We start from the raw sequence: 110,082 nt of genomic DNA on the forward strand, positions 1-110,082 counted from the left end.
AACGCCAAAATTTAAAATCTTACAGTAAATGTTAATTTTTTTTTTGGTCAGCCGTCATAACTAATCTGCAGTGAAAATTAGGGCACGTAGGAAGAACAATATGAGAAGAAACTGAAAAATAACATGCTTATTGATGTACTTATTAATACAAGGTCCCTCACAAATGAGTCTTATTCCAGAAAGCTTGCCTGCAATGTTAATTTTCTAGGAGCTTTGCCTGTGTACATTGAATTCGCTAGTTTTCCAGCTAGAATGACGCCGTACGTTGCAGCACTTCGTCTTGTTATTAATATACCTGACTGGTTCAAACCGCAGCTGTACAGTTCAGAAATTCAGTAATTGTTGAACTGTACTGCTCTACGCGACTGCAGAACAGATGCTATGCGTTTATAATAAGGCTTAGGTATATTAATTATGCCTTTAAAGCTTCAATTCTCTGTCTGTGAATGTCATTTCACGTATTGTGAATGAAGAGAGTCAAATCGTATACTAAATCACATCATCCTATATTATAATCAAGTCCATTTTCCATCTCCATCCCGTCTTTTTCCCATCGCTACAACTTCTGTGTAGCCAGGATCTACAGCTTGACCTCCAATAAAAACCCAGCCAGTGAAGGCCCACTTTCTACCGGGAAACAAATCAAAATAACACATTCGAAGTACTCGTAAATGATCAACACTACGCTCTAGTATGTTTAGTAAGTAGTTCAAGGAATCCATGAAAAAAAAAGGGTTTTTTGCCATTAAATAAAGAAGAAGAACAAGAAGGAGTTTGATGTTAATGACACACTACACTCTATGTATATTATCTACTATAGTCAGGTCGCCGAGCACGTAGAGCTTCGTCCAATGACCCCAAGCTACCCATCCTTATCGCTCGCACGAAATTCTACGTGCTCGGCGACCAGACTTTAGTTCCGCTGGCTTCGTAGCCGCATGTTTAGTGTGGCGCTATTTATCACGCGCCTCGTCCCGTTTATTAATTTACCTGCCGACCGCGGCTGCACAGTTCAGCAATCACGACTCTACGTGACTGGCGCATATGGAATACTGCCGTTTGTTAGTCTGTCTTCAGGGAAGAAATTTGATTTTACACTTTCAAGATTTAACTAATAGTTATTACATTTTTAGCGTTAAGAGTCGCATCTCAAATGGTTTCGATTCCCAGCTTAGGCAATTCGATTTCTTAAGTTATTTTAAACTTGCTTCGCACAGGGGTCAATGTATTATAATATACTTAAAAACCTTCCTCTAGAATCACTTTATCTATTAAAAAAAACCCACGTCCAAATCCGTTGTGTAGTTTTAAAGATCTAAGCGTACATAGAGACAGACAGACAGGAATGCGACTTTATATTATGTAGTGTAATAGTGATAATTGTTTGCTAGTCTGATAGTGATAATTGTTGATTTATAATTAGGTTCTAAGCGGTCGTAATCTGGTCTATTGATTTCAGTTCAAACAAATAATCGTTATTATCTACAACATCAATGGCAGACTTAACAAGGGTGAAAAAAAAAATAGGAACATGTATTTCCATCTCTAGCAACACGGCTTAGTAATAAACAACCTGAAATTCACAATTTTTTTCACAAAATCAACCCACATATGAGTTTTCCAAGCTTAACTTGGAGCGTAAACCAAATTCACTTTTTTGCCGACCTGTCTTTTACATGCTTTGTTGTAACCTTCCACGTGTATAATATGAACCACTGAATTCAATATTAATTTCACTGCCTTTCTCTTCACGCTGAAACACATTTCCGTGACGGGCAAATAAAGTGTGGTATCAGCTGAAATTCGTGAAAAATATAAAATATTGCGGCCGATTGGTTCAGGAATGCGGTGAATTTTTAAAAGATCTTATCACTGGAAGTGAGAAATTCCAAACAATAACCATGACAATTTAACAATTTGTAAAACTTTTTGTAAATAGATCATAATAATCTACTTATGTAGGACTTCCACCCACAAGGTGGACCGACGACCGACCTGATTAAGGTACATAGTAGGAAGGCGCTGCACTGGTTGCAGGCCGCTACCAACCGTGCGATGTGGAAGTCATTGGAGGAGGCCTACGTTCAGCAGTGGACGTCCTATGGCTGAAATGATGATGATGATGATGATGATGATGATGATGATGATGATGATGAATGATATACTTATTTCTGAATTCACTGTAACTACTGTAGACTGTTAATTCAGTGTTATAGCTTGGCCGTCAATGAAACCCTGTCAATGAAGGTAGAGTAGTCTCGATGCATACGCTCTACGCACTAGATATAGGAGGAAATGGACATAATATAGACACATTTCCTCTGCAAATAAGAGAAAGATGACTGAAATAATCTATTTAAATAAAAACTTGGAAAGAAAATAAAAATAATAAACTAGGTATTTAACTCATTTGCAGATAATAAATTTACGTACACATAAATAAAACAAGAACCTGCCCGGACCGTGCTGCGGCTAACGATATGAATCTTGAGCTGGCAGCTCACCAAGTTTGCTTTTATATCCAATAATCATAAAGCAGCTTCCGAAATGAGCATGTTAAAGCAATTCCTGTTTCCACATGAGAATTAAAAGTTCACAGTTGTTTATGGTTGGCGTTCTTTTGTTATTATTGTGCTATTTCAAACATCTCGGTGCATCAGATGAGCTCAGCAGTTCGTGTGGCTTTCTTTTATTAGTATTAGTAATCTTCTTCTTCTTTGGTTGGTAGCTAGTAGACTAGGGTCACATTCACAATTTAGGGCTGTTATATGAGACACCATAGACGTAATTGAACTGTTGTTTAAAAAACATTTTTTTCAACTATTTTTGTCCAGCAGTAAAAGAGTAGGCTTTACAAAATGCCCATTTGACGCGGATTGAGGACTCGAATCGCCTTAATCCTTCAAGGCCCGCGAATCTAGACACAATAGATAATCAATTGTTATGGCATTAATGTATGCCATCTGGGACTTTAATGGTTAATCTATATAAAAATCTATACTATCTACATAATACTAATATTATAAAGCTGAAGAGTTTGTTTGTTTATTTATTTTAACGCGCTAATCTCAGGTCGTGCGATCAGTTATCGAGATACATCTAATGAAATATTCTCTACATTGATATTATGATGATTGAAACATGTCTCCACTACTGAACAGAATCACGACAATGAAACTTGATTTAAGTATTATAGACGCACATTTAGTTGACGCTAAGCTCTACTTCAGAACTTTATATTTTGTCATCTGTTTACCAGTGTCATAAAATAACAGTATATGTGGGAAACGAACACGCAATATCAAAACCGAGCTCTCAACCACTGCGTCAAATTGGTCATTGAATGGTATCGTATCGATACCAAATGAAACATTATGTGGACGCTGTGAAATTAATCTCTGTTTCATAATTAAGCATTCAGCACAAGATTCATTCAAAAGCTTTCACCCGAAAATTCTAGAGCAAACACATTTCTGTATCTACATTTTGTTCACTGTGATATGTTTACAAAATGAACTACCGTCGTAGTTATTTAATAAGGTACGCTGAATATTACTAATCTAACTTTGGTAGCAACATTCAAACAATGCAATTATTTAGCTAGGTGCACAAAGTTGTTACAACTCTAACTACGCTGCAGCATTCGTACTCGAGTACGAGTATTTTGCGAGTCAATTATAATGGAGTCGTAACATTTCCGCGCTCGCGAACGGTAAATACATCCTGTGACCGCTCGTTTAATGAACAAACAATATTCCATGTACTTTTGTTAGGGCTAGCTTACATGTTAGTTTTTTTTTACTTCTTTTTGATATTGCCTTTTGGGTTGTATTTCTTTCTTAATAAGTACGACAGGAAAACAGTTAAAGAACACGCTGATATAAATGATTTATTATTCAGATATGCGCGATATTAAAGTTACTACCATTAATTATTGATTTAATGCGAGAGTCTTAATACGTCGATGACGATTTCGTATATAAATCTTGATAGTATTCTTCTGAAGTATGATCGTCGTATAACTTAACTAGTCCTCGCGCTATATTTTACAATAACCAAAATCAACTTTTTTAACTCGAGCGTACTTTGCGATGATGAAAGACAGTTTTGCAATGTAAAACTCTCTCTTGCGGAAGAAATTTATCTTAAAAAATACTTCCATCCAAAATAAACTATTAAAAAGCAGTAGCTGCTTGAATTGCTTCTAAATTTAATTTGTAAAGGAGAAAATCTGATCGTGATTGTTTGAATTTGAACAATTAGCCACTAGGTGAACCGACGACCTGCCGATGGAGATCACGGTCGTCGGTCGGCCGCCCGCATCCAAAGCAGCGTAGGACCAGTCTTTGTGGAAATTCATGAGGGAGGCCTTTGTCCAGCAGTGGACGTGATTTGGCTGAAATTAACGAATAAACTAGCCGTAGTTATTTAAATGGTTGTTAATAAGGTTACAAATAATACGTGTGCACGTAGCTCAACCTTTATTTGTATCCGACATACGGTTTTGAAAATAAACTGTTTCAAATCGAGTGCTTCGATAACAGAACTGCACAGAATCGATGTTGTTGATATAATATCGATATTGTTTGATCGCATCGATGGCACTCCGAATAGCGGTTGTTCTTGTCATAAATATTAATTAAGAGATGGCTCGTGACCCAAAACGTGTGACGCATTAATGACGATGGAACGAACCGGAAAAAAAATGTTTTTCTACTCAAAATCAGTCGACGGTATTTAAGTGTATCAATTTTGATAGTTGTAACACCGTTCGTTCGTTCGTTTAAGCCGAATGACGTCCACTGCTGGACAAAGGCCACCTCCAAGGTTTTCCACAATTAACGGTCTGCCCGCATCCAGGCTCTTCCCGCGACCTTCACTAGATCGTCGGTCCACCTAGTAGGAGGCCTGCCCACGCTACGTCTTCCAGCCCGTGGTCGCCACTCGAGATTTTATCTGCCCCAACGGCCAAAGTCTCTACGAGCTATGTGCCCCGCCCACAGCCACTTGATTTTAGCAATTCTGCGAGCTATGTCGGTCACTTTGGTTCTCCTGCGGATCTCCTCATTTTTGATTCGATCACGCAGGGAAACTCCGAGCATAGCCCGCTCCATCGCCCTTTGGGTGACCTTGAGCCTTCTTATGAGGTCCATGTAACACCGTATCTACTTAGAAATAAATCGGTACCCTTTAAGTATGAAAATAATACATGTTACCTAATGTAAGTTTTAGATTTTATACTTTGAAAATTAGAAAATTTGATTAATTTCTGTCTAGACTAGACGAAGTTTATGTAATTCTAGAAATTATAACTTTAATATCCTATCATTAAAGAAGTAGAGTAGTAGGTATGCAATCGCAGTCCGCTCAAATATAATTTCAAAGTGTAATAACTCAAAATACTATTCCAGACTGCACTGCTATCGAACGAAAACTAATTTAGTTCCAATAATATTCCGCAAATGAATATGATTCAAGTAAATAATGGCCTCTCCAGTATTCCAGTGTATTTGTGGAGGTTCCTCGGAAGGAGCCGATATCGTGGTGGCTCAGCCAGCGCCACTAAAAGACTAGGGCGTTAGGAGACGTATCTTGAGGAACGATATTAAAGTAATTTCGCCTGAAAAATAGTAGAAAATTCACCCATACATTGCGAACTTTGACGTAGTTCGAACGTAGTAGGTATATCTAGGAGCTCTCATTTCAGACAATGGCGGCTACGGAGATGAAGTAAAACCACAAAACGGGGTTCATATTCCGTTGCTTATACATTAATCATCTTTGCTAGTTAGATATATGTAGAACATGATTTTGCTGGATCCTTGTTGGTTAAGAACGAAAAGGTGATCAATGTATTCGTTACTTTATGGCTTACCTGGATGATGTATTTTCATGATTGAAAACGACTCTCTTTTTTTTGGAAGTTCCCAATTTATCAAGTAGATGAGACTGAAGGTAAATAATTGCTATAAACATCTTGTTAAAGACTATTTTAAATACTCCGGCGCTTTCCACTTATCAGTAAAAAACATGGAAAACTTAAATATCATCAATATATAGCATTTTTATTGTTTTGGTCTGACTTTTTGCGTAACAATAATAAGAATTATGTAGCTGTATCTTACATTTTCATTGTAGGTATCAACTAATTATCGGAAGTCCACATCGGCGTTGTTTTCAGCGCATCGATGTCAAAGATTTAATATTGAAGCAGAAGCGGCAGGGATCGCGCGTCGCCTGAATTATTCATTCAGCTACGGGCTGATTTAAAAACTATATTTGCGCTCCGATTTACAGTCTGTCTAGGTAATGTGTTATTCTTTGGTGCTTGGTATGTTGCTCATTGATCTGATTCTTAGTCCATTTTTTTTATTGAAGCAACCTTGAATCAAATATCAATCGGCTAAATATAAAATACATAAATTATTATTGGAAAGTAGCGGCCGCCCGCGACTTTGTACGCGTAGATCCTGTTTTAACCTCTTAGAGGTTGATTTTTGCAAAAACCCCTACGTTCTAAAAGAAAACCCCCATGCAAAATTTGCGACTCCTAGCACTTGTAGTTTCTGAGATTTCGTGATGAGTGAGAGAGTCATTCAGTCAATAGTGACCTTTCTCTTTTATTATACGACGTTATTAAGCTACTCAGAAACCATTGATTTCTATTCAGTAGTCTAGTTTAATAACACTTTTGAAGTGGCTTGTTATTGACGCAATGAATTGCTTCTTTGTGAGTTTTTATTGTTATTATTTATTTAACATCCTTTATTCATATTTTTTCCAACAACAGTGTAGGTACTTTTACAAAGAGGGAAACCTGTCATTGGCTATACTATCAGTCTAAATATTATAACTAATATTTTCAATGTATCGCTGTTGTTTTCTATAAATAAATAAAAAATAATAAAATAAATAAATATTCATAATTCAATCTCTTACTCCACATATTTTATGATCAACACTTGTTTAAATCGGAACTAACTAAGTACCTAAGTTTGCGGCTAGAAATGTGTAGAGTAGCAATCAGAAGGTTTTCAGGACTCTTTACAATACACGTGATCAGGAAAGAAATGTTTTGCAAAATATTATTGGTTAACTCACTACCCATAGTGACATAATAATTTTCTTCTACACTAGATTCGTAATTTACAATCGCTAGAATATAAACTGTAGATTTTTATCCAACATAGCTCTTTCACGTCTACACAATACACATAATAAAGCTCGATGCGCGTCCGTACATAGACACGTTATTATTTTTCTGCACATTAGCGGCGTGTGGCTCGTTTGTCACGCGCTGTGACGTCATGACGTGTGGCTTTTTGTCACGCGTTGTGACGCGGCTTTACGGCGAGCATTTTTTCTGCCTATCGCAGGTGACAGGACTGCATTATGGAATAACTAGTCTTTGCCCGTGATGTGGCACACATTAATATCGATAAAAAGTTGCTTACTAAGGCTCTGTAGGCCTAGGATACGCGCCGCGATTAGTTTTTTATCGCGCCTTTTTATCTATTTTACTTGATAAGCCCATACATTTGTCGTTTAAAATCGTAGATAAGATTTTATGATGGTGCGCATTCTAGCTCGGCTGGGTTTTTAATGGTGTTCAAGCTGTAGATCCTGGCTACACAGCGATAGGAACGAGAAGGGAAAAGTCCCGTCTTCCTAAGGCTCGGTTTCAAAATTGAGATTCTACTTTTCATTAAATTCATCCTTGAGCACGTTTAAGCCAAAATTCTTAATTCAGAAACCGGGGGGTAAATCTTATTACAACCTTTTTTGCTAAGCCTACTAAATATAGCCTAGGTAAGTACTATTCTGAACTATAAATAGAATTAATAGGTACTAAACTGTGTAACGAATAAAAAATATATTGACAAAATATCCTCCACCCACGGTGTCGACTTCAGCCCACGCGGAATACAGTCACTCAAAGTTTTTATCGAGTGAGCAACATTATTCCTTTAAAAGGTAGCTAAAACGTAATATGTATTTCCAACATGAGTATTATTACACACATTACTATGAGATCTCACAGTGCGCGTGGACGCACAGGCACACACAAGCCAATCACAGAGATCATGACTCGTGCAACCGAGTTGAAACGTCGCCGCGTCGGGAGGGTAAACATTATCTTATTTACCGTTATAAAAGTTTTGTTGTAAAATCCCGTGAAGTGATAATTTTATAATCACAGAGCTCTATTCAACTCTGTGCGTTCGATTTGCTGCTTCACATAAGCAAGCATCGTTTGTGAATACGGGAGTTAGTATACTCGCAACATAATCTGTTCAATTCCTGAGCAAGTTTCAGCTCAGACCTAGGTGCAGAAAATCGTAAATGAAACGCTAAACTTAATCAAAAGTACAGAGGCATATCAAGCTAAATACAGTCTAGTTCTTATCTAGTTGTGATAGGGTTTATTTTTCGTCTGAAGTGCTGGTGACTGGATATAATCAGATTGGCCCGGACTAGGACAACAGCGCCACCTCGTGTTACGTGAGAGTAATTCAACATCGTTCCACACTGGACTTATTCTGTTTGAGTGGATGCAGGGATCAATTCTGAATGAAGCTCTAATAAAATAGTCCGTTAGTTTTTCTTTCCACAATACCTACATGAAAATGAATAACACTTGATGCATATAAAACTGCATGTGGTTTTGCTAATTGTTAGTTGGATCAATGCAAGTAAAGTTTGTCGGGGAAGCTAATGTTTATAGTCGTATTGTAAGACTGAGGTCAAAACTATGATTGAACGAATTTTAAATAACTTGAAAAAATCGAGCTGCCTACGGTGGGAATAGAATCCACGACATCGTTTGCCCGGCGACTGTTCTTCTCTGCACCTTTAAAGGCAATTCCATTTTTCAAGTTATTTAAAAATACGTATGCGGCGCGCACGCACACACTGACCGGTGCAACTCCCCGCTAATCCCCGCTAAATTTTGTCAGTGTGTGCGTGCGCGCCGCATACGTATTGGCGCGCTCACATACAAAAACCGCGCTCGGTGCGTTTCTATGAAGATGACCTACTCATTTGTATTTACTCTGCTTGTATGCTGTCACGTCATCGCCCCTCCCGTGCCGCTCTCATAGTTCCGGCACTGACTAAGTTATGTACACACGACAGCACATCAGGTTACCCATTTTTGTTGCAAACTCGCCCCTATTACAACTGCACAAGAACCCACAGTGGTTACGTTGACGTGCCGTCGTCCGTACTAGAGACCTGTAGTTCCAAGTCACATTTTATATTGGTATTTTAGATACATTTTGTACCATTCGATTATTTATAAACAAGACTACGTCTGTCCAAAATATACATCGAAAAAACCCTAAAACTATTTATTAATAATAAAAAAATAACCCCTCGTAAAATTACAACGTAAGCCTCGGGCCACAACAAAATAATAATCCTAAAATGCAATAATGCATCACTAAATCTAGTAAAACGGTCGATACTTGTATGGGGCCGCCGCAAAAATGAAGATTGCGTGACGATGCGATTTTTTTGCAAGTATGTTTTTTTATAGTTTATGAAAAAGTGTTGATTAGTAAATTGCAGTATTTTATTTGACTGTTTATTGTTAGCTCGTATAATAAAACTATACTTTATGCATGAATCAAGAAAAATTGTATTTTGGCAGAAATATGATTCAGCCAATCACAGACATTCCTTGAATTCGAGTCGAATTTTGAGCATCATTCAAAATCATATTCTAAATTGATAACAAAGAATAACCTAACAGTGTTTACTGAATTAGCGTTAAGTAGTTTTAAAACAGCGACATCTGTCGTGTAAGCTTAAAAACAGTTTAGGTTTCATACTTTATGAGCCCTCTTATGACATGCTTGTTTCACAACAAACGTCATAATAAATTGATGAAACTTTTAGAAACAACTTCTAGCTATCTACTCAACAATGAATCTCATTTCAGTCGCGGTCCGCATCTCTATGGCGACCCGATACAAACCCAAGAAAAACGATAATTTCATTAATTTAAAAAAACGAAAGATATGGCTATCGCGCGAAAGAGAAATTTTATTTACAAATATAAATTATTTACAAGTACGATACGATACGAGCTACTAATAAAAATTTGTAAAGGACGAGAGTTGCATCGTTTATTGTTCAACATTTTATGGTATTTCGTCGAAATCTCACTAGAAATATTGTAAGTAACTTACAATTAATAATAGTGCCATTAACCCCTCGTGGTAAGTTTAATGCTTGTTTCGAGTGGGTTCACCATAATAGACGTTTGACACTACCAATCAATTGACGTACTTTTTCAAACTGTCAAAACGACTCTCCCATAGATTTTGTATGGCAATACTAGCCTGTGATGTCACTATTTTGTCAACTCACTACTTTTTTCAATTACAATGCAACCACAAATCTTAATTTACAGGCAATTTAAAATAAGTTTTTTAGACCAGAATGGTGTCTTTTTAAAAAGTTGTGATTTCGAATTGTTGTCTATTGTGGTACTAGGGGCGCTGTCAACGCGCAAGCAGCGATCGGTAGCAATCTTTTTGATATTTAAGATTTCTTACTTCCTGACCACAAATAAATTAAGTTGTTTAAATAAGTACAACGTTGATGTGATGTTAGCTTTAAAAATCAGTTCCATTAGTTTTGTTTAGACTTACTATTACACCTATTGTTATTGTTAATTAATAAGTCTTTAGTAAGCTGTTAGTTAAGTACTGGTGTTAATGAAATGTCTTGCCCTTTAATTAATTAAAATAAATAATTAAGATTTTAAAACCATTCAAATGTTGAACAATAACCGAGTAACTCTCTAAAAACGATACTAATAAGATACTACGATCATTGCAAGTTTTCTACTGGATTTCACGCTAGAGGTTCTAAAAGAAACCTATTTCTTGCGATACCGCGTTGTATTATGTAGATAACGCCATCTTTTGACGGCGCGTAGAAGTAGTCGCCAATGTAAATTGACTAATCTATACTAATATTATAAATACGAAAGTAACTCTGTCTGTCTGTTTCACTTTCACGCTTAAACCACTGAACCGATTTGGTATAGAGATAGTTTGAGTCCCGGGAAAGGACATAGTATAGTTTTTATCCCGGTTTTTGAAACAGGGACGCGCTCGATAAAGTTTTTCTATGACAGACAAAATTCCACGCGGGCAAAGCCGCGGGCGGAAAGCTAGTAATGAATAAATTACTCCCATATTGAATTTATTGGTAAATGGTATTAAAAATACCCAGTATATTATAGACATCGTAATAAATTCAATTTAAAAAACTTGTCAATGATCGTAGAATCAAATTAAATTCCTAAATCGTACGACTCCTTTCTTAAATTCACAACTATTTCTATACTGCGACTAAACGCATCTATGTTGTACCGACTACCGAATTGTATATTATTGCCGATTTTTATATGTAAATCTCATAAGCGAAGAATGCGTTTGGTTGTGCACGCTAGAGTTGCGACCGACGACTTTTTTATTGCGCAAAATATGCAAGTTTTTCAAACTTTTCTTAACTTTGGTGATAAATTAGTCGTGTCGCAACTCTGTGGCGTACGAATACCTAAATCTAAAGCTCTTTCACTATATTTCTCCAATAATGTAACAAGTTTGAACAATAAGTTTGTTTAAAATAATAAAATACCAATCGAGAAATAATATCTATTATTATTATTCTTATAATAACTTATTTTTAGGATATGATTATAATTATGGTCACCATAGCTTAGTGGTTAGAGTAGGCCGCAAGCGAAAGTACGTGCGTTCGAGTCTCAACTGAGGCAATCGATTTTTTTTAGTGAAAACCATATTTTCGATAAATTATTAAATATTATTTCCTTATTATAATTTTCTTTAAATAATATTAAAAACGATACACGAATATTGGCATTTTTAGTACAGATACAAATTCTCGATTGACATCATATTTTTTATATTCGAAGTACTGAAGTGAGATTATGAAATATTTTCGTATATTAACGAACGGAAACCATTAAATAAAGTTATAATGAAATGAAATATTATGATTTTAGTAAGAAATAAACAGTTTTTCAGAAAGGTCAAGTCTAATAGTTTTTTTTTGTATATTAATATGTTTATGAACTAGCAAGCAAGGCAACATTGTTTTAATTTATAACGCTGTAAAATACACTAAAAACATTCACATTTCACTTCAGCCCTTTTATATCTAACAATCGCTAGCCTTATACACGACCGACACTACACTAACAATCCTACAGCGACCGATATCGACTATCGTTACAATCTCGCAACGACATCGCTGCAATATCGTTTCGATATCGCTTCGAGATCGTTCCGACATCGCTTCGAGATCGTTCCGACATCGTTTCGAGATCGTTCCGACATCGTTTCGAGATCGTTCCGACATCGTTTCGAGATCGTTCCGACATCGCTTCGAGATCGTTCCGACATCGTTTCGAGATCGCTTCGAGATCGTTTCGAGGTCGTTTCGGGGTCGTGTCGCAGCTAGCGTCCCGCGGGTCGTCAACGTCTCCAGGATCTATCTTCTTCCGCATCGTCCTCTTCCTCCTCGTCGAACCGCAGTAACGTGTCCTCGGTTATTTCTTGAGATGTCTGAGGGGGGAGAGCGTTTAGTATGGACGTCGTGGAATAATTGATTATATGGTGGATGAAATATTAATTTAAAATGACCAAACGTCACGGAGTCAATTAGTCAATATGTATATGTCACCGTAAAATTGTGAATGCCGTCAGATTATAATCTGACGTAGTTAAATTACAATCTAACCTAACCTAACCCACTGTTAGTTTACAATCTAATGCGTTATATTATAAACCGACAGAGTTCACGATTTCACGTTGACATATACAAAAGAAGTGTTAAAACGTCACAAGTCAATTTAGTGCATGTGTTACAGTCAAAACTCATAATCGGTCAAAACCACTTTTGACTGCAAAAATCAGTCAAGTGGTTTTGACTGATGCCCTTGGTCAATATCACTTTTGACTGTTTTTTTCAGTCAAAAAAAGTGGTTTTGACCAAGCGCGTTAGTCAATATCACTTTTGAGTTATTGATAGTAAAGTAGTAAAGTTCTTGATATCCAAAAGGTCTTTCAATTCGTAGGCTAACTACGGTAGGCGCGCAAGTTCATGTCCATCCTGAGGAATGCGGTAGTGCTGTTACCTAACTAATTATGCTAATGTCGATATCGATAATTATTACCAATTAAGTAGGTCAACGGTATCTACTTATTCCATATTTTTTGCAACTTATAAGTATAAGCAGGCCTGTTCATCTCCGCGAGTTTACATCGAAAACAAAACACGCACGATGGCCCACCTACAGGATACTATTCGACAAGGCCTCACATACGAGCGAACATTGACTCACGCACGCGTATTCTTGTGTATGATGGAAGAAAATAAAGAAAATGGTGTACTAAATACTGTGCAGTATTTAACTGCCTAAATAATAATAAAAACACAGAATGTAATTTTTTAAGTTGCCTCAAAACACTGAGAGGTAAATAAGTAGTTAATATTATTCATGATAATTCATGCTAAATCATGTATTTCCTCCGCCATTTTCCGCAGTTTGGCACCTCACGTCACATCATTTTACCGAAGTCAGCCCTATAGCTTCGGCGCAGTGCCGATCACTGACGTTTGTCAACAAAATGGTGCTTGACTCTTGAGACAGGCTAAATTACACCATATTATAATGACATTGAGCATACATTTTCTTAAATACCTTCGCGAAGTAAAACTTCTGTACGTAGTACTTATTATTATTCTGTGGTATAAGTAAATAAGTAAGGGGCCGTTCAAGTATTACGTAAGCACCAAGGGGGGGTGGGGGGCTCTCTGTTTTGCTTATTTTGGATGACATGGGGGGTAGGGGGGTCTAGATGATGATTACGTCATCGTTAGTTATTTACGTTTTTTCGGGGATTTCCGCAAATAATACATATGCGTAGGCACTCGCTTTGAGAACTGATTAGGGGAATTACCGCACATTAGGGAAATTACCGTGCGCTATTCAGTTGTCTAATAATTAACTCTCGTGCCGACACTGCCCATTGCAAATTGAGAGTCGTAGTCCGCATATAATATTATTATACGCGAGGCCGGCCTCCCGCGCTCGTGTTTTGTTTGGATACTAAGCGTATTGTAAGCATTGAAAGTTATCATTTGTGTTTATGTTGATGCATAATTGATGCAATTATGTTTCTTATGTTCTTTATTTCTGATTATATTTTTTTGTTCCTTACTCTATGATGTGTATCAGTTGAAAATAATATTTTCATGAATTTTCCTATTTTAAAAATGACAATATAAAAAAACATTTATAACTAAAAATGTTTACGTAAGCATAGGGGGAGGGGGTAAGTGCTTTGCTTACTTTTGATGACAAGGGGGGCGAGGGGGTAAAAAATGGTAAGAAATCTGCTTACGTAATACTTGAACGGCCCCAAAGTAAGTAAGGCCCCGATGGACATGAACTCGCGCGCCTACAGCAGGTGTTTGATCTCTCTCACTCTCTCTCTTTCTATCTCTCTCGCTCACCTCGGGCTCCTTATTCTCCTCGCTGGCCTCTCCGTTAACCGCAGGTCTGGTCTCCGCCATGCCGCCAAGATACGCCTTCGTGTTGGCCACCCACGTTATCTGAGAGAAGACGTTGGTTTAGAACAATGTTCAAGTGAATGAAAGACTCGACAAATTTTGTTTTTTTTTTATACCGGGTGGAATTTTGTAATGCCACCTGGAGGGAAAGTACTCTTAATATTGTAGGTAGAAAATTTTACTCAAAGAAAACATTCCTTTATTTTTTAAAAGAAATAGAACCGCATATAAATACCAATTGACTTTAGTATATGAAATGCAATTTTAGGGTTAGATTGGATTTATTTTATTCTATTTTAATTATATTTTAATTAATTTTGACATTATGTATTGTGTAATAATTTTATTTATTTATTTAATCTGACATTTATATTAATTCTAGTATGTGAAATGAAATTTTAGGGTTAAATTAGATTAATTTTATTTTAATTGAATTGCAGATTGTGTGAATTTTAATGTCTAATTTTCCTATACAATGTATTTTGTTTTTGGAATAAATAAATTGAAATTGAAATTCAAAGATTTCCAAAAATTTGCTTGCCACACCCGGGAATCGAACCAACTAAAATCTGTTAAAAATTACACCGCGTTTTTTTATTGCATCGATCGTTAGGGTTAAGTATAAGGATGAAATATCTCTAAAAAACTTGATAAATCAAATGAAAGGAAAACCATGAAATCTTACATTACTTTAATTATGTGCAGAAAATTGTATGGTATGGTAGTGAATTTTTGAAATTTTTTCGAAAATCTATGAATGCAGTTCTTTTTCTTTTCAAAAATAAAGGAATGTTTTCTTTCAGTAAAATTTTCTATCTACAGTATTAAGAGTACTTTCCCTGGAGGTGGCATTACAAAATTCCACCCTGTATATATTTATTGCTAACTATTGTTAAAAAAAAGTTTAAAAAATCTCTCCTATCACATATAAAATCAAGTGCTGTTCATTTATCTCGCCAAAAGTCCAGAACGGTTGGACCGACTTGGCTGATTTGGTTTAAAAATGTTTGTGGTAGTCCAGGGAAGGCTTGAAAAGTAAGAAAACGGTAGGTGCAACAGAAAAAAAATGGTGGTAGATAGATAGAAAATGTTTACTTGTCTCAAAAAGGTTTTTACAATAATTTATCACAGTGTATAACACTGGTATGAGACAAAAAGCTCTATGACTTAGTGATTGCAGGAGACCCACAAACCCTGTTATTCTGCCATAGCCACGAAGTTGTAGTGGTGCGAAGTTCGCCTAGTCAGCTAGTCTCTTCATAATTTATATCTCTCTCTTTAATAGGAAATAGGCGAAAGGTCACTGACTGACTCACTCGTCACGAAATCTCAGAAACTACAAGTGCTAGGAGTCTCAAATTTTGCTTGGGGGTTTCTTTTAAAACGTAGGTGCTCACTAAGACGGGACTTTGCAAAATTCAGCCCCTTAGGGGGTAAAACAGGATCCACGCGTATACTTCGTACGCGTGGATCGCGGGCTAATAATAAAAATAATCGTTTATTTCTTTCTTTCATTATTTTCAACCATCTTCAAAAAAAGGAGGAGGTTCTCAATTCGACCCGTATGTTTTTTTTTTCTATGTTTGTTACGCGATAACTCCGCCAATTATGAACCGATTTGAACAAATCTTTTTTCGGCGTATAGGTAATACCTCAAGGGTGGTCCCATTTAAATTTAATAATAAAAAAAACAACCCCCAAGGGTGGAAAATTGGGGAAGAACTTTTTTATACGCAATATCTCCGCCGATTATAAACCAATTTGAACGATTATTTTTTTGTTGAATAGGTATTATCAAAAGGGTGGTTTCATGCGAATTTGAAGAAAATATTTCACCCCCAAGGTTGGAAAATTGGGGATGAACTTTTTTATACGCAATATCTCCGCCGATTAATTATGAACCAATTTGAACGATTATTTTTTTGTTGAATAGGTATTTGTGTTCACGCATTTGAAGTCGGTTTTATTTTAAAAAAAAAGTTATCCACTCACCGACAGCGTCCGGTCGTTGTAATGTTTGCCAGCGGCGGCTGCGAGCTCGGCGTGTGCTCTCGCTTTATACTGTATGACCAGCTCGGGAACCGCTAGATTCACTTCTTTGCTGACTACCTCGCCGTATTGCTGTAACAAAATAATCAATGAATATGGGGACAAAAATTGGGTAGATGACATTAAGACTAGGCGCAGACCATCGATTTTTAGTTGGCCGATAGTTGTGTCCGATTTTAAATTGTATGAAGAATCGGCCAAATCGAATCGGCGTAGTGTGCGCACTTCCATACATGCCCATACTGATCAACTGCCCGACTAAACTATCGGCCGACGAAAAATTGATGGTCTGCGCATAGGCTACGCACAATGACTTTTTTCTCCCATCCAGTCACTGTGGGTTTGGTTAGACAAGTTCCAAAACGTGACAGTTTTAATTTCGAAATTTCCTCACGAAACCTCTTGACCCAACTAGCTATTACTAGCGCGTATTGGTGAACTGATGGTCGTTGAGCCAATTAAAGTTCTCGAGTGTCAACCATGGACGACGTAGTGTGGGCAGGCCTCCCACTCGGTGGACTGACGATCTAACCAACTTCGCGGGCAGCGCAAGGATGCGGGCAGCAGGACCGGTCATTGTAGAAACTTCGTGAGGCATTCGTCCAGCAGTGAAAGTCTTTCAGCTGAAACAATTTGAGGCCTACGTCTGTCAATGGACTGCTGTAGAGCCAAAAGTGGAAGCGAGCTTCAACCACAAGGGAACTGGCTATCTCACCTCCAATTCCAAAGCTGTAAACGCGCACTGGAAGCCTATATCTGTCGGTGGACTGTATATTCTCATGTCACTCACCATAAAGTGCTGTATAACTGCGCTCTGCTCGTCTGCTTCAAATCCGGATATCAGCAGCGCTCTTGGTCTGTGGTCCACAGATTGGTTAGCGCTGAAAGCCTTGCCTGCGCCGCGCACGAAACGGGAAGCAGTGTTGAATCGCCCGCCCCTGTGGTGGTAAATTAAATTTTATGGCTCGTTTTGTTATGGCTCATATTTATAATGGCTCGTCTTTCTTGTGGCTCCTTTTCATTATGGCTCATATTTGAACTGGCTCGTTTTTGATATGGTTTATTTTAAAATGGCTCGTTTTTGTTACGACTCGTTTTTTAAAAGGCTCTGTTTTGTTATGGCTAATTTCATAATGGCTCATTGTCATTGTGGCTCATTTTAGTGATGGTTAATTTTTATAATGGCTTATAGCCAAAACAACCAATAAAAAGGAGACTTTTTGAGCACTACATTGTTTAACAGCACATGGTGCTCCGTAAAGCTAAATTGTTTAACATTTAAAACTTAATTTTAGAACAAGATCTTAATAAGATGAAAAAAAAACCTTTGTAGAACATAAATCAAAACGAATTAGATGTTATTCATCCTACACTAACTTATAAAACTATCTCACCTAAGTTTTCTCTTCACAATACGGTAGCTTGGAAAAACAAAATTCAATTATTAAAACTTTTGTTCAGCCAATAGGGCTATATCACATTACAAAAGTACAAAAAATGCTCTCGAAATAAAGTATGTAGGTACATTCAATTTACTGAAGTCAGTTCAGTCTGCACATACTGAATTTGGCTATTTGTACTTTCTTTTTTATAATGACTGGCAACTAGTGGTGACTGAGTTTGTTCCGGCGGCGTTTCTTCTCAGCACTTGCCATATGTTTGTCTCGAAGCGCTGGTAGGGCCCAAAAGATAAGGAGGTGTTATGAGCACCTTTTTTTGAGGTTCACAAGTGCCAACGCACAAAATCTAAGGCCCAACTTCCGCCAAGGCGGAGTGGTGCGGAGATGACAGCTGTGTTGCGAATCTGGCAGGCTATTTCCACCAAAGCGGAGCGGAGAAGAGCGGAGCGGTGCGGAGACGAGAAATGTGTGAGCTGTGCGTAGCTGTCAGCTGTCAGTCTAATGCTATCTAGGAAAAGAGCGGAGCGGCTCTTTTCCGCACCGCGCCGCCACCGCTGTTAAATTCTATAGAAAAACAAGTCAGCCTGACACCTCTCCGCTCGATCCATTTCCACCGAAGCGGAGCGGAGTGGAGATGTGCAAATAATGGAATCCGAATGGCATGTCAGAAAATCTTCGGCTTAAGGCTGATTACACGTATTAATTTGTTAAGTAGGTAACTAAATTTTTAGGTTAAAATTTTTGAGGATTTCATTGGCACCCTCTGGGCATCGAACCCTAGAACAGGGTTTCCCAAACTATGGGTCGCGACGGTGGGTCGCGAGCAAACATTGAGTGGGCCCTGTCTGTAGACTGACTACCCTACCGATCCAACCGCTGGACAGCGGGCGGAACCTATAGTTGGGTCCCGAGTTTGAGAACTTTGTATTAGATGAGTCGTAGCCCAGACAACTTTGGGAACCACTGCCCTAGAACACGGTATGTTACCTGGAATGTGGTCTCCTCATCCCAGGATGCGGGGGAAACTGTATCGCCATCTGCCGCCTCAAGTCCGCAACTTTCTTGGCCAGCTCTGTCACATCTTGCCCCTCCTGCGAAAAATAATACATTAAAAACTAATCATTTATAGCCACGATAGCCGAACGGTGAATGGGTCGGACTCGAGATCCGACGAACGCGGGTTCGAATCCCACTGCCGCTCGACTATTGTGGTGAGCCCACTCGTAACACAAGCTTATTTAGCTTAACACGAGGGGCTAACGGGACTATTAGTAATTTGTTCAAAACAAATTGCTAATACATTAAAAAAAAAGTATCACGATAATTAATAAAATTTCTCGTAATTCGTTCGTTCGTTTCGGCCAAATAACGTCCACTGCTGGACAAAGGTCTACCCCAAAGATTTCCAAAACGGACGGTCCTACGCTACCCTCATCCATGTGCTTCCCGCGACCTTTCACCGACCGCGAGGTCGTCAGTCCACCGAGAACTTAGTCCTCGTCTATTTAAAAATCGTCGTGAACGTTTATTGGTTTAAACGAACCAACGAACTAGGAACAGAAAGACATGAAAATACTGAAATAATGAAATGAAAATGAAATAATGCCTTTAACGAGCATAACAAGTTAAAGTTTTTCATTGTTTTTGGGCCTTAAGATAAGGGAATGAAGTTCAAAACATGGCGGGAAGTATATTCCCACTACCATATAAATAGTTAATATCTCACCTGTTGCTTAGTAAACATGTCCAATTCGGCGTCCAAAATCTCTTTCTCCGCTTCCTGCCTTGTCTTAGGTTTCTTGGCGTTTGCCTGTTGAAACACAAATAAATTGTTATAATATTTTTTTAAAAAATGTGTTTTAAAGGACTACGTTAGTACTTTCCACTGTCACTAGTTATAGAAAAAGGTCCTTCGAGCCGGATATTTTGCCTTAGTAGTGACCAGACTGGGAAGACCGCCAGGACTTGGTCCCTCTATATTACTTGTGGTAAATAAAGGATTTTTTTATAGTAGGTTTGTGTTTTATATTTTTGTTATAACTATTGCTGTAAGATTCCATTTAGCTTGATGTTTTGGAGTTTGTCAAAAATAAATTTTGAAAAAAATTACCGTAATAATAATAATTGAATAACATTAATTTCATATAAGCGTATGGAAGTTTATTTACATTTATTTAATAAAAAATAATTACTACATATTATTGTGTATAACCAAAACAACATAAAATATACAGTTTTTAGACTTTTTAGTGTAGGCATATAATTTGTTTAGTATCAATATACAAACCAACATTAAGCACAGTTTAACATATTACAGACACATCACCACAAAATACAAATGAGTATGTTTTATGAATCTACTAGAAGAATAGGCTATTTGAGTGTTTTGTAGAGAGGATTTTTTTTTAAACCGAGGGATCCGGCCCTTGTATAGATCGTTTCATCCACGAAGACGCGCCCCACCATTCTTCCGCTAATGTTTGAGTGTTATCGGTACACGCTAAATCATCCATGAGTGCACACGCACGCTACAATAATGGCGCTCGGATTGCTCGGATCAAACTCCCCGCACCCCGCGCGACCGAGACAAATCATTGGTGGGGCGCGTCTTCGTGGATGAAACGATCTAAATAGTTGTTGCAATTCACGAAGGCGAGTGAGCTTTACATGTGTGTGGTGGCTCGCTACTGTTCGTTTTCAAAAAGTTTTGATAGACATTACACTATCGTTATGTGTATGTACAGTCGCGGAATGAAAAGGTTCGTCACCTTAGTGTCGGTTTTCGCTTGCACTAGGTACTGTAAGAGTCAAACCTGCCAACATACCAGTGCAAGAAACAGTGCTGCTAACATTTAAATAAATGTGACGTTTGCTAACGAAGAAAAAAAAATAGCTAACGAAGAAGGCTTTGCTTATTTTTCTGTCCCATCAGTGCAATGTTACAAAATGTATTTTTTTTATTTAATAGAAATAATAATGGCAGGTTGAACCAACAAGAAGGTTTTAGTTTATCAATCATAAAAATCTTCTGGACTAGATAAATGTCAAACAACTTTAATCTGAATAATTTTGAACTTTACTGACTAACAGTTAAAGATTATTTTGTCTAACTCGAGATTATTCTGTAACATAGTTTCAAAAGGTAATATGTGCTCGCGATTCGTTGAAGGAATCAATTTGAAAACTGACGAACCTTTTCATTCCGCGACTGTACACGTACACACACAAGTAAAGCTCACTCGCCTTCGTGAGTGGCAAGAACTATAAATATTTTATTCATCGCGGTGAGCGAGTCGCGAAGATATTTCCCGTCTTTTTTTTTGCGATTCCTTTTTTTTCAAACGCGAAAAATTGGATTGAGGGACAAATATTGAGTTTTCTGTTAAAAAATCCTATCAAATAGCCTATTAATCAAATTACAATATGAATATTTTTATTGCCCAAGCGTTAATGGGATACTATTATAAAATTACTAAATATTATTTACTTTACAATATCTTATTTTATATTTACAATTTTACTATTTTACATATAAAATGTTTGAATAAATATTTGTGTAGCTATTTACATTTTACGGCTAATGGAAGAATGAGATGGGCATATTTTATACGGTGAAAGAAAAGGACAAAAGACGGTAGTACGCATGCGTGGTATGCACAACTATCATGAATGGTCGACATTACTATATTATGCAATACTGAATCAAAATGACGTGTTTTTATTGAAAAAATATCCTTTAGAATTGATTTAATAAAGTCCTTTTGGGTACGGAACCCTACAGTTTGCACGTATCCCCTAAGAAATCTGTCTTTGAAAAAATCTATCTATATCTATAGAAGCGTAAGGTCACTGATTGACTCACTCACTCACTCATCACGAAATCTCAGAAACTACAAGTGCTAGGAGTCTCAAATTTTGCATGGTACCTTTTAGAATGTAGGTGTTCACTAAGACGGGATTTTACAAAATTCAACCCCTAAGGGGGTAAAACGGGATCCACGCGTACGAAGTCGCGAGCGGCCGCTAATACTGGATAAATTTTGCTATTTTCATTTAAGAAAAAAGGTTTTTTAATAAAATTTGTAAATGAAAAGCAAAACCACTTAAAACAGTGCAAAGAAAAGGGTTTAAATATGAAGAAAGAAAGTGGCACGTAAAACCATAGACATGCATAACATAAACAAACGAAAAAACTAAACTACTTATAAGTCACAAAATAAAAACAAATAACACTACTATTTAATTTTTTATTTTATAATTTCTATCCCTAGTGGTTCGGGTTTCTACGTGATAAATATTGGTTTTTGCATGAAATATTAGTATAGTTTATAGCTTTTGTCTATAGAAATATCAGGGTAAAATCCATACTATCTATACAAATATTACAAATGCGAAAGTAACTCTGTCTGTCTGTCTCGCTTTCACGCCTAAACCAATGAACCGATTTTGATGAAATTTGGTATAGATATAGTTTGAGTCTCGGGAAAGGACATAGGATAGTTTTTATCCCGGTTTTTGAAACAGGAACGCGCGCGATAAAGTTTTTCTGTGACAGACAATATTCTACGCGGGCGAAATCGCGGGCGGAAAGCTAGTATAAATTATATTTATCTATTTATGTCCGTTGATTGCTTTACCGATTTATCATCATCAGGTCATTTAGTCTCCACCGTCTTACGGTATTATCAAATGATTATGCAAATTGTTAACTTCCCTATGTGGAAGAAATAGTTGAATTAGGCACATAACCATAATTATTGTAATAGATTCTAAGAAGGTGATTACGGGGGTGACATAGTCACTTTGACAAAACCCCCTATAAACAATAAAGATTAAAAAAAAAATGATTCAATGATTACCTTAAATATGTGAAAAAACTGAATTGTAAGGGCGAAAATGGCATGTCATGTTTCGAATGATTTTTTAACACCAAAATGAATTAATGACAGTCAATATTTCAATCACATTACATTATTCTTTAATTTAACCGATTATTATGTCCCATAAAATGATTTCATGAGTTTGAACCGTAATATCACTGACAGTAAGTTTAGAATATATCGAGAAATGTGTTGGTATAAGTAAGTTACTTATGAGGATATATTATCGTGGATTTTAATGCCGCATTCATGACTCAAAACCGTGCTATGACATTTAATTGACGTACAATAGTGGCGATTATTATGAACCATAAGTTAAACTGAATTAAGATCTCTCATCATCTCATAAGGCATTATTTCGTTTTAGTGTTTTCAATAAACTTCCACCTTCGACCTGATCATCACTTACCATCAGGTGAGATACAAGCCAAGAGCTTCTTTGTTGCGGATAAAAAAAAAAGAAGTTTTTTCTAAGTTTAGTAAGGAGTTATTAGTATTTTCTATGAGTGAGTAAAAGTGCGTTCTTTTTATCACTTTTATTACACCCTGAAGATAGACAAAAGCAGTTCAGAAATGTAAATGTTGTGGTTCTTTAGTTCCTTATTTTACTATAAAAACTTAGAGCTGGTGACATGAAATTCTGTATGTTTGCACTCGTCAGCAAAATGTTTAGTATTTCTTTAAAAACTGGCTAATTTTATGTTTCTTTGACTCTCAAAAGGTTGCCGATCCCTGGTTCAACATAATTGCTACTAGTGTGCCGTCCATGCCACGATCGCAACCAAACGCATGCGCACGCGCCGGTACCTGTAGCTGTAGACGCGACATCGACCGGGCGACTGTATCCGCCTGCCGACATTCGTAACTTTGTCAGTATTTTACTTTATTTATTCAAAAATGATTAATTAAATTGTATAAAGAAGTCATTTAAACGTTATATTTTTAGTTTTTTTATCGTTTTGTAGGTTTTTAGAGCTGATTTGATGGTTTTTGAAGTTAAAAAAAGATTTTAATTAGTTGATTTTGAAAAAGATTCAGAAATACTTTTGATTTATATTACATTCGCAAACAAAACTGTTATTTATTTCAAATCAACAATTTAAATTGCAAATAAAACTTAATTTAAGGCTTTTATTATCATTAATATTACAATGAAATAATAAAATTGCGTGACAATACCGTAAAAGAAAAAAAAGTTACAAAACTTTCATCGATCTGCCTACAGGATATTGTACAATACCCATGACATTTACCTGCATCTGTCTGAGGGTTCCGTTGTACGCAAACAGTTCGTTTCTGAGCTTCTCGATGCCCTCTTGGGCGGAGTTGATCGCCTCCATTAGTGCAGCCTTCTGGGAATCGCTGATGTTGCCTGGAATGGAACGTCAAGTTAGTTGTTTATCTGGATGATATTTTAGTAACTGCTATGGGTTGTCAAGAACATCTATTTGTCTATATTTTATTTGTTATTTGGACCTCTCTTATACTTTGACTAGATTTCAGACACCTAAATATTTATAGGTCTAGCGCTTAACTGAGTCAGTGCCTGAGGTAAGACTATGTTTAGCTTGACAACGTGCTGCTGTCTTTCCAGAACACTATAATACTATAATCCGGGCATTTTCAAGGCGACTGTGAATAGGTAGGTATGTGCAATCCTAGACTGCATCTCACTTCACATCAGGAGCAAAGTCAAATACCTGCCTTTTTCTGCATATAAAAACAGATCATCATCAACTCACCCGACTCGAGTTTCTCGATCAACAACAGCTGTTGCTGCAATTGCTTCTCAAGCAGCGCCTGGGCGCGCTTCATCATCTCCATCACCTGTTTGCTCTTGTCAACTGGCTTCATCACCACCTCTTTCTTCGGTTCTGTTGTGCCGTTGGTGGCTTCTTTTGCTTGCTGAAAAGATTATTTTAAGTTGTTAATTCTAATCAAATCAAGTTTAAGAGTTGAACATCAGGTAGGCAGTTCCTCTGTGGTTGAGGATTTCGGGTGAAGGTCGCTTCCACCTTGGGCTTGATCATCACTTTGCATCAGGTGAGATGCATGGTGGACTGACAACGTCAGACCACAAATATAACCTTACCTTCTCAGCATTCGCCTGATATCAGCCATCGCCATGACATGGTTCGTCATAAGATCTGTCTCAGCTGTCAATGTCAGACCACAAGACGTGTCGCCTGTTATAAATGACCCACGCTGAACTGTCCCACCAAACTCAATGACAGGGGGGCGCTACCATCGTTCAACTATATGGTTTCCAACATGGCAAAAATCGGAACCAGCGATCCGGTATTGACGGTGGCGCCCCGCTGTCAATGTCATGCATAGGACAGTTCAGTATTATGGAACTATATTAACAACTTCAATACCAGCCTTGTCTTAAGATGATCTGTCACAAGTGTCAATGTCAGACAGAACACAAGTGTCACCTAATATCAAGAATAAGACACTTACCTTCTCAGCATTCGCCTGTTTGATGTCAGCCGTCGCTTTAATGTTGTCGCGGTTGATCAACACCTTGTTGTGCGACATCGGGTGCTGATTGTTCTGACGTTCCGCAGGCTTGGCTGCCTGTTGACCCACTGGTGCTGTGTTTTCTTGCTTATTCTGCGGAGTAAGGTACTTAGGTTAATCGTTATTCACAATTTTATAGATTTTAAAGACTAACTGTATCTATCTACGGTTTCACCTGTGTGTGAGCAATTGAGTTTGCCACAAAAAGGCCGACTTATTTGGCAGTTATCATTATAATGTGTGATTCTGATTAATAGTAAACAATAATACTGTAAGGTTACAACAAAATCTTTTCAGTACTTTCTGCGTGAAAGTAACCTTTCATAACTTTCCTATTTATAGGATTAGCTTCGTCTGCGTAAATTTCAGTCTTTCAAAGAAAGTTTAGTGGTTTAAGCGTAAAGAAAATAGATAGGCAGAGTTGCTTTCGTAATAATAATATCAATACGGATCAGTTAGATTGAAAGAAAGTAGGATAAAAGAATAGTAAGATTAGATCTAGCGCTGGGAGCGGCATAAGTGTTTTTGTCATGTCAAAAGTCAGTGATACTTGAAATATGCTTCCAGATGTGTATGTTCTGTCAAGTCATGTCAATGTCACCACTCCCTGGCACTGACTCATTTAAGCTATAGAATGTAACAGAGAACTGTCAATACCAACCTCAGGCTTATGCCAGAAGACCTTGATGAATCGGTTGTTGAGAACCGCCTCGGTACTCTTGAAAGCGACGTTGGCTTCTGTAGGAGTGGAGAACGTAATGAGAGCCGCCTCAGGGTCACCTTCGAAGCACACCTAGAACAATCATTCCATTAATAAATACGTTCATCATCACTTCAGCTACAGGTCTACTGGTGAATATAGGCCGCCCTCAACACCTAGAATAATCATCCAATGAGGGCTTTCGATTTTTACCTAACAGTTGGCACCCCTGGCGATTGACAGGACCTTACTCTACAGTGGCGGCATCTTGATGAGTGCAAATGCGATAGTCCTCCTACCACTTTAGCGCTCACCAGCTGGCGCAACTGTCTTCGCTACTAGCAAGTGACAGGACCTTACTCTACAGTGGCGCTAACTGGTGAGCGCTAAAACGATAGCCCTCATTAATCAATTCGTTCATCATCATCATCACTTCAGCCATAGAACGTTTACTGCTGAACATAGGCTTGCCCCAATGATATCCAGATTGGCTTATTGGTATCGGCCTGCAACCAGCGCCAATAACTTCGGACAAAGGCCTTCACAATTGACCTTCACGACCCTCTAATTTACCAGAGGCAAATGGAGGATTTGGTCTATACTCCCCACGCTGACCAAACGGGTTGAGGAGGCCTGGTTGTTCGCATATTTGTACCTAAGTCACCTTTACGATAATCCTCAGGAAGTGTAAGTGGTCCCTATTTGTTTTTAACGCACAGCTGTAGCGTCCTTCTGTAGTTGAACCAAACGCTATTGTAACTACTAACTTATTATTACACGTTGATTTAAGTTTCATGAGATAAAATACGATGATGAAACACAATAAGGAAGCTAAGGTGTATGTAATGCTTCCTTCCGAGCGGGTGTCGGGGTGATCAAGGCCCAGTTGATGATACTATCTCGATTTTTCATAAATAGGTAGATAAACTACTACTACTAATACTAATACTAATTCATAAATAGTTAGATAAACTAGGCAGGTTAAAAAAACTCCGACACCACGATGCAGGATTGCAAGCGCGGTGGTGTAAACCATAGTAACTCATGTGTCAGCGCCATCTGTTGGTTGGTGACTACCAACTAGCCTCAGAGTAAATACAAATGAGTAGGTCATCTTCATAGAAACGCACGGGCGCGGTTTGTATGTGAGCGCGCCAACACGTATGCGGCGCGCACGCACACACTGACAAAATTTAGCGGGGATTAGCGGGAAGTTGCGCCGAATTTTGTCAGTGTGTGCGTGCATTTTTTTTTTTTAGTATTGGCGCGCTCACATACAAACCGCGCTCGGTCCGTTTCTATGAAGTTGACCTACTCATTTGTATTTACTCTGCTAGCCTGTAGTGATGCATCGATAGATGTCGCCACAGTTTCTCAAACATACCTGTATGTTAACGATCTTGCCAAACTTGCAGAAGTGGTTGTTAAGATGCGTTATCTCGTTGAGACCCCGCGGCACCTTCTTCACTTCAAGGGAACAGTTGGCTGCGTTCGCGGGTAAGGGCGGTCGGGGCGCTCCTGTAGATATATAAATGTCACCGTGAAATTGTGGATTCCCGTCAGTTTATAATGTAACGCGTGAGATTGTGAACTGACAGTGGGTTAGGTTAGATTAAGGAGAGGTTAAAGGCGGTTTATCTTTGCGCCTTTTATAAGATTCCGTAGTGTTTTGAAGTATTTCTGTAAAGGTCTTTTTTTATGCAAGACAAGGCAGGTATTTGACCGCAATCGCACCTGGTGTTAAGTGAGATGCAGTCTAGGATGGTACATATCTGCCCTGTAAGTGCCTATTCACTGTCGCTTTGAAAAGGCCCGGGTTATAATGTTCAGGAAATACAGCAGCAGACAGCGAATTCCAGTCCCTAGCTGTTCGCATTATAAAAGAGTCATCGAAACGCTTAGTGCGAGCTGGTGTAATGTCAACAATATAGGGATGGTACGCTAACCTGCGTCTGGTTCCCCGATGATGGAAGGGGGCTGGTGGAATCAGGTCGTATAATTCGTTAACGATTACTCGATAGGATCGCAACTCAGCGATTTGGTATCGTTGAAGTTTTGTTACGTGAATAAGGCTACTGATCCTTGTAATAAATATTTGTGTATTATTATTATGATGTAACTTACCCAGCCGGTTGTAGTCGAACTGCTTCTTGTGAGGAGGCGGGTGTCGCGGCGGCGCCTCGTGACGCAGCCTAGGCGCGAAACTGGAGTTAGACGGTTAGAGAATACTATGAGATGATGCTACGATGGGCACTAAACTACATCAACTACTAATAATGTAATTAATAACTTTTCTAGCGTTAAGAGTCACATCTCCAACAAAATGTTTTAATAATTTTAAAAAATCTAATTTATTGCCTACGGTAACAAGTACATGAAAAGTAGATTATTTGACACTATTTTCCAATACAATAATTCTAAAGCACAACTTTTTAAAGACACTTCATTCTGGTCTTAAAAACTTAATTAATTTTATATTACAGATTTTTGATTTAGGGCTCTTTTGGTTGCATTGTATTGTAATTTAAAAAAGTAGTTAGAGTTGACAAAATAGTGACATCATAGCCTTATAATGCTATACAAAATCTATGGGAGTCTCGTTTTGACAGTTTTAAAAATTACGTCAATTGATTGATGGTGTCAAATAGTCTATTGTCTCTCTTATAAAGTTTTGTATGGCTGACCCATGCTGACCTGTCCCACCAAACTCAACGACAGGGGGGCGCTACCATCGTTCAACTATATGGTTTCCAACATGTCAAAAATCGGAAACAGCGATCCGGTATGGACGGTGGCGCCCCGCTGTCAATGTCATGGATAGGACAGTTCAGTCACAGTAGATAAATCAACAGTACGGAAGCTTCATACAAACGCTCGAAATCAGACTCACGCACACAGACGCACGCTTTACACGAGCTCTAAGCGAACCTCGCAGTCCATCCGTCGCGAGTGTCGCGCGCGTTGAGTTTTTAATAATAATTTTATTGCATGCACTGTCCGCTGTATTTTTAAAAAACATGCCACGAGTGTATTGCGTAGTATACGGCTGCTTGAACTCGGCATCAGTAAGTATCCGGTATTTTATTTATGAGAATAGAATATCTTCTACCGGCTTCTAATAGTATTTAATCAATTTATTCGATTATGTATTCGATCATTATAGAACCTAATTAACGTTTTATTTTTTTGTTAACTACTTAGTCAATTAATTTATTCCAATAGGTATTTGATAATTAAAAAGCCTAAATAAACGTTTTTATGTTGGAAACCAACAAGGAGTTTTGTATACTTTTTATTACTTTTTCTTCTAAACAAAATAAAATCAACTTCTACTTTGACAGCTCAAGAAAGTTGTTTCATTTCATACATTTTATACATATTTTAATACATTATTCAGTAATACAATAAATAATTTATGTCATAAGCAACATAAATTTGGTGCCGAAACCCATACATCATTTACATTGGTTTTTTTGTGTGCTGCTGGAAAATTATCCCGAGGGCCAACGCCGGCATAGTTGCCGATTGCAGTAGATAATTATGGCTACCCAGGTTTGTGGTGACACTAACCAAAAAACCAAGCTTTTACAAGGGCAGTGCAAGGCCGCTATAACACGATGTGTTACTTTTTTGGACAAAAAGTCAGACCCGAGTGTGTTTGAACTGACGAACCGACGGAAGGCAGTTGAAGAAGCGTTCGCACGCTACAACCAGCTGGCGGACGAGGCCATTCTACAAGGCCAGGAGGTGTTTGACGGTGACGAGGAGTTCGAGGACCGCTATTACGATGTCCTCTCCCGTAAAATAAGTAAGCCAGAACTTTATTAATTTTATAAAGATTAAGAGTGCCAACCCTAACACTCAGTTGAAGTGTAGGTATTTAACTCGCCGAAAGGGCTAAGTTTCCGTACTGCTTTAGCTCATATATCTACTGTGGTTCAGTATTTTGGAACTATACGAGGTATCTCATGTACACTGACAATACGCACCTGGGTATGGGTATGAGCTCGCGGGGCGGGTGCGGCGGGTGCGGCGGGTGGTGCGGGTAGGGCGCGAAGCCGCCGCCCATCCAGATGTCCGGCGTCAGCGGGTTGTATTCTGGAACGATTCAGTTTTATAATTATCTATCCTACCTCAGTGTAAGTCAGAATATCTGAGTGCCTGAAGACCAAAGTCTACAGCCCATGTGTGTTACCAGGCCTGTTCATCTCCGCGAGTTTACATCGAAAACAAAACACGCACGATGGCCCACCTACAGGATACTATTCGACAAGGCCTCACATACGAGCGAACATTGACTCACGCACGCGTATTCTTGTGTATGATGGAAGAAAATAAAGAAAATGGTGTACTAAATACTGTGCAGTATTTAACTGCCCAAATACTAATAAAAACACAGAATGTACTTTTTTAAGTTGCCTCAAGTCACTGAGAGGTAAATAAGTAGTTAATATTATTCATGATAATTAATGCTAAATCATCTACATATTTCCTCCGCCATTTTCCGCAGTTTGGCACCTCACGTCACATCATTTTACCGAAGTCAGCCCTATAGCTTCGGCGCAGTGCCGATCACTGACGTTTGTCAACAAAATGGTGCTTGACTCTTGAGACAAGCTAAATTACACCATATTGTTAATGACATTGAGCATACATTTTTTTAAATACCTTCGCGAAGTAAAACTTCTGTACGTAGTACCACTGAGAGGTAAATAAGTAGTTAATATTATTCATGATAATTAATGCTAAATCATCTACATATTTCCTCCGCCATTTTCCGCAGTTTGGCACCTCACGTCACATCATTTTACCGAAGTCAGCCCTATAGCTTCGGCGCAGTGCCGATCACTGACGTTTGTCAACAAAATGGTGCTTGACTCTTGAGACAAGCTAAATTACACCATATTGTTAATGACATTGAGCATACATTTTTTTAAATACCTTCGCGAAGTAAAACTTCTATACGTAGTACTTATTATTATTCTGTGGTGTTACCAGTGATGACTTAAGTTTCGGCCAAACCAACGCGATCACACGCTATCAGCCGGCGTGCAGCGATGGCGATCAATGCATATAAGTCTGATCGCCATCGCTGATCGCGTTGGTTTGGCTGAACCTTTATGGCGAGGAAACGTGGCCCCTCACTATAGGTCTTATACAGAAGCTCAAAATTGCACAGCGTACTATAGTCCAGTCATTATAGTAAGTTCACCTCGGAATTCGAGATACCCAGCTGTAAGTCTGTAAATACGTGTATATTGACACCCTAAAAGTTGTCTCAAAACCTACATATGGTAGGGTGTAAGCAACTATTAAATTTCAAGGTCAACGGTCACAAAAATCGTTTTTTTGAGTTTTTTTTAGAAATATCTCATTTCCTGTGGGTTATTGCTATTTGTATTTATTATCAATATTGTAGAATACTAAATTCTCTACAAATTTTGTTTAAAAACTTTTTTTATACGGTGAACCGTTTTCGAGATAGAGGGCGGAGAGCGCGCGGTCACTGCATCACTTCAGGTCTACTTAAGCGGTTTAGATTTTTCATACAAAAGGATTTTCCCGCTAATTCCTGTGGGAATTTCGGGAATTCCTTGTTGTAACTAAGCTTTGAGTTTACTAAGGTACCTACATGCCAAATTTCAAGCGTCTAACTTCCGTTAAGCGTTTAGATTTTTCATACAAAAGGATTTTCCCGCTAATTCCTGTTCCCGTGGGAATTCCTAAGTATACTATAACCTGCCCAGGTGTATGAAGAATAATTGTACCAAGTTTCGTTAAAATCCGTCGAGTAGTTTTTGTTTCTATAAGGAACATACAGACGGACAGAATTCTATACATGAAATATATTTTCAAAATAACTATCAGGGGGTGATTAGTGATCGATACTGATGCCAAAAATGCAATCAGTAAAATTTTTGTCTGTCTGTCTGTCCGTCTGTATGTTCCTTATAGAAACAAAAACTACTCGACGGATTTTAACGAAACTTGGTACAATTATTCTTCATACACCTGGGCAGGTTATAGTATACTTAGGAATTCCCACGGGAACAGGAATTAGCGGGAAAATCCTTTTGTATGAAAAATCTAAACGCTTAACGGAAGTTAGACGCTTGAAATTTGGCATGTAGGTACCTTAGTAAACTCAAAGCTTAGTTACAACAAGGAATTCCCGAAATTCCCACAGGAATTAGCGGGAAAATCCTTTTGTATGAAAAATCTAAACCGCTTAAGTAGACCTGAAGTGATGCAGTGACCGCGCGCTCTCCGCCCTCTATCTCGAAAACGGTTCACCGTATAAAAAAAGTTTTTAAACAAAATTTGTAGAGAATTTAGTATTCTACAATATTGATAATAAATACAAATAGCAAAAAACCCATAGGAAATGAGATATTTCTAAAAAAAGCGCAAAAAACCGATTTTTGTGACCGTTGACCTTGAAATTTAATAGTTGCTTACACCCTACCATATGTAGGTTTTGAGACAACTTTTAGGGTGTCAATATACAAGTATTTACAGACTTACAGCTGGGTATCTCTAATTCCGAGATTCTTACCTAATTTAAGCTTAAATGACTGGACTACTATGGAGAGGGCTATGCTCAGTGTTTCTTTACGAGATCGAATCAGAAATGAGGAGATCCGTAAACGAACTAAAGCTTGCTAATCCGTCGGGCTATTTCAGTGTGACGTCCTCCCACAAGGTGAACCGATGACCTGATAAAGGTAGCAGGAAGGCGCTGAATTCAAGCCGCAACCAATTGGCCGATGTGGAAATCATTGAGGGAGGCCTATGTTCAGCAGTGGACGTTCTGTGGCTGAAATGATGATGATGATGATAATGACACTCTTTCTTTACGATAAAGCCTAGACTGTAAACTGTTTGTATACCTATTACAAATACAAATAAATAAATGGTGATGAGTCCTAGATAAAAATGATATCTAAACATCTGCCACACCCTCTAACTCGAGAGGTCGACGCTTAGATCTCACTGGCTTTGCTTTGTCAAATACGGTGATTAATTTCGTTGCGTGTCCAATGACAGTTAACTTCCCCCCGGGACAAACTTGACCTTCACTGGTTGGGTTATTGGCGGTCAAGCTGTAGATCCTGGCTACACAGGAGTTACAACGGTGGGAACGAGAGATGGGAATAGTGCCGTTTGGCATTGATGATAATGATGATGACTTACCAGGCACAGAAGGCGGTACAGTGAGCACTCGCGTGAGGGCCGCGTCTTCTAATACTAGAGGGTCGGCGCCGTGGTCCCACTGACACAGATCGCCTCGCATGCAGTAACCCTTTTCTGTATGGAAAAAATAGAAATTAATGGTTTAAATGTTTGAAAAACATAACTTGTTGAGGCGCAGTCGGGTAATAAATAATTTAGTTGAAGCGTTAACCATCAAATAAAAAGCGTTTCAAGCGCACATCAAAGTCATCAAAGCACAAAAACACTTCATTCTGCCGACACACTGTGGCGCTAAGTTTTGAATGTGACGTGAATGGACGTGTTGACACCACCAATCAAATGACGTACTTTTTAAAACTGTCAAAACGAAACTCCCATAGATTTTGTATGGCACTACAAGTGACGTCACTATTTTGTCAACTCAATTAAACTACTTTTTTCAATTACAATGCGACCAAAAATCGTAATAAAACAAGTAATTTTAAAATTAATTAAGTTTTTGAGACCAGAATGAAGTGTCTTTTTAGAAAAGTTTGATTTCGAATAATTTGGGGAATCTTGTCAAATTGTCTATTTTAATAGGACACGCGACGATTCAACGCACGCTTGAACGCTTTCTGCATGGCTGTATGTAACGTGACGTAGACGTAGAAAGTGTGACGTCACGTTTTTGATGTCAACTTTACCGAATTAATCGTAAAGATTTTCAAGGCGAGAGTGATATATACCATCCTAGACTGCACCCCACTTAACATCAGGTGCGATTGTGGTCAAATAATTGCCTTGTTTTGCATAAAAAAAAAAACTAATCAGAATAAATATTTTCTGTTGTAAGCGCTTGGAAAGTAGAAGCAGAGAACCGTCATTCTCAGCACTGGCCCATTTATTGTCCCGAAGCAGTGGTAGGGATAATACTGGGACGTGTGAAAGTGCTTTTTAAAAGCCTACTTTCAATGACCCTCCTTCTGGCGCAGTCGGGTAAAAATAAAATGAGTTTTTATAAGTTGCGAAATCGCCTTTATACTATGACATAAATGACATGTATAGTTCCAAAATACTGAACTGTCCTATGCATGACATTGACAGTGGGGCGCCACCGTCAATACCGGATCGCTGGTTCCGATTTTTGCCATGTTGGAAACCATATAGTTGAACGATGGTAGCGCCCCCCTGTCATTGAGTTTGGTGGGACAGTTCAGCGTGGGTCAACTTTTATGAAAGAACAGTAACAAAATAAATATCCAATCTTACCGTCAAAATCTTTGCATCGTCGTTTGTACAGGTCATTGTGGTCCAGTCTGTCCCGCGCGTCCCGCGGGGACACGGAGCGGTCGCGCGATCTGTCCCGTGACCTGTCAATCAACAACAATCACTGGTAAAGTACAACGACTCTGAAACGTCAAGTATTGATAGTAGCGCCTTCTTGTCAATGTCATATTTATGGCCGTCTCTAATTTTGTAATGCCACCTGGAGGGAAAGTACTCTTAATAATGCAGATAGAAAATTTTACTCAAAGAAAACATTCCTTTATTTTTGAAAAGAAATAGAACTGCATATACAGGGTGTTAGGTAAATGGGTATATGAGCCGACACTAGCCCATGTTAACATGGTCATATAAATGGTATGGTGAAGTCAGAAAATTGATATCTTCATTTTAATTATTTTAAATTTCATACAAATCAGATTTTATAAAATTTATTTTGTATGAAAATTTAAAAATATTAAATGATGATATGAAATTTCTGACTTCACCATACCATTTATATGACCAATATGACCATGTTAACATGGGCTAGTGTCGGCTCATATATCCATTTACCTAACACCCTGTATATTTATTTTATAACATGTTTTTCTACTTATTTCAATAAGTTTTTTAAGATTCATAGTCTCACCTGTCCCTGTCTCTAGAGCGGGACAGCCTGTCCCTATGCTCCCTGTCGCGCGATATCCTGTCCCGCTCCAACTCGCGTGGGACGCGCAGTCTTTCCCGCTCTCTCTCGTGGTCTCTTTCCCGCACTGGTACTGGTGACCTTGATCTGTGGTAGTCAAACATTTATTAGAATATGATTGAAATATACTCAACATCAAATAAATCGCACCTTCCGCGACGCGAACTTTAAAGATTTTCTTCTGACACAATCATGGTGCCCCAACAATATTGGTGTTATTTGAAAGCCCAATAAATATCCTTAAAGAAAAATACACTTAATTTCTAAATAAATGATAAACACATACCATAAATGTGACTTGAAAAAAGACCTCACTTTGGGCTCACCTCTGGGATCAATTAGACCAATTTTTATTTGTTATAAAACCAAATAATGATCTCACGTGTCCTCTTTAACAGATGGATAGCGATTAATCCCAACTTAACAGTTTTATAGCCATAAAAGTTGACTCAAGCGTAACTACCTATTTTTTGAAGAAGTGACTCTGGATCCTTCTAAAGACACATTTTTGGGGTAAAAACCTTTCCTTTAATGAAATGAAATTTAGAACTAGGCTTTTGAATGGTGCCAATATTGGTAGGAAGTGGGGATGCATACGTTTGAAAGTGCTTGTCGCGGGAGGCGCGATTTATTTGATGTCGAGTGTATTTTTCATGTAGGTAGGGTCATTTTAGTTAGGCGCAATAAAGGCCAAGTTTGTCCCGGGGGAAATATGAACTGTCATTGGACCCGCAAAGAAATTAATCAGAAGAACATAGCAAGAAGAACACTGGTTTAAAATGACAGAAACATGACTAAATGTCAACTTAAACTTAGGTCCAGCGCTTAACTTGGTCTGTGACTGAGGTGTGGAAGGGATGATTTTGACATAATATGACGTGACAGAGCATAAAAACTCATAAATCTTACTTATTTCTGCAAATAGGCTATAAAAAGCACTTTTACACATACAATACAAATCTGAAGTCTGACATTTGACAAAAAACATTCTCCCGTGTCGCTCCCATACAGTCACACTGACAGAGTTATGTGCTAGATCTATGTCACAACGTGAGTTTGTGAGTTTAACTTTTTGTAATAAGGGGATAATCATTTACTGTGGGGACTGAAAAATATAGAACAGTTAATGAAAAAATTAAAATGTTTTTTATGGCTACACTAAAAAATAAATTACATGTGAAATTTATTTTTTACAGAAATAAAGAAAAAGAAAAAGTTATAAACAAAAAATTGAACCTTAACAAGTTATAATTTTATAGGTAAACAAAAGGTACCAGTCTAAGCATAATGCTGAGCTACAAGCTCAGCGCTGATTTTCAGACTGGCCCTGAAACTAGTCGGTTCGGTTGGGAGGATATTTTGAGGCGCATTTTTTTTTTATCCACAACGAGGAAGCTCTTGGCCTGTATCTCACCTGATGGTAAGTGACGATCAGGCCGAAGGTGGAAGCGAGCTTCACCCGGAATCCTCAACCACGGAGGAACTGGCTATCTTACCTCTAACTGCCGGAACACATGTGGCGGTGTAGGTGTTTTGTGTTCTTAGGTGTTTTGTGTTTTTGTAATATGTTTGTAATAATTCTCACCTGGACCGGCTGCCGACCCTGTCGAGAATCGAAGGCGGCGGGCTTCGGTTTCGGTAGCGACCTCGCGGAGAAGGTGATCGGGACACCGGCCGTCTGGAGACAGAATACAATAGAAACATGATGAACATGATGTACAGGAGACAGAACGGGACTATTCCCACCGCTGCAACTCCTGTGTAGCCAGGATCTACAGCTTGACCGCCAATAACCCAACCAGTGAAGGTCAAGTTTGTCCCGGGGGAAAATTACCTGTCATTGGACCCGCAACGAAATGAATCCGAAGAACATAAGAGTTCGAGGTTAAGATTTAGACTTCCCTGTAGTGCAAAGCGCAGCACATACATCATCTTTCATCATTTCAGCCACACGGAAAGTCTTTCACAGTCCTCTGGGATAAACTTGACTTTTTGTTTGGCTGAAACGATGATGATGATGAAGGACCGCCTTCCTTTCACTGCTGCGCTTTGCGCTGCAGTGAAATCTGAATCTTAATTTCGAACTCCTATGTTCTTCTGATTAATGTCTGTACGGGTTCAATGACAGTTTATCTTTCCCCCGGGACAAACTTGTCCTTCACTGGTTGTGTTATTGGCGGTCAAGCTGTAGATCCTGGCTACACAGGAGTTGCAGGTGGGAACGAGAGGTGGGCATGGGCTTACCCAGGATGACAGGGAGGGGGGCAGACCCTCCTGTCTCCCTGAAAGTAGCTTTGGAAGGAACTTATGCCTGTTTTCACCAACAATCCCTAACTTTTAAGTGACCCCATTCGTTCGTTCGTTCGTTTCAGCCGAAAGACGTCCACTGGAGGACAAAGCCAAGTGAACAAATAAACAAACCCGTATAAAAACAAAATTCCTGTATGCGTTACCATAGGGGTCACTTCAAAATTTATTTATTAGGTATAATATACAACAGTTGACAATCGAGTTTTGTTAGTACACATGGTTAGTAGTTAAAATTAGGGATTGATGGTGAAAACGGGCATAAGTCGAACTATCTGACCAAAAAAATCCGATTTGACCCCCCTAGGCCAAAAGCTGGGTACGCCCTTAGATTTGGGAATAGTCCAGTGGCCTAATTGCCTAATACAGTCAAGATCTCGCTGATGTTCAGAAGTCGTTCCATTGAAAACCAGTTCTATATCCGTATTCATAAGGGTCATTGCGATAGAACGATTACTCGATAGGATTGCATTCAACGATTCCAGTGCCTTAGGTACGTACCTTCTGTCGTCATTGTGAATGTCCCGGGGATGTCTTCTGGCGCGCGCGCGGCGCTCCCACGAGCGCGACCGGCGACGGCGACGCTCCTCTTTGTCGCGCAACTGTTTGAAATCAAATCAAAATTCATACAAGTAAAATTTTATAAAAAAAAAATAAAACCGACTCCAAAAAACCTACACTAAAACGTAGACCAAAAAAAATTGGTTCATAATCGGCGGAGATATTGCGTATAAAAAAGTTCATCCCCAATTTCCCACCCTTGGGGGTGAAATATTTTCTTCAAATTCGCATGAAACCACCCTTTTGATAATACCTATTCAACAAAAAAATAATCGTTCAAATTGGTTTATAATCGGCGGAGATATTGCGTATAAAAAAGTTCATCCCCAATTTTCCACCCCTGGGAGTTGTTTTTTATATTATTAAATTTAAATGGGACCACCCTTGAGGTATTACCTATACGCCGAAAAAAGATTTGTTCAAATCGGTTCATAATTGGCGGAGTTATCGCGTAACAAACATAGAAAAAAAAAACATACGGGTCGAATTGAGAAGCTCCTCCTTTTTGGAAGTCGGTTGAAAATTCATTTATTTTTGCAAATATGCTTTTAGAAAGCACTTTTACACGTCCCAATATTAACCCTACCACTGCTTCGGGACAATAAATGGGCCAGTGCTGAGAAGAAGCAGCGCAAGAAACTCAGTCACTATAGACAGCCTCCTTTTCAAGGGTTTACAGTCTTTAAAATATACAAAATATTATAGTCATAAGTATTGATGTGAGCTAGGTAGTTAAACATTCCAAACATTTTTATCTTTTATATAATCATAAACTTTATTGTAGCCCTTTTTCATAAGGTGCTTTTGGTATGTGCTTTAAATTTATGAATGGGCAATTCTACAACAGTTTGTGGTATCAAATCAAATCAAAACATTAATATTGAGTTATGCCATATGTTTGTCTCGAAGCGCTGGTAGGGCCCAAAAGATAAGGAGACATGTAAAGTGCCCCATAAGGGCTACCTTTTCTTTTTTTATTATTTATATTTTGACGTTCATAAGTGCCACTTGTGGTCTAAACTGAATAAATATTTTCAACCGACTTCAAAAAAGGAGGAGGTTCTCAATTCGACCCGTATGTTTTTTTTTTTCTATGTTTGTTACGCGATAACTCCGCCAATTATGAACCGATTTGAACAAATCTTTTTTCGGCGTATAGGTAATACCTCAAGGGTGGTCCCATTTAAATTAAATAATAGAAAAAACAACCCCCAAGGGTGGAAAATTGGGGATGAACTTTTTTATACGCAATATCTCCGCTGATTATAAATCAATTTGAACGATTATTTTTTTGTTGAATAGGTATTATCAAAAGGGTGGTTTCATGCGAATTTGAAGAAAATATTTCACCCCCAAGGGTGGAAAATTAGGGATTAACTTTTTATACGCAATATTTTTAATTTTTAGTTTTTTTTTGTGTTCACGCATTTGAAGTCGGTTTTATTTTTTTTAAAAGTTATTTGATTTTGATTGAGTTCGTTCCTTCATTCGTTTCAGCCAAATGACATCCACTGCTGGACAAAGGCCTCCCTCAAGGTTTTCCACAATGAACGGTCCTGCGCTGCCCGCATCCAGGCTCTTCCAGCGACCTTTACCAGATCGTCGGTCCACCTAGTAGGCCTGCCCGTGGCCGCGTGGTCGCCACTCGAGAACTTTTCTGCCCCAACGGCCATCGTCTCTACGAGCTATGTGCCCCGCCCACTGCCACTTGATTTTAGCAATTCTGCGAGCTATGTCGGTCACTTTGGTTCTCTCTTGTAACAAGTCACTGTAAACGCCACTGTTGTAACAAGAGTGACGCTGTCAATAGCATTCATTAAATCTTCCTGCGTGCAGTTGTTTGGGCACGCAGAGCACGACGTCATAATACAGGGTGTTGATTTCAAAACTGGCCATATTTAGGGAGTTGATTATGTAGCCTTATTCTGATCACGAATCAGTAAAAAATTGAGTTCGAAAAATTTTTAAACGAACTGTAACTTTAGTTGGTCAAAGAAAAATATCTATTATCACTGCCTACTTTACGTGGCTGCCTTCAGTAGCAATCCGACATGATAATCGAGCAATCCGCGTAGCTCGATGGGTGCCGCAGTGTAAACTATTGCAGTATTGCGAGGCACAGTACAGTTGATGTCGCACGAAAAATATTCGCTAAAAATTCCACGTTCGTTTGTATTTTTTTTTTGGTGGATAATGCGTTTATTTATATCATAATAGATGACGTATATAAATATGGCGAGGATTGAAAGCAACACCCTGTATAGTGTTTTTCTGCAAATATCTTTAAAAATCTTGGTTTATCGACACTATGATATAACTAGATGTAAGAACTCACCGAGTCGGCCCTCCGGTCTCGTCTCCTTGGCGCGTGGTCCACTGGTTCTTCCAGTAATTCTGTCAGGGGCAAAACCTGCAAACGAAAGGTTATTTTAAAATTTTAAATTTATGTTATCACTTTTCCCGCGACTTCGTACGCGTGGAAATAGTTTGAATAATATATTTCCTTAACTAGCTTTTGCCCGCGGCTTCACCCGCGTGAAATTTAGTGTCATACATCGTCATAAATTACACATTTCAAAGCACATAAAATCCTCACCTTGACAAGAGTCTGTTCCGTGGGCGGCGCCCTAGGCACCGCCGGCGCTGGGGCGGGCTTCGCCGCGGTCCGCGAGACCACCACGCGGTGTCTCGGAGGCCGGGGCTCCGCGGCCGGCGCGGGCGCGGCGGCGAGAGGGGACTCCGCCCCGTTGGTCGTCACGGCCGGCGGTAGAGGCACTGGAGAGGAGATATTTTGTTGACAAAAGCACTATTTATGTATACCTTTCACTAAATTGAGGTGGGCGAAACTCTAAATAACCTAGTGAAGAATATTTGACACTGATGACATGTTCCAAATATAGATGACCCACGCTGAACTGTCCCACCAAACTCAATGACAGGGGAGCGCTACCATCGTTCAACTATATGGTTTCTAACATGGCAAAAATCGGAACTATTGATCCGGTATTGACGGTGGCGCCCCACTGTCAATGTCATGCATAGGACAGTTCAGTATTTTGGAACTATACCACGGTAATACTATCTATACAGTATTCCAACTCGGCCATATTTTTGAAATAAATGTCAACAGCCCCGCGGTACGTCACTGTATGACAACATGCGATAGGGCTGCCCACCCGCAGACCCTATTTTCATTACATCTGCCTACTTAGAATTTCTATCTAGTTTTGTGAATGTACCATCGCCAACAGTGTTAGCTATCCATTGCCTGTCATGTCATCTCGTTCTATCGCAAAGAATCGCCATTTGATGAGAGCGAGAACAAAAACGGAAATGGATAGTTAACAGTGAGGCTGTGTGTACCTATTTTGTGATTGTAATTTTTATTTTATTTTGACAAACAAAATACTTTGCGAATGAAATACAATAAAAATGCATGTTGTTTTGTGATTAGTAGATGAGGCTGAGGCGTACAAAATGCTTGATTATTATACAGGGTGTTAGGTAAATGGGTTTATAAGTCGACATTAACCCATGTTAACATGTGCATATAAATGGTATGGTGAAGTCAGAAAATTGATATCATCATTTTAATAATTTTAATTTTCATACAAATCTGATTTTATAAATTTTATTTTGTATGAAAATTAAAAAAATAAATGATAATATCACTGACTTCACCATACCATTTATATGCATATGTCAACATGGGCTAGTGTCGGCTTATAAACCCATTTACCTAACACCCTGTATAAATAGGTACTTGTAATTATTTTTATAAAAAAAGAGCGCTTACTGTTTAAAAAACAACACATCGTCCGTTTATTACTGTGGCACATTCGCGACACCCCCGACTTTTGCATGTCGAGCGCATACCGAGATTTGAATTTCGAAGGAAAGCTCGCGTTTCGTCCGTTTGTATGAAGTTACAATACTGTATTATGGTTTTATGGTTTTAGATATTTATTTTTCTAAAAGAATACAATTATATTCACTTATAAGAAAAATACAGAATACACTTTATAATAAATAAGCAGCAAGTGCACGCAACAGACAAGCTAGTTTCATTTATGTATTAAATGAAACTAGGTACAGAAAATAATGAAGTTAAAATAAAATAAAATAATAACAAACCGCTCAAATGCTATATTTTTTCAAATTCAAGTGTAGTTTTATTCTTAACCTACCCACACTGCAACCACAAAACCAGCAACCTGCTTGGCTTCCATTACGTAACGCTCAACAGTTGCTATCACAGTTGCTATGTGACCGGTTTTTTTTTTTTCTTACATTACGAGTAGAATTTTTAATAAAAACGCGAGAATGTGAATGAATGAATGTGCTCGTACAATGAACCAGATTATTATTATTATTTTTTTTTTTTTTTTTTCACGAGAATTCTAGAAAGTGTTTTGTAATGTAGTGCTTTAATTTCTTTTTAAACGAGTGACTATACTGTCGACATTTTCCAAAGACTGTCAAAATGTTCCAAACACTGTCGTTGTATTCCAACATGTTCCAAAGACACTCCAAACACTGTCGACGTGTTCCAAAGACTGTCTACATGTTCCAAAGACACTCCAAACATTGTAGATGTGTACCAAAGACACTCCAAACACTATCGACGTGTTCCAAAGACACTCCAAACATTGTAGACGTGTTCTAAAGACACTCCAAACACTGTCAACATGTTCCAAACACTGTCATCGTGTTTCAAAGACTGTCAACATGTTCCAAAGACTGAAAACGTGTGGGAAAACTGCTAAATACTAATAAATTGTCGTCTTACCCTCGGCCGTGTTGTGCTCGGGCTCCGCAGCTGGCTCGGGCGCTGGCGCGGGCGGCGGCGACGGCCGCTTCTCGGTCGGCAAGAGGTACTCGTGCGTCTCCAGAGATTTGAACAGCATGTCCACGAACGGTTTGGTTTCTGTTGACAATGGTAAACATAATAATAATTACACTTTATTGCACACCTTACAAAACATTAAAAACAGATGCACAAACTAAAGTATTACTCATCTAACGTACCGACGTTTGTACATCGGCAAATTAGAAATAGAAAAGAAATAACAAAAAGAAATGGCACAATTTATGCCGTCCTATCGCTAGGAAGCGATCTTTTGTAATCATCAATTAGTTTTCGTTTTAGGCCGGCAATGCTTGAAGCAGTCAGGGTCGACAGCTTCAAGCTGCGACTGCACAGTGAACTGCAGAGTTCTATGGACGCACATACACGAACCGCTCGAGCAGTTGCAACTGATTCGGGCGGTCGACAGCACGGTGAATTTCGAGCTTTCGAACTGACTGTTCGAGCTGTCGACAGCTCTCGCGCAGTTACCTCCGCCCACTTTCTTCATTCCACGGCGCGCGCGCTTGTGATTTGTTGAGCAGTTAATACCAACTGCTCGAGCAGTTATCACTGGCAGCTTCAAGCTGTTGACTCTTGACTACAAGAGTGGTCCGTGTATGTTGATCACTAACTGCTCGTGCTGTCCGTGTATGGCGGGCCTTACCAATAATACGATCTAAAAAAGAAAATAGGTCGTACAGCTGATGAGTAACCACCAGGTATCGGTAAACGTAGTCACTCTGTAGACCAACGATCTGATGCAGGTCACGGAAAGCACCTGGATGCGGGAAAAAATGTAAAATCCTGTCTTAACGGTTGGCTACGTCATAATAACTATCTGCGTACTGAATATCAACACAATCAGCAAATATAATTTATCGGCGGTCAAGCTGTAGATCCTGGCTACACAGGAGTTGCAGCGGTGGGAACGAGAGGTGGGAATACTCCCTTAGAACATACTCTGCCTCGTCATAGGTTTTTAACACCGTTATATCATAGAATCTACTCACCATGTTGCAGAAACAAGTCAAGCTGGTCGACCATGCCATCTCGCAGCTCCTCGAGAGGCTTGTCCTTCTTGACCAGAGCGTAAATACAATATTATCTCTCAATCCATACAAACTTTGGACTCTCTAAATCTAAGGCGATGAAATACATCCCTTTTAGTTCATAGCAGTCTTATCAATTCGGAAAGGGATCAACACCGTGTCGCCTTCCGCGAGCTGTCATCGCCTTTCGCGCGCTGTCAACCGCGAGGCGAGGCGTTTACGTTACGGTGCGGTTAATGTGCGTTGCAGTATGGAGTTTCATACAAAAAATACTGACCGCCTCGAGTTGATACGATCACGATCCGATTCCAGATTGATTGGTGTGCTTCGTCCTTTAGCCTGCATTCCCCATGGCAAGACGCGTTGGGGAAGTTTGAATATTACCCGTTATATCATAGAACCTACTCACCATGTTGCAGAAACACGTCAAGCTGGTCGACCATGCCATCTCGCAGCTCCTCGAGAGGCTTGTCCTTCTTGACCAGAGCGTAACTACAACCTCTTCTCTCTATCCATACAAACTTTGGACCAATTTCATCCCCTTAGGGGGTTATTTCTCATCCCCTTAGAGGGTTATTTTTTATCCCCTTGAGGGTTATTTTTGTAAAATACAAAAAGTATCGGGTGGCTACGTCATAATGACTATCTGCGTGCCCAATATCAACGCAATAAAGGATGGTTATATCACACTTATCAATCCAGAAACGGATTAACACCGTATCGCCTTTCGCCGCGCTGTCAAAGAGGCGAGGCGTTTACGTTACGGTGCGGATAATGTGCGTTGCAGTATGGAGTTTCATACAAATAGTGACCGCCTCGAGTTAATACGCTTACGATCCGTTTCCGGGTTGAATGGTGTGCTTCGTCCTTTAGCCTGCATTGACCATGGCCAGACGCGTTGGGGAAGTTTGAATATTACCCGTTATATCATTGAATCTACTCACCATGTTGCAGAAACACGTCAAGCTGGTCGACCATGCCATCTCGAAGCTCCTCGAGAGGCTTGTCCTTCTTGACCAGAGCGTACACGTATTTGGCGAGCGCGGCCGGGTCAGCATCGCATCTGAAAGAGATAACAAATGTTAGCTAAATTCTTTGTCGAACTACCCATTAGTACCCATAGCTTGATTTAGACATTTTGAGCAGGGGACATGCGTCGCAAGACTGCTCACAGGGTCCTGACTTTTTGTCGGCCGACTGCGTTTTTTCCAGGGTTCGAGGATATATATCAAGGGATATATATCAAGATATATATCGGATATATATCCGATATATGTATATCAAGCCGGTTTTGATGATATATATCAACTTTTAAAATTTGTTACTGTATTTGTACTTTTTGACATAAGATTTTTATTTTTTTAGTTGATTTTGCCGTATTTCAAAGATATTTTATGTTTTTGCTTTATTTGTCTGATTTTAAGTTTTAAAAACATTAAAAACATGTTTATGTAACACATATGCAATAGTATTCATGAATAATACAATAAAATAATACTTTGGCTTTCATACAAAATTGATATATATCAAAGTTGATATATATCGGATATATATCATAAATATCCGATATTTTGATATTTATAATAAATATCGGATATTTTCGAACCCTGGTTTTTTCTAATACAGTCCGGAGTAGTCGTAGTCGTCCGATTGCTGTCATCCGATTATAGAATGCTGTGTGAAAGTCATACAAGTGCGTACTTTTCCGCTAACCGCATGCATAGGCTTGGTAATGCGCCACAGTAAATGTATTACTATGGTAATTTATTCAATTAAGAAATTATTTTAGCCGCCAGTTAACAAAATGAATATTCATCACTTAATTTTAGGAATTGATCCATTTTCTTAATTGTTTACACCATTATGATCATCCACGAAGACGCGCCCAACTATTCCTCCGCTAATGTTTGAGTGTTATCGGTACCCGCTAAATGATCCATGAGTGCACACCCCGCGCGGCCGTGACCAAACACTGGTGGGGCGCGTCTTCGTAGATGGCACTATCTATAACATAGTGGATTTTTCCAGAGGACTTTTTCAATTTTTACTAGGAAGTAAAATACATAGTTGTGCATTGTTGAGGGATCGAATCCCCGACCTCTGGCATAGTAGTTCAGTACGTGCGTGACCCACTAGGCCATGTGAAAGAAATAAATAAATAAAAAAATGTTATTGGTTCTAACACAAATAAAAAATTACTTGGATTGTAGGGAGTTAGAACCTGCTGAAAAAATGGCTACCGCTTAGTATTGTGTCATGCTCTGAGGTAGCAGAACCCAAAACACTGTTATGTGACTGTCAAATACCCATATTTCTACGTCACGGACAAGACAACCACACTTCGTAACTAGAAACCGTGTAATCAGTTCACAAAGGTCTTATCATGTTATGTCGCAGCACTTTATATTTATTTCATTGCGGTTATCTTTATCAGTTACGTAATAAGATAAGTTTCTGATATGTTTCTTAGCAACATGTGAGTAGAGACAGATAATTTTAATTTTTACGTTAGTTGTAAAATCAAAACAACTTTGAATTATGGGACCAATGGGCAACTTTTGGCATCGAGCAGAAAAACGATCATGTCAAACGGATCAGAAATCTTGGCATAGAAAAAACAAACAAATTATTAACTTCCTCCTTTTGTTGAAGTCGGTTAAAAAAACTAAATAACCCATGAACAATGCAAAAAAAATATTTTATAACATTAACCTTTTTCAACCAACGTTTTAAATGTATTTTTATCACAGCCTAGTGATGTGTTAACATCACCATTTAAAAGATTGTTTAATTAATTGACAAAGGTTCAAAGGCCCTAATAACGAAACAATGCATTGAGTCTGACACTCTAAAATTCACCAGTAGCAAATAGAGGATTCATGAAATAGATTGTGGATAAAAAACTGTATGAATCAGTCAAACCTTTTTGGAGAAAAAGTTATTTGTACCTTTCACTTTTGCAGCATTTTCTCTGTGCGTTAGAGTTTAAAATACACTAAACCACACCTTGAATGTTGTTATTTTAAATGACGTGATCACATAGGTATACCCCACGCATTTTACGCGAACAACTCATAGGCTAAAAATATAGTACCTCCACTGTGAGCTATGTTTATGTTTGTGTTGTACCAAAATAAATGAACGGTGATTATGACATGACTTCGTTTTTTATTTTGACAAACTAATAGAGCAGTGAGTATAAAGACATTATGAAATTAAATAATTTGTAATATTCACATCTCAGTCCCGTGATTATTTTTTGCAGCCTTTATTACTGTCAAAATATTTTTACATGATACAATTATAATAATTTTGAGTAGGTTTGGTATCTCCAGTTTGTCCTTGGACATAGGCCTCCTCCAAAGATCTTAATTAGAAAGATTGACTCTTATCTATAGTTGATTCTGAGCTTTTTATAAAATATCATGGTGGCACACAAGATTTGTGAAAATTCAAATAACTTATTTAGGAAATCAGGTTTTATAGTAGTAAAGTAACTTTATTGCTAGGTTGTTTAGGATTATGATAAGCTGAATTTAAAAAGAAATATGAACATACAGATTTTGTAAAGACAAAAATATAACATTGTAGGGGGTAAAGGTAGATGTCTTTGTTAGTTATTATTCCCCATGGTGATTTTAGGATATTAATATAGAAAATCCCCACACATGGACTAAAATTACAGTGACGGAGTTTTATTTTTAATACTTTGGGATTGAAAATTTTACCCTAACAAACTTTTATGTTTTTGTACACCAAACTTCTTTAGTGATTTAAACATGAAAGTATACAGACAGAGGTACTTTCACATTTTTTATTTTATAGTTAGATTTCAAACTATGAGCTACATATTAAGGTTTGATTGTGGCAATAGTCATTATCTGCATGACAAGTCTTACTTGAACATGGATACATGTTATTTTAGCATGTATGTGTGTATAGTCCAGTTAAACTAATATGAATCAGTAAATTAAAATTCATAATGTAATGAACAGGTTACCCATAGTAATTTTATGGCTAAATCTAGATAGAAATGTATACTAAGCCTTTGATTATAAACTAGTTTGAATAGTGGGAAATTCCATGTAGAAAAGGTTAAAGTGGTAAAGGGTAACATTGGTAAGATGTCAACATGGACATGACCTCTTATGACTCAGTGTGGGTAATTAATTAGCCATTAGACAATGAAATCATCCTCTTCTATGTAATAAATCACATAATTTCATAGAAAATCAAAGTATCACAAGAAGTTTCGAGACCCAGAAACGTAGGCTCAATGCAGATGAGTAATTCATAATTAATGTGACGGAATGCGGTAGAAACTGTACTAAGAGCGTGATTTAAGTCACGTTGGCACTGAAAAACGTGAAAATGTGGCTCCGTAACCAATTTCAGAGGTGAAATTACGAATTTAATCGACCATGTGTTATGACATTGACAGAAAATAGATTGAAGGGATGAAACTTGACACCGAGCATCTAAATCCAATTTATATTCAATTAGATTACTGATGGATTCAGTTATAATTTTACGCAAGGCTGCAAACTTTCCACGTTGCAAACTTGCAAGGCATTCTTTTTTTCTCAAGTTGTAAATAGTGGAGAAAATATGGCCGCTACTCACAGAGGTTCCAATATGGACGTCAACCAGCTTTTGAAAGCGTCTGGATTTTCAATAATCATCGCGTTCACTGGCTTTTTAGGGTGTCACAAACCACAATCCATTCACAAAAGAGTTTTCTGTAATGTTAAATTTTAATACTATCGTATGGATAAAACGAATTCACTGGAAATTACGTTTTGCACTCACGTATCACTTTCATTCACTTTTTAAATTCTTCAGTCGCAATGTCAGCCAGGGCGTCAAATCAATTCTGCCTTAACAATGTTGCCATGTGCTGCTTACAAAATCTACTAATGTTCCTTTTACTACACCTCCACAGGAAGATTAAAAATAAAAATGTTTTTTTCTCAAACTATAATGAATGATGTAGCACATTAACTTACCGTTAGGTTAACCTAATGGTAAGTTAATGTGCTACAAGTTAGTTATATAACTTGTACTAATAATTATTTAATAATGGTAAGTTTTTAAATAATTAATTATTTAATAACATAAATGTTCAATTTTGATTCGTCTCTGAAGCTTCAGCACTAAGCCACATTTAGAATACGTACTACAAAAATACCTAATTAATTGTGTTCATGATAGTCATGTCATGTCATAATACCTACCTTGCTACACAACTATCTACAGGCTGTTCAAGCAAGAGGTGAAAAGCGACGAAAAGTTTTAAGTGGATTTATAGCCTACGATAAGTATTCAGCTACAGTTCTTTGCATAAAAGGACTTTTTCACGTTTAGTGTGTACGTTAATTTTATATACCCGATGTACGTAATTATATTAATATACGTTATGTTCAGGTATATCATTGTTGTTGTCCACTTATAAGTAATGTCCACTTTATAAGTTAAATCCACAAAACGTACGTCAGAAGGTTGGAACAGTAAAACATGTGATTTCTTTAAAGGTGTAATTGCGACTAAAATAAAACTGGCGGGCTCAGCCGCCGACACATACAAGGAACAGTATAACTATTGTTTTCTATTGTTGATTGTATTGGGCAATGATGTGGGAACGCAGGACGCTACTCAATACGCTCTGTTCATTCATAAAGTTAATTTATTACTCTGATTAATGTGTACCTACATAGTGTTTTGTTTTTTCCAAAAACAGAATAATTTGTAAATAATAAATGCTATCATCGTCGTGAAACTTTAAGCCCATATTCCAAACATGCTGTGTAAAAATGTTAAACTGACCTTTTGTTACTATAATACAACAATCAAGGTGGGTATGTAATGTAGGTATGTACCTATACCTATTTTATATTTTTTTAATAGAACTGAGAATAATTTTCTGCCAGAGATACCTGCAACCATTATTTGTTTACAGTCGGAAACAGTTCAGCTCGCCCTATAGTTGTTCCCAGAGAGAGTAGGTAGGGACCTACCCGTCGAAAAATAATGGATGATTGTTCTTAAAATAAGACTGCGGGGTGGTAAGCTAAACATCGACTAATAACATACATCAAATTAATAAAAAACATGCATAATAAGTACCGATTATAGGACCAATAAACATTAACTTCGATGTTGCTATCACATCTGTCCAGTAAAGCGTCTGCTACGAATGTGTGCAATGTAGACATTTTCCTGCGAATGCAATAATAATTTAGTCAACATCTAGTAGTCAACCAAATTCTGAATTCTTATTTCCAAAGCTACTTTATTACTTACAAACGAGAAAACTCACTGTAACTTGAAATGTTAATTACACTTCATTAAATCACATCCATTAAACCACGAATGTTTTTAGAAGAAATGATTAAAGCGCACGTCATACATTATTGATCGAAAGATGCATGGGATGCGTCCAAGATTGACCTATCTTTGATTTTGACGTATGAATGATTCATTCGGAAACTGTGATAGGATCTGAACATTCAACAGGTAAAAGGAGTGTTGACGTAAGTTGACGTAACTAGTAAACTGCATGCAACAGATAACTCATTGCGTAGTCACTGTACAGTTACAACTTTTGGACGTTGCATAGGTGGACATACATCCCAATTTGGTGGTATTATATGAAACCAATGGACAGTTTGACGTTCGATGTCAAATACATATTTATGTATTGTAGGCAACGTGTTGCATTTTCATGATGAAAAAGTAAGTCATTAAAAATATTATTAACTTTGTTTGAAAAATAAAATAAATATTCAAATAATTATTGTTTCTATGTTGTTCGATTTCTGACGAAATATTGCTCGGAACATTTTTTCATGCAGAACAAGTCAGGCATTTGACCGTAATTGCACCTGATGTTAAGTGAGATCAATCAAATCTAGGTGGTAGGTACATACATAATTATCTGCCCTGTAAGTGCCTATTCACTCTCGCCTTGAAAAGGCCCGGATTATAGTGTTCGGGAAAGATAGCAGCAGGCAGCGAATTCCAGTCCCCAGCTGTTAGCATTACAAAATGGTTAACGAAACGCTTAGTACGAGCTGGCAGAATGTCAACGATTTAGAGATACTACACTAACTGGATTCTACTTATACTTAATCTTTCTTTGTACATGGAAATCACATGAAAAAACTAACTTTCAGATGTTTTGATCGTCTATTTTCGAATGAAAGTAAAGCTTAACTCAGTTGAATTTGTTTGCCATAAATGTTAGACTTAGTAGCCCTACAAATACTTTTTGTCAATAAGTAAGTAATTTAGAAGATAAGTACCGTTCAAATCACCAAAAATACGGCCAGCCATTCAACGTTTAATAAATACTTATTAATATTCTATGGTTTTACGTATTGCGCATTTGCGCATGGCCGCTGAAAGTACGAGATTAAAAGAAATGTACACTGACTGCTCCTGTCATAGAATAAATCACAATAACCACCACGCGCCATGCAGTCGCGGTTAGCTATTGATTGAATTGCGTTTAGTAATTTTACCATAGATATTATGCTTTCTAAAAGATAATTATTGAATTATTAAACTGTCTTTTTTCTTCTTTTTACGTTAACCGTATCAACATGTCAACAATACGTCATGTAAATTTTGAGGACATTATCACTTTATTACTTCACTACTTCCTCTTTTCAATAAAAAAAAACTACTATTCAAGTAATGTCATCAATAACATAGTAACATTATGGTAGTTTTCCATTGCGTCGGGTGAGTGAGTGAATGAATGAAGAATTAAAGTGTTATCTGTGCACCATTCGTTCACAAAATCATCATCATTCACTCTTTTCTGACAGCTTTCAACTTCAACTAGCTGACGCTTTGTCAGCTTGACAGTTCCCTTTCAATTTTTCATGAGCTCGCTCATGCTCATTTTAATTCAAAAATTTCCTTTTGTGGTGCAACAAGACTTACAATTAGTTTTGTGCGTGTTCTCAGTGATCGCGGTTTTAATTCTGGTTTCTTCTCGTTGTTCTGAGTAAAACTTTCATCCCAGTGCCTTGGACTGTACTTTCAGTGTATGTTTTTATTTGTTTCGTTTCCCAAAACAGCTGACCGAGTTGGCGAAAGCTTTCGATTCGTGGTAAGTTATTTTAATTTTAAAATACACTCTTCTCTAGCGCTGAAATCGGGTCTAAAACAGTCTCTCATTATTATTTTTTATCATAAAGTTTTATGTGTCGTATTAAAAACTTTTAGGTATTTTAAAACTAATAATTAATCCATGCTGCAGCTGGTATTAAGAACAATACAGCCACGTTTCACTTACTGAAACAAAAGTGTGAACAGTCTTAAATAGGTACTTCATCATTACACAAATACACATGCATCTCTTTGTTTTGATTGAAACAATGTACTGGCAATTTAAAGTTATAATTAGTTCATTTTATTTATATGACTTTCAACTTCTGTGCTACAAAGTATAAAAAACTTCTAGATCTTTAAATGAAGCAGAAATTACTCTCAATTATTCACAAACTTCATTTAGAACCAATATCTTTGTGTAAATTGTGCAGTTAATAAAAGAACTTAATTTATTTATTTACATATCTTAAAAATGTTATGAATAATTAATGCATATCTAAAACAAGTTAGATATTTTTGAAATAATTGAACATAATATTTAATCAATACGAGGGCGGCACTGAAAATTTCGGGAATCAAGGAAGTGAAACAACATTACTATTTAAAAATGTATTTATTGCTTTTTTAAGTATTCTCCGCGAAATTTGACACATTTTTTCCATACACGAAACCAATTATTGAAGCAACCATTGCATTCGGAAGTTTGGGTCTCCAAAATGACCGTTTTGTAGGCGTCCACAGCTTCTTCAGGTGATGAAAATCTCTGACCACGCAATTTATTCTTTATTTTAGGGAAAGTATAGAAATCATTAGGGCTTAGGTCGGGGCTGTACGGCGGATGGACTAATAATTCTATGTTTTCTTGCTCTAAAAACTCTTTTGTTCAGTGCGCGGTGTGAGAACTCGCATTGTCGTGATGGAGGATGATGCGGCGGTTGCAGTTATCTTTACGGAGTTCAGAAACGACCTGTGGCAAACAAATGCTAGCATACCATTCTGCATTAACCGTTCTTTGTCCCCCAAGAGGAATAGTCGCAACATGGCCGGTTTTGGAGACAAACGTGGCCACCATTTTTTTTGCAACACTCCATGAACGAACAATTTTTGTTGGCTTTAACTCATTTTCGAACACCCAAACTCGTGACTGGTTTTTTGTTTCGGGTTCGTACGCGTATATCCAGGATTCGTCACCTGATACGATGTTGTATACAGCATTTGAGGATCCTGCATGTAATCTCCCGAGAGTTCTGACGCACCAAGTAACGCGAGCCGCTTTTTGCTCTTCACAGAGCGAATGCGGTATCCATCGGGAAAACAACTTTTTTACACCTAATTGTTCATGCAAGATTATTTGTATTTGACTCATGCCAATGTCTAAAGTTGCCTGAATTTCGCGGTATATCACATGTCGATCTTCTTCAATCAGCTTACGCACAGCATCAACGTTTTCTTAGTTGACTGCAGTTTTTGGACGACCTTGACGGGGATCATCACTGAACTTGACACGTCCACGTTGAAATTCAGGAAACCAGCGATAAATTGTGGTTTTGGATGGGGCTTCATTACCAAATGCAGAAATCATCCGGTCAACACACTGTTTTTGTGTTAAACCACTTCAAAAGTCATAATAAATCATCGCTCTTGAATTTTCTCGAGTCAATCCATTTTCTCAACGACTAAACAAGTTTGACAAGACCTTGTGATACGACCGAGAATCTTTTTTTAAATAAATAAATGGTATACGATTTTAAAAACCCTGGAGTTTGCAATTAAATAGATTTTAATATGACAGGAACAGTGGAAATATTCCATTCCCGATACTTTTAGTGCAGCCCTCGTACTACTATAATTACCCATTCCTTTTGTTAATGTAGGTATTATTAGTTTATTATCCAATAAATTTCTTTAACAAAAAAAAAATAAGCAGGCCAATTTAAATAAAATTAATTTATTTGTTAATTATTTCTTTGTTACATTTTTCACACTAAACTGCTCTCTCTTACTTATTTTACAAATGATCTTTTTATGAAAAAAAAAAAATTCAAGTAAGGCATGCATGATAATTTAGTAATCCTCAGTTGCACCACCTTAACTTTAACCGTAACTTTAACCAGTGATTTTGTATGGAGTTTGATAGACTTGACATTTGTTAAAGTAAAGTTAGACGGTACAACCCAGCTTATGACATCTAAAAATTCATAAGTATTTATTTTATTCTAAATTCATATTTATGAGCATGATTGTGAGGAAAAACAAGTGATTCTTGGAAACTTTGACTGACCGAAATACACGCGCACTATGAGATTCGTACGTTCGTTCCAGCCAAATGACGTCCACTGCTGGACAAAGGCCTCCCCCAAGGATTTCCATAACGCCCGGTCCTGCGCCGCCCGCATCTAGGCACCTCCCGCGACCTTCACCAGACTATTCAACTATGAGATTAATTTTCGAATTACTTTAATGTAAGATTAATCGTTAAGCCGTTTACACACTATGCCGCAGTGGTACCGTCGCCGCTGCGGCGCTAACTTCAATTCTTCTTCTTGTTTCTTATTCGTTTCGCTCTTGGCAGAGCGGTCGTGGTTACGTTGCGTTCACATCGGTTGTAGAGGCGGATAGAATTCTCCGCACGATCCCGCCAACTCTCCCTGTTGACTGGTGGTCTGGTGCAGCCAGATACGCGGTTTTCCATTGCCGATTTTACTTTGTCAGTCCAGGCAGTCACATGCCATGCGCTTAAGTAAACTTCTATTAGATTAGGTAGGTACCTATGTCTTTAGGATTGGGTCTTTCCATCAAAGCTAAGAGGAGAAGAGATATGTTTTGGATAACTAATCAGATTCCGTCATTTTAACATCTCTCCCTACGGTGGAGGAAATCCTCTCCGCTCACCTACGGTGGAGGAAATCTCCTCTCCGCTCGGATCAATGTCTCATTTTTTTGAATTTTGTGTCAGATCAGCATTTCTGTGTCGACCCGAATATCACGAGACTAGAGCAGACTATTCCTAAAACAAAGGTGTGGTGCCCCGAAACTAGACTCGGGCTTGTCGCAAACATTAATCAAGCCTGGATTCCTAGAAACGGATCAATATAGGGCAGAGGTCAGCCACAAAAGAACGCGGTTTGCGTCCAACTAAGGCTCGCCATATACGGACAGCTTGAGCAGTTATAGATCGTTTCATCCACGAAGACGCGCCCCACCATTCTTCCGCTAATGTTTGAGTGTTATCGGTACACGCTAAATTACCCATGAGTGCACTCGCAGACTACAATAATGACGCTCGGATCAAACTCCCCGCACCACGCGCGACCTCGACCTCGACCAAGAATTGGTGGGGCGCGTCTTCGTGGATGAAACGATCTATACACGAATCGCTCTTGCAGTCATAGCCAAAAGCTTGCAGCGCCTGCCATTATTGATAACTGCAGGATCAGCTAGTATTAACTGCTTAACAAGTCACAAGTGCGCGTGACGTGGAATGAAGAGGGCGAAGGTGCGCAATGGCAACTGCTTGACCGCACTATGAAATTTCCGTGCTGCCAATTGCCCGAAGCAGTCACAACTGCTCAAGCGGTGCCTACCTATGTGTCATCATCATCATCATTTCAGCCACAGGACGTCCACTGCTGAATATAGGCCTCCCCCAATGACTTCCACATCGCACGGTTGGTAGCGGCCTGCATCCAGCGCCTTCCTACCTTACCCTATGTGTGTACGTAGAATAGGTACTGTAGTTAGTTATGCAGTCGCAGCTTGAAGCTATCGATTACTAGCTGCTTCAAGCTGTCCGCGTATGAAAGGCCTAAATCACGATTTTTCGTCGAAACTGCTCCCTAGACATTCGAGATAGATTCGATTCATGGTCGCTTCACGTAGCGAAATAACGTGCCAAAAAAGCAGACAAGCGATCGCGAAATTGAATTTGTCTTGAAACATCGTCTGGGCACGTGTGGTGCTGGGTTGTTGTACCTTTATTCGATTTCTATTGTAGATATTTCGTACTAGCATCGCCTCCCGTAATGTAGTAGGTACGATATGTCCATCCCAACTTAATATTATAAATGCGAAAGTAACTCTGTCTGTCTGTCTGTCTGTTACGCTTTCCCGCTTAAACCTCGCAACCGATTTTGATGAAATTTGGCATAGAGATAGTTTGAGTCCCGGGAAAGAACATAGGATAGTTTTTATCCCGGTTTTTGAAACAGGGACGCGCGCGATAAAGTTTTTCTGTGACAGACAAAATTCCACGCGGGCGAAGCCGCGGGCGGAAAGCTAGTACTAAATAATAGATTACCTAGTAGAGGTTTCTTTCCTTTCTTCGCCACAAATATCATTGTCATCATCAGGTCATTTAGTCTCCACTGCAGGAGCACGCCTCTCTAATTGACCAGAGGCATTAGGATTTGTCCTACACTCCCCACGCTGGCCAGACGGGTTGAGGAGGCCAAGCTTGCATATTTGTCCCTTAGTCGCCTTACGATATGATATCCATGGGAAAAATATGGGGTTGTCCTTATTTTTGTCTCTCGTTCGTCTCTTATGACATTCAAATGAAGAGTGCATTTTTTCTAAATCAATTCAGTGGTTTAAGAGTGAAAGTAGTAATCCTTCCATCCTCGGAAACTTCCACATTTCTTACTAGCTTATGCACGCGGCTTCCCACGCGTTCAATTCAATTGTAACTAAAATGTCATTGTCTCTTTCAACATCTGATTAAATAACAGTTCTTTGGTTCAGCGTTATCCATGAAAATGTAGGTACATATAACGAATTAGCATGCTTCTTATTATCATAATAATGCATATTGAGTAGGTAGGTACTAGCGGTGCCCGCGACTTCGTATGCGTGAAAATATTAGTTTGAATAATATTTCCCGTTTTTGCAACATTTTTCTTTACTGGTCCGCCCCTATTGGCTGTAGGGTGATGTTATTTAAAAGGCTTATGCCCGTTTTCACCATCAATCCCTAATTTTTAAGTAACTCCTATGTAAACAAAATTCCTGTTATTTGTTACCACAGGGGTCACTTAAAAATTAGAGATTGATAGTGAAAACGGGCGTTAGTCTCCTCGATAAAATGGGCTATCCAATAAAAAATATTTTTTCAAATCTGACCAGTAGTTCCTGAGATTAGCGCATTCAAACAAACTCTTCAGCTTTATCTATCTTAACTATATCTAAAAGCGAATTGCAAAAGGTAGGTCACTGACATTTTGCATGGGGGTTCCTTTTAGAACGTAGGTGCTCAGTTAGACGGGAATTTCAACCTCTAAGGGGGTAAAACAGGGTCCACGCATACGAAGTCGCGGGCGGCCGCTAGTATAATAATCCATATTTGGGCGATTCTCTGTAAGCTCGTAATCGGCTGTCCCGGCCGATTTTTTCAAAAAGCAATTGAAATATTTTAAAAACACACACTCGTAATGAAACTTTAACCCCAAAACTTTACGGGCCCTTTGTTTTTAGAACCATAACTATTTTTAGTTTTTTTCTAGACTCGATTGAAGCCCGAAAAATACAGTCCCCTGGCTGTCCCCATCACTGTTTTTCATCCTAGAAATGAGATTTACGAAGAAGATATTGAAATTACATACATCTGGCAGCTCATATCATAAAGAATAATAATGAAATTATATTATTTTCGTAAAACAAGCTCTCATTACCAATTTTATTTATTTAGTAAACTCCTGTAAACTTTGTCCCCAGAATTTTAATACAGTCCCCTGCCAAAAATTTAAATTCATAATATAAAGAAACTATAATAGCTACGATGTTTTTTTTGAGTGAAATGAAATGCAATTGCTATAAAATAGGCAACCTTGCCGAATGCGGCGTTGAGATGCCTATTTTTTTAGTGTCAGAGCGTCATTTGTGAGGTGAACACGCGCTTGAATCGCTACCACACACAGTCCTCTGGTAAGTCATAATATGCATGTTAATTACTTAATAATCTCTAAATAAAGTATAAATTGATATAATATTTACGTCTCAATTGATCGGTAGATTCTTAAAACACTATTTAACATCATTTTCGTAAATATTGTGAAATCTAGCCGAAATACACAGTCCCCTGGCAACAGTCCTCTGCCTGAAATTGCACAAATATGTGCATCAAGTCGCAAGTATTTATTCCTGGTCCATCCTCGGCTTTCCAAATAAATATAAAACACTAACAATGAGGCAGCAAGGTTCTGGAGTAGAGGCCATGTACCGGAAAACGCAGCAAGAGACAAGCGACACCGAGCCACCTTGTGGGTGGACCGACGACCTCATAAAGGTAGCAGGAAGGCGTTGGATGCAGGCCGCTCTACCAACTGTGCGATGTGGAAGTCATTGGGGGAGGGCGGGAGGCCTATGTTCAGCAGTGGACGTCCAGTGCTGAAATGATGTTGATGACTAACAATGAAAAGTGTCAGCTGCTTTTGCAACAGTGGTTCTTGTGAGCATTATAACGGAAAATCTTTAATCTACTGAACCTGAATTGACCACAAATTCCCCTCAAAGATTTGATGATGAAATAGCAGGAACGGGTGGTACTCGGAATTCAGTGCCTCAGAGGTTAAGGTTAATTTTTGATATGAATGTTTATTAAGGAAAGTTGTTATTTCTGTTATTTTTTTATAAAGACATTTTGTTTACTATTGATTTGCTATAAAATAATAAATAATTGATCAATTTAAAATGACTTTTTCTTAAAGTATAACAGTCCTCTGTCTCAATTAACAGTCCCCTGTCATGATTTCTTGGAAAATCGCTAATAACTCGGAAAATATATTAATAATTTCAGTGGGACTCCTTATCTAACTAAAATAATAGTCAATTTTCTTTGAAATGGATCACGGTTTTTTGGAAAATGTTAAAAATAATTGCCAGGACAGCATTTGTATGGGACCTGTACGAGCTTACAGAGAAATGCCCATTTATCATGTTAGTAGGTATTATAGTAGCGACATAGCAACAAATAACGATTGTTATTCTAAAAAAGCCCCGAAGCCGAAGTGAACACTAGTTGTGCAATGTACTGACTCATCTCCACATGTATATAGAAAAACAAATATTTGTTAGCTCGAACCGTTCGACGGCGTACGAAAGTCACTATTTTAAATCAATTTAATAATTTACAACATTTTTAAGCATTGTCACACTGGATGCGGTCTGCGGTCAGGTTAAATAAACGCAGTCCGCACTTCAATACAAAATGTACATACCTACCTACCTACTGAGATTATCAATGTTGTTCATAATGCGAGCTGCGTTCAGTTTGAGCAATAACATGTATTGGTACCTATTGATTGCATGCAGTTTATTCTGTGCACTAATTATATTGTAAAAACTATTTGGAGACCTTTGGATAACCTTCGCTACTCGCGTACGTAGACGCAATTAAAATCAATTGTCAACGTTCCGGAGTCATTGAGACGTAAGCCTACACTTCATTATTTATTGTCATCATCATTTTAGTCAATTGCATTTGCATTCCTCTGCTGGACCGAAGTACTAGTAAACGGGTCTATTCCCACCTCTCGTTCCCACTGCTGCAACTCCTGTGTAGCCAGGATCTACAGCTTGACCGCCAATAACCCAACCAGTGAAGGTCAAGTTTGTCCCGGGGGAAGTTAAACTGTCATTGGACCCGCAACGAAATTAATCAGAAGAACACAGGAGGAGTTCGAAGTTAAGGTTCGACTTCCCTCCGTTGCAAAGCGGATGACAGGTGACAAACAAAGGTTTAGTAACCTTTATGAAAAGATATGAAAGTAAGGTATGCTAGTATATTCTGTGCCTGGACGTATATCTTCGAGGGATGCAAAACAGCACTATCTTTATAAATTACTAGCTTTTGCCTGCGGCTTCGCCCGTGTGAAAATTTTGTCTGCCACAGAAAAACTTTATCGCTCGAGTCCCTGTTTCAATTAGGTACCTACCGGGATACAACTATCCTATGTCCTATCCCGTGACTCACCTATATCACATCAAAATCGGTTCAGTGTACGGTTCGTACTATTCTGAGGTGGCAACACCTTCCGCTGACACCAGAAAAATGTGACCCCACTGGGAATCGAACCTGTGGTTTTGAGACAGGTGGTCTTGCCACTAGACTACAGAGGGGGATCTTCCCGCTTTATAAGATTCCTTATCTAAGGGTGCCAATAATAGGGTAAATCACCCAGTAGTCGCCCTTTTACTGAGAATTTAAATTAGATTAGATAAAATTTTATTTATAGTTAAAAACGAAAAAAACTATCTAATCTCTAATAATATCAAATTCTCGTGTAACAAAACTTCTCTGAAACGGCTTCTTGAACGATTCTTATGAATTATTTTTGTGTTTTTTTTTTCAGTAGGTCTGAAAATAAGAAAGTAAACTATTTTTGATACATAAATAAATAAATAAATACCTCTCCTAGTTATTGTTATTATTATTGGTTTTTGGGCCTTTATTTGCGCCAACTCGACCAGGTTTGATCTATTGTGGCAGCCCTTGTCTTTAAAGTTCACTGCTTAGTCCCGTTGAGTCTATAAAATTCCAGATTCTTTGGAGCGTTACCTCTCCTAGTTAATAACATACCAAGTCGTGAGCACAGCTAGTTTAAAATATAATAAATATTTTTTTTTACTGATTGACTGAACAATGTGAATCTAAATAAAGAGTTTAAGGAAAACATGTTATTTAACTAGTCTTGGATGGTTTTATAATGTGAGTACTAAGAAATACGAAAGTCAACATTCTATTTAAACTTCCAGATCAATTTAAACACTGTATCACCGTATCACCTTTATGTACTTGGGATTCTAATTTACTGCAAAATATATGTTTCGACTTTCACATCGCTGGTAGCGGCCTGCATCCAGCGCCTTCCTGCTACCTTTATCAGGTCGTCGGTTCATCTTGTGGGTGGACGTCCCACGCTGCGTTTTCCGGTACGAGGCCTCCACTCCAGAACCTTGCTGCCCCATAGGCCTTCAGCCGGCCGGTGCGATGTGGAAGCCATTGGGGGAGGCCTATGTTCAGCAGTGGACGTCTTATCGCTGAAATGATGATAATAATAATATGACTTGAATTCATAAATAGGCAGTGCATTGGAGGGTCTTTTTGTAACGTCAAACGTCAGCGAGACTTCCGAGCTTCAGATTTGTATGCTCTGTTACATCTTATGTCAATGTCACCCCTCCCGTGCCAAGCCCTCTCTGGCTTATTCCACTATTCCCCATTGACAATTCCCGTCAACGGGGAATAGTGAACTTTTTGTTCCCTGATCCCCGTTTACGCCAATGGAGCTTTTGTCGGCCGTTTGGTGTAGTGGTTCAGAGCGGACTACTATGCCGAGAGGTCCCGGGTTCGATTCCCGGCCGGGCAGAAATTGAAATGATGAATTTTAATTTCTGTGACGGGTCTGGCTGTTACTATGTAATAATATGTATGTATTTTTAAAAAAAGTATATAAGTAGTATATCCGTTAAGCTAGCACCCATAACACAAGCATTAAGTTGCTTACCTCGGGGCTAGCTGGCGCTGTGTGAAATTGTCCAAAGATTTACCTATTTATTATTATTTATTATTTATATTATTATAATGGGGAATAATAAATAAACTAACAAGTTCATTAATCCCTGTTATATGAGGATTTTATTTTTAACGTAATGGGGATTAATGAACTTTTTAGTTCATTAATTAGTGAACAAAAAGTTCACTATTCCCCATTGACGGGGATTGTCAACGGGGAATAGTGGAATAAGCCCACTTCCAATACCTCAGGCACTGACTGAGTTAAGCGCTAGACCTATAAGAAGCACTAAATAATTGTTAAGACACCCTGTATGGATGGCCTTAAAATACACAGATGCGTGACGCTCTTATCCCAACGCACCAAAGTCTGAAATAAGACCTGTTGCCATCCGCTTTGCTCGACCTTAGTTTTTTACCTTTCCTTTTTATTTCCTAGCGTTCGATGCTTGGATAAGGTTAAATAATTATTGCTGATAATTACTACTTGACATTGCACGCCTGATTACTTTCTGTAGGTAAAAGTTGGCAAAGAACAATTTTGCAATAAATAAACAAATAAAAAAAAATACATGCAGCCGAACATATTCATAACCTCCTCCTTTTTTGAAGTCTGTTAAAAATGAAATAAAAATAAAAATCATTTATTTTCAGACAAAAACAATCCATAGTTTGGTTAGTAACAATTTGATCTTAGAAGTATGTTAAGCAATACCTAATATCTACATCCCATCTGTATCCTGTATTTGCGGGTTATTTTAGCCCTAAAGGACTTTGGCGCAGAAAAAAAGTATTGAAATTTTGCAAACTATCTTGCAACCAACTAAAATAAATAGGCGTAAGTAACGCTATCTAAAATTGCCATGTCGAATTATGTCATTTACCTAATCGACGTTGGTAATGTTGGTATGAAGAAGTGGGAAATTAAATTATTTTTTGTTTTAGAGTCAAAGTTGCCCCCTAGGGCTAAAGTCCCAAAATACGTCCGTCCAAGGGTCTTTTGTATAATTGCAATAAAATCTCTAGGTTTATTTGTGCCATTTTCAAATGGAAATCAAGTGCTTATTTTGCGAAGTGCAAATTCTGCGTCAAATCCGACAAATATTCCCGGATTCGGATCTGACGTGGTGGTAGTCCAGTCACACGTTGGACGTAGCAAAAACACCCTCTTGAAATTAAAATAAAATTCAATCAAGTCTGCCTGTGATATCAGATACCACGTAGTGATGTCATTATACTTCAAGAGGAAAATGGAATGGTATCTACATACTTGAAATTAATTTAACCGATAGTCGGCACTCGTTAAAATTAAATGTCTGTCTCGACAAGTGACTGGCAAATTACGGTGACCGGCGTTGCTTAACCGAATGCTAAATTAATGCCCCATCTAGCTTAGATACTAAATTACTAATGAACCTTGGTAACTGGTTGGGGAGATAGGTAAACTTAGTGTCCCAACTAGTATATTTTCTGTAATTCTGTAAGTAGGCATTCCAATAAAAAGAACTAATGCACATTGTATTAACAAAAAAAAACATATTTTTTACACGTCCCAGTATTGCAGTGCTGAGAAGAAGCAGCGCAAGAAACTCAGACTATTGTCAAGCTCTTTTTACCCGACTTCGCCAGAAGCAGGGTTATGTTTTTAAGGAGCATTTGCATTAACCTTGACACTGCATCTGGATAATCTGAGACTGTGCTGAAAAGAAGCAACAAAACTCAATCACTGTGAGTGCTGATAACTCAGTTTTTTACGGGACTATTACCACCTCTCGTTCCCACCGCTGCATTTCCTGTGTAGCCAGGATCTACAGCTTGACCGCCAATAACCCAACCAGTGATGGTCAAGTTTGTCCCGGGGGAAAATTAAACTGTCATTGGACCCGCAACGAAATTAATCAGAAGAACATAGGAGGGGTTCGAAGTTAGTAAGGTTCGACTTTTACGTTGATAACTTAGTTACCTACAAACTTAGTTCTCTATAATGTTAGCATAATATTTGCCACTTGAAAAAGGGCTCCAATGAGGGTTTTCGCGATTGAAAAATCCGCCAGATGGCAATACGTAGACGCGAGGTCCAAATGCTGCATGATTGGTGGATTTTGACATATCTGTCAATGTCATGTCAAAAATAACCAACGTATTGCCATCTGGCGGATTTTTCAATCGCTAAAACCCTCATTCCCTTCAAATCTAATTAACGATTGTGCAATACATAAACAAAACATGTTATTATCAATCACCTTGTTTTGTTTGCGGTAAATGTTTAACTTTCAGTAACCTACTAAATATTATCATTTAATTCAGTATTTGTTTCAAGATAATTAGTTTATTTAACAGAGCTACTATGTTTACTTTGGGATTTCATATTGAAATACTAAACGACAATTATTGTGAAATTGCACTAGGCAACACAATAGCACTTGACCTTCACTGGTTGGGTTTTTACTGACGATCCAGCTGTAGATCCTGGCTACTCTCAGTCACTAATACCTCAACCACGAACCTTAACCACAGAATAAGTAACCTTAACTTAAAGTACGTAGCACATTTATCAATTCGTAACCGTATCAACTCGAGGCGGTCAGTATTCTTTGTATGAAACTCCATACTGCAACGCACACTTATCCGCACCGTAACGTAAACGCCTCGCCTCGCGGTTGACAGCGTGCGAAAGGCGATGACAGCTCGCGAAAGGCGATACGGTGTTGATCCCTTTCGAGTTCTTCTTCTTTTCGTGTCGACAACAAACCTACACAGTGTCAGCCCAAAACTCCGCCACAAGAGTGGCGTTGTCAGCAGCATTCATCAAATCTTCCTGTGTGCAGTTTCTTTCCGAGTTGATAAGTCTGCTATGACCTTAAGACTATTTCCAAAATGTGTATTTAAGACGATGATGTTTTCAACACACTGCAGGTTAAAAAACAATATTCTAATAACCCCATCTCACACTACTGCTTCCACAATACGCTTCTATTGTTATGGCCTGTTCTCATAACATTCTGAGGCTGTTGTGCATGGAGCCAAAACATCTCCAATTGCATGTTTGTATTCGAAAGATGTCTTCTACGGAAGAACGTGTTCCACTTGGATTATACAACTAGCTGTGCCCGCGACTTCGTACGCGTGAAAATAGTTTGATTAATGTTCCCCGTTTAAGCAATATTTTTCTTTACTGCTCCGCCCCTAGGGTGATCATCATCATCATCATTATTTCAGCCACAAGACGTCCACTGCTTAACATAGGCCTCCCCCAATGATTTCCACAATGGCCGGTTGGTGGCGGCCTGCATCCAGCGCCTTCCCGCTACCTTTATGAGGTCGTCGGTCCACCTTGCGGGTGGACGTCCTACGCTGCGCTTTCCTAGGGTGATGTTTTGCTTAAAATCTTTGGTTTTAACGAAATGAGATTAACAATTAACAACACCTTTAACAGTTCGAATATGTCACATACAAGTGACCTTGCATTATTAAAAGACATTGCCTTCGCTCAGTAATAAGTATTTTTTGCTGTGACTAAGTATAACGAGGTAGTTAGTGCCATTGTCTTTTAGACAAAAAAGTGCTTTTTTTAAGCCTATTTACAGAAATAAATGAGTTTTTAATGAGACTAAAGTATGCTATGCACCAGACAGACTGTATAAATATTTGTTGCAAACAAAGCCTACAATTGAAAACTGGTTGCAAATTAGCCCCTATCACAAGTACATAAAGTACAGAGTTTAGTCAATGTGCGTGCGTACGTTCCTCATGCATATTACTTAAAAATTAGGTTGACCAAAAGCGGTCTAAAGATGGCCGAAACAGGTACTTTTACCCTAAATTTTCCGCTACTTTTTCATAACCTAAAATTTAGATAGGCCAAAAATAAAAATTACTCAACCAAATCAAATAAATTTTTTATGGGACCAAATGGCAACTATTCCGCATCGATGAAAACAAGAATCACGTAAATCGGCTCAGAAATCTCGGCATAATCGGTGTACGTACATACATCGAAAAAAAAAAGATACCAACTGAATGAGGATCAGTACTGTTGTAGAAAATTCAATAAAACTAGTATCTACGTTAATCTTTAAGACATAAGAAAGATATATCTTTTTGAATTATCCAAATCGGACCATTACTTACGAAGATATTAAGTAATAAACATAGGCCGTTTTTGCCGCTAAAAGTCAACGTACGCAAGGCCGCGTGACGTCATTATATCCGAATCGAGCGCAGCCGGCGTACTAATGGGATGGAAAATATTTTTTTACGGCTAAACTATCAGTTTTAGAAAAAAACTTTTAATAACATTTATTCTTCAAAATAAAGTAACCTATCGACCAGTAATTTTTAAAAATAAAAATTGTGAAAAATAAGTATTGCTATGTCCAAAAACCACATTTTCATAGGATTCGATGCAATGCGGAGACGCGGTTGGGGTGAGTGTAACTTAATGATTGTTTGTATTGAACATAATAATACTTAATATGATGCTAATACCCAGTTTCTGGCCTGGGGGGGGGGATGATTTTCATAGCAATGTCATATTGTTAGAAGTTATACCTTATTGTTAGAAGTAAATAAATTAATACTTATACATTTTTATATTTTACTTGGAAGAAGATATGACTCTAACAACACTTATGTACACTTTATTTGAATAAATCGCCAAATATACCACCGCGGAGACCCCAATCGCGTCTCTGCGTGCCATTGAATCGTATGAGCGTATGGATTTTTTGCGTTATTTTTCACAATTTCCATTTTTAAAAATTACCTATCGATAGCTTACTTTATTCTGATGAATAAATGTCATTACAAGTTTTTCTCTAAAACTGATAATTTGGCTAGAAAAAAATATTTTCTATCCACGCAGTACGCCGGCAGCGTTCGGATCGGATATAATGACGTCATCGTCCCCGCGCCGGGTGGTCAGTGAACTTTTTTAGTAATTTGGCCATAACTTCGTCAATTTTTGTCGTAGAACAAAAATTTTTGCACTGTGTATTAAGGATTTCTTAGCCCTATAAATCTGCATTCACAGCTAAAAATCGAAATGATCCTCATTGAGAACCTCCTCCTTTTGTTGAGGTCGGTTTTAAAAACCGGCGTAAAGATGGCCGAAACAGGTACTTTTACCCTAAATCCGCCACTGCTTTTTTCGCAACCTTTCAATTGATTAGTTATAGTTATGGTTGTATTATAATTAGGCCTCAAATCTACCGTGAATGACCCGTCATAGTCACAGTCATAGATTAAGATGACCCAGTTACAGTGATTGCAAATTATCTCTAAATGTAGAATAAACAGTAAAATCATTATATTTTAGTCATAACAGACTGTAAAATGGAATTTCGGATCAATTAGTTTGGGTCAAGTATGTATCTCATAGATTTAAAAACTCATTATGTTAAAACGATGTTTTTATTGATATGAATCCAAAAACAGTTTTTCTCTATTCTCTATTTTTAACTGGCAGACAAAAGTAGTGAGTTAGTGACTGAGTTTGTTGCGGCGCTTCTTCTCAGCACTTGCCAATGTTTGTTTCGGAGCGCTGGTAACTGCATAAGATCATTTTGGCGATATGTAAGAGTGATTAAATTAGTCTAAACAAATAAATGAGTGCTATGGAGAGTGATGTGCTATGGAGAGGGAATCAGAAATGAGGAGATCCGTAAACGAACTAAAGTCGCTGACATAGCCCGACGGATTAGCAAGCTGAAGTGGGAGTGGGCAGGGCACATAGTACACAGAACTGACGGCCGATGGGGCAGCAAGGTTCTGGAATGGAGGCCGCGTACCGGAAAACGTAGCGTGGGACGTCCACCCACAAGGTGGACCGACGACCTGATAAAGGTAGCAGGAAGGCGCTGGATGCAGGCCGCTACCAACCGTGCGATGTAGAAGTCATTGGGGGAGGTTCTGCAGTGGACGTCCTATGGCTGAAATGATGATGATGATGAAACAAATAAATATACTTTTGTTTTTAAACTAACTCTGTTTTCAGGGTGGGAATTAAGTGTTTTGTTACAGAAATGTGACGTTAAAACATGGCTGACATAAACAATCTTGAAATCCTTGGTTAATATGATGCAAAGTCACCAATTTTACAATGATCCATCATTCAGTTATTTATAGATATTCATCGAATATCAAATCCTCGGAAATGATACGCATCTGTGCTAGTTTTGAGATATCTTGTCTCGTGCCTATCGATTTAATGATAAAATACTATCTGCTTGTAGTTCTATGAAGGCCGCATCCATTAATTGCGTAAACTTTAACTGGAAAGTAGATAGTTTTTTACTTAGATGACTAAGTAAAAAAATATCTATTGCCTACCTAGAGCCTTTTTCCTCTTAAGTGGATTTCGGCCCTCGTGCGGATTTGGCCCGCATTTCATTATTTCATACATGTCTTTCCTATTACGCTGGCTTCACTGGAAAAAGGCACTTAAAGTTGTTTTGAGGAAGTAGGCTTTTACACGTCCAAGTATAATTTTGACCCTACCACTGCTTTGGGACGTAAGATGGGCCAGTGTTGAGAAGAAGTGGTGGCTACAACTAATTGCAGTCTTTTTTCAGGTTATTTTAATTTTTTTTTCTACAAATAGGCTTCAAAAAAGCATTTTATACATCCCAGCATTACTTGACTTTAACCCTATCACTGTTTTAGGGCAATAAATGGGTCAGTGCTGAGAAGCCAGCCAGCCAGCTGGTAATTCTAATTACTTTTTTTATTGTTTGGTTTTTTTTAAATGTCTAATTAATTAGCTACACATTACCAATTCAATGATATCTTAATTGCAAGGAAGCACCTACAACATAAGTTGCCACAGTATCTTTATATACTGTCATCAGTACAGTCACCATCAGACTATACATTATATTTTTGTTGAAAAATAACTTCTATCACAACTACACAAGTTCCTAAAGTATGTGGCTTTATATGCCATCTCTACATCCAGCCATTGACATCTACATGGTATTTGACGCGGCAACCTTGACATGGATCATTGTTCGAAGCACGTGAACCATGGATAGGATGGTATGTGAGCGACATGGTTGAACAGGTACCCTGTAGAGACGATCTATGAATGTCACACCATAAATCAACTATTGATTTGGCACCGCAATCGAATTGGAACCTTTAATTACAACTCTATGTTCTTTTGATTTATTTCGTTGCGGGTCCAATGACAGTTTAACTTTCCCTGGGACAAACTTGACCTTTACTGGTTGGGTTTTTATTGACGGTCAAGCTGTAGATCTTGGCTACACAGTAGTTGTTGCGGTGAGAACGATATGACGCCACTGTGTTTAGCTTGATGTGCTATCGTCTATTTTTGTAAGTACTAGGCTTTTAAAAAGCACTTTTACACGTCCCAGTATTAACCCTACCACTGCTTCTGGACAATAAATGGGCCAGTGCTGAGAAGAAGCAGCGTAAACTGAGTCACTGTTGTTTTGTGTATATTTGGAAGACATTTTTTGCGTATTTCTGTGTGACAGTGATGATTTCAAAGTCATTTACTTCCATTACCAATCGAACATATGCATTAAACAGTTTTATCAGTCCTAATTTACATATTATCCGTGTAACACTAATTATTCAATGAAGCCGTTTAGGCTACAGAATGTGCTAGTCATACAAAATTACTTAGTTTACATACACACGACTCTTAACGCTAAAAAAATTCACAACTACATACATGTTACACTCAAAAAACCTTACCCTCTTTTTGGCTTAGTCCGGTAAAACAACAAACAGTGGAAAATACTTAAAATATGACGCTTGTTGTTGCGGCGCTTCTTCTCAGCACTTGCCAAATTGTTATGTCTAAGCGCTGGTTGGGCAAAAAAATAATTATACACGCTCCTTGATTATTTGCAATGACTTTTTTAATTAGTCCAAAAAAATAAACATATTTTTTTTATTTCATTTGATTTTAATAGAGGTGACGCAAACAGGCGACTTCACCCTACATCTGCAGTGGCCAGTGCTGACCTCTGACCTGACTGGTCATGCGATGTTTGTGAACAACCTGCGGTCAACATTTACCCTCGACGCCTCGACTATTCATGGAACCAACCGATTAGGAATGAACTAATTGAAATCGTAATTTGCAATTTAATGCTTTATTTTGAATAATTAATAAAATTTTATTTTAATACCGTTTGAGATAACAATTATTGAAACATATTAGTAACTATTACATAATACATTTTAAACCTTAAACAATAATGCTATCAACACTGTTTATCCTCATAATAACATAATAATGTAATTATTAGAACAGTAAATAAGTAATTTGATACACAACAAACCTTGCTAACAATTCTAACAAATATTAAATTAATGAGGAAAGAAATCTATTTAATAGATTGTTTTTGCGAAATTTTATTCAGAGACAGACAATATTGTTCATACATGATGCGGGCTGCGTTCACTTTGACTTGAACGCATTTCGCAGAACGCATCCACTGTGGCAAGTCCTTCTTAGCGATCGCCACTTACATCGTTTTAGATTTTTCAATCTAGTTATAGCTATCATCAAATAATTAAAAGGCTGTCCAGTGTAACTGAGCTGTTTACCGTAACTAATTGATCAGTGTCAGGGGTCAAGCTTAACTGGCCGCTTATTAAGGTCAATGACTCGCTTGTCGCTTGTGCAAGATCACGTCTTGTTGATAAGAGCTTGGATATAAAGGATGAATTATATAGAGATAAAGAATGAAAGAAATGTTGCTTTGATTACGTCAGATTGCGATGAAGTCAGATGAGTCAGATTCCGAGGAATTAAAGGAATTTTTTTATTACGTCATATTCCCCCCCTTTGGACAACCTGTATAGATTTGTCAATGATACCCACGATGCGTATACATAATATAAATAAGGCCCCTCAAAATATGTACAGCCCGTTAAGAAAATTATCCAGAACAAACACAAGCATTTTATTATAAGTTTTTTTGTTATTTATACTTTTTACTAATTATTAAAAACCTGAAGAGTTTGTTTCGTTGAACGCAATAAAAAAATATTTTTGTATTAGATAAGGGGCCGTCCATATATTACGTCATTCTAAATTAGGGGGGGGGGGGTTGGTCTGCGGATGACGGTAAATGATAGATAGGGGGGGGGGGGGGGGGGGGGTCTAAAATCTGAAAAAATCGATGACGTAATTTATGGACGGCCCCTAACCCATTTTCCGAGGAAAGCAGGCATCATCAATAAAAAATGTAGCGAAATCAGGATTAATTATTCAAACTATTTTCACGCGTCTGAAGTCGCGGGGACAGCTAGTATCGTAAATTCTTTCGTGCGTGCATCATGAGCAAAAAGTTGTTAGGTACATTGGCTCAAAGCAGCCAACGAAAGCCTGCATTAAACGAACGCATTTTTTGTGGTAGAGATGTACCATTAAGGCTATTGTTTAGATACTTTACAATATTTTTTGTGTACACTACTTAAGCATTGTGTAGTAAAGTGAGGACAAACTGTGAAGGTAATTTTTAAACCGTTTTTTCCTGTTGCTACCGTATTCGGTGAATCCCTAGCTGTTTTTTGCGAAACTTGTCCGATTCTAAAGATTAAAACTAGTAAGTGCGAGACGGATTCTAGCTCTTAGAATTCCGTGTCTTTCTTGGAACTTATTGGCTATTAGCCTGCAAAATTGCTAAAATAGTAGCGCCAACTAGTGAAGTGGTGAGAGCTGAAGTAGTATGAGGGCCATCGTATTTGCACTAACCAGATTTCGCCACTAGAATTGTGACTAGAGTCACTTGCTAGTAGAAATTGACGTTTTGCTAGGGTGTTTTTTTTTTTAGAAAAAGACATTCTGTCTGGATGTCTGAATGTTTGTTACTCTTTCACGCAAAAACTACTAAACGGATTTTGATGAAACTTTACAGTATTATTGTTTATAACCCAGAATAACATATAGGCTATAATTTATGACGATCTGTGACAAACTAAATTTCACGCGGGTAAAACCGTGGGCAAAAGCTAGTTTCTTATAAGAAGGAATATTTAGCTAAAATAGTAATTTTTTTTATTGCTAATGTTTTTAAATAACATTTTTCCTTGTTCCAGATAAACCATGCACCCAAGGGAACCTGATCAATAACTTGTGATAAAGCCGCAGTGCCAAATAATTATTTTTAAGCGTAAAGATGGACCCCAAGTACTTCGATATAGAGAGGGAGCAGAACCCAAGAGAGAAGGCTAACATCTTCTCACAATTCTCATTTTGGTGAGTGAATAATATTTATCGATAAACCTACTCCTTTCCACCCATTTTAAAACCCACATGGTGGACCGACGACCTCATAAAGGTATCAAGAAGGCGCTAGATGCAGGCCGCTACCAGCCGGGCGATATGGAAATCATTGCGGGAGGCCTATGTTCAGCAGTGGACGTCCTATGGCTAAAATGATGATGATGATGAACTAATCCTTAATGCACATTGACGGTGTGCCCAGTTGCCGAAAAAAAACATTTGAAAATTAACCCTACGACTGGCTGTGGGGTAACTGTGGTTAAAAAGGGCCTACTTTTAACGGTGGTTTAAAGTGGTTCTCAGTTCTCTGTCGCCGAATTGACAGAAGACTCCCATGTGATTTCGACAGAGTAATAATAACACGACCCCTCTCTTCCCGTGAATGTTGTCGTCCTTCTCAAACACTATAAACCGGACCTAAACATGATTGTGTTACGAGTGGGTTCACCACAGTAGTCCAGGGTTCGAAAGCGCGTTCCTCCGATCTCGATTTGGCCAGTCCTTTCCAGCATTGGGCTATAGTCGCTTTTAATTAAGCTGTAAGTCAACAAGGAAACCTGTTAATTTGTGTATTATGTTTTAGGTACACCCGCCCAATATTCGTGAAAGGCAGAAAAGGACAACTGAGCATATCAGACGTATACAGGTAAATAAAAGAAAGAACGAAAAAATATTTATTTAGCATATTAGGCAAGCAAAACTACAAATATCTGGTTTTTAAACCGAAAGTTCTGTAGTAAATATTATCCATGCATGCGTGACGGACGTGGTGTCAGACGATATGCATGAATGACATTTGCTGACGTCATGTATTTTAAATGTCTGGTATTAGCTGAGCGTGACGTCACATGACATGAGACAAAGAAATTACTAATAGTTTTTTAGAGTTTTTGGAAAATAAAAGTTCTCGATGACGACTGTAATAGAAAAAAATCGTACATATTCCATACTAGCTTTCCGCCCGCGGCTTCGCCCGCGTGGAATTTTGTCTGTCACAGAAAAACTTTATCGCGGCGTCCCAAACTATCTCTATGCCAAATTTCATCAAAATCGGTTCAGTGGTTTAGGCGTAGAAGCAGGACAGACAGACAGAGTTACTTTCGCATTTATAATATTAGTATAGATTATGTAGCAAGCAGCATTGCTCAAATACGTGACCGTGGGAATCTTAAGGATTGACACTGCATGCGTTCTGCGGTCAGGTCAAAGTGAACGCAGTCCGCATTATGTATGAAGTATGAACTACATTGTCGGTACATTTAGTATCGACTAGCTTTTGCCTGCGGCTTCACCCGCGTGAAATTTAGTTTGTCACATATCGTCATAAATTATAGCCTATATGTTATTCTGGGTTATAAAGATTAATACTTTAAAGTTTCAACCAAATCCGTTCAGTAGTTTTTGCGTGAAAGAGTAACAAACATCCACACATACTTTCACCTTTATAATATTAGTAGGATTAATATTAAACAGCAAACAGCATTGCTCAAATACATGACCGTGGGAATCTTAAGGGTTTGCTACACTGAGTGCGTTCTGCGGTCAGGTCAAAGTGAACGCAGTCCGCATTATGTATGAACTACATTGTTGGATTCTATACATTTAGTATTGAAGCGATCTGACCGTGACAGATTGACTTGTCACGACCGCTGACAGATTGTCTTGCCCTTCTTTACCTTAACTTCGAACTCCTATCTTCTGATTAATTTCGTTGCGGGCCCAATGACAGTTTAACTTTCCCCGGGACAAACTTGGCCTTCACTGGTTGGGTTGGATTTTTGTTGGCGGTCAAGCTGTAGATCCTGGCTACACAGGAGTTGCAGCGGTGGGAAGGAGAGGTGGGAATAGTCCCGTGACCTGACCGTTAATATAGTTCATACATAATGCGGGCTGCGTTCACACCGTTGCCCTGACCGACAATGTTGTTGTTTATATAATATGCGGGCTGCGTTCACTTTGCAGACCGCATAAAGCATCCAGTGTAGCGAATCCTTTAGAAGCATGATTTGTCACTCACTTGTGTAATAATGACTGATCACAACGAGGTCAAAGGACAAGTGATAACGACAACTCTTCGAACACGTGTTAATGTATTTATATCGTGTTAATTTGTGATACATTACATTAGCGATATGTTATGATTTACTGTGGGAAAGTAATTACATGTAATTATGTATCAATTACTGATTTTGCAGCTGCCAAGAATGGTCAGAAAGCTAGTAAAGTTTGCTACATTCAAAATTGATATTATATTTTGAACTCTTCCTATTATTACGGAACCTCTCGTGCCCACCGCTGCAACTCCTGTGTAGCCAAAATCTACAGCTTGACCACCAATAAAAACCCAAACAGTGAAGGCCAAGTTTATCCCGGGGGAAAGTTAAACTGTATTGGACCCCCAATATTCTTCTGATTAAATTCGTCGCAGGTTCGAAGATAGTTAGCTATCCCCCGGGACTACTCAACTTTTACTGGTTGGGTTTCATTGGAGGCCAGGCTGTAGATCCTGGCTACACAGGAGTTGCAGCGGTGGGAAAGTGTGGTGGAATAAGCCCGTACACACAAAAATTGATTGCTTCTCAAACATATTTTTACTGTGCCCTTGGGAATCATAATCTTACTTTCTATATTTTTTTTACGTCGGGAAATGCTTTGCGTATACCCACTGGTCAATGGGGACGATCAGTGGGTTATGTGGGACTCTCTCCGCCTGCTCTTTAAAGGCGGGGCCTACCCATTAAAACTCGACGGTGTCCACCGGAGCCCAAAGAAACGGAGCCGCGAGTTAATGTCGGACATTCGTCCACAGCTCCGTCTCAGGCTAGTAAGGGTTCCCTAACTTATTTGAGACGCGCTCCCTTTCGACCATACAAAAAATTCCGCGCGCCTCCTCCAGTCAAGATTATTTATTGGTCGTATCGAGCAGTCTGGAATGCATTCTCTCAGCGGTTGCAGGTTTTTTTATATGTATTTAAGTACCTACACAGATGGCCCGCGCCTCCCACTTTGGGAACCAATGGGCTAGTCTCTCACTGCCTCATATTCTATCCTACTATTGTAATATTAAAAAATTGATATTATTATCTTTTCAGATGTTCCCCAGAACACAGGGCAGCCCCTCGCGGGGACGTCATGGGGCAGAAATGGAAGGAGGAATTACAAAAGCAAGGTAATTAATTATCCCATTATAAGTCAAGCCTTCCGTGGACCGACAACTACAACGCTTTTACCATAACAGTCGCCGGATTGATTTTTTTTAATATTTTTTCTTCCGGCAACTGGGCCCACCATCAATATTTTTTTTCTTTAGCGGGCACAAGCGGTGATCTGTTCTTTGTTCGTTCGTTTCAGTCAAATGACGTCCAGTGCTGGACAAAGGCCTCCCCCAAGGATTTCCATAACGTCCGGTCCTGCGCTGCCCGCAGTCTGGTCTGTGAGCACGTAGAATTTTGTCCAATGACCCCAAGCTACCCATCCTTATCGCTCGCGCGTAATTATATTGCTGTCGCGCTCGCACACTCACTGCGGGCACCCATCGCACAGTCGCGGGCCCTGCTCACAGACCAGGCTTTAGGTTCTTCCCGCGACCTTCACCAGATCGTCGGTCCACCTAATGGGGGGCCTGCCCACGCTATGTCTTCTGGCCCGTGGACGCCACTCGAGAACTTTTCTGTCCCAACGGCCATCATCTCTACGAGCTATGTGCCCTATATGACCTACTAGCGGCCGCCCGCGACTTCCTACGCGTGGATCCCGTTTTACCCCCTTAGGTCTTAGTGAGCACCCATGTACGTTCTAAAAGGAACCCCCATGCAAAATTTGAGACTCCTAGCACTTTTAGTTTCTGAGATTTCGTGATGAGTAAGTGAGTCAGTCAGTGAACTTTTGCTTATATAGATATAGATTCTTAATCATATTTTACTATGGTTTACAGGCAAAGGCAAGAAACCCTCGTTAATCCGGACCATACTGCGGATCCATGGGCTCCGATTTATTATAGGGAACCTTATTTTGGCGGTATTCGAAACTAGTTTTAAGTAAGTACATAATAAAGTGCATTTTTGTAACCGCGTGGTCCCGGTTGAGTAGAATGGGACTACCCACTCTTCCCGTGGATGTCGTAAGAGGCGACTAAAGGGACAAATATGCGAGCATCAGGCCTCCCCAACCCGTCTGGCCAGCGTGGGGAGTGTAGGACAAATCCTCTTGCCTCTGGTCAATTAGAGACGTGCTCCTGCAGTGGAGACTAAGGTTTTCCACCAAAGTGGAAAGATGTGTTTGAGTAATCAAATTTTGTTTTCCACATCACCTATGCGGACAGTTTCGGTTTGAAAATATACATTGGGAACAAAAACGGTACCTGCTGAAAACGGGATGTTCCCGTGGGAAAGAACCTCCAGTTTAGCTCTATACAGTAGAATCTCGATTATCCGGACTTCGATTATCCGGATATCCCATTATCCGGACTCATTCTTCACGGTTTCTAATTACCCATTCAGGGTCTGGACCCATAAAAACCTAAGGCGCCACCACCGTAACATGGTACGGAAGTCTTCTTAGTTTATTGTTTAAAGAAATGGATGACCAATGGTCTAATATTTACATTTTTAGACTCTAAAATGATGTATTGAAAACCCTTTTTATTGTAAAAAGTTAATTATTGTTTGATTTTACTTTGAAATAGATTATCCGGATTTTCGATTATCCGGAACACCCCTGGTTTTAATTGATCCGGATAATCGGGATTCTACTGTACCTGTTTTAGCCACAGGACGTCCACTGCTGAACATAAGCCTCCCCCAATGATTTCCATAATGACCGGTTGGTAGCGGCCTGCATCCAGCGCCTTCCTGCTATCTTTACGAGGTCGTCAGTCCACCTTATAGGTGGACGTCCTAAGCAGCGCTTTCCGGTACGTGGCCTCCACTCCAGAACCTTACTGCCCCATCGGCCGTCAGTTCTGCGTACTGTGCCCTGCCCATTGCCACTTCAGCTTAATTATATTGGGTTAGCCTGTAACAATAGTAAATGTGTGTGTGTAAATAAATAAATAAATTAATTTGTTAATTATTGTTATTATTTTTCAGGTTAATCATACCAATGTGCCTTGAAGGCTTGATAAACTACTTCTCACCGTCCGCGCCTGCTGTGAGCAAAACACACGCGTATTTATACGCTTTGGGGGTAGTCGGGTAAGAAAAACTAATATTCACTTTAATATTCCTTTTTATAGTTTTATCGCTTCACTCAGTCAGTGCCTGAGGTTTGGGAGCGACACGAAATGAGTGACATTATAAATGCGAAAGTAACTCTGTCTGTCTGTCTGTCTGTCTGTTACGCTTTTCCGCTTAAACCTCGCAACCGATTTTGATGAAATTTGGCATAGAGATAGTTTGAGTCCCGGGAAAGAACATAGGATAGTTTTTATCCCGGTTTTTGAAACAGGGACGCGCGCGATAAAGTTTTTCTGTGACAGACAAAATTCCACGCGGGCGAAGCCGCGGGCGGAAAGCTAGTTGATAATATATTCGTTCGTTTCAGCCGAATGACGTCCACTGCGGGATATAGGCCTACTCCAAGGATTTCCATAAAGACCGGTCTTGCGTCAACCGCATCCAGGCTTCTCTCGCGACCTTCACCAGATCGTCGGTCCACCTAGTGGCAGACCTCTCCACACTACGTCTTTAGGATCGTAGTCGCCATTCAAGAACTTTTCTGTCCCAACGGCTATCTCTGCGAGCTATGTGCCCCGCCCACTGCTTGATTTTAGCGATTCTGCGGGCTATGTCAGTCACTTTGGTTCTCCTGCGGATCTCCTCATTTCTGATTCGATCACTCATCGATCCGAACATTGACATAATATTATGACGTTACAATAGGCATACAATTTTGAACGAGATCTGAAGTGTCGCTGACGTTTGACGTCACAAAAACACCCGCCCATGCCGTTCCGATACCTCAGGCACTGACTCAGTTAAGCGCTATAGTCTGGTCTGTGAGCACGTAGAATTTTGTCCAATGACCCCAAGCTACCCATCCTTATCGCTCGCGCGTAATTATGTTGCTTTCGCGCTCGCACACTCACTGCGGGCGCCCGTCGCACAGTCGCGACAGCAATATAATTACGCGCGAGCGATAAGGATAGGTAGCTTGGGGTCATTGCACAAAATTCTACGTGCTCACAGACCGGGCCTATAGCCAATTTAATATTTTTTGTTCCAGCCTTATGGCCATAAACGCCACTCTTTTACATCCATGGCTATTGTGGCTCTTAGAAATGGCGATAAAAATACGAGTCGGGTGCTGCTCATTGATTTATAGAAAGGTAAGTAAGGTAGCATCGTTAATTCAGTATACAAACCTGGTGGTTTTCATACTAACCACTATGCCTGTTCATTTAGTCGATATCAGAAAGAAATCTAAATTAATCCAATCACTAATATATAGTCTCAATATAAGTTTGTTTAATTTTTAACTAGTAATATTTTTTGCAAACCAGAGCTATGCTATGTTAGTTTAGCTTAGCTCGCTAGCTGACGCAGTTTTCCATAGTGTTTGTATAGTTTTCAGCTTGCACACAACTATGGAAAACTTCCATCATCAGGGAACCAGACGCAGGTGCGTACCATCCCTATATTGTTGACATTCCATCAGCTCGCACTAAGCGTTTCGATGACTCTTTTATAATGCGAACAGCTAGGGACTGGAATTCGTTGCCTGCTGCTGTCTTTCCCGAAGACTTTAATCCGGGCATTTTCAAGGCGAGAGTGAATAGGCACTTACAGGGCAGATATGTACCATCCTAGACTGCATCTCACTTAACATAAGGTGCGATGGTGGTCAAATAGCTGCCTTGTTAAGCTCGATTCACACACATCAGTGAAGCCACAGTTCCGTCACAGTGTCCGCTCACTCCGCTCAGTTCAGTATCAGTGCTACAGTGTTGCGTCAGTGAAATATTTTGAATATTTTAAAATGTCAGAGAGCTTTTTCAATATTCTTGTTCAGAAACTATGAAGTAAGTTATATTGTTTTTGAGGCCGCGGCGGCGTCCGTGATCCGACAAAAAATATCTTCGTCAACGAATACGTCCGTGATTGCCGGTGTCGGCAGTCGGCACTGACACTGAGAGCACTGTGTCGTCACTGACACTGACAAGTGGGGATGCGTTCGTAGAAACTGTATGAAAGAATATTTGGCACTGTGCCGGTACTGAGCCTGAACTGTGACTTCACTGATATGTGTGAATCGGCCTTTAGTCATAAAAAAAAACTGCACCAGGTATGCGAGCTAAGCTAAACTAACCTAGCTGAGCTCTTGATGTTACCAAATAGTTTTCTCCATTTCCAGTTACTTCGCCTCGATTTAACCGCCGGTGGTAAAGCGTCCGAAGGCTTAGCGGGCCACGTGGTTAATTTACTAACCACCGACGCTCAGAGGTTCGATATGGCCGCCCTATTCATGATGGACCTCGTCAGGTAAGGTCAACTCTTCAGCATCATCATCATTTCAGCCATAGGACGTCCACTGCTGAACATAGGCCTCCCCCAATGCTTTCCATGTTGATCGATTGGTAGCGGCCTGCGTCCAGCGCTTCCCTGCTATTTTTATGAGGTCGTCGGTCCACCTTGTGGGTGGGCGTCCCACGCTGCACACGGTACGCGCATAGGCCGTCGGCCGTCAGTTCTGCGTACTATGTGCCCTGCCCATTGCCACTTCAGCTTGCTAATCCGTCGGGCTATGTCAGCGACTTTAGTTCGTTTACGGATCTCCTCATTTCTGATTCGATCTCGTAAAGAAACACCGAGCATAGCCTTCTCCATAGCACGCTGTGCAACTTTGAGGTTCTGTAGGCCACGTTGCCGAACCATAAGTCATCACTGGTAACACACATTGGTTGTTCACTATTTTTTAAGAAATGTTATGATGTACTGCAACTTGTCTTTTGTTTTTTTATATGCTGAGTAAAGTTTTTCTTTTCTTATCTTATCAGGTCGCCTCTGGAGAGCGTGATCATCATATACTTGATGTACAGGCAAATTGGAGTCGCTGCTTTTATAGGAGTGGCGTTTTTGCTGATGTTCATCCCTTTCCAAGGTGAGTTCTGGAGTAATATACAAGGTGTAATAGATTAAAATCCGCTTTAGGGGTGATTCCACACCACCACCATTTTGGTGGTTATTCTGCTAACCACCGACGTTTAGAGGTATAACATGGAAAACGTGAGAACAGAGATAAGTAAGGCTAAGAACTCATGGCGCGATTTTCACCCGCGCCCGCGGCGGTTGCGGGCCCGCAGCTTCTGTAGAATGCAGATACTTATGTACAAACTAATGCACAACTCACGACGCGGTTTTCGCCCGCGCAAAAACCGCGCGATAACCGCCCGATCGGCGGGCGACCATTTTGTAAAAGTGACTTATCACGCGGCGCGATTTTAAATCGTACATAAATATATTGACTTGGCCATCGCATGAAAACACGTGTAAATTAAATTATTTAGTGCGATGGCCAAGTCAATAATTAATGTAAAACGTTAAAGATTTCCTGGCCTGGACTTGGTATTACATGGATCTCACAACTTTTTACCGTAGAACAACTGAGTTGCGAGACTTGTTTTTTTTTGACAAGTATTGTTTTTGATGGGATCTCATTTCTTTTTGTATTTTGTAGACAGCAGCTATGTATCTAGAAAACTGGACCGAAATTGAAAAATTTTACTCGACTTGGCGGTTGCACTACCGTGCCCCCAAATATTTTAGTTTTTCCTTGATTGATTCATTCATACCAAACACTACTTATATTCCAAATTTGAAGCTTCTAGGTCTGCTAGAAGTGCCTTAGAATTTTGATGATCGGTGAGTCAGTCAGTCAGTGAGTGACAAAATTAAGAAACTTTGACCCGTTATAATTCTTAAACTACTGGTTCAAATTGAATGAAATTTGAAATATACCGTGTCTTTACAATGCCTGCATAGCTAATGAAAATTCAGCCTTCTAGTTTTATCCACAACGAAGTTACAGGCGGTCGAAAATGGCCTGAATTGCTTCGAGAAAAGAATGGTAACGGCCGTGCCGCGTTTTTGCTCGACTTGGTGGGCGCACTGCCGTGCCCCCAGATTCCACAACCGCCGCGGGCGCGGGTGAAAATCGCGCCGTGAGTTCTTAGCCTAAGTATTTTTGTTTTGTAAAAAATATGTTTTGTACTATGTAGCATTCAGGGACTGGGTAGTCAATGCGAAAAAACGCTCAACGGTTGGAATGTGCAGGTGTCAAAATGTCCATACGGACCGGTTGTTAGTGTGGCAGAAAGTATGAACGTCAAAAAGTCCCAGTGCCAAAATGTACATTGTTACCATGGTTACAATGGTTTAGTGACAAATGGTACACATCACAAAATACAAGTACAACAAAAGGTGTGATAGATAAAATGATCAACTGATATATTGTGCTCATGAATAAATTAATAAAATTAAATGTCAAAATGTTCAATGTTCTTGTAGTCTAGTCAATAAAGTTTTTTTGGACATTTTTACCTTGATGCATTTAAACACGTGTTCACGTTAGCTATTATACAATAAGACGCTTGTTCAAATAAACCCGAAGACATTTTAACTTCAGATCATTTTAACCATTGCTCATTTCGACGTTCATACTTTTTGCCACACTAACAGCCGGTCTGTATGGACATTTTGACACCTGCACATTCCAACCGTTGAGCGTTTTTTCGCATTGACTACCCAGTCCCAGAATGCTATGTAGGTATTTAATAGTCTAAACAAATATTATTTACCTGGACTTTGATTAACGCTATCAAACTAGGGTCACTAGTAGGGCAAAAAGATTATAAGACATGTAAAGACTCCATAAGAGCAAAACATAATTATTTTTTTATTTGTCTTATTTTTTATTTATTTAAGTATTTGACGATTTGTGAGCACTATTTATTTTTTATTTGGCTATACAATTAAAAAAAAATAACTTTGACAGACACTGGAAATGGAAAAAAATATTGAACTTAACTAAACGTGATCTAAAATCGTGCAAAAGGAGACCCAGACACTAAAAATAAAATAATAAATAAAACAAAAAAATGTATTTATTGCCTTCGAACCATTAGACATAATGTAGGTACATGTAAAAGTATAAACGACATAGGTAAAAGTTTAAATGTTTAAAACGAACGTTACTTGCCCAAATTTCATAAAAACTGGAGTTTCTTTGTAGATCTGAAATGTGGCTTGACTTCCCAACCACTTATAGACGTCTCAATAGGTCTAGCTTTTAACTGAGTCAGCCTGAGGTGAAGGGTCGGCACGGGAGGGTGATTTTATGACAGTCAAGATTCAGATTACATTAGAAATTGACACACACACAAAGTAATCAAAATATGTACTCATAATCCACTGCGGTATCAGTACTCAACATTTAGTACTACGTAAGCAATATAAACTGTTTACATGTTTTTGTGAACTATGGTTAGACCTATTCTACTTCGCTAAAGCCTAAATACAAATTGTTTCCAACAGGCTATCTAGGCAAGATCTCAAGCAGGCTCCGCAGAAAAACGGCCGTCCGGACCGACAACCGAATCCGGATGATGGGCGAAGTGATTCAGAGCATCGAAGCCATCAAAATGTACGCGTGGGAGAACGCTTTTGCTAGGATCATTGGATTTGCTAGAAAGTAAGTTGAAGTCAAAGGTTTTATTCAGTACCTAGCCCTTTCCAGGGCGCTTATACACGTCCCAAATATAGCTTGCCCTACCACCACTTCGGGACAACATATGGGCTGGTGCTGAGAATTGGCGGAAGAAACTCAGTCATCTTTGTCAGTCACTTTTTCAATTAGATACAGCAAATACTTACATTAAACAAGAGCGAGCTAGGCAAGTAAGATAAGGTGGACAGACGACCTCATAAAGGTTGCAGGAAAGCGCTGGATATAGGCCGCTACCAACCTGGCAACATGGAAAGCATTGGGGGAGGCCTATGTTCAGCAATGGACGTCCTTTGGCTGAAATGATGATGATGATGAAGTAAGAAGAATATCTGTAGGAACTAGTAAGCTTCTCTAACTAAATATGCGATCAGGTCTCCCCAACCCGTCTGGCCAGCGTGGGGAGTGTAGGACAAATCCTCTTGCCTCTGGTCAATTAGAGGGTCGTGCCCCTGCAGTGGAGACTAAATCACCTGATGATGATATTTGATGCTAATAATATTGATAGGAGTTAAATACCTCTTATGAACTAGATACAAATGGAGGATTTGACCTATACTCCCTACGCTGGCCAGACCGGTTGGAAAGGAAATAAAGATTAAATATAGTTGTTGCAATCACGAAGGCGCGTGAGCTTTACATGTGTGGTGACTCGTTACTGTGCGTTTTTCAAAAGTTTTGATAGACATTACACTACCGTTTTGTGTATGTAGGTACACGTACAGTGTACACACAACTAAAGCTTCAACCACACCAACGCGCGCAGATCGCCATCGCCGGCGCGCAAAGGCCAATGATAGGTCGCGCGACCTATGACAGTTCACGCGACCTGTCATTGGCCTTTGATCGCGCCAGCGATGGCGACCCGTACGCGTTGGTGTGGTTAAATCATAAAGCTTTAGAGTTGCAAGAACCATACTGATAAAACCTATCCGGACTTAAAAAGTATAATTATATTTTTTACTTTCAGGAAAGAAATGAACATAATCAAAAAGATGTCATGGCTGCGGGCGGTCATGATATCGTGCGTCAAATTAAACACAAAAGTGGCCATTTTCCTCAGCGTCATATCCTTCATCTCATTCAAGAACGAACTGACAGCTGCCAAAGTGTATGTCATATTCTGCTACTACGAAATGCTGAGGTTCAACTTGGTAGACTTTCTGCCGCTTGCAATAACGTTCACTTTGGAAGCGTACGTCAGTGTTAAGAGAATGCAAGAGTTTTTGTTGCTCCCTGAGGTCAATAACCAAGATGGCGTGGATCTGGTGACGATTGATGACGTCAAAGTTCCAACCACTAATGGAGTATTCGAGAAGTTGATTGGGAATGGGTGAGATTTAATTTTTTTATTTTTAAAGAATGTAATATTTAAGCTAAATGTTATGCTTATTGTGTTATAGGTCTAGTACTTAACTCAGTCAGTGACTCGGGACTTTGTAACGTTGTCAGTGAGACTTTAGATCTCGTTCAGATTTTATGGTCTGTCACGTCATAATAATTATGTCAATGTCACCTCTCCCGTGCCACTCATATATGAAGCATGTTACTGCACTGACCAATTTAAGCGCTAGACCATTAGTGGGTTCACCATAATAGTTCAGTGGTCGGTGGTGATCGAATCAGCGTTCGTTGGATCTCGAATTAGCAGTGGGACACAGACTGTTGGGCTATTCACATCTTGTTGCAATCAATATTACAATTCTATTGTTTCATGAAACTTTTTTAAACATTAACAACACTAGATGGTTTTCTATAGCATCGCTAAATATGGTGATATCATCCAAGTAACAAAACTTTACATTTTATTGTCTATTCTCAAAAGCAACACTGTTTGTACCCCTAACTTACTTGGGCACATATTTACAGCCAACAGGCATACATTAAGTCGGAAAATAACCTTCAGCAACTGAAGCCCCAAGATCTGATAACGATGAGCAACTACACAGCGCACTGGAAGAATGTCGACGACGAATCGTTGGATGGGAAAGTGGCTGCTCTATCTGATATAAACTTAACGGTATTTATATTTTTATCCTCTGTTTCTGGATTTAGATTCTCATTATAACTCCCTTACTATTGGTCTAGCGCATAACTCAGCCAGTGCCTGAGGTATGGTAGCAGCACGGGAGGGGTAACATTGACACATGATGACGTGACAATCTACAGTCTTGCTGACGTTTGTCGTTACAAAATCACCCTCCCCATACCCCTCCCATACCTCAGGCACTGACTGAGTAAAGCACTAGACATAATACAAGTTACAAGCATTATCGAAACACTATTTTAAAATGACAAAACTATACATATTAGACGTCATTTAAAACCACTGTTTAACGGATCAATCTAGAAATAAAGAACAGCGTATTACACTTAAAAATTTCGACTGGTTCATTCAGTGTCTCACGCCCGTTTTCACCATCAATCCCTAATTTTTAAGTGACCCCTATGGTAACAAATAATAGGAATTTTGTGTTTAATAGGGGTTACTTAAAAATTAGGGATTGATGGTGAAAACGGGCATAAGTAGCTCAGATGGAAGAGCAGTCGCCTGGCAAGCGAAAGCTCGTGGGTTTGATTCCCGCCTTAGGGAGTTCGATTTTTCAAGTTGTTGAGAAAATGAAGAACTGTTTTATATTGAACTAGCGGCCGCCCGCGACTTCGTACGCGTGGATCCCGTTTTACCCCCTTAGGGGTGGAGTATCGTAAAATCCTTTCTTAGCGGATGCCTACGTCATAACATCTACCTGCATGCCAAATTTCAGCCCGATCCGTCCAGTAGAGCTGTGCGTTGATAGATCACTTTGTCAGTCAGTCAGTCACCTTTGAGTTATTGTATACTAAGCTTTCCGCCCGCGGCTTCGCCCGCGTGGAATTTTGTCTGTCACAGAAAAACTTTATCGCGCGCGTCCCTGTTTCAAAAACCGGGATAAAAACTATCCTATGTTCTTTCCCGGGACTCAAACTATCTCTATGCCAAATTTCATCAAAATCGGTTGCGAGGTTTAAGCGGGAAAGCGTAACAGACAGACAGACAGACAGAGTTACTTTCGCATTTATAATATTAGTTGGGATTGGGATTTAGATTACATCGCACATCTTTCTTTTTACAGATAAAACCAGAAACCCTAACAGTAGTGGTGGGCACAGTAGGTTCTGGCAAGTCCACGCTATTGCAAGCAATGCTGCGGGAACTGACGCCCACTAGTGGGCAGCTGACTGTAAACGGGATCATAGCGTACGCTGCGCAAGACCCGTGGCTGTTTGAAGCTTCGGTGAGTTGGATTATATCTCTAGCCAGGCCTGTTCATCTCCGCGAGGTTGCATCGAAAACAAAACACGCGTGACTTCACCTCCTGAGATACCTAATCGACAGGACAATCACGAGCGAGAATTGACGCACGCACGTGTATTCTTCACCCATTTGCATTGTAAAGACAATAAACCATATATGTAAAAACGGTGCACAGTGTGTTATGGGACCTCACGTCACACATCATTTTACCGAAGTCAGCCCTATGGCTTCGGCGCAGTACCGATCACAGACGTTTGTTAACAAAATGGTGCTCGACTCTTCAGACAAGCTAAAGTACACCATATTGTTAACGACATTGAGCACTCCTCCTATGTTCTTCTGATTAATTTCGTTGCGGGTCCAATGAAAGTTTAACTTTCCCCCGGGACAAACTTGACCTTCATTGGTTGGGTTTTTGTAGCGGTCAAGCTGTAGATCCTGGCTACACAGGAGTTGCAGCGGTGGGAACGAGATGTGGGAATAGTCCCGACATTGAGCATACATTTTTTTAAATACATTCGCGAAAAAAATCTCTACGAAGTAATTATTATTATTCTGTGCTCTAGCGCTTAAGTCAGTCAGCGCCTGAGGTATGGGGGGCGGCCTCCCATGCCGCTCCCATACAGTGGTTTTCAGACGATTTGTATCACAGATCACAGAAACTTAAGGGGGACTTCTTGGCGGGAATCTGAAGCGTCATGTTAGCGGTTTTGTTTTATTTTCTCAAATTCGTCTGTGGGCGACTATTAATATGTAATAATGGTGGATTATTAACCATTGAGTGTTCGTGAACGTGCATGGGTGTGGGCAAGTGAAGCAAAACAGGGCATCGTGATTCTTCTGGTTCTCTCAAGTTGTCCATAGGAGGTCTCAGTAAAGCACCACAACTTTACTGAGACTCAAAGGGTGGGAAGGGGTATCATCTATCATCCTTCATTATATCAATACTTGATCTCATTTTGTAACTCGTATCACTTAAATACTTGAAAATGGCACAAATCAAGTCGACCGTGACGTGTATTGCCAACATCATCAAAAAAGAAGAAGAAGAAACTAAAGGGAGATGTGACAAGGGGGCGTGGCCGGTGTCGCAGCAATATGCCCAAAAACAGAACACATTGCTCGCGACAGCAATGATGACAGCAGCAACGTCATAATGTAAACAGTTTACATTGCTTGCGTAGTACTAAAAACTATTCGATCGTTGAGTACTGATACCGCAGTGGATAATGAGCACTTTTTGATTACTTTGTGTGTGTGAATTTCTAATGCGACACTGAGTTTCAAACTCAGCGCATTAGTTGGCATCTCTCTATATCTCTATGATTTGTATGCTTTGTCACGTCATAATATCTCAACGTCACCCCTCCCGTGCCGCTTCCATACAGGCACTGACTGAGTTAAGCGCTGGCTATAATGTGTTGTTTATGACTTTAGGTGCGTCAAAACATCCTGTTCGGGCAAGATATGAACATGCAGAGATACAAACAAGTGATCAAGTGCTGCCAACTGAAGAGTGACTTGGAGATATTACCGCACGGGGACAAGACTGTGGTCGGCGAGAGAGGTAAAATGGCGGCTTTAAAGGCATGGACTATTCATATAATATATACTAGCTTTTGCCCACATCTGCGCCCGCGTGAAATTCAGATCATTATAAATTTCAGCCAATATGTTATTCTGATGAATAAACAACATTGCTGTAAAGTTTCATCAAAATCCCTGAGAAGTTTTTGCGTGAAAGAGTAACAAACATACATCATCATCCATTTCTTTATGTACTGTTTAGTGAAAGTTGAAACAGCGTGTTGTGTGACAGTTTAACTTTCCCCCGAGACAAACTTGACCTTCACTGGTTGGGTTGTAGGCGGTCAAGCTGTAGATCCTGGCTACACAGGAGTTGCAGCGGTGGGAACTAGAGGTGGGAATAATTCCGAAGTGGCTGTACTAAATGTATGGAAGCTGGAAAGATTCAATTTTCGGATAAAACTAATTTATCCTGGAACTTATTTATTGATACAGTTTGATAAAGCTCGTGAAGCATTTTCAGGATCAGTAATCAGTTTTTTCGATATCTTGTATAGAGAAATAATCATAAGAGTGAGATCACGACATATTGTTTCCATCCTGTATAAATGAGCTAGCGGCCGCCCGCAACTTCGTACGCGTGGATCCCGTTTAGGGGTTGAATTTTGCAAAATCCCGTCTTAGTGAGCACCTACGTTCTAAAAGGAACGCCCATACAAAATTCGAGACTCCTAGCACTTGTAAAGTACGGCCAACTAGCAGCGATACAAAAGGTCGATTCGACTGTCGAGCTGACAATCTATTCTGTCTCTTCCCATCTTGTGTATTTGTCAAATTCCAAAAATCTGTCAAATTCCATACAAAAAGCACCGGTTATCGTCATAGTTACCGTTAAAGATAGGTGGTGCAAGTTGCACCACCATTTTAGGGGTGGGTTGCACCGTGCAACCCACCCCTACTATTCCAAATGACCATGACATTAGGTTTGTTTACATTTGGTATCGCTTCTCGTTGGCCGTACTTTAGTTTCTGAGATTTCGTGATGAGTGAGTGAGTCAGTCAGTCAGTGACCTTTCGCTTCGAATTATTTGACAGGCGCATCGCTGTCTGGCGGCCAAAGGGCAAGGATATCGCTCGCGAGGTGTGTGTACCAACACGCGGACGTTTATTTGCTGGACGATCCGTTAGCTGCAGTCGATGCGAAGGTATGTACTTCTAGAATACAATATTAACTATTAAAAAAGTTGTGTTTAAAATTATTGGTTTATGCTATCAACTATAATCTGGTCTGCGAGCACGTAGAATTTCGTCTAATGACCCCAAGCTACCCATCCTTATCGCTCGCGCGTAATTATATTGCTGTCGCGACTGTGCGACGGGCGCCCGCAGTGAGTGTGCGAGCGCGACAGCAACATAATTACGCGCAAGCGATGAGGATGGGTAGCTTGGGGTCATTGGACGAAATTCTACGTGCTCGGAGACCGGGCTTTACCTACTTCATTCATGTTATCAAATACCTAGAAAATCAGATCTTTGTGCCAGTTGGAATAAGGTTGTGTTGTCAACTTTTTGCCCACTTTGGGTGTCACGAACTATTTGACGCTGACTGTATGTCTTGTTTCTTTATCGCGAGAAAAACGTGGATGTCTTTGTCCATCAGTAGCCAGCATTTAGCTGAAGCAATGTCTTTATTTTTTCAATAACTTGAAAAAAAATTGCCTAAAACAAGAATCGAACCGACCTTTTCATCATAATCATCATATCAGCCATAACACGTCTTCTGCTGAACATAGGCCTCCCCCAATGATTTCCACAATGGCCGGTTGGTAGCGGTCTGCATCCAGCGCCTTCCTGCTTTCCTTTATGAGGTCGTCAGTCTACCTTGTGGGTCCACCACGACCTTTTGTTTGATTGGAAAGTTTCAAGTATGTAAAGTCTGGTCGCGGAGCACGTAGAATTTTGTCCAATAACCCCAAGCTACCTCGCACACTCACTGCGGGTGCCCGTCGCACAATCGCAACAGCAATATAATTACGCGCGAGCGATAAGGATGGGTAGCTTGGGGTCATTGGACAAAATTCTACGTGCTCAGGGACCGGACTATAGGTAATTTAAGTTTCAGATGCGACTCTTAACGCTCAAAAATTCAATAAATGTCTTCATTTGTCCTCCAGGTAGCACAAGCGATCTACGAGGACTGCATCCGTGGCTTCCTCCGGCACAAAGCCACTGTCCTGGTGACGCACCACGTGCATTACGCCAGGCACGCGGCCACCGTCGCCGCCATGAGGAATGGGAAGGTAAACATCATCATCATCATCATTATCTGGTCATTTAGTCTCCGCAGCAGAGCATGACCCCTATGGGCGGTAATCATCATCCTCATCACTATATCACCATCATCATCACCATATCATCATCATCATCAAGTATTTAGTCTACATTGCAGAAGCACCATCCTCACTTTTGGCATCTTATAGTGAGGAAAGGGAAGGTAATCATCATCATCATCATTTTATCATCATCATCATCATCATCAGGTCATTTAAGTAATATGCAGGAGCTCGACCCTTTCCTATAGCATCTTATAGTGAGGATGTGGAAGGTAATCATCATCATCATCATCATCAAGTCATTAAGTCTCCACAGCAGAGCATGATCCCTATGGACGGTAATCATCATCCTCATCACTATATGACTATCATCATCATCATAACCATATCATCATCATCATCAAGTCATTTTTAGTCCCCACTGCAGGTGCACCATCATCACTTATAGCATCTTATAGTGAGGAAAGGGAAGGTAACCATCATCATCATTATATTATCATCATCATCATCATCAGGTCATTTAATATGCAGGAGCTCCACCCGTTCCTATAGCATCTTATAGTGAGGATGTGGAAGGTAATCATCATCATCATCATCAGGTCATTTAGTCTCCACTGCAGAGCAAAACCCTCTCCTATAGCATCTTATAATGAGGAGTGGGAAGGTAATAATCATCATCATCGTCGTCATTATCATCATCATCATCAAGTCATTTTAGTCCCCACTGCAGGTGCATCATCATCACTTATAGCATCTTATAGATAGTGAGGAATGGGAAGGTAATTATCATCATCATTATCATTGGGTCATTGAGTCTCCACAGCAGAGCATGACTCTTTCCTATGGACGGTGAACATCATCATCACCATCATATCATCATAATCATCATATCATCATCATCATCAAGTCATTTTTTGACCCCACTGCAGGAGCACCATGATCACCTATAGCATCTTATAGTGAGAAATGGGAAGGTAATCATCATCATCATCATCATCAGGTCATTTAGTCTTTACTGCAGAGGACGACCCTCTTCTATAGTTTCTTATAGTACCTAAGGAATGGGAAAGTAATCATCATTATCATTATATCATCATCATCATCATCAGGTCATTTAAGTAATATGCAGGAGCTCGACCCTTTCCTATAGCATCTTATAGTGAGGATGTGGAAGGTAATCATCATCATCACCATATCATCATCATCTGGTCATTTAGTCTCCACTGCAGAGCAAAACCCTCTTCTATAGCATCTTATAGTGAGGAATGGGAAGGTAATCATCATCATTATATCATCATCATCATCATCAGGTCATTTAAGTAATATGCAGGAGCTCCCCCTTTTCCTATAGCATCTTATAGTGAGAATGTGGAAGGTAATCATCATCATCATCATCACAATGTAGTCTGTCTGTTAGTCTCCACTTCAGAGCATGACCTTGTCCTATAGCATCTTATAGTGAGAAATGAGAAGGTAATCATCATCATCATCATCATCAGGTCATTTAGTCTACACTGCAGAGGATGACTTCTATGGACGGTAATCATCATCATCATCATCACCCTATCACCATCATCATCATCACCCCATCACAATCATCACCACCCTATCACCATCATCATCACCCTATCACCATCATCATCACCATATCACCATCATCATCACCCTATCACCAACATCATCACCATATCACTATCATCATCATCATCAAGTGATTTCTAGTCCCCACCATCATCACCTATAACATCTTAAAGTGAGGAATGGGAAGGTTATCATCATCATCACCATATCATCATCATCCGGTCATTTAGTCTCCACTGCAAAGCTAAACCCTCTCCTACAGCATCTTATAGTGAGCAATCATCATCATCATCATCATCATCATCACAAGCGACCTACGAGGACTGCATCCGTGGCTTCCTCCGGGACAAAGCCACTGTCCTGGTGACGCACCACGTGCATTACGCCAGACACGCGGCCACCGTCGCCGCCATGAGGAATGGGAAGGTAATCATCATCATCATCATCATCATCATCATCATCCGGTCATTTAGTCTGCACTGCAGAGGACGACTCTCTTCTATAGTTTCTTATAGTACCTAAGGAATGGGAAAGTAATCATCATCATCATCATCATCATCATCAGGTCATTTAATATGCAGAAGCTCCACCCTTTCTTATATATCTTATAGTGAGGATGTGGAAGGTAATCATCATCATCGTCATCATCATCATCAGGTCATTTAATATGCAGGAGCTCGACCCTTTCCTATGACATCTTATAATGAGGAATGGGAAAGTAATCATCATCATCACCATATCATCATCATCCGGTCATTTAATCTCTACTGTAAAGCATGACTCTTTCATATAGACGGTAATCATCATCATCATCACCATATCATCATCATATCATCATCATCATCAAGTCATTTTTAGTCGCCAATGCAGGTGCACCATCATCACCTATAGTATCTTATAGTGAAGATGGGAAAGCTATCATCATCATCATCATCATCATGTCATTGAGTCGCCACTGCAGAGCATGACTGTTTCATATAGGCGATAATCATCATCATCATCACCATATCATCATCATCATCCCCATATCACCATCATCGTCATCATCATCATCAGGTCATTAAGTCTCAACTTCAGAGCACGACCCTCTCCTACAGCATCTTATACTGAGGATGTGGAAGGTAATCATCATCATCATCAGGTCAATAATCACCTGGGACTAATCCTGCAGGAACATCACCTTCCTATAGCACTTTTTTTGAAGAATGAGAAGGTATCCTTCATCGTCATTATTATCATCATCATCACCATATCATCATCAGGTCATTTTATCTATACTGCAAAGTATGACTCTCCTATAAACGGTAATTATCATCATCATCAACATATCATCATCAGGTCATTGAGTCTCCACTGCAGAGCATGACTCTTTCCTATGGACGGTGATCATCATCATCACCATCATATCATCATAATCATCATATCATCATCATCATCATCTGGTCATTTAGTCTCCACAGCAGAGCATGGCACCTATGGACGGTAATCATCATCTTCATCACCATATCATCATCATCATCATAATATCATCATCATCATCATCATCAGGTTAACGGTATGTTAACAGCATTATTGTGTTCCGGCGGTTAGAGGTAAGATAGCCAGTTCCTCCGTGGTTGAGGATTCCGGGTGAAGCTCGCTTCCACCTTCGGCCTGATCGTCACTTACCATCAGGTGAGATACAAGCCAAGAGCTTCCTCGTTGTAGATAAAAAAACAGGTCATTGAGTCGCCACTGCAGATCATGACTCTCCTATGGGCGGTAATCATCATCATCATATCATCATCATCAGGTCATTTAGTCTCCACTGCAGGAGCACGCCTCTAATTGACCAGAGGCAAGAGGATTTGTCCTACACTCCCCACGCTGGCCAGACGGGCTGGGGAGGCCTGATGCTCGCTTATTTGTCCCTTTGTCATTTATTCACCTTACGATATCCTCGGAAAGAGTGGGAGTGGTCCTTTTCAATTTTTTGGAACCACATGGGTCTCTAGTTGCACTGACCCGGCGAACTTCGTACCAACTATGTTCATTAGCTGTAATGTAGGATTCAAATGATGAAAGAATTTTTCAAATCGGTCCAGTAGTTTCGGAGCCTATTCAATACAAAAAAACAAATCTTTCCTCTTTATAATTACCCCCTTACTAATAAAACTTACACGCTCGTTGATCAGTGTTTTAAAGAGACGTTTAGTATGGAATGTCATTTTAAAACAGTGATCAACAACTGTGTAACTTTTTATTAGTAAGGGGGTTAGTAAATATAATTTATAGATCGTTTTATCCACGAAGACGCGCCCAACCAATGTATGGTTTCGGTCGCGCGGGGTGCGGGGAGTTTGATCCGAGCAATCCGAGCGTCATTATTGTAGTGTGCGTGTGCACTCATGGAGCATTTAGCGTGTACCGATAACACTCAAACATTAGCGGAAGAATGGTGGGGCGCGTCTTCGTGGATGAAACGATCTATATTATTGTATTTCTTTACAGATCGTAGCGCAAGGCACTTACCACGAGCTCCAAAACGGAGTGCCAGAATTCGAGAAACTTCTAGAAGTGTCCGAGAAGATTGAAGAAGAAAAACAGAAGAAGAACGCTGTTAACTACGAGAACCAGGAGAGCGTGGTGAGTTTAATGTTTATTTTTTTATGATAAGGCAGGTATTTGACCGCAATCGCACCTGGTGTTAAGTGAGATGCAGTCTAGGCTGGTACATTATCTGCCCTGTAAATGCCAATTCACTCTCGCTTTTCAAACTTTTTATTTCTCGGTTTTATATCGGAATCTTGTGTCATTGTCATTTGATAAGTTTTTATTGTAAGCTGTAGAAGAAAATAATGACTTTATTTTCAAAGGAGTGAATCCAGAATAAATAATAATATATTTATTTTCAAAGGTATACAACGTGATCGTGAAACAGGATCAAATAAAAAATGAAAATATACGAAGCGTTAGTTGAAATAATACATTATTATTTGGTAGTTTGTTTATTTATTTATTAGGTATATACTACAGTTGACAATCGATTTTGTTGGTAGATACTTAAGTACACATGGTTAGTAGTTAAGAGCTAATGTTAATGATTTAGAGAAGATTTAGCATAAAAATACATAATTTCATACAAGACTTATTCAAAAAATAAATATACACTGCGTAGATTGATACAAAGTATACAGTAGAACAGTCAGTAGATGTAAAAGCAAAGTATAACGATATAATCGATAGTGGTATTTAATTTTAATCGATTAAAAATTTACGAGGAGGTGGGGTATACTCGATTTATCGATAAAACGATATAGCTATACTATCTTGCATATTTTACATGTTCAAACTAAAATAACAAACATTTATTTTCATAGGAACACAACTACAAGATCCGCTCGCAAAGATCTATGTCAGAAGCTTCACAGCTTTCCTTCAACCTGGACTTGGACAACAACTTGAGCCCCAAATATGAAGGTAAATATTGGTTACTAGCACAGATCATACAGTTTATACGTTTGCGGATTATCATACAGACGGGTTTAGCGCCATAATACGTAAGAAATCTGTATCCCTTATTACCAGGGTGCGAGCCAGTCACAACAGCATTCTGAGGACCCTAGCGGACAGATACACATCGCCGCTATGGAAGTGTCTTGTGCAGAGACTGATCACGGGACCTTATCCACCCCCATGATGGTCCGTCTCTGCACAGGGTACAAGTTTTTGAATTTATAATTGTTTGTGTGTATGTTTATTTTCGAACCCGTTTAATATGGACTTTTAAAAATTGTCTGAAATAAAGAATTTTTATTTTATTTAGATCACATAAACTAAAGGGAGATGTGACAAGGGGGCGGGGCCGGTGTCGCAGCAATATGCCCAAAAACAGAACACATTGCTGCTGACGTCATAATGTAAACAGTTTGCATTGCTTGCGTAGTACTAAAGATTATTCGAACGTTGAGTACTGATACCGCAGTGTATAACGAGCACATATTTTGATTACTTTGTGTGTGTCAATTTCTAATGCGACACTGAGTTTCGAACTCAGCGCATTAGTTGGCATCTCTCTATCTATATCTCTATGGCTGAAACTAATATCAAAATCAGAATAAATGGGTATTTATTATGCTTTCCAGGTGAAAACCAAAACAAAGGCTCAGTAAGCAAGAGCGTATACATGGCGTACATAAAGAGCGGCGGTTCTGTGGGCTCCATGGCGTCTCTGCTCATACTCTTCATATTGGCCCAAGTCTTCTACTCCGCCACAGACATATGGCTAAAGGAATGGTGAGTTTTTGTTTTTGACTACAGCAAGAAAGGTCTTGGCCTTTTTTTCGTCGGGAAATGATTTATGCATACCCACTGGACAATTGGGACATTATGTGGGTTATGTGGGACTCCCCCCACCAGGAGGACGGGGCCTACCCACTAAAACCCGACGGTGTCATCCGAGGCCATTGAAAAGGAACCGCGAGTTATTGTCCTAAAATTGGACATTCGTGCGCGGCTCAATCTCTTGCAATATCACATTCTACCCTGGAAAATTCCCACTTTACGTTAACACCGCTGCAACTCCTGTGTAGCCAGGATCTACAGCTTGACCGCCAATAACCCAACCAGTGTGGGTCAAGTTTGTCCCGGGGGAAAGTTAAGCTGTCATTGCACCTGCAACAAAACTATATATTTTACAAAACTAGCTTAAACTCTACAAAAAGCCATTAACACGTTAGTGGCAAGAAACCATTAATAAAACTTGACATTGTAATTTAATAAAATTACGTCAAGTCCAGCAGTGGACGTCTTTCGGCTGAAACGAACGAACGAACGTCAAATCAGAAGAAAATGGGAGAAGTTCGAAGTTTAGGATCGATTTCGCTCCAACAAATTAAAAGTGATCACCGCTGAAGGAATTGTTAACCACAGAGGAACTATTCTGCATGGCATAATCTGTCTTCGGTCGGTCTAAAATGTCCGAGGATATTTATTTATTTTATCTTAATTTCATATGCTTTCAGGGTAAATCTAGAAGAATCTAACACAGCTGAAATCAAGAAACAGAACTCCACAATTGATGGGGCACCTCCGGGTAAGAAACTTGTATTATAAGGTTAGCGCTTACCTGAGTCAGTATCTGAGATATCCAATCAAACGTTAAACGTCACCAAGTCTTCATATTTGTATGCTCTGTCACGTCATAATACACTCGAATCGGCATCAAATAAATCGCACCTCCCGCGACAAGCACTTATCAAACGTATGCATCCCCACTTCCCACCAACATTGGTATCATTTGAAAGCCTAGTTCTATACTTCATTTCATTAAAGGAAAGGTTTTTACCCCACAAATGTGTCTTTACAAGGATCCAGAGTCACTTCTTCAAAAAATAGGTAGTTACGCTATAGCCATTTTTTATGACTATAAAACTGTTAAGTTGGGATTAATCGCTATCCATCTGTTAAAGAGGACACGTGAGATCTTTATTTGGTTTTATAACCATAAAAATTGGTCTAATTGATCCCAGAGGTGAGCCCAAAGTGAGGTATATTTTCAAGTCACATTTATGGTAAATGTTAATCATTTATTTAGAAATGAAATGTATTTTTCTTTAAGGATATTTATTGGGCTTTCAAATAACACCAATATTGTTGGGGTACCATGATTGTGTCAGAAGAAAATCTTTAAAGTTCGCGTCGCGGAAGGTGCGGTTTATTTGATATTGAGTGTATGTCAATTTCACCACTCCTGTGCCGCTCTCATTCCTCAAGCACTGACTGAGTTATAGCGCTTGAACTATAGTTTTCCTTTAGCTCATTTGTTCCCAAAGTGGGGGGCGCGCCCCCCAGAGGAGGCGCAAAGACCTTTAAAGGGGGGCGCGAGCCCCGGGTATAAAAAAACTTAAGTATAAAAAAACCTGCGATTCCAGACTGCTCGATACGACCAATAAATAATCTTGACTGGAGGAGGGGGCGCGCGGAATTTTTTGTATGGTCGAAAGGGGGCGCGTCTCAAATAAGTTTGGGAACCAATGCTTTAGCTGTTGCCGCCTAACTAAATATTTTCTTCCTTTACAGTGTCATATGTGGACTTATCACTCAATCACTTCCACCTAACCCGTGAGCAGTGTGTATACGTATACGCCAGCCTGATTCTCATATGTATATTCTTCACGTGGAATAAACTAGTGGTCTTCTACAACACATGTATTAAAGCGTCTATTACACTTCACGATACGATGTTCAGGTGAGTTTTGTGAGTTTTTAACCGACTTCAAAAAATGAGGTTCTTAATTCGATTGTATTTTTTTCGTATTCAAAACTCCAACAGTTTGAAATTCTCTGTTTGATTGGACTTCAAAGTGGTCTTAAAAACTCATTTAATTTAAATCAACTGTAAATGGGTCATTCCACAAAAATATGTCAACTCTTAGTCCGCGCCACATTTCACATGAAATATTTGTTAATATTTTATTCCAAAATTGTTAAATAACAGCTCGCAATGTGCTTTATTCATCACCCATTTATATTTTTTGAAACTGATTTTAAAACATCTTAAATTCCTTTTGAATGACCCAAAACGTCATTCCCTAGGCATGTCCGTACTCCTAAAGTTTGTGTTTTGGGACCCACAATTATAAAAACATCAACTTTATCCTTTGTTTTAATTAACGAATAATCTATTTAAATGTATATTACACCAAATTCTATTAATATTTTGCGGTTTCAATAAACAATAGTTTGATTTTCTTTAGTTGAAAAAGAGTCTACAGTTTTTAGTGTCATTCCCTCGCCACGCACTGATTTTATAATTTTGCGCTTTAATATGTAATTTGAGTGAATGACATTTAGTTGAGTTTAAAGTACGATACGAAGTTATCCTCAGACCATACTGGCTTTGCGGTAGCCGTTTTTTGAATTAGTGCAAACGTGCCAGTTGTTACCGAAACATGTGTTAATCCAGTCACTTCGTCAGTCCCTAGTTGAGTAGCTTTATTGATTATAATAAGAAATTGTATATAATTTAATAGTATTTACACACACACACACACATAGGAAACAGCAAACTAATTTAAAACGAACTTTAACTTTAGTTAGTCAAACAAAAATACCTATTTACACTACCTATTTTACGTGGCTTCCTTCAGTAGACTATCAGACATGATAAGCGAGCGATCCGCGTAGCTCGATGGGTGCCGCAGTTGAAGCGTATTGCAGTATTAAGAGCCACAGTACAGTTGATGTCGCACGGAAAATATTCGCTAAAAATTCTACTTTAGTTTGTAATTTTTTTTTTGGTGGATAATGCGTTTATATAAGTCATAATAGATCACCTAAATAAATATGGCGAGGATTGAAATCAACACCCTGTATAGTGATAATAACAAAACAACTACATTATGTGTATTAACTTATCTATAAATGTTAAGGTTAAAAGTTTTATACTTTATGAGAAGTCATATAGGAGTAATGTAGTATGAAAAAATTGAAAATTATAATTTCTCCTAAAATAAAGCATAAAGTGACTGGCCCTTTTAGACATAAAATAGTTAATTAATAAACAATAATTTACACTAATAAAGTATTCAAAAGCATCTTAAAAAAGTTACGGACAAAATGACGTCGAAAATATACAGATTTTTATGGAATGACCCAAATATGATTTTAAAAAAAGTTGGTCTATTGAGTGTGCAAAATAGTGACGTCATCAGCTTGTATTGCCCTACAAAGTCTATGGGAGTGTCTAGTTTTTGCAGTTCATAAAAAGTACGTCAGTTAATTGGTGGTGCCAGAGACTTGATGAGATGAGAGATGCATTTTCCGATATTTTTATTTTCTTGTATAAAATATTCCGATCGCCTTTTTTCATAGGATCTAAAGTCCGGTCGCCGAGCACGTAGAATTTCGTCCAATGACCCCAAGCTACCCATCTTTATCGCTCGCGCGTAATTATATTGCTGTCGTGACTGTGCGACGAGCGGCCGCAGTGAGTGTGCGAGCGCGACAGAAATATAATTACGCGCGAGCGAGAAGGCTTGGGGTAATTGGACGAAATTCTACGTGCTCGACGACCGGAATCTAACAAACTTATTGTGCCTAAGGTGCTTAATAAATATGTCCTCTCTCTCTTTCTACAACCGTCCCTTTCTCCCACAGAGGCGTGACCAGCGCTCCAATGTGGTTCTTCCACCACAATCCTTCTGGGCGTATCCTCAACAGATTCTCCAAAGATATGGGGCAAGTGGACACCTTGCTGCCTGTCGCTTTGGTCGACACTCTTGGGGTGAGTTGATGTCATCATCATCATCATTGTTATATGCTTGCCTATATGATTCATCACCATCAGTGGCCTAATTCACGTATTTTGACAGTCAAGATCTCGCTGACGTTAAGAAGTCGCCCCATTGTAAAACAGTTCTAAATCCGTATTCACAAGGGTCATTTGCGACAGAACGATTACTCGATAGGATCGCAACTCAGCGATTTGTTGTCATTGAAGTTTTGTTACGTGAATAAGGCTACTGGTCATGAAGTCATCTGTTCATCATCATCAGTCATTTAGAATCAAATGGAGGATGTGGCATACACTTTTTCCAACAGTTCCTATTTATAGTGGTCTCCATACTGGTATAGGTTTAGCGCTCAACTCAGTCAGTGGCTGAGGTATGGGAGCGGCACGGGAGGCTATTCTAAACTGAACCTTATTCCAAACTGCTTTAGAACCATTCTCCCACAGTTCCTCTGGTATCCATACTGTTAGTAGAGTGTCTTTAACAATGCCAACCTAAATGTAACCTTATCTCAAACTACATAAAACCCATTCTCCCACAGTTCCTCTTCGAAGTGGTATCCATACTGGTGGTGGTATGCTACCACTGTCTACTTAACAATGCCAACCTAAATGTAACCTTATCTCAAACTACACTCGACATCTAATAAATCGCACCTCCCGCGACAAGCACTTATCAAACGTATGCATCCCCACTTCCCACCAACGTTGGTACCATTTGAAAGCCTAGTTCTAAACTTCATTTCATTAAAGGAAAGGTTTTTACACCAAAAATGTCTTTAGAAGGATCCAGAGTCACTTCTTCAAAAAGTAAAGTAGTTACGCTTGAGCCAACTTTTATGGCTATAAAACTGTTAAGTTGGGATTAATTTGGTCTAATTGATCCCAGAGGTGAGCCCAAAGTGAGGTCTTTTTTCAAGTCACAATTTATGGTATATGTTAATCATTTAATAAGAAATTTAATGTGTTTTTCTTTAAGGATATTTATTGGGCTTTCAAATAACACCAATATTGTTGCGGTTTATTTGATTTTGAGTGTATATAAAACTCATTATCTCTCACAGTTCCTCTTCGAAGTGGTATCCATACTAGTGGTGGTGTGCCTGGTGAACTGGTGGCTACTGGCCCCTACAGCAGTTCTGCTGATCATGCTGGTAGTACTGAGGAGTCTGTTCTTGAGTACTAGTCGGGAACTGAAGAGAATAGAGGCTATTGGTAAGTTATGTTCATATTTAGAAGGTTTAATCATAGAAAAAAAGTGTGTGAAGTGGCTATGGGCAGGGCACATAGTACGCAGAACTGACGGCCGATGGGGCAGCAAGGTTCTGGAGTGGAGGCCGCGTACCGGAAAACGCAGCGTGGGACGTCCACCTACAAGGTGGACCGACGACATCATAAAGGTAGCAGGAAGGCGCTGGACGCAGGCCGCTACCAACCGGGCAGCATGGAAAGCATTGGGGGAGGTCTATGTTCAGCAGTGGACGTCCTATGGCTGAGATGAGATGAGAGATGGTGATGAATCATAGAAAGGGCTCTTTCCAGTATAAAGCCATCATAAAAGGGATGTTGCCTAGGTAAAAAGCAAGAGTGTGAATTAGTCTGTCATTTAACTTGTCAAAAAATACTCGACACGTATTTTCACTTTTTCAAACTAATGAAAATCGAAAGAGTTATAAAGAAGAGGCCCGTGACCTCAAGGCGTGGTTAAAAGTGTAGCACTTTGTGACGTCACGTGGAACGGCAACGAACCGTAACTTCGTATGTTACTTGTTTGATTGACAAATAAAAATATATGTATTATGAACCTTAGTTGTTTGTCAATGTGCTTCTAAGTTTTGACCGCCATTTCGAATAACAGAATAACAAACAACATGCTTTTTTCTCTTTCTTACTTTTTTAGTAGTTCATTTTTTATTTTTGTGCTTAGTACTAAATGTCATAGCAAGCCATAGCATTTTAGTGCAATCAAATAAACGATTTCACATCGGATTGAGAGATAAGTAAGCTATAAACCTTTTAAAACATGTCTCAGAAGTTTCATAAAATCTCGTGTCACAGATATTCAATGTCAAAGTAAAAATATCTGTTTTTTGCCACGTACGCCTTACTAAGCTTTTAATATTGAATTAACCCTTTCACAGCTCGCAGCCAGTCGCTTAACCACGCAGCCGCCACTGTCAACGGCTTAACAACGATCCGGTCGACGCGGGAGCAACAACGCACTCTGGCGAGAGAATTTGACAAACTGCAGGTATGTTTACACTTCAATATTTATTTTCCAAACACTGTAAAGAACTGAGAAGATCTACGAATCTTCTCATTTCTTGGCTTGATACCAAAGTAATCGACTGTCAAACTTGATTGGCAAAAAACGGGACTATTACCACCTCTCGTTCCCACCACTGCAACTCCTGTGTAGCCAGGATCTACAGCTTGACCGCCAATAACCCAACCAGTGAAGGTCAAGTGTGTCCCGGGGGAAAGTTAAACTGTCATTGGACCCGCAACGAAATTAATCAGAAGAATATAGGAGTTCGAAATTAAGGTTCGACTTCCCTCCATTGCAAAGCGGATGACAGGTGGCAAACAAAGGTTGTCAAACTTGATTGGCAGTGGGCAGGGCACATTTTTTCCGACTCCATTTACAGAGGGATTTTATGGGACTACTGGATTTTATGGGACTTTCACTGGCAGATAGCTGATATAATAAGAAGTCATTAAGTTTACTTTAATTTAAAAATTCTTCCTTAGGAAATCTTTTTGGGTTGGTCACTTTAGCAGTCCAGGATAACTTATGTTGTGTTGGACTGTGAATGTGTTAAATACGAGAAATAGTGGTAATTAGTAACAGCAAAGGTTTTCTTAGAAACAATTTACGATGTGATATTTGTAATCTCGTGACGTCACTGTCCACAGTAACGACAAGCAGCGTCCCATACTAGTTAGTATGGGCGTGTGTAATGTGACGTCATACTATTTCTATACAAAGTCTCAACGTTTGTATCTTCTTAGTATCCAGTCCGATTTCAACACTTATTTTACAGAACTTTTATGATTTAACTAAAGTGTTTATTAAATTTTTAAACCGAAGCATATTCCCTATTGTCCAGGATCTACACTCGTCATCCTGGGCATTAGTGTTGAGCACGGCCAGTGACGTCCACTGCTGGACAAAGGTCTCGCCCAAGGATTTCCACGTTTTCCAGCGGATCTCCTCATTTCTGATTCGATCAGAGAAAGACCGAGCATAAGTTTGAGGCTATATGGCGCAGTGTAAAATGTCCAAGGACATTTATCATCATCATCATTATTTCAGCCATAGGAGTTAGGACGTCCACTGCTGAACACAGGCCTCTCCCAATGATTTCCACATCGCCTGGTTGGTAGCGGCCTGCATCCAGCGCCTTCCTGCCTCCTTTATGAGGTCGTCGGTCCACATATTGATAGGATTGAGGATATTTATATTTATTTATTTCGTCCAGGATCTACATTCGTCATCCTGGGCACTAGTACTGAGTACGGCCAGGGCATTCGGCTGGTGGATGGACATGCTTTGCTGTCTGTTCCTGGCTGCGGTCACGTTTAGCTTCTTCCTACTGGTCTCGCGAGGTAAGTATCTACTACTGTTTAGTTTCCTAATCTTCATCATCATTTCAGCCACAGGACGTCCACTGCTGAACATAGGCCTCCCCCAATGATTACCACATCGCCCGGTTGGTGCGGCCTGCATCCAGCGCCTTCCTGCTACCTTTATGAGGCCGTCGAGCCTTTAACTTTATGAAGTCCTACGCTGTCCACGTCCCAATTTATGTGGACATGCTCTGAAATAATTATTCCATCCATTATTCATTCCTGATCATCACTTACCACCAGGTAAGATAAAAATAAATCCTACGCAAGCTGAAGTGGCAATGGGCAGAGCACATAGTACGCAGAACTGACGGCCGATGGGGCAGCAAGGTTCTGGAGTGGAGGCCACGTACCGGAAATCCAAGGTGGACCGACGACATCGTAAAGGTAGCAGGAAGGCGCTGGACGCAGGCCGCTACCAACCGGCCAACATGAAAAGCATTGGGGGAGGCCTATGTTCAGCAGTGGACGTCCTGTGGCTGAGATGATGATGATGATGACATAAAAAATGTCTTTCTTTCTTTTTCAAGCGCCTTTTTTCAGTATTCAGTAGCTTGTGCTGTGTTTATTGTATTTTTTGTATGTTTTCGTACTAAATAGAGTTTTTCTCTCTTTCTTTCTTCAGACACGACTGGAGGCAACGTCGGCTTAGCCATCACCCAAGTGATAGGCCTGGTTGGCATGTGTCAGTATGGCATCCGACAGACGGCTGAGGTGGAGAACCAGATGACTTCTGTGAGTTGATCATCATCATCATCATCACCATTAACGTAGGGCTGGCCATCACTCGAGTGATATCATCCGGCAGACAGCTGAGGTCGAGAACCAGATGACTTCTGTAAGTTGATCATCATCATCATCATCATAATCATCATCACTGTAGGGCTACCCATCACTCAAGTGATAGGCCTGGTGAAATATGACAGATGGCTGAGGTGGAGAACCAGATGACTTCTGTAAGTTGATCATCATCATCATCATCATCATCATCATCATCACCTTAGAGCGCCATCACTCGAGTGATAGGCCTGGTGAGATATGTCAGACAGCTGTGCTGGAGAACCAGATGACTTCTGTAAGTTGATCATCATCATCATCATCAACGTAGGGCTGATAACCAGGTGATGAGCCTGGCAGACGGCTGAGGTGAAGAACCAGATGACTTCTGTAAGTTGATCATCATCATCATCATCACCATTAACGTAGGGCTGGCCATCACTCGAGTGATATCATCCGGCAGACAGCTGAGGTGGAGAATCAGATGACTTCTGTAAGTTGATCATCATCATCCCCTTCACCGTAGGACTGATAACCAGGTGATGAGCCTGGCAGACGGCTGAGGTGGAGAACCAGATGACTTCTGTAAGTTGATCATCATCATCATCTTCATCACCGTAGGGCTGATAACCAGGTGATGAGCCTGGCAGACGGCTGAGGTGAAGAACCAGATGACTTCTGTAAGTTATCATCATCATCATCATCACCATTAACGTAGGGCTGGCCATCACTCGAGTGATATCATCCGGCAGATGGCTGAGGTTGAAAACCAGATGACTTCTGTAAGTTATCATCATCATCATCATCATCATCATCATCACCTTAAGGCGTCATCACTCAAGTGTTAGGCCTGGTGGGATATGTCAGACGGCTGAGGTGAAAAACCAGATGACTTCTGTAAGTTGATCATCATCATCATCACCATTAACGTAGGGCTGGCCATCACTCAAGTGATATCATCCGGCAGACGGCTGAGGTGGAAAACCAGATGACTTCTGTAAGTTGATCATCATCATCATCACCGTAGGGCTACCCATCACTTAAGTGATAGGTCTGGTGAGATTTGTCAGACGGCTGAGGTGGAGAACCAGATGACTTCTGTAAGTTGATCATCATCATCATCATCACCGTAGGGCTACCCATCACTTAAGTGATAGGCCTGGTGAGATTTGGTAGACGGCTGAGGTGGAGAACCAGATGACTTCTGTAAGTTGATCATCATCATCATCATCAACGTAGGGCTGGTAACCAGGTGATGAGCCTGGTAGACGGCTGCTGTAGATAACCAGATGACTTCTGTAAGTTCATCATCATCATCTTCATCACCTTAGGGCTGGCCATCACTCAAGTGATGGGCCTGGTGGGATATGTCAGACGGCTGAGGTGAAAAACCAGATGACTTCTGTAAGTTATCATTATCTTCATACGCGTGGACCCCGTTTTACCCCTTAGGGATTGAATTTTGCAAAATCCCGTCTTAGTGAGCACCTACGTTCTAAAAGGAACCCCCATGCATAATTTGAGACTCCTAGCACTTGTAGTTTCTGAGATATAATGAGTGAGTCAGTCAGTGACCTTTCGCTTATAGTTTATTGTTTTTATTACAGGTTGAAAGAATTTTAGAATACAAGAACCTACCCCCAGAAACTCCAGTGGAGCCAAATGAAAAGGCTCTGAAGATGAATCACCCGGATTTGGATCTCTCAAAATGGCCGTCCAAAGGTTAGTAGGTATAGGTCTATAGTCTGGTAGCCGAGCACGTAGAATTTTGTCCAATGACCCCGAGCTACCCATCCTTATCGCTCGCGCGTAATTAGGTTGCTGTCGCGACTGTGCGACGGGCGCCCGCAGTGAGTGTGCGAGCGCGACAGCAACATAATTACGCGCGAGCGATAAGGATGGGTAGCTTGGGGTCATTGGACAAAATTCTACGTGCTTAGAGACCGGGCTTTAGCACATAACTGAGTCAATGCCTGAGGTATGGGAGCGGCACGGGAGGGTGTTTTTGTGACGTCAAAAGTCAGCGAGACTTCAGATGTGCTTCAGACTTGTATGCTCTGTCACGAACCTCCTACCTCAGGCACTCGTTCAGTCATTTTCTACACTAATACTTATTTTTACCCGACTGTGCGAGTTGGGGTAATGTGTTTATCAGCCAAACATCATTGGTCTAGCGCATAACTCAGTCCGTGCCTAAGGTATGGGAGCGGTATGTGAGGGTGTTTTTGTTGCCGTCAAATGTCAGCGAGAAGTTTCTGTCACGTCAAGATGTATGTCAATGCCCTCCCGTGCTGCTTCCACGCCTCAGAAACTGACTAAATTAAGCGCTAAACCTATAAATTAGACAAAACTGTTTGTATCTATACTAATATTATAAATAAGAAAGTAACTCGTGTCTGTCTGTCTGTCTGTATATCTTTCACGCCTAAACCACTGAACCGATTTTGATGAAATTTGTCATAGAGATAGTTTGAGTCCCGACAAAGGACATAGGATAGTTTTATCCCGGTTTTTGGAACAGGGACTTGTGCGATAAAGTTTTTCTGTCACAGACAAAATTCCACGCGGGCGAAAAGCTAGTAATATAATGAAACAACTAATTTACAGGTGAAATAGTCTTCGAAAACGTATCATTAGAATACGAGAAACCGCCAAAGAAGGAAAGCAAAGACAAGGATTCAGACCCCATACAAGAGGAACCAATATACGCCATTAAAGGCGTGCACTTCACCGTCAAACCGGCTGAGAAGGTGGCCGTGGTGGGAAGGACTGGCGCTGGGAAGAGCTCGCTTATTAATGCTTTGTTCAGGTGAGTCATTTGCAATTACATCCTCGTGCATCCTCGTGCATCCTCTTGCATACTCCTGCATCCTCTTGCATGCTCTTGCATCCTTCTATATGACTACAACCTGCATCCTTCTTTAAGACTGCATCCTTTTGCATCCTTCTATATGAGTACACATTGCATCCTCTTGCATCCTCCTACATGACTACAACCTGCATCCTTCTTTAAGACTACATCCTCTTGCATCCTCCTTCATGAGTACACATTGCATCCTTCTTTAAGACTGCATCCTCTTTCATCCTTCTATATGAGTACACATTGCATCCTCTTGCATCCTCCTACATGGGTACACATTGCATCCTCTTGCATCCTCCTTCATGTTTACATCCTGTATCCTCCATTGACTTCATTTTGCATCCTCCTGCATCCTCCTATATGACTGCATCCTCTTGCATCCTCTTATATGACTGCATCCTTTTGCATCCTCCTATATGACTGCATCCTTCTTTATGAATACATCCTGCATCCTCTTGCATCCTTTATATGACTGCATCCTCTTGCATCCTCCTGCATCCTCCTGCATCCTCTTGCATGCTCTTGCATCCTTCTATATGACTACAACCTGCATCCTTCTTTAAGACTGCATCCTTTTGCATCCTTCTATATGAGTACACATTGCATCCTCTTGCATCCTCCTACATGACTACAACCTGCATCCTTCTTTAAGACTACATCCTCTTGCATCCTCCTTCATGAGTACACATTGCATCCTTCTTTAAGACTGCATCCTCTTTCATCCTTCTATATGAGTACACATTGCATCCTCTTGCATCCTCCTACATGGGTACACATTGCATCCTCTTGCATCCTCCTTCATGTTTACATCCTGTATCCTCCATTGACTTCATTTTGCATCCTCCTGCATCCTCCTATATGACTGCATCCTCTTGCATCCTCTTATATGACTGCATCCTTTTGCATCCTCCTATATGACTGCATCCTTCTTTATGAATACATCCTGCATCCTCTTGCATCCTTTATATGACTGCATCCTCTTGCATCCTCCTGCATCCTCCTGCATCCTCTTGCATCCTCGTGCATCCTCGCCTTAATGCTTTGTTCAGGTGAGTCATTTGCAATTACATCCTCGTGCATCCTCGTGCATCCTCTTGCATACCAGAGGAACCAGTGGCCGCCATCAAGGCGTGCACTTCACCGTCAAACCGGCTGAGAAGGTGGCCGTGGTGGGAAGGACTGGCGCTGGGAAGAGCTCGCTTATTAATGCTTTGTTCAGGTGAGTCATTTGCAATTACATCCTCGTGCATCCTCGTGCATCCTCTTGCATACCAGAGGAACCAGTGGCCGCCATCAAGGCGTGCACTTCACCGTCAAACCGGCTGAGAAGGTGGCCGTGGTGGGAAGGACTGGCGCTGGGAAGAGCTCGCTTATTAATGCTTTGTTCAGGTGAGTCATTTGCAATTACATCCTCGTGCATCCTCGTGCATCCTCCTGCATCCTTCTATATGACTAGATCATGCATCCTTCTGCATCCTCTTGCATCCTCCTGCATCTTTCTATATGACTAGATCCTGCATCCTCTTGCATCCTCCTCTATGATTCCATTTTGCATCCTCCTGCATCCTCTTGCATCCTCCTCTATGACTCCATCTTGCATCCTTTTGCATCCTCCTCTATAACTCCATCTTGCATCCCCGTGCATCCTTCTATATGAATAGATCCTGCATCCTTCTGCATCCTCTTGCATCCTCATCTATGACTCCATCTTGCATCCTCGTGCATCCTTCTATATGACTAGATCCTGCATCCTTTTGCATCCTCTTGCATCCTCATCTATGACTCCATCTTGCATCCTCTTGCATCCTCCTGCATCCTTTTATATGACTAGATCCTGCATCCTTCTGCATTCTCTTGCATCCTCATCTATGACTCCATCTTGCATCCTTTTGCATCCTCGTGCATCCTCTTGCATCATTTTGCATCCTCCTAAATGACTACATTCTCCTGCATCCTTCTATATGACTTAATCCTGCATCCTTTATATGACTGTATCCTCTTGCATCCTCCTGCATCCTCTTGCATCCTCCTGCATCCTTCTGCATCCTCCACTGACTTCATCTTGCATCCTCCTCTATGACTCCATCTTGCATCCTTTTGCATCCTCCTGCATCCTCTTACATCCTTCTACGTCCTTCTACATCCTTCTGCATCCTCCAATGACTGCATCCTCCTGCATCCTCGTGCATCCTCGCCTTAATGCTTTGTTCAGGTGAGTCATTTGCAATTACATCCTCGTGCATCCTCGTGCATCCTCTTGCATACCAGAGGAACCAGTGGCCGCCATCAAGGCGTGCACTTCACCGTCAAACCGGCTGAGAAGGTGGCCGTGGTGGGAAGGACTGGCGCTGGGAAGAGCTCGCTTATTAATGCTTTGTTCAGGTGACTCATTTGCAATTACATCCTCGTGCATCCTCGTGCATCCTCTTGCATACCAGAGGAACCAGTGGCCGCCATCAAGGCGTGCACTTCACCGTCAAACCGGCTGAGAAGGTGGCCGTGTTTGCAATTCCGTCAATAATAAAAACCGTATCGAAAACCGTAGATATTTTTACTAGAAACATAGAAATTTGACAGTTGACTGACAGACGGATTTTAAGATTTATTACTAAAGCAACCAAGCGGTAGATATTGTCGACTTGAGTTTTTTGCGTCGCTTTTTAACAGCATTTGTCAAATAATGGGGCCAAACCAGATATTATGGCCATTTTATTTTAAAAAATATTTGCTGTTAAATAAATCCCACCAAAAACATTCTGTAAAAAACTAGCCAAGTCTCGATGGAGCTGCTTGTTTATCTCTAAAAAGTAATGAAATCTAGACAAAGTCGTGCCAAGTCTATGGTTCCTTACTGCAATTTCTTTATTACTATAGTTAATGTTGTGTGACTTGGCCGTTGAAGGGTGACAAAACCAGGTGCTCCATGACACCATTGCACCAATCTGTCGCCAGAACCGCTACCCATTAACGATGGAAAATTGCCACTTGGAAAACGTTAATTCAATAATAACCAGTCAATTATGTAGGTTTAATAAAGCTGCGTATTTCAATAATACTTATGATTATCTTAATAAAGATTGTTGAACGGCCAAGTCACACAACATTAACTATAG

General features: G+C 39.6%; 2 protein-coding genes across 4 annotated transcripts; one reads left to right on the forward strand and one right to left on the reverse strand.

The window, feature by feature from the left end:
* Positions 1–11,235: 11,235 nt before the first annotated feature.
* swm (Zinc finger protein swm) lies at positions 11,236–48,940 on the reverse strand. 3 transcript variants are annotated; one of them, XM_028304969.1, is made up of 25 exons: positions 48,706–48,940; positions 45,110–45,145; positions 44,492–44,574; positions 42,974–43,111; positions 40,781–40,959; positions 40,520–40,594; positions 38,125–38,225; positions 36,902–36,994; positions 35,260–35,403; positions 34,614–34,714; positions 33,363–33,476; positions 30,158–30,266; positions 28,293–28,372; positions 27,553–27,686; positions 26,130–26,261; positions 25,409–25,561; positions 24,688–24,850; positions 24,199–24,317; positions 23,753–23,794; positions 19,792–19,875; positions 19,053–19,156; positions 17,456–17,603; positions 16,609–16,737; positions 14,560–14,658; positions 11,236–12,605 (listed from the first exon to the last, which is right to left on the reverse strand). In XM_028304969.1, exons 1-25 carry the CDS (start codon positions 48,762–48,764, stop codon positions 12,516–12,518), a joined length of 2,709 nt encoding a protein of 902 aa, XP_028160770.1. In that variant the 5' UTR covers positions 48,765–48,940; the 3' UTR covers positions 11,236–12,515. The 3 variants fall into 3 exon arrangements, with proteins under 3 accessions (XP_028160770.1, XP_028160769.1, XP_028160771.1); XM_028304968.1 differs by lacking the exon at positions 44,492–44,574 and having other exon boundaries at positions 45,027–45,145; XM_028304970.1 differs by lacking the exons at positions 23,753–23,794; positions 44,492–44,574 and having other exon boundaries at positions 45,027–45,145; positions 48,706–48,939.
* A 3,004-nt stretch (positions 48,941–51,944) lies between these two features.
* On the forward strand, positions 51,945–108,403 carry LOC114353130 (probable multidrug resistance-associated protein lethal(2)03659). Its single transcript, XM_028304965.1, has 29 exons — positions 51,945–52,198; positions 71,789–71,948; positions 72,559–72,621; positions 75,068–75,144; positions 75,910–76,012; positions 77,063–77,167; positions 78,198–78,300; positions 79,326–79,453; positions 79,969–80,072; positions 82,505–82,661; positions 83,665–84,027; positions 84,564–84,714; positions 85,808–85,969; positions 87,427–87,556; positions 88,612–88,721; positions 89,691–89,816; positions 93,921–94,055; positions 94,790–94,889; positions 95,555–95,705; positions 96,434–96,504; positions 97,491–97,659; positions 99,570–99,696; positions 100,767–100,917; positions 101,844–101,953; positions 103,185–103,311; positions 103,958–104,067; positions 105,717–105,831; positions 106,717–106,960; positions 108,231–108,403. The coding sequence occupies exons 2-28, from the start codon at positions 71,869–71,871 to the stop codon at positions 106,920–106,922; spliced, it is 3,534 nt and encodes a 1,177-aa protein (XP_028160766.1). The 5' UTR covers positions 51,945–52,198; positions 71,789–71,868; the 3' UTR covers positions 106,923–106,960; positions 108,231–108,403.
* The last annotated feature ends 1,679 nt before the right edge of the window (positions 108,404–110,082 follow it).

The sequence above is a fragment of the Ostrinia furnacalis genome, unplaced genomic scaffold (assembly GCF_004193835.3).
Source record: "Ostrinia furnacalis isolate ACB-3 unplaced genomic scaffold, ASM419383v2 OfSCF1629, whole genome shotgun sequence".
In the NCBI taxonomy this organism is placed as follows: Eukaryota; Metazoa; Arthropoda; class Insecta; order Lepidoptera; family Crambidae; genus Ostrinia; species Ostrinia furnacalis.

What these genes read in the sequence shown, in the direction of transcription:
- LOC114353130 (XM_028304965.1), top strand. Translation starts at nt 71,869, where the DNA reads ATGGACCCCAAGTACTTCGATATAGAGAGGGAGCAGAACCCAAGAGAG. An exon ending in GTATTCGAAACTAGTTTTAA is followed by an intron (nt 76,013 to 77,062) that starts GTAAGTACATAA and finishes ATTATTTTTCAG; the next exon opens with GTTAATCATACCAATGTGCC. An exon ending in CTTTGGTCGACACTCTTGGG is followed by an intron (nt 99,697 to 100,766) that starts GTGAGTTGATGT and finishes TATCTCTCACAG; the next exon opens with TTCCTCTTCGAAGTGGTATC.
- swm (XM_028304969.1), bottom strand. Translation starts at nt 48,764, where the DNA reads ATGATTATTGAAAATCCAGACGCTTTCAAAAGCTGGTTGACGTCCATA. An exon ending in ACGATGCAAAGATTTTGACG is followed by an intron (nt 33,477 to 34,613) that starts GTAAGATTGGAT and finishes TTTTCCATACAG; the next exon opens with AAAAGGGTTACTGCATGCGA. An exon ending in TGTACCGCCTTCTGTGCCTG is followed by an intron (nt 30,267 to 33,362) that starts GTAAGTCATCAT and finishes GAATCGTTCCAG; the next exon opens with AATACAACCCGCTGACGCCG.